The sequence below is a fragment of the Melozone crissalis genome, unplaced genomic scaffold (assembly GCF_028551555.1).
Source record: "Melozone crissalis strain CALT ecotype California unplaced genomic scaffold, PUWL_Pcris_2 ptg000081l_1, whole genome shotgun sequence".
NCBI classification, from domain to species: Eukaryota; Metazoa; Chordata; class Aves; order Passeriformes; family Passerellidae; genus Melozone; species Melozone crissalis.
Genome location: NW_026535858.1, coordinates 4,652,142 through 4,795,544, shown reverse-complemented (window position 1 = coordinate 4,795,544; position 143,403 = coordinate 4,652,142). Strand labels below are relative to the sequence as shown.

General features: G+C 44.5%; 1 protein-coding gene across 3 annotated transcripts; it reads left to right on the top strand.

Annotated features, from left to right (window-relative positions):
* The first annotated feature begins 48,813 nt into the window (after positions 1–48,813).
* On the top strand, positions 48,814–116,897 carry CCDC85A (coiled-coil domain containing 85A). 3 transcript variants are annotated; one of them, XM_054290249.1, is made up of 5 exons: positions 48,814–49,047; positions 51,510–52,425; positions 99,951–100,027; positions 109,422–109,541; positions 114,925–116,897. In XM_054290249.1, the coding sequence occupies exons 1-5, from the start codon at positions 48,829–48,831 to the stop codon at positions 115,012–115,014; spliced, it is 1,422 nt and encodes a 473-aa protein (XP_054146224.1). In that variant the 5' UTR covers positions 48,814–48,828; the 3' UTR covers positions 115,015–116,897. The 3 variants fall into 3 exon arrangements, with proteins under 3 accessions (XP_054146224.1, XP_054146225.1, XP_054146226.1); XM_054290250.1 differs by lacking the exon at positions 109,422–109,541; XM_054290251.1 differs by lacking the exons at positions 99,951–100,027; positions 109,422–109,541.
* The last annotated feature ends 26,506 nt before the right edge of the window (positions 116,898–143,403 follow it).

The following is a 143,403-nucleotide window of genomic DNA, read 5'->3' as shown; positions in this document are numbered from 1 at the left end:
TCTGCTTAAACAGAGAATTTGGTCTTTTTAAAAACCTCTCTTTACAGGTGTTGTGCAGCAGCCAGTGAAGGCTTTTTGCTGTTGTGTCCCAAAATGAGAGGGCACAGTCTAACTACCACTGCAGGAGTTGATGCAACCTGCATGAGATTGAAAGGAGCTTTTATAATGCAATAAATGGCACAAAGAGGTTAAAACTTAGTTAGTTGATCTTAAAATTGGAAGTTGAAAACCAAGCTCAGCCTTTCTGCTGCACTGGATGAAGATGGAGGTAAATAATATTTATGATTTGCTGCTCAAATTCCTGTTGCTAAAGAACATCACCCTGTCCAAGCTGTTGGTGCTCTCTTTCCCAGAAGGGTCAGTGGGAACAACAGACAGAACTTTTGGGTTTTTTCCAGAGCAGACACTGTTCAAAGCCTCTGTCAGAGTCCAGCATTGCAGACTGACCAGCTCCAGTCACTTTTACATCAGAGCTTCTGCTGGACAACCCTGGGCTATTGAACAGCTCAGGAGCTCATGGGTGCACAGTGCTCAGAAACCAGCCCTCAGCATCCTGCAGCTCACAGCCCAACCTCCCTCTGGAGGGAACTCTGAATTTGGGGACAGCCCTCGTTCATCTCTTACCTCTGGGCTGCTCTCTGACACTCCTCAGCCGCCGCAGCGTGGGACGGAGCCGAGCTCTGCACATGGGGCTGTCCCAGAACCTGCCTGGCTGTGCCTCTCTCTGTGCAGACCTTCAGCCCTATCTCCAGGGAACAGAGCTTCCCCATTTGGGCTCCTAATCTGAGGGGTTGTTTTGGAAAAGGGAATTGGAGTTAATGTTCAACCTGCTTTTTTTTTTTTTTCCCTTCCACCTTTCTTCATTTGAATGTTGAAGTTAAAACCTGCTGTCCTCAGAGCTAAATTACTGTGAGGTAAATAATGCTGAGGAGAAAATGTAATGTTTGTTGGTGATTCTCATTTAACACACCAAGTGGAATATCACAATTCATTTAGGTAACAGACTGCTGCAGAGACTAATTAGAAACTGTGAAAGTCAGGAATCATAAGGAGTAGTGAATCTTCTAATTAGCTGGGCTCTAAAAGCTGACAGGAAATCAAGATGCAGAGGGTCACAGCATGGAAGGGAGGACTTGTCACAGATAAATGCTGTGCCAGGGATTGCTTTTCCTACGTGTGACATCCAAAGAAACACTGATCCCACAGCCCACCTGCCCTTATGGCACAAGGGGTAAAGTGGAAAAGGTGATTTAGAGTAACACTGGTGTCTTTCTTTTAGGAGAGAGTTAGCCAGGCCGGACATCCCAGCTCCCACCTGGCTTATGGGACAGGCCTGAAGGGATGAGGTGGGATTGATGTTTATCCTCTTGCCTGTCTTACCATGACATGGGAAATGAGGCAAGATTGTACACTTTTGAGATAAAGTGGACTTGCCAGCTTGTAGTACTTGCACATTTCCCAGTTTTATCATTTGGGAAACCTCTTTACCTTTCCTTTGTGATACTTGGGGTGCTGCAGGTTTTCTGCCAGCTCCAGGATAGGTTTCCTAGTGTTATTTTCCCCGCCTGTGCTGTTTGTGATCACCTGCAAAGGTGTGTGCAGGTGGAAATGTGTTTTTCTGGTTCAGAACTCTGATATCTAAAATGTCTCTTTTGCTTCAAGCATCATTAATTGCACTTTTTAAAAGCCCAGATTAAAAACATCAGTTCTACACTACAGGTGGAAAATATTTATCTTTGTGTGGCTAATCCTGAGAGCAGGAATGCTAAGAAAACTGAAGGAAATGGATAAACCATCAGGAAACAGCTTCAATATTTTTAGGTTTCCAATTGTTCTCTTCACATAAACCCCATATAATTTTGGAGCTCCATGAGTACAGAGAGACCAAGGCAGGCTGAACTTTGGAGATGAGAGCATGATTTTGAATGGTGGTTTTCAGAGTGTTTTACAGTGTCTGTTCATTGCAAAGCAAAAGGAATCCAAGAGGAAGATTCCAAAGCAGCCAAATTCCTGTGCAGTTGGACTTCTGCCAGTCTGTGCCATTTTCAGTCAGGGTTTGTAGATGCAAAGTGCACCCAAAGGACCATGATTTACAAATCATAAGTAATTGGGGTACCCTACCATAGATTTACTCAAGTAAAAATAAGCTAAAATTTATACTTTAGTCCTAGGGTTTGGTATTTCTGGCTTTTAAATCTATAAAAATGCTTGTTAGGTGTATCATGTCACTGTGGCTTTTAATGATTCAACAGCAATCAGAAAGCCTGCATTGGGCTCTAAGAATGGTATGGGGATGAAATTGTATGAACTATATTCTAAATATGATGGAAAACAGTGGATAAATGTTCCTAAGTGTTCCTCTGAGCTGGCAACATCAGCACTTTGTGGCTCTTGTCCTTGTTTACAAGTCCAAAGGAAGCAGGTGAATCCAGGACAGCTGTCTGAATTTCCTTGGGGCTTCCTTGGATCTTTTAGTCTTGCCTTGGATGATAATAAGTTCTCCTGAAAGCCCAATTTTCCCAGAACAAATGAGACAGAAGGAATTTTGCTATTACACTGGTTCCACTCTTGGCAGTGGGTGAAACTGGATCCAAGATCCCTTCCAGCCCAAATCATGCCCTGGTGCTGTGGTTCAGGTTGGAGCAATGTGGTGTCAGTGCTATTGGTTGTCTGTGCTTTTTGCTGCCTGGGGCTGACACACTTCCAAGTGAAAGTTCCCTCTCCAAATGGAGCATCTTAATTAATTAAGTGATGTGTAAGATTGAAAGTTCAGAACAAGTTTTAACTGTGTCATTGCTGTATAGGGTCATTTAATAATGAAATTAGGCTTGAGAGCCTTTAAAACAGCTTTTCCTAGCACAGAGTGTTTGATTCCCTTACATGTTGCAGATGGAAGTTACATCTGACACTGTAACTCTTAAACTGCTGTGTTTGGAGCTCTTTCTTAGGGGGTGGTCCCATGATGCCCTTACCCTAAATTTAGTCTTGTCTGCAATGCTGGGTAACAGGATTTCTGTTTGGGAATTGATATTTGAACTCTGAGACAGCAGTTGCTGTCCCTGGGAAAAGGGAGACTTGTAAGCAGACAGATCTGCCCTGTTCATTAGGATAATTTTCTGTGTTGTAGATTCACTCATTCTTGTAATCTTTTCCCAATTATAACACTCTGGTTCAATTTCTGAAGTTCTAGTATTTTATATGCCAACTTTTAAAAATTCAGCTGTGCATTTCACCACGTTCTCTTCAACTTCAGTCTATTTTCAAATGGTGACTTGCAAAGAGAGCATCATGTGCTCATATTTATTGGTACATGTGAAACATGAGGATAATTTTCTGTATTGCAGATTCAGTAATTTCTGTAATATTTTCCTAATTATAACACTCTGGTTCAATTCCTGAGGTTCAGGCTGGAGAGAAGAAAGTTTCTGTGGCCCTTTGGCTGTGTCCCACAGGTGCTTAAACAGACCTGATAATTTCATTTTATGAGCATGTTTGTCCAGCAGCCCTTTGATGTGACAGTGCTACAGCAAGTGCTCAATAATTTACATACTGTACAACACAGCCAAGTATAAATGATGCATTATTCTTCCATTTAGCCCCATTTGAATTGATTGATTACCAAATCTTCCATTTGTCATCTATCAGCATTGGGATTATTTATAACTCGTGCTGAGCTTACACCCTAATGCATCAATCAAGAAGTTGAGTTGCACTTCCCTGACTCATAATGGATATTTTAATGATCAGGACCTGGTCCTTGTATTATTTATTTATTTTTTATTCTATTATTTATTTATTTTATATTATTTATTTTATTTTTTCAACATTGAGCTTGAGAAGCCAGACAACACAAAACTGAAACTGAGGTTGAGAAAGACAACCCCCTCCCCTTCTTACTCCCCTTGCTTTGCATTATTGACTTTCACTGCTGCAATATTTACTTTCAGGAGTACCACAAAAAGTAACCCAGGGCTGTTAATTTTGGAAATGAGAGCAGTGGTGCCTGGGGAGCCACAGGGAAGTTCAGTTTGTGGCAGGGAGGGGAGCAGAGCAGTGCCTGGCTGTGAGTGCTGTGAGTGCTGTGAGCAGGGACCCCCAGAGCTCCAGGTGCCACCTGGACCTGTCACCAGCCTCCAGCCTGAGATCCAGCTGGATTTGCACTGACACATTTGGGGATTTTCTATGAACTGGGTCTCTGTTGTTGGCAGGTTCCCAGTGTGAGTGCATTTCCACTTTGTGTACCATGCTGGTGTGCTACCAGCCCATTTTTCTTCCCCCAAATCCACATTAACCCCTCATTTACTCAAACCCTCTCCCTGGCTCTCCCTGCAGGTCAGGTCAGTCTCTCCTCCATCCCCACCAGGCTCCTGCCTTGCTGGATGTTCCATGGGAAACTGAAAAGAGCCAGGCCTGAGCCACTGAGCACTAAAATCTGCCTAGTTAAACCTGCAATTCCAGCTCATTTTTTGAGTGGAAGGAAGTGACATTATTGATGAATTGGAGGCCATTGAAACAGAATATGGGGGTGCTGGCTCTCCTAAAAATTTCTTACTTGAGTTGGAATATTGTTAATTGACTAGGGAAGGTCCTTTTTGGCTAGTGATAGCTTCCACACTTAATCACTGTGCAGCCTTTTGTGGTCTGGGCTCACCTAAGGGCATTTTTATTCCAAACTGCTCAGCCAGTCAGGAGCAGAACTGCAGAGTGTGGAACTGCACAGTGTCCAGCTAACCAGGCTCTTACCCTCTCTGCTTCCTTATTAACATTTGCTCTGCTGAAAGAAAGGAAGATTGAACATAAAATCCTGAAGGTCGTGCATACAGTTGTCTCAATAGCAATCTGTGTGACTTTAACCCTGTTGAGGAAAAGTAATTACCCTTTGGCTTCTGGTGACCTCAACTAACCTTTGCTGAAGGACCAGAGAAAATAAAAGCTGACCAACAGCCTGCCCTTGCTGCCCTGTGGTTAACCTGCTCTGGGAATGAAGAACACCCTCAACAATAGAACCTGAAAATGTTGCCATGGAAATATCATTGGAAGAAGAAACAAAAATCTATTACAATTAATAGTGTTTTATTAGGTGACTGCTATAGAACTGTTTAATCCATGGAAGTTGCTCTAGCTGAGGATGTGGGGTCAGAAAATTTCAGGCAGAAATGAAGAGGGGAGGGAAAGGTACCTGTTTAAAAATTCAGGAGCTGTTGACAGAGCTGGGGTGCTTTGCATGAGATAAATAAATCAGATGTGGTGCACTGGAAGCACAGGAAATGATAGCAAGAAATGAATGCAATTACAGTAATTGCAAATGATCACTGCCAGCTCTCCAACTGCTCAGGGGGCATTGATACACCAATATTTGGGTTTGTTATGTGCCAAATATCAGGGCTCAGTTTCCCCCTCAGATTTTTTCCCCAGAGGCCATGCCTGGTGAACACTGGGTTGTTTTCAGAGTGGGTGCTGCTTTTGTGATCCAAGCACTTCCAAAATCAGGGCCTAAAATGCTTTTGAGTTGATTTTTCCTCCCTTTTACTGTGGATTAAATGTGACACCTTGCAGACATTGCATTTCTGTTAAATCCCCTCTGCTTTGTGTTAGGCAGGATCCTGGGCTGTTCGTTTCCTCAGGAACTGCCTTTAGTTTAGTGCTGCTCTTTGCAGAAGTACTTTAGCAGTTTCCAACAAATATTGATATCCTTTGACCACACCAGGACAAAAATTATGAAGACATCAAAAATCCAGATGTTGCTGCTCACAGTACCCCAGTTTTTACAACATGATATGACACTTCAATCTGTGACATTTCCTTATTCATGAGACAAACTACAATACTTAAATGTAATAAAAAATTGTAAATGTGTTTCTATAGATGTGTCCCTAAATAATTTTAAATTATCCGGCTGCTTTTAGAGAAATGAGAAATTTCTGCATGTTCATTTGAAAACAAATTAACACACAGTTGTATACATACATTTCCTGGTATAGAAAGTGAATTAAAAACTACACATTTATTAAAGTCACACACCTGCTTCCTTTTTTTAGTTGTTTCCAAAGCACAAATATTTAAAATGCTAAGAAGACGTTGACGAGAATAATTTTGTTTTACTGATAATCTCACCAGTAGTGTAAATGGGAGCAAGCCTAACTGTATTTCTCTAATAAAAGCTGGAAATCATGCTAAGGAAATGAATTGCAGTAAACATCAGAATAAAATATTTTCATTTAAAAATGATGAATAAGATTTTTTTTCCTCTAGTATTTTATATGTCAGCTTTTTGAAATTCAGCTGTGAATTTCACCACGTTCTTTTCAACTTCAGTGTATTTTCAAATGGTGATTTGCAAAGAGAGCATCATGTGCTGGGATAGAAACAGACATTTATTGGTACATGTGAGGATAATTTTCTGTATTGCAGATATAATAATTTCTGTAATATTTTCCTAATTATAACACATTGAATTGGCTAACTTCAATTTCTGAAGTTTTTTGCCAGTGAGAACCTGTGAGGTGAGGGAGCATTGCAGGGCTGCAGGAGTGACAGTGCTCCTCTCCTTTTGTTTATGAGATGGGAACCTGGGTGTTGTTGTTGCTTTAAAATGAACTCTGCTGCTGTATCCAAACCCAAACCAGGCTTTGCTCAGGTGCTTTATCTGCAGAACCTTGTGCTCAAGTTATCAAAGCAGAGCAGGGCCAGCAGAAAGGAAAATGCTGGCATTCATTTCCAACCCCAGTTCCCCCATCCCTGCCTCCAAGGCTTTGTTTGTGTGACTCACCTGGCCCTGGTGCTGTGCAGGAGCTGTGCCTGTTCCTCTGGCTCTTCCCTTCTTCCCTCTGCTCCTCCAAGGGCTCCATGGCCTTATGGCTGCTGCTAAACTAAACTCAGGCAAGTCCAGCATCATCTGTGGAGTTTCTGTTCTGTTTATTGAGAGAGAGAAAGCAGGAGGAGAATTACAATTATTGCTCCAAGGTAAGACTCTCCATGCCCTGTTCTGTTCCAGGACTTTGGGCAGCTGGGGAAATCCCCTTGAATTGTGCACCTTTCATTTCTACAGCAGGAGTTGCTGCTGAGGTGTCTTCTCTTGTGGATGTGTTCTGTTGTGCTTTGTTTGGCTCATGGGCAGCATCTTTGTCCATTGTATCCTAACATAACTCTAAAAGGTTTAAATTTATCAAGATTTTAATCTGTGGGATGAATAGAAAGAGAGGGATGAGGAGCAGATAGTTGTTACTGCTGTTGAGTGTTTGCCACCAGAAGGATTTTCTAACTGAATTAAGAATGAGCTGTTTATATTTACTCTGCTTTAGAACATGTTTCATACTTTCATTCTCTGAAATTTATTGTTGTCTGCCATTGTTAGCTGACTGGGAAATGAAACACCAACTCTGTTTTCAGGGGTTTATTTTCCTGCTTTTTTGCTATGCCCATACAGGTGTATGCTCTGTTATGCTGAGCACACTATAGGTAGGTAATAGCAAAGCAAAATACTCTGAATTTTTATCATTCAGGTGCAAAGTCTGGTGACATGCAACCACATTATTTAGAAAACAAAAATCTATTTATACTTAAACTAAATTTTGTCCCCATGTTCATTGATATTTTCACCATAAAACACAATTGTTTGGGAGCTGGTGATTAATCTCACCAGCAGATTGTCATAATAAGGTGTGGGAAGGCAGAATGGAAATGATTTCTGTTCTATTCTGACCTGATAAATTCCCAGACCTCTATAAAATTCAAGGCTTTCAAACATCCCCCAATTCTTAAAGCTTTAATTGATCTAACATTGCCTCACTGGTGTATGTAACTGCTGGCCTCCTATTGTTCTATAGCATTATCTGAAATATTTTACCTTTCAAGAGAGAGACTGAAAATACCTAGGTCTAAATGTTGTCTAAACATTATAGAAAGAAAAGAGAATTGATTCAATGGTAATTGTGGCAGAAATATGAATTATAGCAAATTACTTGATGGCAAAGTAAGACATTGAAAGTCCTGAAGCAACATCTGATTCTGCAAAATGTAAATGCAGCTTGGATCCGAGCAGTCGCAGGAATGCTTACGGGTTATTTTACACTTGGCACAAACTACACAGGAGGGATTTTTAATAAAATACTATGACATTTCTGCAGCAAATTACTCTCACTTTAAAGTCAGCCACCAGCTATTTATTAACAGTACAGCAATAAAGCATTGAATATAGTTTGGATAAGTGTTTATTGCTAGCCTACATCACACAAACAGACAAGTAAATCTTTAGCATGATGCTTTTGTTTCTAAAGCAGCAGCAGCATTAGATATCCTAAAAGTTACCACAGTCATTAAATACCTTATGGTGCTGTGTCCCTGGTAATCCAATTTACAAAACTCTATTCTCAGCAGAAACTCCTGGGGTATAAGTAGTTCTCTTCAGTGAGCCCTTCCTGCTTTTCCTTGGCATGAAGCAGTGATGGTACATTTTTATCCTGTTGATAATTTGACTCTCTTTAAACTATTTCTTGTTGCCCCAGTGGGCTGCTCTTTATTAGGGTGGAGGTAGCTGGAAGCCTGAAGGACTGCAGCCCGTGTATCGCTCTTCCTTTTTTACTGTACCTCAATATTCAACACAGCATCATGATTCTGAGGCAAAAAGAGAAAAGCTGGTCCAGCATATATTCCACACATTGCTAGTCCTTCCTCCACATCCTGCAGCGCCAGCCAGGGGGATTATTGCTGCAGAAAAAAAAATCTGCCCATAGTGGAGGAATAATCACTGCAGTCCAGCTCACCCCCACACCTCTTTCTCTCTGGCTCCTTCTCTGTGTGCCTGTGTTTGAGGCCCCAGCTGATTCAGTCTGCATCCATCCATACATAAATCATTGCCCTTATTCTATTGGTTACATGGTACATGGCAAGTATTGATTTTTTCCGTTGCCTCGTTGCTGGAGAACCCATGGTTTTTGTGAGACTGAAAATGCAAAAATTTTTTTTTTTTTTTACTGGAGATCTTGTCAAGGGACAAAAATGACGAGCAAGGAGGGTGTTGTTTTAAGGTTTGTGTGAGTTAAGAAATCTTTGCCTTCTCTGTTCTACTCTCTGTTTGCCTGGATCCCAAAAAGTCATGGCTTGTTTAATCCCTGCTGCTCTAGGTAGGGATGCTGTCTAAGCATCAAGGGAATAAGGAAACAGAAACAGGCCCTGGCCATTCTCAGGAAGGCATTGCTTAATTATTAAAAGTTTAATTATCACCTGAAACATGAAAAAAAAAAAGATAAAGAATTTAATTAAAATAATGCAATTTTAAGGGAAGAAATGACTCCTAGGCACAGGATGATATATATGCTGTGGAAAAATGGACATTTGTTTCCTTTCTGCATAACACAGATATAATATTGCGCTTAATTCTTGAGAAGGTCTTTGTGGATTTTAAAACATGTTTAATAACCATTTATCAGTGAGATTTTTGTATCAAAGTAATTTTGCTCAGCATTCAAAGCTGCCTGAAAACATCTCACAAAAGATGGCACCTTGTTTCCTCAAAAAAGTATTTTTGAGGGACAGAAAGAAAATTCTGAGGCAAAATCTGAGATGTTCTCCTTCTGCCATAGAAAATTCCCTGGTATAAGACTCTCTGTTACAAGGAGCCTGATCCAAACCACACTGGAGTCAAGAGGAATGTTTGCATTGACTCTGTAGGTGCTGGATCAGCCTCACATCACACAGAAACAGATATTTCTGTGCCTCTGTATTTGGATGCAGTTGCTTTCCCCTGGTTGGAAGAAGCAGTGAAATGGGTTAGAGTGGGTGGATTATAGATGGGTATAGAATATTAATAAATTTAATCTGATCTGATTTTCAGACCTTTAAATAAGATACATTGAAATATTTATTTCCTTTACAATCTGTAGTGTAAAATGTGACCCATCCCTTCCCTGTGTCATTCCCAACTACTGGATTTTGTTTCTATGCTTTTCTGTGTGTTTGAAAGCCACTGCCCATTCTTCCTTGGTTAGACCCCAGTCTTTCACTGGATATTGACTCTGAGTGTCATTTTACCTGACTTCCAGAGCAGGTGGTATTTTCTCTGTGCTTGCACGCAAACCTAATACCTTGAACAACAATGCAGCTTTAGAGCTTTTGTGTTCCTGGGGCTGTAGAAATTGAGCATCAAGCTAAAATCATCAATAAGAAATCCCAGCCAGACTCCTCTACTTGCCATATGGCACTCAAAGGAGTGGAAAGCACAACTTGCACTGGCCCTTCAGTGGAGAACCAGGGCTTGAACACTCCATCAGCCTTTCCCTGAGCAGCCTGCAAGGATCAAACCTTGGCTCATCCATCTTCCCCAGGTGTGAGGGCAAATGTCAGCAAATGGGCTTCCTCCTTTACCAGAAAAATGTGGTTTTTGTCTCACTGGAAACCATATTTTTTTCTCCTGGTTTTGTATATGCACAGCCCAGATCTTCTTTCTCCTCAACAGTAATTTTTGTAGTGATTGAAAAGGGAGCAGTTCTGTGATCTTTGTGACAAAAGGGTTTGTTACATGTCAGTGTGTCTGTCATTCAAACCAGTTCTGTGGTTCCAGTTCACTCTTTTAGCATTTATTAGTAACCAGAAGGGTTCCTTGGCCAGCTGGATGTCCTTAGGTTTTTAGTGTGGCTCAAGGAGTTCACTTCTTCCTGTCAAGGGGATAAGGTGAAGTTCCTGTCAGTGAGGCAGAATTGGTCTTGCTCACTGGGATTTTGTAGAGCTGGCTGCAGAAATCTTCCCTGAAGGTTCCTGATGTCAGCTCAGCAGCTCTTTAGAGCTTGATTGTTCCCAATCACAGATTATGGTGCCAGAGTCTGGGCACAGAGACACCTTTGATTTCTTCCTCTTGGAAGGAACTTGAGAGAATTCTGCAAAGTCCTTCTGGTGTGTGTGGGAAGTGAAGTGGCAGAGGGAGCATGGTCCTGGGGCAGGGACCAACATCCTCCTTCAGATGCACTGGGAGAGCAAGGTGGGATGTTAGAGGAATTGGGATGGAATTTTCTTTGTGCTGGTCAGAGGCCCCTAAAAAGGGAATTGGGCTGGTGCCTGCCCTTGGTGGGTTCTGCTGCTGCCTGAGACACACAGGGGTGGCTGCACAGATCCTTTGGGAGGCTCCACCTGGCTCCCAGCCTGGAGCCAGTGCTGAACCCTCCATCCATCCCTCCATCCCTCCATCCCTCCATCCCTCCACCCTGACCTGTTCTGCTCTGTAACAGTAGGATGGGGTCAGTGCAGCCAACTCAGCCAAATTCTGTTTGCACATCTCTTCTGGAGGGAGGCAGGTGTTGATTCATTGTCATTTCCTTGAAAATGGACATGAGAATTACTCAATGATGATAAGGTAGCAACCAATAAAAATACCTTTGTTGGAAATGAAGATTGAGGATTTCACCCTCTAAGGCTTTCATGAATAAGGTTGCCATGCAGGAAAATAAGTCTTGCCAGTGTCTGTTTCATAGGTGGAGAAATTACAGAGCACTGAGAGCTGAGATTCTGTTTGAACTCCTGCTTGTGACACACACATGGGGAGCTGCTGAAGGACTTTGTGTCCATGTGGGAGTTTGACCCCTGCAATGCTGCCAAGGGCAGGGGGGGCTGCAGAGCTTTGCTCAGCGAGCCTCAGGCACAAAAGCATCTGGCTCAGCTCAAACCTGCATGTTACAGTTTCTTAAAAATAAGTAAATTAAAAAAAATTCCTACCCCCATCAGGGAAATAAGAACAGCAAATCCTTTTTGGAGCAGCACCTGCCCCTTTCTCTGTTTTGCTCAGCTTGTTGTTGTGTGAATCACTCTTCTGCACTCAGCAAATAAACAGCACGTGCTGCAATGGGCTGGAGAAGCCTTGTGGATTTATCCTTTTAAATAGCAGTATAATATTGTGCCACCTCATTTAACCTGTGCTGAATGCTGCATGAGATCCCAGAAAAGTTATTCAGCAATAATTTTAAATCCTATTCATGGGAAGAAAGGGGGGGGGGGGGGGGGGGAAGCACAGGACTGTACAGTTGGAGCCTGTAGTTGCAATAAAATCCAGGAAAAGGTTATTTTACCTGAATTTATCGCTTAGCAACCAAGAATCCACCTCTTGAGATTGCCTTTCCTGGGTTACCAAGTAACTGCCTGTGACAATTACCAAACAGCTGTCCCAGGAATCTACATAGCCTTTAACCCCCGTCAGCTGAAGGATGGGCTGATGACAGCCAACAAACAATAGAAACACACCCTAATATTTTATTTAAGAGCTGAGGGAAGCCACAGCTGTATGGATCGTGCAGCCAGCTGGATTTAACTGCTTCAAACTGCGTGGCCTCACTTCAGGAAACTGCTCTGTGTGTTTAAAGATGCATTTGGGTCTTCATCCTCCAAACTTTGGGTCAAATCATTGAGTCCAAACTCTCAACACAGGGTTTGCTGTTGTGCAGGAGTGGGAAGTGGTTAATTAGAGAGTATGACAGTGATTTACAAATTTTTCTTATTAATTAATTGAGTTCATCTTGAGTTTTTCTGGATGCAACTGCTCCATTGATTATCAGTGAGAGGGAGAGCATTAATATATCCAAGTGATAAAGGAGTGATTTAGAATGGGGGAAAAGCATGATCAAGGCTGGTAAGATAAAAGTAGTGAGAAAAGAATGCTGAGCTTCTTGATAATGAGCTGGATTATGTCTGGGGCTGGTATCCCAACGGGAAACCCCCAGGCACAGTGTATGGAAGTGAGCTGGAAACAGTCTTGCACTGGAAATGTTTGATACATTGACTTGGGTGTCTGTCTTAAGCTGTGCCAATTTTGCTTTTTTCCTCCTTCTTCCACTTCCACTTTCTGTATTTGAAAACAAAATTACAAATTTTGTTAACAGAGTTGCAAAGAGCAGCAGCAACAATTTAGAAGCACAACATTTTCTGTCGCTGCTTCAGATACCCCTGGCCTGGAGAGCTTTAGGGCTGTGCCTTCTCCTGCAAGTTCTGAGTGGCTCCTTTTAGTTTAAAATAGAAACAGGAAGAAGGGCTTTGGAAGTTAAGGGCCCTGTTCACATTTCCAAATCCCAGGCATGGAGCTGGCTGATGGCAGCAGCTTCTTTCTCCCTGGGAGGGAGCACTGGGAAATCAGCTGTCCTGCTCCTGCAGCTTTTCTGAAGCATCTTCTTCTGAGATAGCAGAAACTGCTCTGCTACACTCTTTTTTTCTTTCTTTTTTTATTCTTTCTTTTCTTTTTCTCTGGTTTGTTCTGTGTGCCACAATAGTAAGAAGTGGCTCAGAAAAGTCTCCACCACTTTTCCACTGGCAGCAAGTTCACAAAATAATTTTTTCCCTGGCCCCTTGTGGCCAGAAACCACCTCCTTGGCACTGGAGGATTCTTTAACCACCTGGGCAAATCCAACTGCATTCATTTGTCTTCCTCTGCTTTTTCTACACAATTTTAAAAGCAAAATTGGTACCATTTACTTTTTCTGCACACAAGTGTAATAACTTCTCAGGCACTCAGGCTGTAGAGGAATTTCTGGCTCCTGAAAAAGGTTAAAACCCCCACAGCCACATCAGCATCATTTCCACTGATAAAGTGACATCTCTCATGGATGGCAGTGTCCCCCTGCACATCCAAACAGCTTTCAGTGAGTCCCTGCAGGCAGGAAGGGCTGAGGACAGGGACACACCTGCAGGGACAGCACCCACCTGTGCAATGGGCTGTCTGCAGCAACACCTTTTCCTTAGAACTGAAATGAAACCTTTTTGAGTAACCAGGAATGTGTGATTGCTTAGAAAATGAGCAAAGACCTTGGAAATACTTATTAAAAAAAACTTGAAGCAGAATTTCTTGTGAACATTAATGTTGTCATTGCTATCACTGCAATGCCTGTCCATGTCTGCTGGGGAGGTTTGGCCAGGCTGGGAACTCTGTCATGAGATGTCTGAGGGAAGCAGCTCCATGGCCATAAGCAGCCGAATTTTTGGGGAGAACAGAACTGTCTCCAAGCTGTCACTGCCTGGAGATGGTTCCTTTGCTAAGTACCAAAGGGGCTTCCACTCCTAAGCTGGATATTTGCTTATTTGTGAAGGAAGAGAAGGGTAAGAGATCACAGGAACCCTTCCTTGCGCCCCATCCCGCTCATCTTTTGTCTCCATGTGGAATTTGGTACAGGGAGGCTGTGCTGGGGCATTGGTTCTGTCTCTGATGACAGATGATGGTTGTCCTGTTTTCTGGCTGGAAGTTGGTTGGTTACGTTGACAGATGTTGCAATGATTCCTTTGGCAACGTTCTGTTGTGCTGACTGTTCAAACAGGAAATTCATCTTTTAGTATTTGCACATGTTAAATGTTTGTTTTAGTAGGAATTGGTCTGACAGCAGACTGGTCAAACTGTTTTTGGAGCAGCAAACTCAAATTCTCAAAATCCCTGTTGGGGTTTGGAGCCCTGCTCCCTGAATTCCTACAGGACTGACTTTTGAGGAAAGGAGACGAGTTCCAGGTTGCTGCTGTCACTCTTGGGGTGCCTGTGAGTTCTTGGTGCCACTGGGTGCAAACCATCCCCTGGGGTGGCATTTGCAAGGTTTGTATGGCAGAGCCTGGGCTGGCTTTGGGTTCCTTTGATTTTCTGCAGAGTTGGTTGCTGAGCTGGCCTTGTGTCTGTGACAAGGGAAGAGCAAAGTGCCTGTGGCTGCTCAGCAGCACAGCAATATATGCTTCCCTCCAACCAAAACCAGCTGGAGAACCTGATCTGAAAAGCTGAATTTCCATCTGAATCTCTGCCTGGTTGATCTCTTTTCAGGTGACTGCTTTTTGACCTTGGCAGGCAAGTTCTTCAAAGGACAACTTGCTACTGCTGGTGTGATTTTTTGCTTCTTAAATTTTCATTAAGCAAAATTCTATGAATTATTTATTTGAGGGATAACAGTGTTTCCTGTGTGCTTGGCCCCTGGCCAAGATTTGCTGTGTTGTCCTTCAAGAAAAGCTCATCAGACATCAGAAATTACAATGTTCACTTCTGTAAGTGTGGTACCAAGCACATTGTAGAATGCAGCTCTCCAGAAACTTCTAGTACATGTGTGGGGCAAAGGCTTAATCTGGTCCAAACCTCCCCAGACCCCTCCTCTGTCATGAAGTAGGTGAGAAACAAGAGGCTCCAAGCCACATGTGAAAGTTGCTTTGTGTCTTCATGGCCTTTTGGAAATCCTTCAGAGCTATTTTGGGTAATGGAGGTGGAAAAAGGCTTTGTGGCAAGGCTGGCAGATGCATCTCTGAGAAACACATTTGGTTCCTCAGGTTATTTTAGTGTCCTTTGTCAGGACAGAGCTCATGTGGAGGAGAGGAGAGCTTGCTCAGGTGAGGCAGAGACAACTCACAGATGTATTTGCACACAATTCCTTGAACAATGTGTGAATATAGGGCAAAAATATTTTCTGATGTCTTCTTACACAAAATACACACCACTCCTGAGTTTCTAAGGAAATCAGAGCAGTGAGGTAGCAAATGGATCCTTGAAAATGTTACACCTGCAAGAAGGGAGAAGAACCCTTGAGAGCCCAGTGCTGATCAGCACTGAGGAAATAAAGGAAATCCAGTGAAATATACCCTTCAAAACCTGACATTTGGGTATCCTGGTGTTCAGAGTGATGATATCAGTTTGGAACTTGCACTGATTGTTCACCAATTAGTTGCATTTTGAACATGTGTGATTTTTGAAGATTTAGTGCCATGCATGTTTTGATGGGTTACTGATCCCCAGGATTTTAGATGCTATCTTTTCATCTTGATTTATGGTTTTTCTTCTCAAATTCACCCATCCTAATCCCTGAGTAACAGCATTGGTTCTGGAAGGGGCACACTTTTTCCAAAAGAAATTTAGAAGTGCTTTTATGTATGTTGGGTGAAAGTGCAGTGCAGGAAGAGGCACTGTCTTTTAACAAAGTTTGGTTTTAAGCATGAAATAATCAGGATTTGGATGTTATTGAAGTAACATTTTTTGTGGAAAGGAACTGGATTTATAAAAATGAACCAACTCTTCAGCCAGACCTGTTATGAATTGCAAAAGCAGCTGGGAGATTTGGCTGAAAAATCAAGGTTGGGGTTTTTTTCTTCATCAGAGTTTGTAAGATATTTGGAGGGACACAGCATTTATTTCTTATTTCTCTGAGTTTCAGGCCAGGTCTTGGAAAAACCCATCTGACAGTGAGTTTGTTTGTATATTTTACATTTTTTCCCTAAGTATGCTAGGCTCGTTAGCAAACCTTGGAGAAGGAATGCTTTGTTAAAGTGAGTATGGAAAACAAGATACTAAGGGCTCAAATGTGTCTCCAGAATATAAATAAGCACAGCTTCCCTTGGAGCAGCTTCTGACCACAGCTATACTGGGAGCCTTGTTCCAGGGAGAGCCATGAATGTGAGTTTGCTCGGAAATGCTGCACCTTCAACAAATTTCCTCACTGTGCTGCCTGAGTTCCTGGCTCTGGGAGGTGCCATCCCTGCAGAGGGGCTTGCACAGCATCAGCCTCTGCCTCTGAGAGGTGCCACAGGGGCTGCAGGGCATGCACAGCATCCTGGCTGTGCCTCTGGGAGGTGCCTGAGGGGCTGCAGGGCATGCACAGCATCCTGGAGAGCAGGGATGGGGCATGGGGAGTTGCACAGGGGGTGTCAGGGCTGTCCCAAATCCCACGGTTCCCTGGCTGCCCCAGTGGTGAGCAGGCACTGAATAGTTTGTCACTGCCTGTAGGCTCCCTGGAAAAGCTTCCTCTTCCTGTGGATCAAGGGAAAACAAAGAATTTGTTTGCTTGTGGTTTTGCCTCCAGCCACCCTACGTGGCAGTCACAGCTCAACACCTTAACTCTGGTTTGCTCCATCCAACACTCACTGTGTAAATATTACAGGATCAGCTTCAGTGTGCTCACCAAAGAGGGCACAGCTCCAAACCATGCTTCAAAAGCTTAAATGAAATAAGAAAAAAAATGTCTGTTGCACTGGGTGAAGCGTTTTCAGCTGAGCATCTGAATTTTTATGGTCATTTTTTAATGAAAAGATGGGATTTGAGAAGTTTGTATGGATGAAACATCTGTGGGAACACTGCTTAACCAGTTGGCACAAGGTGGATGTATCCTCTTTAGACATAATTTATACTTCCCTGTTAAGCCAAAGTCATTCTATTCACTGTCATTATCCTGAGCTGGGTCCTTTGATGATCTCATAATTCCAAAATTACAATAGCCAAATAAGCCTTGATTAAAGCAGTCCCTGTTTTCAAGCCAAGCATATGTTAACACTGGAGAATAAACAGTGGAGCTGCAGTGGTACTGGAGAACTTGGAATATCCTGAATTGCTGCTTGAGTTTCCTGAGGCAGGCTGTAAAATTTTACATTTGAAACATGCTCTGGAGCTCAAGGCTCCTCAAAGGATGATATTTATCTGGTTCTTGAGTTTTATTCCAGCAGAGTATTTATATGAGCCCGGGCATGACACCAGGTGACACTTTTAGATCCCTGAAATGTCTGAGGCTGCTGTGGTACCATGTGGCAAACGCTGTGAAATAATTTTGAGGAATCCCTGTTCTGGCTGTAAGTGGTTATTGCTGTAACCCATCTGTGCTAGCAGAAACATCTTTATCTTCAGAGAATGTTTATTTTTGTCAGGTTCTTCAGCTTTCCCTGCTACTCTTTATCTGAGATCACCTTTTGGAGCATTGCTCTGGAGATAACAATATTCCATTTATGCTGTTAAAAGGCCACTTAGATGAATGCTAAAAACTCTGCTTTAGGGCAGCAATTTGACATGGTGGGAAATTATGCCTTTTTTAATATTCTCCATACCCTGCTTTGTGTGGCAAAACTCCATTTATCTCAGTAGAGCTCCACAGCAGCCCATTAACCTTGCCCGGCACGTGCAGTTTTCCCTCACAAGGTGCAGTGTCACCTCCCTTGTGCTGCATGGTTCTGTCACTTGGTGGGATTTACTGGAGGAGCAATCCTATTCGAGCTGGAGGAGGTGGCAAGGAGGAAAATATTTTCCCATCTGGGCAGACTTGAGAGCAGCTCTGGAGCAGGGGGCTGTTAAAGCTGGGCTGTTAACAGTGTCATTTAACAAACTGCAGCAGGAGGACTCTCTGGAGCTCTGGGACCAGCAGAATTTACCTTCCACTTCCCTCTCACATCCTCTCTGGCTGGAGCCAGAGCAAAGGGAAGTGTTTTCAGAGCACAGGGAGCAAATGCTGCTCAGTGAGCAGGTAGGAGGAGGAGCAGTGTGCTGGAATATCTGCTCAAGCATTTGGGGAACCCTTGGAGTACTTGATTAAAGCTTCCTGTAGTCAGCAAAGCTCCTGGTGAAGGCTCCTGGTGCAGCAGATCATTCAGTACTTCTGGGCTTTGCTGCATCTTTCCCTGGATAGCTCCAAACCAGCATTTTTGGGATAAAGATGAGCAAATTTCCCAGTTAGCTGTCAGCTCAGTGACTTACACCACTCCTACCCTTCACCGAGGCACTGGTGGTTTTATTTTCCTATCCAGATAATAAATTAATAATTCTTACTCTCTTTTCATGTGGGTACTGAATTCAGGGGATTTGCCCAAGTGTCCAAGAGGAAGGAGCCTGGATCCCATAGCACTGACTCAGTGCTGAGCAGGAGCAGCTCAAGTGACCACAGTGGTGTGTGACCCATCCTGTGGCCTCAGGGCCACTCTGGAGGGTGGCACAGGGACCCCTGGTCATTCCTCATGTCACTGTGCCCTGCTGCAGAGGCCTCTCATGGAAAGCTGCAGGTGAATTCCCTGGCTCTGTTCATTAATGATAGCCCAGGTTTATTTTCTCCTTTGTCTTGTGTCACTAATCAAGCAGTAATTGAATTAGCTGGAAAAGGGATAAGATAAATTACGAGGAGGAATTAACTGTGTGCACCTGAGGTCAGAAGGCTTCTAGAAAATTCAAGGTGAGAATTGGCTAGACTGTAAATGAGATTTAGCAGGAGAATACCAAGTTCTCTGGAGAATCAAGATGCAGAAGTGCATATTACAAATCAGCTGTGAAAATCCAGAGGTGTCTCAAACTCTTTGGGCAATCCCTTTCTGTTTTATGGTAGGGAAGCAAAGGATCGCACTTACATTCTTTCCAATTGCTGTATTTGATGGAGGGAATTTCCCTAAAATTTATCTTCTCATTCTTGTGTGAACAGGCTCTGCCAGAAAGATATTTTCCCTTCTCTATTAATATTAAGGTAGTAAATTGTCTGTCCCTGTGTTAACTCAGTGGCCTTCCTTTTTTTTTTCTCTTCTGCTTAGTCTCTAATTTAAGTTAATCTTTCATGAAAACCATGTGTTGGATTAAAGACGGGTTATTATTTTCATGCATTGTAATACACTCTATTACCTTCTCCATGTAAAAATAATTATTATTCCATGTGTCACTGTGAATAAATTTAGGATTCTTTAGGTCTTCTCTAGCAAGAGCTGATTTCTGACTCACTGGGCTCATTCTGTTTTTATGTCAGAATCAGCCAAATATAAACATCTTAATTTTATAACAGGCTCTTAAAAATATGAAAAAATGCATGTTAAAAATAAATAGAAAATTAGGCAATTCAGGAAAATATTAAGGCAATGGCAGCACGTTATTTAATACATTGAAACCCCTTAAATAAATGTAATGAAGTTGCAATATAAAGAGAAATTCCAGTCTTAAACACTAAAGCAGACAAAGGCAGCTGTTTATACACTTGTATTTGCTCTTTTGAAACAAAGGTTGCAATTAGGTGACTTTTGTGGGTTTATGAACTTAGATTTTTGCAGCAAGTTTAATCTGATTATCCTGACTCCCTAGCCAGAGCTGCATTCGATCAGTTCCCTTGATTGTTAATGTTCTCTTCCCATCAAACCTCAGCTGTGGCTGTATTAAATAAAAATACAGAAACTGGTATGGTAACCTCACCATCTGCTCTGCAGCTTTGGTTTTTGTTCTGGACTTGGGGTAGAAATACATCTCTGGAAATCGTGGGTTAAGTCGCTGAAATTAGATGGGACCCCTGCAGGCTAATCCATAGGAACCAGCCAATTCTTTAGAGTTTTCTGTGTTTGATTAGTTGTACTGTAATTAAAGAAATTACCAATAGTCTTCTGTCTGGAAGTGATTAACCCACCAAGTGCTCATACCTATATTCTCTAAGCATCCTCAAATAATATAAGGCTTCATTCATGTTCCTTAATAAGGAAACAAATGAAAATTGTCTCCAGCCTTAATTCTGTGGCTTGTGTGTGACAAGCTGTTCTGCCTTGTGCTCATTGATGGCTGTTCAATTGTTTGTGATTATGCTGCATTTTAATTACAGAGCTGAAATGCTGTTTGTAGAAATGGAACGTGATTCTCAGCACAGCCATGACCCACGGAGGGAGAGAAATCAGATAAGGATGGGAACCACCTGAGCAAACAAATCCTGGCACACTGACCCTGCACACTCGTGGGGATGGGGTGGGATTGCTTGAATTGTGCCTAAATTCCTCCTGGCCTCTGCAGCATCAGAGTTTTCATTCATTGAGGGACAACAAGGAACAAAACCTGGGGGGTTTGTTTATTCCTGCAGGGATAAAGCCCAGCAACCTTTACACATTCTGGGTGAACTCCTCTCCTTTTCTCCAGAAAGGGGCAAAAGAAGAAGGGCCAATAAAGCAGTTTTGCCTTGTCTGTTCTGGGAATATTCCTGGGTGTGTTTCCACACTAAATGAATTTTTACATCAGCTGGAGCATGGGCTGTGCCATGCACATAGAGAGGGAGGCACAGATACCTCCTGTGACATTCCTACATAGATACCTCCTGTGACATCCCTACAGGCTGTCATTTAACTCTTCCTACACATAAAATGTAGATAAACCAAGATAGCCTCTCAAAGACATGCAAATTAATACAACTTCCTTAAAATTGGTAGCATAGTATGTCCCAGATTGATAAATAACCCATACAAAATTTCAAGAGTTTCTATGAGACCACAAAATAAAAATCACTGTACAAAATTCCTGAATTCTAAATTCTGTAAATGAAATTTCTTCTTTTGGTTCACTATCAATTGTGTGGTTCTCACAGCAGCTTTTCAGTGGTTCCTTAAAAGGGATTATTCTCATGGAATTTTTTTTTACCTTAAAAATCACTCCAGTTTTCAGTCTGAACTTGTATCCATGTTGTCATTGATGTCTCAGCTGGATATTGCAGGAGAGAGACACTGCATTGGGAAAGCTTTGAAGAGAAGCATTTCCTAAGCCAAGGTTTTTATCTGCAGCATTGCACAGCACAAAAACTTGTGCACAGACCAGTTTAATTTGACAAATAGGGATACAAATGCTATGGGAGGTTTGGATGGACTTTTAATATTAAGGAAGAAAACAGACATGAATCAGGTCCTGGTTTTCACCTGTGCTGAATCCCAAATCTATTGATGCATCTCCTTAATTTTCATGGATTTCTAACAGAGCTCAGCTCCTCCATAACCATTTGCTGAGATGCATTTTGGTTGAGTTCATCAGAGTTTGTGTTATTCTCTAATATGATGTATGTAATAGGATTTTACAGGAAATAGAATTTATGGCTTCATTTCCTGTGCCATGCAAATGGAAGTTCTGTGTAATTCATACAGAAAAATCTGCTTAGGCAGCATTTGGCATTGGCTGCTGCTTGCCCTCAGGCTGCAGAAAGAAGTGAGAGATTGGCAAATCAGACAGGTACATTTGTGTGGGAAATGTCACATTCTGTCCCTCCCCTCAGGGCTGCACTCACTGAGGGGTCAGTGGGAACCAGGATCTTGTGGGATCCTGCCAGGTGGACAGGAGCATTTTGCATTTGCTGGGCTTTTGGGCAACATGTATTCACTGAGAAATGAGGGGAGCAGGGATGCTGTGGAAATAACCTGAACTTTCTGTGGGCTGTGAAGCCATGGGGATGCCAAAATGGGATGGTCTGGTTTGCACCACTGAGCCTTTTTTGTGACAGTCCAGTGGCACCTAGTGCCCCCAGACCCTGGAGAGTGGAAAGCAGAAATCAGGGATGGAGGGAAGTTTCCTGTTGGGTCTGAGGTGGAAAAGGGCAGTTTAGAGCTTGTGCCAAAACCTCTCAATTCATGGCAAGGTAGTGGAAGCATTTCTGCCTAGAAATATAAAGTGTAGAGGGGTTGTGAGCTTGTCCCATCTCACACAAAATGGGAGCTAGGGAAGATCCCCAGCCTCCAAAACAAACTCCTCATCTTTGCTTTGCTCTGTTTTGCCTGCTTTGGTTGAAAATCCTCGGCAGGGAGAAGCTCTCACCATGAATTACACCGTGCTTAGAACAGCCTGTCTTCATCATGGCTGGTACTTCTAGGAATTGCTGCTTTTCCAAGGGAATCCACATCATGGAGAAATAATAATACTCATCCTTACTGAATGTCCTTTCCAACATTGCAGGACTAAATGGAAATAGAGAATAAAGCTGCTTTTCTGGTTCTAAAAATAATTCTTCTGGGTCATGTGGAAAATCATCGTGGAGGTTATTTGTGGGAGTTCAAATGTTCAGTTGTTCTGCTTTCCTTTTTCTAGGAATTGCTGCATGGCTGAGTGTCAGCCTCTAAAATTCTCAAAAAGCTCATGAAAAGAGCTGCTCTGTTTCCTTTGGAAAAACTGGATGGCAGTGGAAGGAGAGAAAAAAAAAGTGTTAGAATGTTTCAGCTTTACTGGGACTTGGAAATAGAGTTTAGGATTTACCTGTTTGTGTCACAACTCAAACAGGACAAGAAATGATTTTGGGGATAGAATTAATTATTTTTAATGTATTCCACCTGTAGGACTGCTCAGGGGGGGAATGTTAGTGGAAAATCATGAGGTTTTCCTTGAGAAAAAATGCCATTCCTGAAAGATTGGTAGTGTGCAAGAAAGGAAGGTAATGGAGCACCTTCAGAGTTAACAAATACTTGTTTCTCATTCTAGAGCTGAGAGTTTCCTGCTTTTAAGTTGTCCTGATGTCACTCTTGAAATGACTGTTAAAACTAAGCTATGAGTTCGTTGCATTTATTTTATATTCTTGGTTGTAATGAAATAGAATTGACTTTGCTTCAGTGTGAAATTTTTAAATAATATAATATTAAGTTGAGAAAGGGCTGTTGGATGTGCTGAACCATGGAGGGGCACAGCCACCAGGGAGAGTCTGGGTGGGCCCTGGGGACAGGGTAAAGTTTGCCTGAAAAAGTGATGGGTTTCCTGAAAGCTGCTGGCAAGGGCAGGATGCTGAGGCAGCAGGACTGCTGACCAGCAGTTCCTGCACTCTTCACTGGTTGCCAAAATGTAATAAATTTTTTTTATAGTCAAAGGTTGAAATAGGAAAAAAAAAAAAAAAAGTAAAGTGAATCAGTGCCTGTCCAGTGTAGAGCAAGTGGTTGCTAAAGCAGTTGTCAAACCACAGGTCATCAGCTGCACAGTTTGCAGCTCTTTCTCTGGAATAAAAGGAAGTCAGAGGTAAAGAAGCAGCAGAGAGGTTCCTCTGGGTACACCTACACTGTAAAAGGCTACCTTGCTCTTTTTAGCTCATATACCAGCATGTGTATTTAAAAGATAAATGAATCAATCAGGACAGGAGCTCCTAGCCCTTTGCCCTCTGTAATATTTTTTTTTCCCAGCACAAAATATCTTTTTAAGCCAGGGAGTTATCTCATATATGGGAATTCCTGTGTCCTGGTAACAAGAAAGGGAGATGGGACAAAGTTAGCAGAACTATGAATGATAGGAAGCTATTTAGCCAATTTTCATTTTCTCCAGCTCTGTCCCATTTCTTGTGAGTGTCACATGTTAACAGAAGTAGAAAACAATTGGTTCTGTAGCCTGTATGTTGCATTTTTTGTAATCTGTTTGCATGGAAGAGAAAACTCTGATGTTCCTGTAAAACTTTTTACATCAAATAAGGGAAGAAATCAGCTCACCTGTCAATGCTCGTCACGTTCCCAGCACAAACATTTCATCCCATGCTCTTTGCTTTGTGCTGTGCAGGGATGAGGGAGGGGGACACCACAGCACTACTCGTTTGGAGAAGAATTTGTTGTGTAAAAATTGGAGGGATCTTGGCCTCAAAGTTTCTATTTCTTGATACCTGTCAGCTTCAGGAGCACAGCATTTGCTTTTCTGCCTCTTCTCTGTCATGTCAGCAGGCTGAGAAAGGCTGAAGTGAGCTGATTGTCTCACTCCTGAGAAAAATCAAGGCATAGCCAACAAATAACAAGCACAGAAATATGAACACCTGACAAGCTTTGTCTTCTGCCTTCATAAACTTCCTTGGCTCTGAGATCCAGTCTGCCTCCGTACACATTTAGCAACGAGGTTCACAGAGCTGAAAAATGTTTGCACTATGAGATATAACTGCTTATCGTGTTATCCAAGCCTGATAATAGATGTGCCACCCTGGGAGCCAGAGGCAAGATCACTTAGTTTTAAGGAAGACCAAAATGCTGAAGGGATTTTGGCTTAGTGAAACAGCCATAGGCAGGAAAAAAATTAGGATTTTACCAAAGAAATATGTGGGGGGGAGTTTTACTACTGTCTTTTTTCTTGGCTTCTCAAATATATAGAGAGACTGGAGAATAATTACTGAGTAATTTGTAGAGAGAATTAGCTGTGTTCTGCTGTGTTAGATGTGTGTGCAGCATTTCTTCCATGTCTTCAGCCACAGCTTTCTGTGGTGCTGCTGCTGGTGAGGATGCTGAGTCCCAGGTGATGAATATTCACCATTCCAGGCATGGCCTTTGTGAAGCTGCTCTCTGAATGAGGCCCAGTCCTGCTAGAGGGGCCCTGGAAACTCGGGAGACCTCACTTAGGATCTCACTGGGGCCTTGGGCTGACTGCTGGAAATTCTCCTTTCCATGAGCAGTTTAAACCCTGTGGAAAACTCCCACTGACTGTGCAGGGATTATCCATTTGTGGAAAGTTATTTGGAGGGAGGTGCATTCCTTTGTAGCACAGTGGGTCTGGGCAGTGCTGAGGTCTCAGTCCTGGCTGTGGGTTTTTGTTGGTCCGAGTCTGTCCTGTGCCATGTGCAATGGGAATGCCCTCTGTGACTACAGCTTGCACTTTCTGTTTTAGTCCCATATAAAATGATAATAAAAAAGAAAGCAAGGCTTCAGTGCATAGGTGTTTTCAGATATTAGACCCCTTGGGCTATATAATGTTTGTGTCTTTGTGCAATTCTGCTTGAGAAGCACAAACGCAGCATGATCTGTCTTTTGTCAGGACCTTTGGGCTCCCAGGTGAGGAAGTTGCATTATAAATGGAGCAGTGTTTTCCTTAATTTTGTGAGCATTGTTATTAATTGTGCTCTTTTTCTATTTTAATGCCTTGTAATTTTATTTCTATTTGTTTTATATTTGATCTTATTCATTGATGTATTTGCAATAATATTTCAATATTTAATTTGAAGGCAAAGTGGAAAAGTCCTCATGCTAGTTTATTTAAAGAACATATTATCTTCTGTCTGCTCAACACATTTCCTGTGATGCTTCAGACAGAGAACCCTGTGCTGCTTTTACATTTAAGGGTTTGGTAGTGAAAATACACCTCTCCTGAGGTTATTTAAAATCGGGACCTACATTTCTCACCTCCCCCTGTTGTCTCACACACAGAATCCCATCTGATACTGCTGTGCCAGAAAATGTTAGCAGATAAAGTGCAGAGCAGGTCAGGGTATTCCTAATTCAGATTAATGACCCCATTCCACTGCCTCCTTAGCAGGAAATTAGAAAGTGCTGGGAAGGAGAAAATAGCGATTCATAACGCGGGGCTCTCTGTATTGGCACTTGCACTCATTAAAGCCAAGATATTGTTTTGATATAAAATAATTGAGCCTGACTTTTTTATGGGATGTGGCTCATGGAGATTCCTCCAGAAGGCTGCTGGCTCAATGTCTGGATCCCCCTTCCTTAGGGCAAGCTGGCCTTCCCCTGAATTCCTGCTCATAGGATATGAGTTTCTGTGCAGAAGTAAAATTTTTGCCTGGCTGAATGGTCCCAGTTCAGGAGCATTTAACTCCAGTCCAGTATGGAAGCATGGAATGCTCCTTCAGAGAGTAACGTCCACACATCACACAGGCATGGAGTAGGAAGGAGCTCTGTGATGTGTCAGGTGAGGCTGGGCAGAGGCCAAGGTGTGTATGAGCTTGGATTTTCAACTGCCAGCACTGGCACTGGTAATCTGCAGCCTGCTGAAATCCTCTGTCAGGTGTATTAGGTGTCTCTTCTGACTCTGGTTTGGCTTGTTATCTTTAGGGACTCTACTCACCAGATACTCCAAGGTGGCCCCGTGCACAGTCAGTGTTGCCTTGATTGAGCCCTGGGGTCAGAGGCCAGCAGGAGCCAGAGGTCCCTGCAAAGCCACCCCATGCACGGGCCCGCCGAGCTCTCTGCCTCTGTGTCATGAAGACAAATGGCATTTTTTAAAATTCTCCCAATGAACTAACATTCATTTTCTGGTGTCTCTTCCTTCTTTATTGCTTCCTAATGAGCTTTGTTCCCATCACCTCTAGCCTCCTGCTTCCCACCCTGCCTTTACACCCTGGCATGGAAGAGAAGCAACTTGAACAAATTAATTAAGTTGGCCTGTCTAATGAAACGGTTTTGGTGACTTCTGGGTTTTTGACTCTTGCTTTTTACAGAAATCTCCTATAAATCTTTAATGGCCGCAATGGCTGGGCTTTTTATCTTCATAGTTGGCAAGAACATCACGTTTTCTTTGTATGGTGTCTCAGACTTAACTGAGAACATTTCATTCTCTGACTATATTTTTTTATATATATGTATATGTTACACGTGTATTTTTACTCTTTATTTTTATATTTATAGTAGCTATTCTGCCTCCTTGTTTATTTTTTTAGCAATGGAATTTTCATAAAAGTGCTTTTCAGGAGCTATTTGGAATAGCAGCTGTTTCTTAGGAAAGGGGATCTGTGCTGTTACAGTCCACAAAACCTTCTCTTGACCCTGGACTGGTCAGGGTGTATTTTTACTCCTGTTCTTCTCATGCTGCTTTGTTTGCTCTTGGACAAGTCAAGAATGGTTCAGAGTCAAGTGTTAGCTAGATCATTATTTCCTTGCTCTTGCAGATGACACAACTTCTAACACAGCACCACTCTTACCAGATGAAAGTGCCATGGATTCTTTCCAAGGAATATGTGAACAATTTTAAATTCCTCGGCTGACACTGCTTTTACTGAACCTTTCCCCTTCCAGTCTGCACTGTGTTTTCACTTTGAAGTAATAAATACATACAGGCCTTTGGTATCTGCTTACCTTTCCTCATTTTCATTCCACAGCTCATCACTTCATCGTACCTGAACAAAGTGATGCTCCTGTGAAGTGCAGCTTGTACAAAACACTGTTCTGGTGTGAAACAGAGCCTGAAACTTCCGTGGTGGTTCATGTAAGGGCTTACATGTCATTTGTTCCAATCCCAGTGGGAACCTGATTCAGCTGCCAGTGTTGTTACCCTGTAAACTTCAGTGGTGTTATGGCACAATGAGAAATATCAATTTTAAACTCATCCTTCTGTTTAATTCACTGCATATAAGCGTGTCCAGGAGGAACAGCATGAGATTTTGTTCAGAGATTATTGTGCAGTGTTTTGCCATTCTGCAACCAGAATGTGTACAGATGGATGATAAACAGGAGGAAATGATTATTTTACACACTTGATACATTGTAGTGAGTACAATGGGTTCATTTCAGTCCCTGGGTGTGCAGTTGCTAATACAGTCTGAGAGGGAACAAAGGACATCCAGAATGAGACAAAAGCCATCAATTGGGAGTTGTTATGGAAAGAAAGAAATTCTCAAAAATTCTTTCAGCTGCATTCTCTTTCTATCCTTGTGTGTTCTTTATGTGCTCTTGGTGTCTTTATGTGTTCTGCTACCCCAGTGTCAGAAAGGCCATAACAGCTCCCTGTGGGCAACTTAAAATGGCAGAAAGTGCTGCAGAGACACGAGCCAGGTCAGGGCTGGCACAGTGTTCACCTCTGGAGTCAGACTTGCTACTTGGAAAGCTGCAGATCACTGGTGGGTTTATTTGTAGTTGTTTTCTTTTAGTTTGAGATACCAGGAAAAGATTATCTATGCTGAGAAGAGTGGCAAGGGTGCCCTCACCTCCAGTGAGATTCTGGACAATTTCATGAGTCCTTCTGCACTCAGGTTCACTCCAGCTTTTTCTTAGTTGAAGGACCCTCTTCCTGTATGCAATTTCCTGCACTTGAGGCAGTAACAATTCAGCTCTTTTGGGAATTTTGTGAGCAGTTTGCACTCAAAAACTGGCACTAGGACTTAAGAGAGGAAGCACCCAGCAGTGCTTGCTGAGATGGAGGGTACCTCACAGCAGGATGAAGGTGAAATAATTTGTTGAAAGGTGCTGTGCAGGAGCAGTGGCCTGGGAATGATTCAGCCTCCTGGTGCCAGTTCTTCCCAGTCCCTCCCAGTCTACAAACAAGGGTGTTTGGCCTCACAAAGGCATAAATTCAGCAAAACCTAGATTTTGTCACCATATAGCTGTCATGGCTCAGGTGGAGCAGTTCCCTCACTTGTGCTTTGGAAAGGGACTCTCTAGGTAATGTTGTAGTTTTGTAAGGAATAATCCAATCTCTTTAGATATTTAGGAAGAAGCCAAATAAGGAGGGAGAGAAACCAAGATGTGCAAAGGACCAAAAATAGCATGGGGGGTTTTGTCAGTTTTCTTCAGGAAAAGAAGCCCTGACAGCTCTGTGCTCAACATGTCTGATGTTTACTCACCCCATGGGATCTGGCCCTGCAGAGAATATGTATTTATAGGGATGTGTTCACACGACTTTGCTTTGCACACACTACTGATTTAGATGTCTAATTTAGGAGCACAGGCACCCTCTGTCGTCAGCAGAGCCTGAATGAAGGTCTCTGAGCTACCCCCTGACAGGAGGCACCTTTCTCCAGTGAGTTCAAAGCCACCTGAGGTTCCTAATTTAGGTGCATAAGCCACGTGTGCAGTGTGTGAGCCTTGAGTAAACAGCACTCAGGGACTGAGGGCTGGCCCTGGCACTGCTTCCCCCACAGGCAGTGAACTCTTTGGAGATCAGTATATGGCTAAAGAGAAAGATCATCTTCCTTCCCTGCTGGATGTAGCCAGGTTCATGGGCCTCAGTGACTCGAGGGCAGACACACGCTTGCACAGGAGCATGCCCAAAATACCATTTATTCAGTGAGGGAAAGGGAACTCCCTGCCCTGGACCCAGCTGTGCATGCTCAGCCTCGGGTGGCAGGGCAGGTAGAGGCTCAGCCCCTGCAAGCTGCTACGTGCACAACTGGCTAAATGGCTGTTATCCTGGCATGGACAGAGCTGCAAAAATAAAAAAGGGAAGAAAACTCCACCCCAAAGCAGCCCCCACCTCTGCAGAAGTGGAGGTTAACAAAGTGAGGACCTGTGAGCCCCTGGCTCCTCCATCTGCCTCAGCCAAGGGCTTTTCCTGTGACCCCGCACAGATTGTGGAGCTCTTGCAGCTTCTCCACCTCTCTGCAATGAGAATGATTTTATTCACAGAAGGTGATGTCACGAGACTGTTGGGAGGGGATGTGACTCAATGTTTGTATAATGCTTTGAAGATGAAGAGTGCTAAGTATTGTTATTTGAGATGGCAACAAAATAAAACAAAATATGTTCGGTGCAGCTGTTCCAGCCAAATCCATTTTCAGTTAATCTTCCAAGCAGGAATTCAAAATCAAAGTAAAAATCCTTGCCAACTGGAACTTTACAGCTTGATGGGAAGGTTAGAAAGAAATTAATTGGGTTTTAAATAGTTGTAACTGTATTGTGATGGAGCGTGGAGTGCTCATCTACTCCTAATTGCCAGTCAGTTTGGAACTGGGAATTAAGGCTCGCTCAGGGGAATCTTTTTTCAGAAAAGGAAAATAGTTGGGCTGTCTTGCATGGCACACTGTATAAACTGTCAGAACTCTGCAAACATGTGCTTTTTCCACTTTATGCTGCCTTTTTGCTGTAATGCAAACCAGCAGAACATGTGGAAAGCAATGAAACTGCCAAATGCCACCACAGAGCTCCTTGGGGGAATCGCTGTCCCCTCCCAGCCTCTGATCCTGCCCCAAAGGGCTGCTCCAGTAGGGCAGGGGTTCTCCTGGCCCTGGGCAGCCTCTGCCTGGAATAATCTGGGATCAGGTGCTGTGCTGGCCCCTCCACATCAGCTCCTGGTTGCTCATACAGGGGTCCATGACCAGAGGATTTTCCCTTTGGATTGGGGGTGTCAGTAACCTCACAGCACTCACAGTGTGATAGAGCACAGTGTGTGCTCCCCTTTAGCCCCTCTCCCCTCAATTTTGGGAACACGGAATTTCCTGTGCTGAATCAGACTAATGCTTCAGTGTTCCAGCAGCAGCAGCTGACCTAAGACTCCATTAAGGACAGATGTGCTTCAAAATTATTTCTATCTCGTGGCTGATGTTTCAAAATCTGAGAGCAAAAATCTGCTTCCTGCAGTGTGCCTATAAAAAGGACACAATAACACCTTCACTTCCCAGGAGCAGTGCTGAGCCTGGACTGTTTGCAAAACACTTTCAAATCCTGGACTTAAATTAGCAAAGCTCATCTATTTTTACCTCCCAAAGACCTGCCCCTTTTAAGGAAATGTACATTTGATTTAGAGTTTTTCCTGATGTTCAAAGGGGACTTGGACGTGTCTCTCAGCCTCTTGTGTTTGATGGAATTTGGGCATGTGAAGCACCTTCATAAGAGGGTTATTCATCACCTCTCACTTTGAGTGAACTCTCTGTTTTCCAGCTAAACCATCCTGTATGAGTTTTGCTGTCCTGTGCAGAGGTATGCCTTCACATCTCAGTTTTTGTTTTCTTAATACTTTTGAAGTTACTTGTTCCTAAAATACGACTCTCAGTAAATATTTCAGCGCTTTAATTTGGCTTAAATTTACGCTTGAGCATTAAAGTTCCAAAATAGTTTTATGAGCAAATAAAAATACGATGGCTCTGAAAGCCTTTCTTTTCAATATCTTTTAGTTATGTTAAACTTTGTACTCAAGTAACTGCCTTATAAACAGCTTTATATTGCACTCCATTGCAAGTCATTGGAACAACATTCTGTAATGGGTTGCAAATGGCATAATATTATGTGCCCCAGTTTCTGCAGCCAGAAGGAACAAGATCATTGGAAAGGTTGGTGATAAAAGGGGACATAAAAAAGATAACCTTAAATCTAAACCCTCTATATCACAAGTAATAGAACAAAGTTAAAAAAAAAAACATATATTTTTCTTCTCAGAAGCAACATGAGCCAGCTCAATCCTGCTTGCTGAAATGCTTTTTTCTTATCATATTCCAAGTAAAAGTTTTATTTCCTTTGAAGCTGTGCTTGCTGTGAGAAAAAATGATTGCATAAATAATTTTTCCTCACCTTTGGAAAGCTGATTCTCTCTGAGAATCAATTAGTTAGCTGATAGAAAAAAGCCTGGATCATATATTCTGGAACACTTAGTGGGCAGAGCAGTGTTGAAACACCCGTGGCAAATGTTCCTTACTTGAGGTCTGGCAAAATTAAAAAGTGCAGCACAGGACTGACATTTTTTCCCCATTCTGCAAATAAACCTGTATAATTAGATGCTTATATTTCTTTCTGAGGTGTAAATCTTTTCGATTTGTATGAATGTTGCCATCAGCTACAAAATGGGAAACAGCAGAAAAGAAGGTCAGTGCTTTTATGGTATTTTGCAAAATCTTGATTGCAGAAATGTCATCAAGTCACTAAAACATATACATATTTTCCAATTATTATCTTGAAAATCTTGGTATTTCAAGGGCTTTCTGAAACACATCCAGAAACTTATGTGACCCAGTTCCACATGGTGCATCCTCTTATACCTCTCTCAAAAATAAACCTCAAACCCACCAATGAAATACCTTGACTGAGAAGTTTTGACAGAAAATACAGCATTGTTAAGTGAGAGACGTGTGTGCCTGCTTTGTGTGGGCAGTGTTTTGGGTGTCAGCTGTTTGGTGATCGTGCATTTTAATTAAGGAAGGGCTCAGTGATGTGTGCACTTTACTTGAGCTTGTTCTCCCTTGTAAGCCTAATGAACTTAGCCAGCCCCACAGGCAGAACAAGGCTGTCAGGTCCCTTTGCCAGCAAACTCTGGCACAGATCATTGAGCAGAGTGTGAGATGGCATCACTCAAGAGAGGGAATTGTCCTATCCCATAGAAATCCAGCTACTGGTTTTAGTGAAAACAGTACTCTAAGGTGGGGCATAGTTTCCTCCTACCTTTCTGAGATGAAGGCGATGTGCTGGGGGAGAAAGATATTTCCCAGACACATTTCTAGGAACAAATGCTTTTGGAGGTGGCTACATCACTCAAATTCTGGCTCTCTTAGTGTTTATTTTATCAGCTGCTCTCAAGCTTATGGGCTGCAGCTGGATGGACTGTGGTCCTTTTGGGAAATGTGCCTTGGTTTTATTTCCTCACAGTTTGAGAGCTGTAACCATGAGTTACTGCACAGTCACCTTTACGTGCACTGCACCGCAGTAAAAGCAAATTACTCAGGTTTTGGTTTTTATTTTGATTTGATTTGATTTGATTTGATTTGATTTGATTTGACTTGCACAGACTTTCCTGACTTGTGTGCAAGAGAAGAGAGTGAGGCAGGAAGATCAGGTGGCAATTTTCACAGGGATGGTCCCAATGGTTAGAGCAGCAGTCGAGGATCAGGATTTCTATCCTTTCCTTGCCTGAGCCATGGCTCACTGTCACTGAGACCGTTCACCTCCTCTTGCTGAGCTCATGTTCACAGGGATTTCTGTCTGACACAGTGTGACAGCATTGACTCATGGTGTGGTGCTGAGGGAGTGATGCTAAAGCACAAACTCGGACAGGAATCCTGTTCTGCTTTGATTTACATCTCTAAGCTATGCCTGAACTTCCATCCTCTATCAAACAATTCTCTAATCCTGGATTTTTTTTAAGGAATCCCTTCAGTGGGTAACCTCAAAGTGACCAGTGGTACAAAATGTTGTGTGCCATGTCCATACACAAGAACTGTGAGGGGAAACCCTGTAAAATGGCGGGAGATTCTTGGGAATCACCCCTGGAAGTGGCTCTTTGTGAGAGTTACAAAAAGTGTGGACTTTTCTCTGGGGAGGCAAAAGGAAGTTTCTCTGCAATCGCTTTCTGCAGTGCCATTGCCTGTTGCCCAGTGCCGGGAGAGGAGGCCGCAGGCGTGGGATGCTCCAAAGGCCGTTAGGAGCACGGCCTGAAGTGAAGCCCCTTTTTTCTGTGGGGATAAAGCAGGAGGGAGTCTCAGTGCTGATGTACATATTTATGTAAGTGTATAATTTGTGTGTATTTTATACACAAACGCCGATGTCGTTAGGGCCGGCGCGCTCAGGCAGCGCTGTGTGCGGGCGCCACCTGCCGGCCGCAGGGCCCTTCCCGCCTTTTTCCCGCCCTTTTCCCCGCCGCTCTCTGAGGGACACGGGTGAGCCGTGAGGGGATTTGGTTCAGGAGGGAGCCGCCCGCGCAGGCTGCAGGTATTTTGAGCTGTGGGCGATGTCCACATGCCGTGTTACATGTCACTCACATTTATCCATCTTTATTTTTAAGTTTTTCCAGGGGAGAGCAAAGCTCTGAGCCCCAGAGGAATCATCCTCTGTGCTGTGGGGAGAATCCCCCTCAGTGGAGATGCCCGCTCATCTCTCAGTGCCTCCACTGAGTTCATGCCAGCAGGGATTTCTCTCAGGGCACCCTTTTCTCCTTTAGCAGCTATTCCCACCCAGGGTTGCCCTCCCAGTACTCCCAGCCTTGGTCTCTGGTCTGTGGTGCTGAAGTCACACATTTTTCCAGTTCTCTCTGATGGAACACACGGCCACAAAGGCCTGGACCTGCCCTGTGTACCCTGTGGGCACAGCGGGCCTGAGGCAGGCAGCCCTCAGTGCGGGGTCCGTGTGCTGGGGATGCATCCAGAGGCTCCTGGGGAGCTGAGCCATCCTCTGAGATCCCACTCACCCCATGGAGTGACTGGCTCCGTGTGGGCACATCTGGATAGGTGGCAAAGGCTGAGGAAGAAAAGTCTGGGTCAGCATTTCTTATCACGGACAGGTACAGAGCAAGTTTATTTAAGCTGTATTTGACTTACCTATATAAAAGCCAGAGAGGAATGTAGCTCTTGGCTCCTCAGTACTATTATGTTTTATTTGATGCTTTATGTCTAATTTCTGCCACTTTAGTGCTCATATTAATTATTTTTGAAAATTTCAGTGAGTAGGTCAGGGGTTAGTTTGTTTGTCTGTTTGTCCCCAGGTGATGTTCACTAAATAACAAACCCATGGAGTTCACTGATCTGACTGAAGTCACTCCACTGCTGTTTCCCTCCTCCCCATGCAGTACTTCTCATGGACAGATGAGGCTGCTATGGAATTGGTTATTTCTGCTGGGGGAGTGATGTTTAGGGAACTGTCCCCTCCCTGCCCGATCCTTGCTGAGGGCTCTGACAAACCTTGACACAAGAAGTTACTCTTGCCTGGTTTCTTCTAGTCTAGGTCACCATAAAGTGGAATAACAGAGGGCTTGGAGGCTTTGGGTGCTGCTGAAGGTGAGCAGGAGTTTCACAGTGTGACACCTGCACCAGTGCTCCCTGCTCTGTGCCAGTGTCACCTCACTGCCACGGGCACATCCAGACTTTGGTTTGCATTTAGAGGGCACTGGGCTGCCTTGAGAGCTGCTTCTCCCTTCTGCCAAAACATTCCTGCCTGGGCTGCTCCTGCTGTTTTTTACCATAACATTAAGCTTGTAGATATTAAAGCACTGTCAGCTGAAATCCCTGGCTCCACCACTGACTTTCAAATTTGTAGCCTGGCCTTAACCTTAGCACAAGCAAATGCTTATTTAGGTTGTTTTGCAAGTGTATGATTTAATGACATCACCAAATTCTTGGCTAATCAAGAACTTTCAAGAAGCAAACAATAAATTGCAACAAAGCGTATCCTTGAAGTAGATTTTACGTACAAAAACTGAGAATTAACAATCTGATTTTCAGTAATGAGATAAAAAACCCACAGAATCAGTTTTTAGGATCAAGGATACATCTTGCTCTACACATGACAACATATAGTAGGGGATGGTGATGTATAACAAGCAGCACACTTGACACCCCCTCAGTGAAAAGCAGTGTCTCCAGGCAGATTTGGATTGATAAGTTCAATACCAAACTCTTATAAATCCAAAAGAAAATCAGGTTGTATTGTCCCAAGAAAGAGCATCAGTTAGGGCAGACCCAAACGTTATTTTTCCCCAAGGGAGCACATTGAATGCACCACATTATTCTCTAGAAAATGGACAAAAACCTTCTTTATTATGAAAACTTTATGCCCTTTCATAGGCATTAATAATGCTGGGGGTGTGTGGGTGGGAGAGCAGGTGGGTAGGAGTGCTGAATGGGAAAGCAAAAAGCAGAGTTATGAGGCTGTAATTTCTCATGAAATATTGCTCCATATGATACCTCTTTGCTTCAGAATATTTTTATAGAAGAGAAATACTTTGCATTTCCTGCAGTCTCCAAGTTTTTGCTGGATTTTGGGACTGCAGTACTTCTGAAAGGCAATGGGGAGGGGACAGCTTAGGAAAGCCTTTATTTATCCCAGTGATGTACAGTACCAACAGCAGTGGAAATTTCCTTGTGCTCTGGGCCAGTGCCTGAATCTTGTCTAAAATAATCTCCTAGCTCAGAGCAATATCCCTGCCCAGCTCTCCCAAGATGGGACTCATTGCTGTTCTTCCCAAACCTTTTCCTGAGCTGTAGAAATTGGGTGGTTTTCCCTCATGATCCTCCTCAGGGGTCACAGGGTGATGGTGGCACACAGGGATGGACTCAGGGGCACTCCTGGGGTGGGCTCCATGTCAGAGTACCTGGAACCCTTCCATCTTCTGTTTGCTTGGAAAATTCTGTCACTGAATCTGATTCCTACCTTGTGGCTACCAAATGTTTCAGCTCCACAGCTCTGGCTCGTGTGGCAAAATGGCACTGGAGGTTTTTTCCAGTTCCAACCTGTTTGCCTCACTATTGCTGCTGTAAAATTGTGAAATATTCCCCACAGTTACTGGTAAGGGTTTAGGACTGTCCTGTTCATGAGAATTCCAATGAGAATTTCCATTCAGGGTTCAGAAAACTTTATTAGCACACTTCTGTCATCCTCAGTGTCCAGAAACTCTTTTATGGAGTGATCAGATTGAAACTTGTCTTCATAGTTGCACAGTTTTTTCATGGCTGAAAGTAAAATCCAATGAGCTGGAAAATTCAGTATATAGACCTCACCAGCCAGCTTCTGTGTAAATGAAAGAAAGACTCCATTTTAAAGAATAATAACATTATAAAAAAATAATTAACACGAGAATGAATATTTGCAGCCCTATTAGTCAGAAGCAGGAGAGGTAATGAGCAAGATTAAAATCAGTGCTGGCCTTTCCTGTTAGAAGTTTATGGGCATTTAATGAATTTAAATGGGAAAAGGAAGCTGATAATTGAATTATTCCAAAGAACTTTATTCAGCAGGGTTTGAGTGATTGCTGTTGGCTTTCACTGCTGTGCTCCCCTTTGTCACCTCAACCTGTGCTCTGCAAGCACTGGATCTATATTCCTTTATGTAATCAGGCAAACGTGAGAGGTGAGCTATTGATTGCATTGACTGGGAGCATGGAACCAGCACCCAGGGAAAGGGATTGGAGCAGGAACAGCTGCTCAGAGAGGCTGCAGCCACCTGAAGAGCTGGACAGGAGCAGAGAAGGCATTTGAAACAGGTAACTTTTGAAGGAGGTGTCAGGCTGGAGAAATGCTTTTGGCCCACATGTGACACTCAACAGTTGTGTGGGGATGGGTGGGAAAAGAGATTCCTGCAGGAAAGTCTGGCTGGGCAGCTTGCAGAGAACAGCAGGGCAAGGCAGGCTCAGCCTACACAACTAGCAGGGAAAATGCTGCAACATGAATTAATTTTCATTAAAAAAGTGCCTGGAACAGCAGGAGGACAAACTGCAAGTCTGTGCAGATGGAAGGAAGGCACCAGCAGGGAAAATGCTGCAAATTGGTGTTTTGGAGAAAAGGCAAATGCACTCACCCTGTCAGCTGTGGGAGGTTTCTGGTTATTGCAGGCTGTGTGTGGTAGCTAATGTGTGTGGGTCCTCGTGGCTTTGGGGATTGATACTTCGGGTTGGGTTTAGTACCTGAAAACCCTCAAAAACTGTTGGGAAAGTCTAACAGGTGTGAGTTATCCAGACACTGACATCCCTGCAGGCCAGTGGTCTGCAGAGAAACCCAGAAGGAACTTTTCCCTCTCACAAAGGTCAATCTGTTTGCCACAAAAACAACAGATGTTGAAAGGAAGTAACTCTAAACTGCAAGGTTTAAATTGGCAGCAGGGGAAGACAAGTTGCCAAAATGTGTCTTTGTTTTGTGTTTCTGAAAGCCTCAATTCCTCCTGGTGGGAGACTTCCACGTTTGGCCCCTGCACAGATACACTTGCATTTAATTTAATCTGCTGAAGGCTCTGGCTGAAGGAAATGTCCTGTGAAGCAGATCCAGAGCAGCTGGCCCATGGAGAGCTCTGCACTGCTCTGCTTTTAGCACTTGAGGTGATTTTGGAGGTGCCTCAGTGAGGGCTGCACCCACCAGGTATCTGCTGGGGGTTTTGCCATGTGGGAAGAAGCAATGGGATTTGGGATTTGGTCTGGAAGTTCCCAAATGCAGCTTTTGTGTCTGGGTGTGAGCACTCCAGGAGCTGCAGGAACTTCACAGTACCCCCTGTGCAGGAGCAAAGCTTAAGGAAAAAGGGATTACAGTAACAGGGATCTGTGGAAATAGCTAAAAAGGCAGAATTTCAGGGACAATAGGAGAGCAGATGTGAGTTCTCAGTGTACAGGACAGCTCTGAAACTCTAAAAGTGCTTTGTAATAAGTTGTACAGGATCCTTTCTGATCATTACACACATGCAAAGAAGTGATAAGTGTTTTGTAAATATAGTGGTCAAATAAGGAGAGTAATTGAAATGTTAATTCTAATCACATGCTATGGTCATGCATTGATTTTTTAATTCATGTTATCCATTAATTAGTTAATGCCTGTAAAGTGCATTGAAGATAGAAAGTGCTAGAAATTACTATGGACTATTGTTATCGTCATTATCCACTAAGCTTAATTAGTTCTTGTACATTTTAAGTGGATTATTGAGATGTAAACTTGGTGAAGATGATTTCATACCAGGAATCATCTTTCCTTCAGAATCCTGGCAAAGTGAGCAGCTGCAGTGCCCATCCATCCACATCAGGCTGCTCCTGTTTGTGCAGAAGGATCCAGGAATCCTCTCAGGTTTGTCCTGCATTGCATTGGTCTGATGCCTTCCATGGCTTCCCTCTCCCCAAATGCTCCTGGTTTGGGGCCAGCCTGGCACAGCTCAGCCCATCCTGCTGCACAGGGATGTGTCACGGGGCTGAGCAGTGATTTATGTCCCTGCAAGAGGAGAAACAAGAGGATTATAGCACAAAGATGAGAAGATTTTTAATTTCCCTGTGGGACCAGCACATTTCTGTCACTGTTTGAAGAAGGGGAGTTGTCTTTAAAGCAATAGTATCTTGAACAGGATCTGGTTGTAGTTTGTTCTCTTTTCTTTTTCTGTCTGTAATCATGATGAAACCCTCTGACTTTGTCCTTCATTTTGTCTGAGCTTTGGAAGGTTGTATGGAAAATAACAGTTTCTATTCTATTATTTATTTATTTATTTATAAATAGCTGCTTTTGAGGGAAGCATCAACATCTGATCCTCTTGGAAGAAAACCTCTGGGAAGTTTTCCTTTCAATTTGATCCAAACTGCTTCCTCCCATGCCTGTGATAGATCAGGGATATTCTGGGTTTGTGTTAAGTTGGAGATGGTTTAGTTCCAAAACCTGTTTTATTTCCAAAAGTAATTTCTCAGCTGCACATCTTCTTGTGTCTGTTTGCAACAGGGCTCTGTGCTCTGCATTTTTCCCAAATATTTTGATTTTAATGGTTATAAGAACCACTGTTAAAAAAATTCCCAGCAAAATAAAAAAGGCATCATAGTGGAAAAAAGAATGCAACCACATTTGCTCTTTTTTAAAAGGCATTTATCAAAGTTCTATCAGCTGGGATTTTCTGACACATGGCTGACTTGCAAAATTCTCTTTAACATCTTTGCATTTTTGGCAGCATAAGGAAGTACCACTTGGATTACTGCAACTCTGTGAGGATTTTAGTTGACAAGAGAAAAAAGCAGGCAATGTGATTTTTTCCCCTAATTATTTTTTTATTAGCTATTTCCCTCTTCAGATTTTGTTTCTGTCATTTTCTTTGTCTAAATGTTATTCTGCTTTTAAAAAGAGATGAGGACCAAGGCTGGTAAGGAGTAATTGAGAAGGTTATGAGTCCAATAGTCCTTGCAAATAATGGAAAGTCATGTTTTGGAGCCAGTGACTTTTGGGACAAATTCTGAAATATCTAACTGTTCTCTGCCTCCATAGCACTGAATTCCTATTAGAAATGAGTGAAGTTTGTTTCTTTTCATAACCAAAACTTTCTGTTTGTCACTTTTGGGGGCTTAGATGGTGTCATTACATCCCCAGTGCTTCAGGCCTGAGCCCAGCTGTCCCTGTCCACAGAGATTGCAAAGTTACAATTTGTTCTGCAGCCTTGAAGAACAGGGGCTGAGTCAGCCAGGGAATCTCAGTTCTGGGTTAGATCCTCCTTGGGTTCCCATGTGCTGGAGCTGCAGGAGCTTGCTGTGCAAAGGTCTTTGGGCACTTTGTTTAGCTAATGTTACAAACTGAGATATGCTCATCCTCTGAAGGTTGGGGGTTGAGGTTTTTGGTGTCTAATATTTCCTTGTTGGAAACAATTGTTTCAACTTCAACCTCTCCATTTCTTTTCAGAACTACTTGCCCTTGGCATTTTTCATACCTCAGCTGGGACAGAATGTACAGCAATGAGATTCTCTTTCCTCTCCCTGTGTATTCCAAACATTGTGGTGTGTGTCATCCCAAATTGCTGGGAAGTGACTGAGGTCAGCAGGATTCTGCTGGCCTTTCTCAAGGAATGGTTTGTGCTTTACTTAGATTAAATCTTATTTCTTGGAATTGCTAAGTTGCCCTCTCTCTGTTTTAGCTCTGTTTCATTCAGTTTGGAATGTCCACTCTGGTCTTCCATGCCTGTGGCTATGCAAGCCACACATAAGGATTTCCCTACTGATAAATTCAGTAGAGAAAATCCTTAAAAACTCAAACAAGCCCAAACCCCCTCACTCCAATGCCCAGTTCATGCATCTCCTCTGGAATTGATTAAGAAGGATGCTTAGAATAGAAATCCTGATTTGGGTGTTCCTTTTGGTTTTGCTGTTCCTGTTCAGAAGCAAATCCTGATTTGGGTGTTCCTTTTGGTTTGCTGTTCCTGTTCAATAGCAAATTCATCTCTACTGATGAATTCAGTTGAGAAAATCCTTAAAAACTCAAACAAGCCCCAAACCCCCTCACTCCAATGCCCAGTTCATGCATCTCCTCTGGAATTGATTAAGCAATAATAGCTCAAAGGAGGATGCTTAGAATAGAAATCCTGATTTGGGTGTTCCTTTTGGTTTTGCTGTTCCTGTTCAGACCAAAATCCCCAATAATGTGCATATCATTGCAGCACAGTGTTGTGATGATACAGCATCTAATGTTTAGTTAGCACTAGATAGAGTGGCTCACTTACCTAATATATTGAACACAGCCTAATTAAATATTTAATGGATGTTTCCTGCTGAGAGGAATCAGCAGAAAAATTAAGGAGTGTGTTCCTGGAGATGAAAGTTGCAGAGGAAGGTGATCTGTGGGGCTTGTTGTTCACTCAATAACCTCATGAGCTGCCTTTGCAGTTACTGTGCACCTTCCTTCTGAGAGGGGCACTCACACATTGATATGGAAGTGCATCTCTCAGTGGCCTCAAACCAGAGGAAGAGCTTCAAAGTCTCACTGCATGACATGATGGGAAATGTTCAGTTGATTCCTGTTTGCTGAACTGACAGCAAAGCTGTGCTTTGTTCCTTTAGTTTAATGTGAGTGCAGCTTTGCAGTGGGAAATGCCCACATATTAAATGGCACACTCAGATTGAACTAATTCTGCCTCTTTCCTTTGCAGGAACCAGAGGTTTAAAGGTGCATCTTGGAAATTCTAGGGGAGCTGTCTTTTTATGGACTAGACTGGGGACAGTCCTCTCCTTTAGGGGCTCTACAGCCCCAGCTCCAAGGGATCCCAGTGCATGCTGGGGGTCTCATTTATTGCAGTGCAAATAAATGAGTGAGGCTCAGCATGGGTAATACACTGCAGTCTTTAGCCCATTGTCAGAGCTGATAATTAATTAATTTCTGCAGCCATTGGTGTCTGCACAGGGCTGGAGCAAGTGAGCAGTTTATCTGTTAGCTTCCTTCTACAGACCTGTAGTTTCCAGCTGATGTGAAGGCAATGACTTCAGATCCAGCTGGGCTTTAATTCCAGCTAAAACTGAGAACTCCTCTAGGCATTGTGATAGTTTTACTGCCATACCCTTAACTCTCCTTTTCTGGGCAACTTTTCTTGTTTTTCTCATGAAAACCTAATCTGTTTAGGTAGCAATTGCAAAATGGCAAAAGGTGTGTGCTGTGCTGTACTGGTCAGGCTGTGCTCACTGCCATGGTGCATCAGCCCACAGGGCTCTGAGCCTGCTCCTGTTACTGCCCAGCTCCTGCAGAGCCTCTGAGGAACTGCTCAGATGTGGGATGTAAACCCCAGGAAATCTTGCAGTGGGTTTGAACTGCTGGAGCAGCACAGGGAATGCACTCAATAGGAAGTGCCATGTTCTGAATGCTTCACTTCATAGCAGCCCAAACGTTGGAAGGTTTTGTTGTTATTCTCTTGGGTTTTTGTTCTGTTCTTTTCCTTTTGTTTGTTTGTTTTTTAATTAAAAAGGAATGGGAAAAAGCAGCCCAGTTTTAAAGAATAGGGATAAGGAAATGGGAATTATCAGAGCTGCAACTGGTATAAAGGAAATGAATGTTATCACAGCCACATCTGCTGGAGAGGTTGTGTTACTCCTGCTGCCTTTTATCATCTAAAAGTTAAAGCCCTTTTGTCTTGGAATTGTTTCTTGCAGCAGGAGCTGTGCAGAGCTGTGCACCCCTCAGATGCAGCCTGGGTTAGGCTGGCAGGGCAGCACTGCAGTTAAATGAGCTGTTCCTGAGCTGCTGGCCTGGCTCTGGAGCCCAGACAAGGAGGGACATTGTGGGCAGCAGAACTCCAGTGGCCTGGCCTTTGGGAAGTGCTGGGATGGACTTGGGCTTGCAGTGAGGACAGGAGACTGATATGGACTGATGTCTCCTGTGGGTGTTCCTTGGTTTCCAGTTTTGTGCTCAAGGACCCGTGCTTGGCTGGGTGAATGGTTTTGTTTGTGTTTTTAAACCAGTCTAGTATTTAAAGTGACTCCAGGGAAATCTTCAAAAGAATCTAATTTTGCTTCTGTAAATAGGTAATCCTAGTAAAGATGTGAAAACCTTGGGATGGGAAGTTTGGATGATTTGGAAGTCCCACTGAGCTGCACTGTGGAAGTTGTCAGTGAAGCAGCAAGAGACAGGGAGAAATTGGCTTCTGCAGCACAGCACTGGTGTCTCTGGGACAGAGTAAGTGGTGAATAAATAACCAATGATTTCACAGCAGAGCCACCAGGCTGCAGGCAGAACCTGGCATTTGGGACATCTGTTGCAAATGAAAAAATCCTGCCCATAACCATGAGTCAGCCAGAGTGAGTGGACAGGTGACTGATTTAAATGTTTTTGCTAAATTAAGATGATTCTAAATGAAGAACAGTGTTACAAACCCTTGGAGCTCTGTCCTGTTGTAGATTGGTTTTACTTAAGCACACACAGCTTTATAAACAATGCAGTGAGTAATCGCTTTTTGTAGAAAGGTTTTATTAACAAGTATCAGTAAAGCCTTCATCTCATTCCAGTGCTTACTAAGCATGGTATAAATGCTTAAATCTCTATTGATGTCTTAGAGGAGGACAGAAGGTCTCCATCTTCATGTCTGTGGATGCTGTGCCAGCATCTGCCATTCTTCCAGGGCTGGGGGAGCAAAGGATGGTGCTGTAGGACCACCATCCCAGGTGTAGGGGAGTGCACCTTGTCTCACTCCCCACCATGTGGGCATGTACTTTATTCCCATCAACAATAGTGCAAAGAAGCATCTGGCCCCTTATTAACTCACTAATCAAGTATGAACAGGAAGCAAAGCCCAGTGTTACCCAAATGAAGAATGGGAGCACAATTAAACAATCCCCCAGATGCTCTGGTTCTGTGTCTCGGTTGGATCCCAGCCAGAACAAACTGTCAGCTCTGCAGAAAAGTTGCCAAGCCATAAAAATGTTACAATTAATGATTTCCCTGTAACATCTATGGATGCCTGTAAGTTATTGTCTCAGAGATGTTTTGTGCTGGGTTGGAAAGGTGCCTGTTCCCATATTTGGTGCTGTCTCTGAGGATCAGCCGTCAGCCCACTTGTTTAACCTTGGGCACTTCTGAGGCATGTTCATTTCCATGAGCCTCACTGGGATGAACAGGCAGCTTCAGGAGCATGGGCCAGCACCTGCAGAAGCAATTCCCTGTCAGTTTGAGTGGCAGTGCCTTTTCCTGCCTCAGGAAAAGGCCTTTTCCTTGCTCACCTCCTGTGAGTAATCCCTGACTTGGGGATCTGGGTTTGTCCTGGAGGAGGCACACACAAGTCTGCAGCTGAAATAAAAGGCAAAGTGCCTACGTGAGACCTTCCAGGAGCTTTCATTCTATTACAGATTCCAGGAGAAAGCTGCCAGTCTGGCTGGGCCACAGGCACTGCCTAAGCTTGAGCAGGACATTGTCATTCTCATTCTCCTCTGGGACATCTTTGGTGGCTGCCTGAGTCAGGGTGTGTTTAGTCTGCTCCAAATGCAGGCTCCTGGCAGCAGGGATGGACCTGCTCCATCTCCATCCTTGGCCTTGTGTGTTCCTCCCACCTCCCTTGCCTCCCACACAGCCTCTGTGAGCCAGACCAGTGCAGTCATCCATGGGAAAACCAGTTATTATTCATAAATTGTAGATTTTAACATTATTCTTTCATTGACTGACCCAGCTTACCTCGCACTTGCATGGTTGCTGGACTATAAGGAAGGTGTAGGTGGCAGCAGGAAGAAGTTCACAGAAAACTTTGCTTTGTGAGAATTTCTGAATTTTGAAATATGGAGGTAAACTTCTCCACAATTTCAAGAAGAAAAAACTCTTTATGTAGGTAGTTTTCTTACAGAATAAATATAAACTATTTGCTACGAGTAATTAAGTAAAAAGGTTTAAGTTACAACTTCTGAAGTTTTAAAAAGCTCAATGATTAATTCAAGCTGAGCTTCCCCCCTCTCTTCAGACTATTATTTTGAAAACATTTTTTTAGATTTCTTTTGCTTTTTCTCCTAGTTGGAAATACATGAACTTCTTTCTCTCTCAAAGCATTTCTGGGATGAGAAAAGTGCACGTTACCTGCTTTGGTTTGCTCAGAGTTGGCCTTTACTTTCACCTGGGGTCAGCTCAGGAGCCAAGGACGAGGATTCCATCTGCAAAGGCTTTAATACAAAGGTGTCTGTACTGAAGGGTTTTGTTTAGAAGGCATTACCCATAATATCATTTGTGCAGTGCAGTGGGCATGCAGTGAAGCAGGAAATGCTGTGTGGATGGCCTGGTGTCAGACTATTAACTTTGATATGCACCAACTCTCTGAACCCTGCTGGAGACTCCATTAGGAACAGTTGATCTGTATGGCCCTGTAAAATGCATTATCTCATTTATGCTGTGCAGGAGTGGCAGGGCTGGGATGTGAATCCTGTGATGGAGGAGCAGTGAATGGATCCTGTGGCCAGTGATTCCTGGGACACTGACAGCAGGGATCTGGTTTTTGTGACCATGGGACCCTCTTTGGGTGTCAAGGACTGTTAGGAAGTGTTGAGGTGGGGTCCACCCAGCCAAATGAGGCAAAAGCATTTTGGCAAAGCTGCTGGAGAGATCTTTAACCTAGGGATGGACAGAGAGGGCTGGTGACAGTGACACCAATGAGGGAACAATGGCCAGGCTGGCAGGCAGGAGATGCATGCCTGGGGTGTGCCATGGGGCAGAGACACTCAGCAGGGCCAGGATGGGAAGGTGAGGAAGGGAAATTCTCTCCTTGCTTAGGGATGGGAAGGTGTGGAGCTCTCCCAGGGACAGGCTGTGCTGGAGAGCAGCTGATGTTGGGGATGCTGTGTTGGGTGTCAGCTCCAGACACATGACTGATGGGAACAACATCTAGAAGCAACTGTAACTAAAATTACTTGAACTTTTCATTTTTAAAGCTCTCTCCACTTCCTACCAATTTGGGAATGACATTTTTCAAGTCTGAACTCCTCTCAAAACTATTTTTGGAAGGTCTGAACAAAAACAGTTTAGCCATCTTTGTGTAAAATGACTGCTAGGCAAGTACTTGGCTACGACATATTTTTGGCAGAGAGCTATTGAACAGCTTTAGGGCCTCATTGGAAATGTCCAAGAGTTTAAAATCATCAGATAATTATTATTGGTTATAATAATCCCTAGAGATTGCCCAGCAGTCAGGGACTCAAAGCACTGGAGGTCTGCAGACAGCCATGAAAGCAAGTCCTTGAGGATATGCCAGAGAAATTTTCCAGCAACAGTTCCTTGATATCTGCATGTCCAGGCGTGAGCAGGACACAGCAGTGAAATGTTCCTGAGCTGACAAAGCATGGCCAGCTATGGACGTTTAATTGGCTGTGGATCCACACTGCTGCTGGCATTTGGCACCTGGAGTGAAGGAACTGGAGGATGGACAGGAACTGCCAGGGATGGACAGGACAGGGGCTGCAGCAATCCCAGCACTGCAGTCTCCAAACCCCTTTGCCCAGACTCTCCATTGCAGGCTGGGAATGAGAATTATTCAGGGGAGTATTGCAAAAATGCAGCTTTGATGTGAAAAGCAGAGTGTTTGTTTTGTGGTCCTCACCCCTGAGGTAAAGCCCAGGAGTAGGGAAGTTCTTGGCGTTTGGGCAGTGAGGTGGGCTGTCTAAAAGGAAAATTTTAAACTTAAAGGAGATGAGAGTAATTATGTTGCACTTCCACTCTGGTTTTGATCTCGTTACACCAGTGTGAGTGAATGTGAAATTAGATCCTCTCCTTATAAAACGTTCCAGATTAGTTTCACTTGATACACTTTTGCTTTCATTATTAGAGCTACATTTGTCCCAGGCCTTTGAAGTTTGAACTGCTTCCAGTGTCCATGCTCCATGAATTCCCCTATCTCCCTGGTGCCTGTGAAATAACACTGTGCCTCCTGAAGAGACAAATGTGGAGGTGCTTTGTATTTGTGGGGAACTCGGTGTCCCCTGGAGCTGTTCCTCTCAGATCCGTGCTTTCCATGGCTCCTCCTGATCAAAGCTGTGAAATGCTGCTCCAGAGAAACACTGCAAACACTGAGGCAAGTGGGCACTCTTCCCTGGAGCTTTTGGATTAAAAAGTTCTTGGACATTTTTCAGTTAACTGTTTATTTCAAGGATGGAAATTAATTTGAACTTTTAAAAATCCGACATCATGTGACCTTTCAAATCATACACTGCTGAATTAGAAGAAGAAAAGCCTTTATTTACTGCTGCCAAGCTGTTCTTTTTCAGTTGCATTAAAATGAAATATATTTGGGCATAAACTATGACAGCTCCTTTTCATGGCCTCTTACTGTATTTTTGCTGTGGCTGGTCAGATGCTTTTATCTCAAGCTTTGTTCTTTGCAGTGGAAAAAAAAATCAGGGGATTTAAGCGAGTGATAGAGTTTGCAGAGAAAATAAAATTTTCACACAATACTTGGTGCTGCTCAAGAAATGGGATTTCATGCTGGCAAAGCTCTGTGCTTGGGTGGAGCTCTTGTGATGGACAGTGATGGGCTTTGGGGTTCCTCCTGCAGCTGAGCCACCCTCCTGTGGAACCAGAGTGTCTGGCATGTGCCTGGGAGGCTGGAGGCACATGGAAAATGGATCAGCTGAAGGAATATCTCTTCATGACAATTGGGAGGGGAAACATGGAGGACTTGAGTGGGGAAAAGCCCAAGTGTAGCCCAGGATGGATAGGAGCAGGAGAACTTTTATTGTGGTCAAGTACAGCTGGCAGTTTGAGGAGAGCATTAGCAGTAAGAACAAAGGGACAATGTTTGATTTAACCATTCTAGCAGCAACTTTTGAACAGGACTAAGAGCAGAAAATAATCCTTGGGCTGGGCCTCTGGCATTGGCAGGGAATGCCAAGGGAGCCGGCTGGGACAGTGACGTGGGACAGGTTTTGCATCTGCCTGTGCAGAGCCAGCTACAACCCTGTGATCTGCCAGAGCTGGCATGAACTACTTCAATTTTCCCCTCAAGAGCTAGAAATCTTCTTTAATACTACATAATTCTAAAATTGCAGAACTGGTGGCAGGAAGGGCCCATTAAGCGAAGCAGCCTCCTCTGCCCGCAGGGGGGTTGTTCAGGGGGAACTTTGTGATTGAAAAATAGGGATTCAACCAATTACTCATCTAATCGTTTCAGTTCATCCACCTCTGCCTCTGAGATCTGCCGTCTCATCTTTCTTTGTAAGCAGCATGAATGGATGATCAAGTTTCATTCTCAAATCATCTGCAAGGCAGATTTATGCAGAGTCTTTGTATCTCTGAGCGAATTGGGGAATGTGAGTCTCTTGCTACACTGCGGCTGAATATTCTTAGGGAAGGTGTATGAGCAGCCCAAGCCTAATTCCTGTGAGGGGTTTAGTTTATGACGTGCGACCCCCAGCTGGAGTAAGGAGCTGCCCCAGGCTCGGTGCGAGCCGCGCTGAGCCGGGGCGGCGCTGCCCGCCGGTGATGTAATGCGTGCGACCTGCCGCGCTGCTGGAGGTGCGGCCGGCTGCGTTTGTGCCTCCGTTCGCCGGGGCGCGGCGGTCACCGCCTGGGAGAGCCGGGACGCTGCCTCAGGTGTGTCCCGGCCGCAGGTGTGTGTGTGTCCGTCCCTCGGGTGTGTCCGTCCGTCCCGGCGGCCGCCCCGGGCCGGTCCCGGCCGCGCTGGCGGGGCTCGGCCGGCAGGGGGCGCCCGCGAGCCGCGCGGGGCCCGCGCCGCCCCCGCCCGCACGTGGCGCGCGCCCCGCTGAAAAGCCGCGAGCGGCCCCGCGCCCGCCACTGGCGCCGGCAGCGCCCGCTCCGCTCCGGCCCTCCGCTCATTCCCGCTGCTCATTCCCGCTGCTCATTCCCGCTGCTCATTCCCGCTCCGCCGCCCGGCCCGCTCTGCCCACCGCCATGGTGCGCGGCGTCGGCACTTGGCATCCTCCCCTGCATCCCGCAGCCCGGGGGCGGCGGGTACCGTGAGAGCCACCGCGCATCCCTGGCGCTGCGGCGGGGACGGGGCGCACGCAGCTGGCGCTGACCTGTTGCAAGAGCCGGGCTTGTCTCGGGGATCTTTTTGTCTCGGTCTTTTTTCTATTTTTTTTTTCTCCTTCTCGACGGGGGAAGTTTGCTCCCCAGCCTGTGGCCCGGCTTCCTCCACGCCCTTTCCTCCTCCTTTTCCTCCTTTTTTCCAGGATCCGCTGCCTGGGGCCAGAAGAGGTCTCCCTCGTTCCCCCCGGCCCAGCGCTGGAGCCGGGGGCACCCCGCGGGCTCCGGGCTCGCCCTTTCCCCCGGCGGCGGCGGCGGGGCGGCCCCTGGAGCGCGGGGAGGCTCCGCGAGTGCCCCGGGCTGCCGCGCCGCCACCATGTCCAAAGTGGCGGCGGAAAGTTGCGGAGCAGCCCCGGCCGAGGACTTGTCCAAGGTGTCGGACGAGGAGCTGCTCAAGTGGAGCAAGGAGGAGCTGATCCGCAGCCTCCGGCGCGCCGAGGCCGAGAAGATGAGCGCGATGCTGGACCACAGCAACCTCATCCGCGAGGTGAACCGCCGCCTCCAGCTCCACCTCGGCGAGATCCGCGGCTTGAAGGTAGCGGGGTGGGCAGGGTGGGAGCCGTGAAGTTTGAGCGGTGCCTCCCGCCGGGAGCGATCTCGTCAGGTGGATGGTCTGGGAGGAGCCGCTCCCGAGAAAAGTGGATGAGGAGCGGGGTGAATAGCGTCTGATCCCGCTTAATAATCAAAGTATCCGGCTAAGGGATCACCAGCTATTAGGCAGGCGGTGGGGCACGGCTGGTTTATGCTCTGCCCGGTATTTTTTGGGTAGATGAAAACGCTGAAGTCTTGTCAGCTTTGTGTTAGAGTTCCTTGGTTGTGAGTGAGGTTAAATGATCCTGCCTGAAGTGCACAGAAATAAGGGTTTCTGTAGCTCACGCTGTTTTCTGTCACTGTTTCAGACAGACTTAGTCTGTCAGGCAGGCTGTAGGCTGCTGGAGAGAGCTGGTCGTTTCCAGGATGCAGTGCAGCCTGTGGCAGGGGATGGCAAACCCTTGGGCTCGGGTTTGGGATGATCAGAACCAATCCCTAATTTACTGTCTGAAAAGACATCTGGTAACACAACATATCTCTGATCAAACCATTCTTAGCTGTGTGCTCCTGCAGGCTGCAGACAGAGGCAGAGCAAGTCTGTAGTGGCTTATCCACTCTTAATTTCACTCTCTTGTGGATGAGGAGCTTAGTCCCTAATGCTCCCTTCCCACTTCTGAGGACTGGGAAGAAAGTGTTGCTATTTACAGAGCAATACCTTGCTCTGGAAAGTTACCTTCAAGTAGGGAGAACTACGGAGCATTTTCTGGCTCATTGCTTTGAGAATTTTCAGGAAATTCCTTCAGTGAGGTGAGCTTGGAGGCAAGGAGAGAAGAGACAGAGATGCAGTGTGGGATTTTGAATTATTACAGGAAAGTGCATTAGAAGAGAGTTCTTCACTTGTACAATGGCTTTAAATGACAGAATTATTGAGAAAGTGTCTTTGATAATGGCATGGCATGAAATAAATAGCCCATGGGGGAAGACAGTTCCTGCCTCCCAAGTTTTTGTGTTCTGCAAAGGATGTGTGTCCCTTTGGTGGTGTCTGAGGGTAAAAAAGACCCACCCATGGTGGTATTGAGTAAAACTGAAGCTCATATTTTAAATCTGGATTTCTGCAGCTTCCAGAAAACTGACCAAACACACTTCAGGTGGGTAGGACAGAGTCACAAATTCCTCTCTCAATTCCAAACTCCTTGAGTCTTGTTTGACTTCCTCCTTTGGTTCAGATGCCTCAGCTGGAACTTTCAGAAAGAATCTGGGAGAAGGAGATTTCTTGAGCCCTGTGTTGGTGTCTGGGCATCTCCCTCCTTTGTCCTGTGTGAAATAACTGCTCCATGAGTAAGAATGCCTGGCTGGATGGGAGTCTCCTGCTTCCTCACTGAGGAATTGTGCACTTCCACAACTTTTTTATTCCATTGTGGGATCATTTCAAACATGTTTCACTAGGAGAGGTTTTTAAGGACACCTTAAAGCCTCATTGAGATTTTTTTTGCCATTATCAAGTACAGGTTGAAATTGTTAAAATTCCAGGTTATTTGAGGCAAAAATTGGACAAACACAGGCATTCATGCACCTAAATCTGATGGAGTTACAAAAGCTTCCTTTCCTTAGGAAACTTTACTGAAATGGTGTTTCTGTAAGATTGACTTTATAACAACTTTGGCTAATCTCTGGCTGTAATATCATACGTAAGGAATGGATATGTAGATGATGGGAGAAAGATAAATATGGTCACAAGTCCAAACTAGAAAGATAAAATACTGGAAATGCTTTTATTCTGCTGTAGTAATGCCCTGAACATTTTTACTTCACAGCATTTGCTTCAGACTGTTCCTCACTTAGGGAAGGGCATAGAATCATGGACTTTATTTTGTTAGGGGTGAAAAAAAAATCTATTTAAGCAGATTATTTCATTTCAGAGTGGTTGAAGCAGTCCTGGTCAAGTGATAACTAACAAGGCTTTTTATGCCAATTAGAAACAAAATCCAGCAAACCTCTCTCTTTAAAAACTCTCTAAAATGCTCATCTTTATATGTGACTATGCTTTAGGGAGTCTAAATGTTAATAATTAATTATTTAAGAGAGATTACAATTTCTGGTATGCCTTGCACTTTTATTTAGCAATAACTCGCAGGTGAATATTTCTCAGGGGAACGAGATCATCATGAGAGCACTTACAATCTTTGCCCAATTTGGGAGCTAAATTACTCTGGTATTTAGCATGAAAATTAATTAAGCACCTGAAACTTTTCTGCTGTATCAGAGATTAGAAATTAGCTCCAAGCTGAGGGAAATTTTTGCTGGACAGCAGCTTTGTTTGCTCAAAGCACGGGGCCGTTCCAACGTGCCTGCTCTGCACATGGGATTATTTATGCCTCACTGGAGTGCCTAAACACGAGTCTGCAGTAACAGTTTAACATCAATTCCTTTAGACACCCCTCTGCCATGATGATCTTTCTTTTCAAGGACATCAACCAGAAGCTGCAGGAAGATAACCAGGAGCTGAGGGACCTGTGCTGCTTCCTGGACGACGACCGGCAGAAGGGCAAGAGGGTGTCCCGCGAGTGGCAGCGCCTGGGCAGGTACAGCGCCAGCGTCATGCACAAGGAGGTGGCCCTGTACCTGCAGAAGCTGAAAGAGCTGGAAGTGAGGCAGGAAGAAGTGGTTAAGGAGAACCTGGAGCTGAAGGAGTTGTGTGTGTTGCTGGATGAGGAGAAGAGCGGAGGAGCGGGCAGCCGGAGCTCCATCGACAGCCAGATCAGCCTGTGCCAGCTGACGGCCGCCAGCGCCTACATCAGAGATGTGGGGGATGGCAGCAGCACCTCCAGCACGGGCAGCACTGACAGCCCAGACCATCACAAACACCACCCAAGCACCAGTCCAGAGCACCTGCAGAAACCTCGGGGGGAAGGGAGCCCTGAGCATCAGAAGCACAGGAGTATCAGCCCCGAGCACCTGCAGAAGCCCAGGGGTTCTGGCAGTCCTGATCACCACCTGAAAGGGCCGAGCCCTGAGCACCACAAAACCATTGTCAAAGTACCTGAACCACAAAAGCACAGCAGCAGCAGCCCAGAAACTATCCCAAAGCACGTTTTGAGTAGTAGCCCTGAACACTTTCAAAAGCAGAGGCCTGGGGGTAGCCCTGAGCACCAAAAGCACAGTGGGGGCAGCCCAGATCACCTGCAGAAGCACACGCCCAGTGGAAGTACAGAGCACCTGCACAAGGTGAGGGGTACGAGCCCAGAGCACCTCAAACAGCACTATGGAGGGAGCCCAGAGCACCTCAAACACCTCAGCGGAGGCAGCAGAGAAGGGACCCTCAGGAGACAAGTGACAGATGAGCTGTCCCCTCACCACAGGAGTTTGTACAACGGAATGAATGGTGGGTCAATGCTTGGAGCAAAAGCTCCCTTTGAAAATTGCTAAGGTAGTTTTGGTGTTATTGCAGCTATTTCTGCAGCAGGGATGATGTTTGGTGTGAAATGAAAGGCAGTGAGTCTGGTGTTACCATTATTCCTTTAGCAGGTGATTTCACGTTTGTCCATCCAGCAGGTGTGGGGCAGATTAAAGAAGTAGGGGGAAAGTTAAATTTCGAGTGTTGGTGTGGGGCATCAAGGAGAAGATCTCAGCCCTGACCCTGCTCTGTGGTTGGTAGATGCAAACTGTTTGTCCCCAGGTGCATTTGTGTTTGCATAAGACAGGAATTGCATTGTGTTTCTTGTCCTGCTTGTATCTGAGTCAGCAGAGTGGAGGTGAGTGTCTCCAATTTCTTTCCACCTTCCTAATCTGCTTTGTCTGTAATTTTAAAGATTTTAAAGTTTCCTGTTTATTGATTGAAGGCTTCTTTTCTCCTTATCCATAAACTTTGGAAAAGACCCCAGATAAGAGTAGGCTCAATAGAAATTAATCTGATAGCTCCTTTCAAAGCCTTGAGTTTGCATATTTTTAATCATAACAAATTAAAAATTTAAGATCAAGAAGGGGTTTCTTTGCTGTTATTGCTGCCTTTTAGAGAGGTTTCCAATGAACGTGCCTAGTTTTTAAGTGCAATGTATCCTGACTGATGGAAATAAATTATTTGTCTTAGGAGAGTCACAATGTAAGTATCTTGTTATTTTGAAAGCTGCAAAGTTCAGCCATCCTACTCTGCTGTGGAAATCACTCATTTTAGACTTAGCACAATTCCTATAGCCTGCTACTTTTTATTTCTTCCATGTGCTTTGGGATGTTTTCATGAAGGCAGTTAGTGTCCTGGTTGAAAACCCTTTTCTCAGACCTTTACACTTAGATTTGAAATCAAGCTCTGCAGAAAGTGATGATTTTGCCTCAGCAAATTGTCTTGGGTGGAGCTCATGTGTTTCCATTTCATGGGCAGCTGTGAAAGCTGTGTTGGCATCAGTGGAAGTGGCCACTTGTTGGATGTGCTGTGAGATGGGTGCTGTCCCCAACCTTTGTCACACTGGTCAGTGACCTATTGGGATTAACTTGCACAATGCCTTCAGTTAACCCCTCTCTGCAGGAGCAAATCCACATTGATCTCAGTGAAATGTGTGTTTTTGACAGGGCTTACCAACCCCAACATGGTAAGTGTAGAGACTCCTGTTTCTAAAGACTTGGAAAGGATTAAAAAGGTGAGTGTGTGACAAATATGTGAAGATGTGCAATAGAGAAGTTATTCAAGGTGGTCTTACACAACTTCCATTAAATGCTGTATTTTTCTCATTCAGATTTTTCTGTTTACAATTGACCTTCTGTAAGTAGCACAAAGTGTGGAACCAGATTTCTAAAAATGACTTGTTTCTTGCACCCATGAGTTCATCAGTCCACCACAGTTTATGCAGAAAGGTGATCCAAGGTTTTAAGTATTTATTTTTAAAACTCACTCGCAGGGGGAGGAAGATATGGGGTTTCTGCTACCAGCACTGTAGGCTTTCTGTTCGTTTTGGGGATTTTTCCCCCAGGTAGCCTTGTTAAGAACCATATTCCTAGCAGTGCAGTGAAAGCAGTTGTTACTTTACTCCTGAGCTGACTGGCATCCATTGTGCAGCATATTTCAGCTGTCAAAAGGTTGGACTCAGGCCACAAGGTGCTGGAGAGGGCAGCTGCTGCTCTGGGAGGCTCTTTATTGACTTTAATCAGAGCTTTGCCTGCCCTGTGCTTTATAGAAGCACTTCTACAGAGAAGTCCTCTTTGGTTTGACAACTTCTCTCACCAGAAAGTTGTCAAACCTCTCTTCTTTCATATTTATATAATTTGATGGAAGCTTGAGGTTTAATTCTGACATCTGTCTGACCTTGATCAAACTTGGTAAGACTCTTGACAGCTCTGCTGTGAAGAAAAGGCTTTAAACTTCAGGGAAATACTTGGTCTTCACAGCAAGGCTGAGTCCTTCTGGGTGTTTTGTGTTCTGATTTTGTCAGCTACTGTAAAGTTGTGGGGAAGGGGTAGAAGTGCTGCTCATTATAAATTGTTATTGTTGTGAAAATAATGTGTAAATGTGAATTTGGAGGTTCTGTGTGAACCTGACCCTGCCAGCTGAGAGTAGGCAATAAAAATCCTGGGCTTGTTGTAAGGAATGCTGAAATTATGACAATGGGAGTTGGGAAATGGCCTGGAAACCTGGCCCCAAACTCTGCTGAGCAGCACAAAAGGACAATATTTGATTATGATCCCAAAGCCATGCAGTACATACAGTATTATATCACATTGGTGCCATCCAGTTTGTTTGCAAATCTGGAGTATCTGTTGCTGGCAGATGTTTGCACATCTGTGTCATGAGTTTGCACAAGTTCTAAACTTATTGTACTTCTTATGGGCTGTCATGTGAGCAGCAAGAGTGAAGTGCTGGTGATAAACAGCAGAGACAAACGTGTTTTGATATTTAAAGGAGTAAAATAAAATATTTTAACTGCATAGTCAGAGTTTACCAGAGTCAGAACAAGCCTGTCCCATCTCCCTTGCTCTGAGCTGGGCCCTGAATCATGTCTGAGAGGAGAAGTTATTCCTCTGCATGTCAAACCCCATTCCCAAAGTGCTGTACTCTCTACCTGGAGCTGCTGCTCCTAATTGGGAGCATGTTTGGGAGCAGCCTGACTATTCCTGGAGAAATGGGAGTTTCCAGCAGCTCCCATTTAGCTGGATTTGCAGTGCTGTGAGCGCAGGGAAGCAGTGGATCCCACAGAGGGTGTGACCTCCCCAGAGCTGGGGCTGTAGGTGAAGGTGTGTGGGGTGGATCAGGGGGTTTGCAGGTTGCTCCCAGAGTGGGGCTGCAGTGTGACATTGCAGTGCCATCAGAAATGTGCTGTGTGCAGCTGGAGCTGCTTTGCAGGGTGTGTTTATGCATTAATCATTGGCCTTCATGCATGTTTTAAGCTGTGGGGGAAGTTACCTCAGCCTCTCGCTCACAGGCACAGCTGGAGGAATAAAGGATGAGGTGATAACATTTCCTTTCATAATTCTTCTCATCTTCTATGCTCAAAGGTTTGATCTTGGTATTTTTTCTTGTATGACATGTCAGCTTTCATTTATAAGATTTATAAGGCTTTAAAAATACCCTCTGCTTCATGGTTCTCCTACATATTTTCCTGAAATGAGTGTCCTTAGACTTTGGAGTGACAGAAAATGGGATGGGAGAGCTAAATTTGGCCTGGTGCCTGTTAATTGAAAACACATGTATTTAATTCTAGAGGTTTTAACCAAACAAAACATGATAACAATCTTTTGCTGTAATCACACCTAAATGTTCTGGGTAATGAGAACAGAAGTATTTGGGATGGAAAGATTGCTGAAATGAGATGAGAAAATACCAGCAGTAAAAACATTTTGAGAAGAGAGCATTAATAGACCCTAGAAGAACACTTGACAGTTTAGCTCTGACACAGATATCTGGGTGTAAGTGCCTCTATAAATTGATCTGCTTTCAGCATTTGCAGTCTGAGTGTTGGTTTTTTCATCTAAGTGATTTATTTTCAACTTTCTATTTTAAGAAGTCCTTTGTTTTACTCTGAGCTTTGACTTTTGTGTGAAAGGAAGGTATCCAAAGGCTTTCATGTGTGCTTCTTGCTTCCTGCTGAGGTTATTAATGAAGAGAAGTCAAAGTGCTGACTAACACCTCCTGTACTGCTGGAGGTGTGAGGGCTCTTACAGAACAAATGCAGCATCACCTCTCCTTGAGCAAAGGTGTTTGGAGGCTAAACAGAGACTCAGCATAAATTTTGGACACTTTCTCTTATAAATGCATTTGTGAGAAGGAGTTAAATTAGAAAACACTGCACTGAGTAAAAAGGGGAAACTGCAGTGTGACTCCAGAGAGAAAAAACTCCTAACAATGTTGCTGAGTTAACTGATACCCTCTCTGTGCAAACAGCTCCCCTTGGCTGGCTCAAGAGTGGCATGATGTCACGTTTCCATGTGTGTTTTCTTACACTTCATGTTTCTTCAAGTTGAAATGCAAATAATCTGCCTGTCATCGATGGCGCTGCACACACTCTGGCTGTGGTTTGAGCTGTCCTGGTGGCACCCAGCACTGCACAGCTGGAGCCTGGGGCAGCATTGCTCACCTTGCAGAGTGAAACCAAAGGCCACCAGGATCAGTAGAATTTTTTTCCTTGTGATGTCATGTTTATTTTGGGTATTTAATTTAGAAGTGTGGAGCTCTGAGGCTTTGTCAATCAGAGTCTTTCAATTGAGCTCTGTAGGTTTGATGTCAGACTTGTAAATTGGTTCTGGCTGTTACACACTGTAAGAGAACTGGGGCAGGAGTTGTGAATATGGATGTGACTACAGCATGCTGCATTCATTACCCAACTCATTTTTTTGGGGGAGTGATTTATCATGTTTAAAATGTGTTTCGTAGTATGAAAACAATGAACCTGCTAGAAAGCCACGTTGTAGGACTTTTGGGAGAGGTTTACAATTCCATGTCCTTAACTTCCCTGACATAACTCCTTTAGATGTGAATGTTTTAGTGTGCAGTGGATCATCCTTGCAGCAAACTCTGGCTGTGTTAATGGCAGTGGTGCCTCTCCTTATGGAGAGTGGCCTGGTGTGGTGGTGTTTGTAGGGGTCTGAGGATGAGGGAAGAGATGGGGATCTGACTCCATGTTTCAGAAGGCTGATTTATTATTTTATGATATATATTATATTAAAACTATACTAAAAGAATAGGAGAAAGGATTTCATCAGAAGGCCGGCTAAGAATAGAAAAAGAATGACAACAAAAGGCTTGTGTCTCGAAGAGAGTCTGAGCCAGCTGACTGTGATTGGCCATTAATTAGAAACAACCACACGAGACCAATCCCAGATGCACCTGTTGCATTCCACAGCAGCAGATAATCATTGTTTACATTTTGTCCCTGAGGTCTGTCAGCTTCTCAGGAGGAAAAATCCTAAGGAAAGGATTTTTCAGAAAATCTCATGGCTACAGCCTGGTTTCACAGGTTGTCTGGATGTTCAGCACTGATTCCTGCCCAGCTCAGAGGCTGATCCGAGGCGCTGGGGGCAGGGCTTGCTGCAGTGGGATGTGCAGGGGGACTGAGAACACCCCAGCACCTCTGGGAAATCCCTGCTTCCAAGTTTTATTGGCTTCTCCTTTCCCCCAGGAGGCTCTGTTTTGCACTGAGGACTTAATGCTAATTCAGCCGTTCTTGGATGGAACAGAGGCATTCCCTTAAGGCATGTCCGGTGTACCTGGGCTCTCTGGGAGCAGGGTCCCTGTTAGTCGGTGCTGCCTGGGATTTGGGCGCTGCTCCCGCGGCTCCCACAGCCCAGCCCGTGCGGTGCCTCCCTGCGGCCGCCGAGCAGCGCCCGTCTCTGCCGAGCGGGAGAAGGGGAGGAGCCGCGCTGGCTCCGTGACTGGGGACGTGTGGCCGTGTCTCATGTCTGGAGTGTCCCCTGGAATGTCCCTGGCCCTGGGGCCCCGGGAGGGACGGGCGGCTGCTCCATCCCAGCGCCGGGACCGAGCGTGTCCCCACAAACGCCCTGCGAGCCAGCCCTGCTCCTGCCCCCTGGCTGTGGTGGTGGTACACCTGGCATGGAGCTGGCATATTCATCTTCTGCTTTCTTTATTTCGCTGGGCACTTCTGAGAAACAATGTACTTTCTGAGTGGTGAGTGGGAGTTTGTTTTGCTGTGTACAGGAAACAGCAGAGAAGCTTATTTGTTTTTCATGGAGATTGGGTCAAGGTGTGAGCCACTTGCCTGTACCTCAGAGAGCTTGTCAGGAGTTTGCAGGCTATTGGTGCTGTCTGCCTGAAATAAGTAGGCACATCTGTGTGTTATTCTATTCTTTTAGTGCCAGAATGGCAAATCCTCACATTAAAGCCTTGTCTGAGTCCTTGCATAGAGAGAGTGCCCTTAACCTGAGCTCAGGACCTCACGTATCAGTTCTTCACACAGCTTTTGGAGTTAGTGCTATAAGTTTAGAAAAATAAAATATGGATTTAGAAATATTAGTGATTGAATTGTAAAATTCTCTGAACTATGGCACTTACAATACAGTCAGTATATTACAGTAATTTTTGGTGAGTGATGCTTGTTTAATACATTCAACCTTGTAGTGTGTATTATACTTGCCAGTCAGAATGTCCTGTCTCTTCTGTTCACCTATTTAATGTTTTTTATTTGTTTATTTTTAAGTTTTATGATGAAGTTAACAGTGGAGGGCTGTGCAGGGCTTGGAGCTGAGTGGGTTAAGAGTTAGGGAAGATCATGGCAGGCAGAGCAGTGTGGGGTTCACATTTTGTACTGCCACACACACAAAGTGCAGGGATGTTGACAGGAGTAAGGGACAGCAAGGCATTCCAAATTACAGGGTATTTAATGAGCTCTAATAAAGCCTTGTGTTCATAAGAAAATGACTGGCAATGAAAATTCATTGGCTTCTGAGCCGGTAATGTCTATGTAAGTTATGTCTTAATTAGTAAACTGAAGCACAGCTTATCTTGGGTCATATTGTCATGTGCAGAGATATATAGTTACTGAGGGAGCACTGAGAATTATCTTCAAGTCATGATCTTGATGTAAATCTTGTCTGCCTGGGCTTCTTCACTGGTTCAAGGGTGGTCTCTGTGAGGAGAATCAGCAAGGACTGAAACAGAGCTTTCAATTTTGCTTATTGCACAAAGCATATTGCACAAAGTAATTGTTGGAGAGGGAAGGAGTTATACAAGTATAACATGGGGGGTGAAGGGCATCAACTAAAATTGCCTTTGGAAAAATAAGCAGTAATGATATTACTCTGTGCTTATTTAGTGGACTTGTACATTTATTTTAAAGTGTTTTTAATTCTGCAATGCACACAGAGGAGGGCCAGGATTGTAACCTGTGTCCATGAGCATTTGGTATGCAGCATAGAAGTGTGTGCAAATTTATTGATTGTGAATGGGAAAGCTGCTATCTTGAGCTAGGCTGTCTTAAAAGATGAACAGTTCTGTGAAGGCTGTGAATAACAAATAGTCTCAGTGCTACTCCTCATTTCTGCTATCAAATTTGGGCATACTTGCATTGATTCTGTAACATTCATGGGGAGTGAAGAAGGCAGCAGCTCTGGACTGTGTAGCTCAGCAAGGACATGCTTCTTCTACCCTGTATTTTTTATTTGCATGATTCATGTGAACTTCACTGGTTTATAGAAGTCCATATAATAAATGGAGTGGTTATTTGGTCCAATGAAACAGCAGTTCAAGTACTGTCAAGAGTAAAAGATGTGTCAGAGCTGAAAAAGCACAGTGAGCCATGTGGCAGCCACAATATGGAATGTCTCCTAAAGATCTCCTCCATTTTGGTACTTCCTCAAGGTTGCACAAATTATTCCAGAGCCTTTATGCCTGTAATATTAAACACCTCTAATCTGATCAGTGGTGAGGCAGCTCCTTCAAATGTTTGACCTCAAATCTCACCAGATTTCTTTCAGTGCATCTCTAAGCTCCTGTGAGCTGTGAAAATTTGCCTCGATCAACAGTGGAGCCTGTGCCTGTGACTTGGATTCAAAGGAAAACATCAGTGCTTGCTACCAAGGGTGCAAGGCTGATTCATCACTCTGTGATAAGCTCTATTTAGGCCAAGTGCAGCTGGAGAAAAGCATTGATTCCTGACCCACATCCCCTCTTGGCTCCTGAGCCTGTCTTTGGTTTACAGTGAACCAACTTTAATGATGTTCAAAATCCATCTGGTGACTTCTGTGGTCAGCAAACGTTGCTGAGGACATTAAGATGAGCCTCTAAAAATAGTGTTGGGTTATGAGAAACAAAAAGAACATTCCACTGGAGGCAGATGAATATATCAAGCACAACCACATGACTGCTGTGAGGCAGAACCTGCACATTGACTCAGATCCTTCCAAGGATTTGAGCCCTTCACTCCTTGCACTGAAATGGGGTGCTCAGACAGAGCATGATGCTTAAATATCCCTGCTCATGCAGTGCTCTGAATGAAGCCACTTGTCTGTCACTGTCATTCACCTTGTTTGTTTGGGTCCATTTTAGAAATCCGTGTAATCTGAAGTTAAATTTTCAATTTTAGGTTTTTGCAATGTCACTAAGTCCAGAAAGAAAACATGACAAAGCATTGCAGCAATGATTTTTTCCTAACCAGCTCTCCAACCACTGAGACCAAAGGCTCTTCAGTGTTAACTGAGCAGCAGAAGATGCCAAATCTGTCTCCTCCAGGTACAGGTGCTGAGAACTCTGATTCATTCCTGTTGTTGGAATTTGATGCCTGGCCTGTCCTCCAGCCAACACTGACCACTTACAACCACAGCATGTGCACATATTTTGGAGAAAAGATCCTGAGTTTTTATTGAAACAAATCCTAATTTCAGTGTGAAGACTTTGGGATTTTATGTGTTTTAGTTTCTCCATGAACATAAAAAAATGCTAAGGGCTTTTTTTTTTTTTTTTTTCACTTTTGAGTGGACTATTCAGCCTGAATTGCTGGGTTGGCCAAGAGCATGGAAGTGACTGACCAGACTGTCTTGGAAGCACAGATCCCAGAGTTTTGTGCTGTCAGGCCACTCCATCATCCTGGATTTGTCAAGAATGAGTAGAGCAGTGTTGATGTCTTGTATTGATTGCAATATTGCATGTACAGCCAGTTATATCCCTGGAATCCTGAAAAGGTGCCTGGGGAACTCCAAAAGGAGATGTAGCACAAAAGTGCTGGCATGACCCACTTTGTACAGCAATGCAAATTCCAGTGTATTTACTGATCAGCTGCCACCTGAAGTGTGTCCTTCAGGCACTGGAGTCAGTTCCCTGAGCAACTTATTCTATTCCACCTTTCCTGTTTTGTGGGTTTTATTTTATTCATTTTTCTTAACTAAGAAAACCTGACAGTTAATTCCAGTGTCACTTTGGAAAATGGATATATGAAGGATTGCTGAAGAATGTTTGAATGAGAAACAATTTCTGTTGGTGTTGAGAGCAAAATACTGCTGAATTTATCACTGGAAAGATCTATAGTTGGGATGTAGCAAACCTTGGCTGTGTCTGCTTTGTGCTCAGTAGAGCTGCACTTAGCACATGTATTTTTAAGTCAGTTGATGTTAGATATTAATCCTGCATGTCACTTTAGGATTTTTGAATATTCCTTGTCCTTGTTGCAGGGGAAACATGATCTTGACTGCAAAGATGCAGTCAGGTGATGCTTTTTCTCAAATTTAACACTTTAAGTACTTCTAATACCTTCCCAGTTTTGTTAGATTTTGATATATTTGTTTGTGCAGTGCTGCTCAGAAACCCATAATGATGCACAGGAAGCAAAGAGGCTCTGGAAAATCTTGGGCAAGAATATGTAGTGAAAGATAAAAGTTACTGGTAGGTTTTAACTCCCTGGAATAAGAAAAATCCAGATAGTATTTGCATTTTGGTTATTAGGAAATGCTGTTCCCCAGGGAAGCAGGAGCACTGATGCCAGACACTGAGGCTCTCTGGTCTGTCAGGTGTCAGGAGAGTTGGCTGCTGCCTCAGCCAGCTGCTTGATTTGCATCCCAGCTCATGGAGCTGCTGATATGGGGCCCAAGTGCCAAATTTGTGTCCTATCATGTGTGTGCAAGCACAGTGGGGAGGGTTTTTGGGAGAGTTTCAGGGTTCAGCTTCTAACTGAGGGCTTGGCCAGCTCAGGTCTGTGGAGAACCAGGGGTGGATGAGATTGTAGACCCTGGCTTGGCATGGTGCTGGTTTGTCACCTGTGGGTCTGTCCATGCCCAGCTCCATCTGTGTTTATTCTCCATGCCTGGAGAATTGCTCTGAATTGCTCTGATAGCCTCTAGCCCAGCTGATTGGTTTGCTGACCATGGGGAGTTGTGGGATTTTGGGGAGAGCTCATCAGACATGGGGGTAATCAGACCTTGCACCCCTTTTTGCTCTGGTTTTGTGAACTTGTGTTTTCATGTATGTGTTGTGCAGAAAATTTCTCCCTCTGAACACGAAGCCAAATGCTGAAAAGCCCAAACCCAAGGGTATGGCAGATCTGAAAGGTAGCAGAAGAAATATTCAGTGACATCTATTTTCACAGGTTCACAGCTTATTCTGAGTTGAAGGGGACTCACAAAGATCATTGAGTCGAACTCTTTGAGTGTAGAAATTGGACCCACAGCCTTGGTGTTATGTGCCGAATTCACCATCAGAAGGAAAGATGATGTAACATATTGGTCATCAGATTAATGACATTTATGTCTCTTCTGGAAATGGCCTTTGCAGTATGTCTGTCCTCTTCAGGCCCAAAATTCTGCTCTGGTTCATGCTGCAGAAGTTTTCTGAGTTCCATGGAGTTCTGTGAGCATCTGAAAGGTCCAGAACAAGTCTGTGACTCCTGGGGTACCCAGGGCAGAGGAGGACATTGCTGTTTTCCTTTTCTCCCTTGTTTGCTATGCAAAGCCATTGGCAAGTCCTGTCCTTGCTCAACTTTTCAACTGGAGTTTGAGCCTGCAGAAGGTCTGGAAGCAGAGTTGTGTGAGTGAGGAGAGAAGGCAGCTCTGCCCAGAGAGCTTGGCTGGATGAATTCATGGGGTTGTGGCTCTGGAGAGCTCCTGTGTGTGGGCGGGGGCAGCAGTGATGTGTGGAACATTGATTTACGTGTGAGAATGCTCCCCTGGTGGCAGCCCAGTCATGAAAATGTCTTTGTGGAGGTGAGACCTTGATGTGTATGGAGAGCTGTGGGTGTGCTGTTACATGAGGAAATGTTACACCTGTCAGTAGTGCCTGGTTCTGCTTGCAGCTCCTATCAATACTCCTGGAAACAATTTACCAACCACAGAAATATTGTCATCATCACCTGTGTGTTAGGAGCCATGAGCTAAACAAAAGACAAGACAGGATTAATCAGCCAGCAATTAGTGCAGGTTTCCTGAGGTTTTGCTGCTGATTATGCCATTGCATCATGTCAGTTTTCTAACAGCTTTATTCATAGATTAGTCTGTTCTCAGCATGGCGTAGAAACTGGGGCTGAAGTTACTCACATGCCTAGAAAACACCTTGATGAACAATGAGCTCGAGACAAACATTTTCAATGTGTTTCCTTTCAAAATCAACTTTTAAGGCAATGCTTCCTTCCTGAATTTCCTGAACTGGGCTAGTGGGAAACAAAGCTATTTTTAATTCTCTTTTGTGTGTGCAGCATTCCTGTTAGAAGCCATTAATCTGCCTTTTGCATTTACAGGGCTGCTTAAAGATGTCCTGGCACACAAAGTGATTTACAATGGATCCCCACCTGAAGGGCTGTGATAGCTTTTCTGGAGGGAGCTCTGTTTTCTGTCCTGTTCCTCATGGCCTGTTTTTACTCTTCCAGAGTGTTTGTGTAGCTGTAGTTGTTTTGATCTGGGAAATGAAGGTGCTGGTACCAACCAGAGGCATGGGCAGCTCTCTGCTGTGGATTTCAGGCTGCTAACTGGTAAAATCCAGAGGAGCATTTGTCTTCCATCAGAATAAAATTTGAAAATGAACATTCTTGAGCTTAAAAAAAGAGAGAACACAGTATTTTGGCAAGATGGTCATCTGGCCCTCAGCATCCATCAACAGTGTGGCATATTGTGAGTGTGCCAGGGAGGGGGAAGTGGTGCTTAGCAGAAATAAATCTGCACGGCGAGGCTCAGGCTGAACATCTGTGCCTTGGCAGATGTGGAAGGGAGGAGCTCGAGGTTCGGAGCCGTTCTGGCTGCCTGCCGGCAGATCTGCTCTGGCAGGTAGGTGGCTGCTGCTCTCTGTCAAACTCTGCGGGCTGAAATGTTTGCCTAAAGTCCTGCGGAGCCGGGGCTGCCTTCAAGGGAGCGCTGGGGAGAGGTTCTGCCTGCTGCCAAAAGCTGGAGCTGTCCTGGGCGAGGTCACTGCAGCAGGGACACTTCAGCAAGGGATTCACCCCGCTCAGGGCTCGGGGCCGGCTCCGGAGCTCCCCAGCACCGGGTGTGACAGCCCGGACATTCCCGGTGCTAGGAGCCGGGGTTTGGCATCCCGTGGTGACAGCCCAGACCTTCCCAACCCGGGAGCCGGGGTTTGCGTCCCAGGATGACAACCCGGACATTCCCGGTGTTGGGAACAGGGGTTTGCTATCCCGGGGTGTCAGCCCAGACATTTCTGAGCCGGGGTTTGCCATCCCGGGGTGACAGCCTGGACATTCCCGAGCAGGGGTTTGCCATCCCAGGATGACAGCCCGGACATTCCCGGTGTTAGGAGCTGTGCTGACAGGACACAGCACCGATCCTTCTCGGGAGCACAAAGTTCCTGCAGTTCCAGCCGCTCTCTGCCGTGCCAGGCCAGTCCTTGATGGCCCCTCTCGGCCAAAATGTGCTCTGAGTGCAGGCCAAGGTTTCAGAGTTGGGCAGAGATTAAAGGGACAGTAATACTGCTCCTATTCTCATCTGCAACTGAATTTGAATTGCAATTCAATTACAAACCAGAGCAGACACCAGGTTGTGTGTCCTGAGCATGATTTAGCAACCTGTTAGTCTTTTAATTGCTCTGATTATTTGGTACTTGAAATAAGTGTGTATTTTTAAAATCTCGTGGCAGTAACTTCTGGAAAAAGTCATTGCTTTTCATTTTGCAGGTGTTTTGTCTTTCATGCTGAAGTACAGGAACATATGGTGCTACTTCTGAGGTAGCACTTGTTTAAATATCTTTCCTTGTAAAATTTTCTGCAGAGCCATATAATTTTCTCCTGTAAAAATATTCCTACTGTGTTTAACTGGTTTTACAGCTACTTAATGGGATTATCATGTTTTTATAATTGCAAACATTTCATGGATGTGGGTCAAGAAATTAAACTCTGAACCCTGAATAAGACAAGTCAGCAGTAAGCAGTTAGAAATTCAAAGAGAGTAGTAAGAAATAATGATAATAGTATAAAGTAAATAAAATAGTTTATCAAAACACATCCCAGGTATTTTGAAAGGGTCAAAACAGTAATTTTATTTTTAAGCTGAGCTCTTGGCAGTCAGTAGACTTGGAATGCTCTAATACAGTGTCCAGGAACCTCACATGGAAGCCAGTTACATCTCTGTTTGTGCTCAGTCTGGTGAACAGGCTTCCCAAGTCATGGTGTTCCTTCTGCCTGAGTCAGGAGCATGTATTAAAAAATGTAAACCAGCAGCACATTCATCTGTACACAATGAAGGGAGACTGGAAATGTTCCTGAATGTGGTACAGCCAGGAGAGTCAGAGGAGTGGAATAACTGGAATATTCTGTATATTTTTTGTCTACATTGCTAGACTCTTACCCAACATGAGAGATGATTAGTGAGAGGCTAATTGGCCTGTTAAACAAACATATTTAGAAATGTATAAAGATCCATATCTCAGGAATGATACAGATCTGAAACCCTTCTCACACAGCAGTGGGAAATGGATTCCAGCACTCCAGGGGCAATGTGCCAGGCTCCCTCTGCTGCCTTGGATATGCTGAGCCCAGGCTGGAGCTCTTCACAATCCAGGCACCTCAGAGAAAGCTGCAGGGATGAAACATCTCCAGGCTCCAGGAGAGGAGGAGCTGGCCCAGCCTTGCCTGGGGGGCAGAGCTCTCTCCCCCTGAGGGATCCCAGATGGAGCAGCAAACACACAATTGCTGGAAGTGGAAAGGCAGGAGTAGGATGGACTGCACAGGATCTCCCTTCTCCTGGAGCTGGGCTCAGGGCTGATTGCCATCTCTGGGGAAACATCACTCCCATGTGGAGGTGGCTTTTGGAGCTGCAGTGAGAGCAGGCTGTGTTTAGGCTGGAGTTTGGAGTCCCACCCTGCTGAGTGCAGACAATGGAGCTGCTCAGAAAATGGTTTCTGAGGGTTTTTTTGAGAAGAAGAAAGTGGATGAGGTCAGACAGATTCAGGGTTTTATCTAAGAGTGCATAGGTTGTAAAGTGAAGGACTGAAAAAACAAAAATGTTAGAAGGAGTCTGGGCAAGGGGAAATGTCACAATCCAGTTACTTAGAGTTGGATTATGTTGAATTTGCCCTGTTTTTGAACAGTGTTCCCGCTTCCTGAAAATGGAGCTGTGGGAGAGCAGAATTAGATTACAGGGTAACCAAAGCTCCAGCATTTCCAAGTTTGAAATGGTAGGAAAAGCTGTAGATAATGACCACTTATATATCACTTGTTTGTGGGTGCTGAATGCACAACTGAAGGGCTTTGTCAATGGCTGTAGTTTTTCAGTCAGTCACAGGGATCAGTTTGGTCTCCTGCAGGTGGAAAACAGGACATTTGTCACAGTGCCAGCCATGGCCAGTGACCATCGTGGTGCTGCTGCTCCTCACCAGCTCCAAGGGGCTGCTCAGGGTTTTTATTTCCATATTTCCATAGCACCTCTGAGCTCCCCTTGGCTTTTGGTGTTTGAGCACCTGGAGGAATCATGCCAGTCTCTCCTCGTGACTGTGAATGGGATTTTGGCAGTTCTGGCAGGTGATAGTCTACAAAAGTGAATTTCTTTTTGTGTGGCCTCTCCTCTCCCAGAGTTCTCCATGAAGTTCTTCCCCTGTGTGCTGCAAGGCAGAAATCTTTCATTATGGAGTATTTAATTTTTCAAATGACTGCTGCCACACTATCAGTCAATAGTCTGTGTTAGTTGAACTCTGCTGCTGAATCTGAGCTTTCCTATTAAAAAAGGAGAAAGCAAAATATTTTTTAATCCACTTTTACTAAATGAATCTTAATGATTTGTGCAAGTTGTTACTATGAGTCTGATTATTATTGCTGGTGGAAAAGCAATTACATTGGAAAACCAACTAGAAGTCAATTGTGAGATTAAAACCTACAGTTCTAGATCTTTTCCTTGATTTATTTTTGATAGTGGGTGATTTATTATTGAGAGTGAGACAGGGATCTAGGAATTCCTCCTTGTTAGTCCCTGCCTAGCAGCTCTTTGAAGCTTATGGCACTAAAAAGTTCCTACAGATGCTTTGGGGCTTGGAAAAAAATCCCAGGTGAAGTGAATGTGTAAGAATCTGATGGTTCATTTGACACGTGGCCATACAGGGTAGCAGCTCATTTAGGGGACCATTTCTCCCATTTTAATTCAACCAGAAAATGCTCACTCAGCTGCACAAATAGGAATATCCATCTGTACACCTATGATGGGAACAGATTAATTAAGGTAAAAGCAGTGAATTAACTTCAGTTACAAAGGCTGCCATGAATTGCTCAGTAATAATTTAATCCTATGTTCCACAGATAGAAGGCACCTTATAACTAACATGTTAAACTACAAATTTCTGATCCAACATGAGTTTTGATGGTTCTTTATTTTGTTTTCAGCATTGTCAAGGAGCTTAGCTAAATAGCCTTACAAAGGTAGAAGGTTTGAAAGCTTTATTGAATATTTTTTAATGCTTAGTTTTAGCCTTAGGACTATAACTATAACCTGAAGTACTTTAATCTCTCAGTTTGTCCAGATGGTAATTCTGATAATTTAACATGAATCAAAGGTACTGTGGGATGGAAAGATTTCTGGAAAGGTTACTCAGAAAATAAATAAGTTTGGTTTTAATTGCACAGGTTAATATGAACCTGCCTTTTTGGTTTGCAAACCTAAAGTGATCACGTGCATTTGCCTGGGAATGAAGATCCATCCCTCCCTCTGCCAGGGTGTTTGTGAACAGTCAAAATGTTTATCAGGGAGGGTTTTTGGATTTCCAATTTCACTGTAAGGTAATAAGTGCTTTTCAGGGAAATCCAGAGCTGTGGGCTGCATTCATTCACAGCCAGCACACCCCATTCCCTCCATGCTCCTGGACAGGTTGCAGCTTGGATGTGAAGCTCTTGGTGGGAAATTTCAAGTCTGTAGCAGGAAGGTGCACTGGGGGTGACACAGAGCTTGTTCTGGAGCTGTACAAATAAGCTCAATATTCAAATGCACAGTCTCTCTGAGATGCCACAATAAGGGAGAAAATAGAATTAATACAAGTGTTGCCAATCCATTACTGTCCTGAGGGCAGGAAATCAGCCACAAAGTGATTTTATGGAAGTCTGGGAGCCTTCCTTGCTGGGCACCAGGCTCTGTCTGGTGCTTCAAAGAATTGTGTGTGACTTGCACTCAGGCTGTGACAATCTGGGGTTGCATTTCTGGAGATTGGAATTGGGGTTTGCCTGCTTCCTTTTGACATCACTCTGTGACAGCTGAGGGCCAGCAGTGTTTGCTAAAGAGATAAGGGTAGGCTGAGGGCTCTTCTCCTTGAGGAAATGCAGATTTTAGTCACTGATAATTAAAAATTACAATTACTGTGTGATCCTGGGTGTGGTTTGGAGCTTTTTTCCTCTTAAACCGAGGAATTTCTTAAAGTATTTCACTGGAAAATGGAACTAGATGGAGAAGCATGGTGCTGGTTAAATTGTGGAGTGTGTGAAGCACAGGATTGTGGAACCTTTGGATGGAGTTCTGCTGTGTTGCATTTACTCCTGTGGGCATCACAGGAACAAACATGGTGCAGTGGTAAGCCCAGAATCTTGAGGGCAAATAATTTATTGAATGGATCCTAACATGAGATGTTCTGGTGTTTAAACATCTTGAATGAGAAGAGAATCATGTGCTTTTTCAGTCACTCCCTTCACTAAAGTTGTAAAACAGAAAAATCCACACGCACTTACAGCCAAGGTCATTTCTTACACACTCAGGAGAGAGATTTGAAGTGGAATCAAGGAAATACTGAACTGGGATTGTTGAGCCTGTTCTCCTGCCAGGAGTGCAGTCCTTGAAGCAGGAATAAGAATTGGGATTGCCAGGAGCAAACACTGACCTTTCAACACTTGGGGAGCTGGAAGTTGGCAGATCACAGGGCAGTTCCAAAGCAGAGTTCCCAGCCTGTTCAAGCCCATTTTGATGAAAAATGGGATGTCAGAGGCAGAGGGGACATTTATCTTGCTGCAGAGAACTATTCACACAATCATTATCTTGATTTTATTTTCACAGGAACATATGTTTCATGTTTAATTGTCAACACCTTCCTTAAGCCTCTGCTTCCCACCATAACTAAAGTATGAAAAATCTGTGGGAATGCAGTGAAGGAAACAAGTGGGGTTGGAATAAAACCTTGGCACAGTTGGCCACATGTAGAACATCTTTTAGAGCATTAACAGGGCGAAAAATGTGGCCAGTAAACCATAGGGGGAAGGGACGGAGAGATTTGGCTTTAATTTCATTTTTAGTGGGAAGAAGAAATGAATTTGAATGAGAAATTGATCATGCACAGTTGGATCCTCTTGCAGAAATATTGCCATTGATTTCTGGAGGAATGGGATGTGCCGCCTTGTGTGCCTGTGACTGGGTTTTACTCTTGGTACAGAGTAATTCACTGACACTCCAAAAAACCCCAACCCAAACAAAAACCACCACAAATAAACAAAATCTACTTCACTGCATGGAGAATAAATTAGCTTTTAAGTCTCTAATATGATTGTTATGGAGCCATGGAGGCTGAGGAAAGATTCTGAAATTTTGCTGTTCAGACAACTCCCCACTGTTCAGTAGTGGCAATGGTTAATTCATTTTCTAAAGATCACTTAGATACATGAGGCTGAAACTTTGTGATTTATTTTGAGCTCTGAGGAATATAATGTGAAAACCTATTCAGGTTTTACTGGCTGGCCAGAACCTGCAGTCAGTTTAATGAGACACAGCTAAATTTACCATGATAAAGTGCTGCTTCGTGCACAAAATAGATGCTGTGGTCCTGTGCTGGTGATTGATGATTTATTACCTTCAAAACTGTTGAACCAATGTGCAGAATTAATTTTGAGTGGATTATTCATTGTTTTTATCCCTTGGAATCTTGTATGATTGATAAACAATTTAAAAGGAAAAAAAAACCAAACTCAAAAATGAACTATGAGAGATTTTTAGGTTGTGCATTTCAGAACACCCCTGTTTTCCCCTGAGGTGTTTCACAAACCTAATGCACACCAGTTTTGTGCTGTAGAAGATGTTTATAGCTCACTTTATTTGGTTCCTTATCAAATTCCAGGTTTTCCTCTGTAAAGCTCTCCAGGGACTGAGTGAAGCTGCAGTGTGTGGATGATCCTGTGCATGGTCCTTCATCCCTGGGCTGATCCCAGCTGACAGCCCTCCCTTTGGAGCCCCAGGCACTGGGAGATGCCCACAGCAGGGGGATTGTCAGCTCCCAGTCTTGTAGCTGCTTTAACCCTTTAACTTCTGGGGAGAGAAACCTGCTCTGGCAGAGGATTCAGAAAACTGAGAGGAGAATCCAGCCAGCAGGAGAGGGAGAGGGGAGAGGTGTGTTAGAGACAAGGAAAAGGATTAAATGTGCTGTGGTTGTCTCCCTGTGACAAGCACACCACAACACAGAGTTTTGGGGTTTATTCTGATTTATCTTTCTAAAGATAAATCTTTCTGATTTATCAAGCAAGCCTTGGCTCTTGCACTATGGGGATTTGAAAAATCTTGTGCTGCTCCCCCAGTGGGTTCCTTACACTCAGGGCTCTGTAAAATCCCCATTTCTGTACTGGTCTGTCCTGGGGGTCTCATTTTGGCCATGCTGGGTCTATAAACTGAGCTATTGGTGAGTCCTGCTGGAGCAGGGAGCAGCTCAGCTCAGCAGTGTCAGCCTCCAGGGCTGTTCTGTCTGCTGCTGCAACCATCAGCTGTGCTTCCCACATCCAGGGACTTGGGCAACACAGGATTTGTGCTCTGACAGGCTGCACAGCAGCTAAATGTTGGACTCAGGTGGAATTTTGTGGTCTTTAAACAGTTTTGGTCCTTGCCCTGATGACTTTGCTTTGGGAGAGGTTGTTTCACAATCCTCCTTTAGGCTCCTGTGCAGGTTTGGGGTGACACAAGGGCTCAGCAGTGCCTCAGCTGACAAAAGCAAAGGCTCTGTGTTTCATTTAATCCTTTATTTATTTAAAAGGAAAGAAGCTGTACTTTTGCAAGCAAGGCTCCTCTCAGCATCTGAAAGCTGAGCAGGGTCAGTCTGGATTGTTACCTGGATTTTTAACCTCTGGAAAGAACGCAGGTGAGCTTGTGGTGGAAAAACCATTATCTTTGAGCCAGTCATAAATACTGAGAGGGTAAAGGTTGAAATATTAAATTGAGATTCTTTCTACTTGCTCTTTGAAATACCAAGAGCTTGAAAGTTTTCCCAAGGCTCTCTGCAAACATTGGTGGTGGAATTATCATTCAGTTTTTGTCAGGAGCTGCTGTATGGTGCTGCCCTGTGCTCCAAGCAAACACAGCCTGTATCCCCCTCTCCTCTGAGTCCTGAAGCTGATTTGTGTTCCCTTCTCTCATCACAGCACCTATTTATGCTCTTTATCACAACCATCCTTACATCTTCTCTTTGGCCCCTGTCCCTGCCACTCTGCTGGTGGTTTGGTGGATAAAATAGATTTAATTGTAATCCACAATGCCTGCTGAGGGTGGCATGGTGCAGTTCTATGTCAAGAGGAATAATTCCATGCTGGGGAAAAATCGTCCCTTCTCTGACCTGTTTTATCTCTTGGAAATTCTGTTTCCCCTATGCTTCCCTACACATCTTCAGAAATTTCATTGCTAAAGAACTTTATGATTTATAAGTCAGTTTTTTGGCCTTAATCTTTGAGTAAATGAGTATCAGGTGACTGAGCTGCTCAGACTTGGAGCTGCTCACAACTCCTCTCTCCATTGCAAATCCCAAGCCCTGAAGTGCAGCAATCCAGGGAATATTCTGTTGGGTAAAAATCAATCATCATATTCTTCCTACATCTCCCTGTTTTGTTATCTGTCACCTTGAATTCACCAGAATGATGCATGTTTGGGTTTTCATCCCTAAATCTGGCCAGACTGTCTGACAACTGTGGCCATGAGACACTTTCCTTAAAGGGCTGTTGGCACTCAGTCCTCACCCCTGGACAAATTGTGAGAAAATGAAAGATGTTGTGGGAGACATGGGTTTGTTTTCAAGGACTGAGCTTTATGCTTAAGGTAGTCATAGAAACATGCTTTCAAATTATTGATATCTGGAATGTGAAATCATCAAACTTCTACAATGGAAAAATCTTTTTGTATTGGAGAAATGTAGCTGAGGTAAAACATAGTTTTGTCTTCCTCAGCAGCCAAACCTCTGTGGGTTCTTTGTAACTCTCTGAAATGCTCCTCATGTGGCTGGGCTGGTGCTGGGTGCTCCTCCCTGGGCAGGAGAGGGCAAACCTGCCCAAGCTTAGCCTCTTTGCTGTTCCTCTGGAAGAGGCTTCCCTCATCTCCTCGAGGTGTTCTGCCTTATTCCAGGTGCTCAAGGCATGAACTTTCAGCACTTCTCAGCCTTGCCTTTGCTTGCAGTGGTGGAACACATGTTACTGATTTCTTTTGCAAATGCTGCTTCAGTTTCTCTTCTGTATCCGTGATGTACTCCTCACTTTCAACAGAAATAAGAAACCTTTCTATTATTATTATGAATAATGGGGAAATCAGCATAGTTCTGGATCCCATTGTAAGTTTAAAACCCCTTTAGGGTGCTGTCAGAAGAGATACCACAGTTTGTTCCTATCCTTGAGACAGGAGCCCATGTCTATCAAAGTCCTGATGGGTGATGATCAAGCTTATCTCACTCAGGAATGTGAAATGTGGCTGATCAAACAATTGGCAGGCTGGGTTTATTTTTATGTCAGAGATGCTGTGTTTCAGTGCTGGTAGTGTCCCTTCCCTGGATATTTAGCAAACAAAAATGGTTCCTCGAGGTAAGAAAAAGGGTAAAACAGCCTTTGGCCAAGAACAGCATATGCAACAAAAATGCTGCTTTTTGGAACATAATTAATTAATAGAATTAAAACTCCTAAAAATCTGAGTGTTGTCAGCAAGGAATGAGAGATGATCTTGAACAGGATATAACTTTGGGAGAGAAAACATTGAAGGGTTCATAGCCTAGTTTAGCAAGGAAAGGAGATTGACTGTACTTCCTAAAGCCACAGGTATCATTCCAGCTTCTGGTTCTGGAAGTTCAGATGATTTCAGCTTTGTGGTCTTGATTGAATGTTTACAAAGTTCTCTCTCTCTTTCTGATACACTTGCAGAAGCTTTGTCCTTATGTCCCAGGGCAGAATTTGGATTTAATGCCTCCCTGAGGATAAATTACACTTGGTATTACATGCTCACTTTGCACTGCATGCTTCAGTTTAGCTTTTCCTGGTTTAAAGGCAAAAAAATCGCAAAAAACCGGTAGAGAAGGAATGAATGTCTTATGTTGGGAATCCAGAACAAATCTGAACCAACTCCATGAGTGTGTGAAGTTGCAGTTCCTCTGTACCTGCTGTGGAAGGTTTGTGTTTAATTCAGAGGGAACAGAAATGAAACTCTTGTACATGAATGAAACAAAAACCCCCAAATGTTTGCCTGACTAATGAGCAAGGCAATTTGTTTAATGGTGTGATTTGTTTCTTATTTATTTTAATATTCTTTTCCTTAGAGAAAGCAAACTGAACTCCTTCCCCCAGCTGAGGTTTTGCAGGTGGGCAGTGTCAGCAGGAATGAGGAGTCTCTGAAGGACAGGAGGATGGGGAAAAGGGCACTGGATGGTTTCTGGGCAGTATTCCTTACACTTAATGCCATCAGTGGCTAAAACAATAAGCAGCTTTGGTGTCAAGTTTTGGAGGCCAAGAAAAGGGAGAAAGGCAGGAAGCCCTGGAATGTGCTGAGGGTGCTTGTGTCTGGTAGGACACATAAATAGGAACTGTTTCAAAGGGAAAGTAGAGGTGGCAGAGCAGCAGAGCCCTGAATTGCTGTCAGAGCTGCTTTGGGTTGTGCTGAGTGTGCAGGCCCTGGGAACACGTTCTGTGTCAGAGCAGGAGAGGACAGCTCTGCTCACGAGATGCCTCAGCTTTTTGCTTTTATATTCTTCAGATTCTGTTCTGCTTTAGTGTGTAAGTCTGGGCTTCATATTAGGGGATGGTGAGGTGTCTCCATAGAATAGGGAGGCAGAACAATTCCTTCTCTAGCTGGGGACCAAGGACAGCTGATCCAGATCTCAGGCCCAAGAGCACAAACAACAGTGGACTGGAATGATGGGACTTCATTACCCAAAGTTGTAATTGCACAGCTAACTCCAATATGCAAATGGACCAAAACTTATAAAAGTGTAAGGCCCAGTGACCTGTCATCCATTTTGTGGCCATTTGGGCTTGTGCTGCCCAAGGTGGATCTATTTGAGGCCTCCTAATAAATCCCTGCTTTATTTTTTAGCTCCATCCAGTCTCTGTTCTAGGCCAGCCTTCACAAGGCATTGCGGAGTCCTGGCCTCCTTGGAGGGGTGGGCTGGGGCTCCCTCAGCTTGCCTCAGCAGATCTTGCTGAAATCAAGGAAGACTGAATCTGTTTAAAGTTTTGAAGTGGAAAGGAAATAATAATGATGCTTTTCTTGAGGCCAGTCCTTTTCTCAGACATTTCTTCACTTCTGTCCTCAGTAAGAGTGGGCTCTGACTGCAGGAGCTGCTTTAATCTGATTTAGTAACAGCTGGAATACAGAGATTTTTTTTGTTTAGCTGTTTATGCATCTTAATGCATCTTGTTCCTTTCACTTTCTCTTTTCTCCCCAAAAGAGTTTTAACAAAGGCAAAGACACTGTAATGAGGAGGAAAGAAAATAACTCCTGACCACAGAGCTGTAGAAATTAAATCCCTCCCTTCTTTTTCCTTCTCTCTTGCTGGAGAAGGACCTTGTGGATGTGACTCCATGCAACCAGCCCCCTGCAGCCACAGGGGATGGGAAATGGTTTGTGTGGGTGTTCCAAATCACCAGATAAAAGAATAAAAATAGAACAGATGAGATGCCAAACCCTTAACTAATTTAAGGTGGCATAATGCAAAGAGTTTCTGACTGATGGAGAATTTGGCTTCATTTTTAGATCTTCAAGGCATTTCATACATGACATCAAATAATGACAGCTCTTCTGAAAGCTGCAAAGATTTGGATAGTGGCCACTCCAGTGATGCAGAAGTTTTTCTTTTCCATCTTCCTTCCATCCCCTGACTTTATTGCTTAATAAAATAGTTCATTTTACCTGGCAAGCTCAGCCAGTGTATTTTATGAAATTCATGATATGGATTTGTCTAAAGCTGTGCTCTGCACAGTGGATCTGGTTACCAGGTGCAGCAGAACTGCAAAAATGAGATTAATTAAGCTCTGGAGGGAGTTTTCTGGGTCTGACCATTCAGCTTTGGGGTTCCAAGTGAAGGAATTCAAGCTCCATACCATACTTCATGGGTTCTTTTATTTAGAAGTAAACAGCTCAGCTGGGATCTCTTAGCCTGGTATGAAATTCCAGCTTGATGGTTTTCTGATAAATAGTCTGTCTCCTGGCCTTTGCTGGAGCTCTAGGAAGAAATGCAAGCTGCATGTAAAGCTGCAAGCAGAATAAGCTGTATTTCACTTTTATAGGGATTTTTAGCAGCAGTTATTTTTATTGTGCTCAGACATTAACCTGCTAATTTTCCCTTTTGTTCCTTAAAGGCTTAAAACTAAAGCTTATCAAAGACAACAGATTTTCCAATATTTCCTGGGAAGGTAAGGGAAAAGTCTCATGAAGAGGAATCAGTTAAAACAGGATATCCATCATTTTACATCTGCTGGGCTGGGTATGTTGCTTTTGTTTGAGCCTTTCTCAGCTGCAACTTGGGCTCTGTAGGGGTCTGGGTGGGCAGAGCAGTTTTGTGGCAACTTCCACCAGGTGAGGGTGTGGTGCACATGGGGTTAAACACCTCTGACTCACAAGAGCATCTCTATTGCTCTGTGTTTGATTTGTACCTGAAAATGTGTCTAACAGGTATGTGGGCTTGTATCAACCCTGGCTGTGAGGTGGTCCTTACTCTGAGTTTGAAATAATTTCATTAAAGAAAAGGAAGCAAATGCCTTCATATGCATGTAGAGTAAATCTCTTTTCCTCTAATTACATCACAGTGCATTTTGCTCTTCACTAAGTGCAGGAGCAGGTCCCCAGCCCTGTTCCCTGGGCTCTTACTGAACCAGTGTGAGAGCAACCAGGGAAAGAAATACCTGCAAGTTCCCCCAGAAAGTGGTTTTTGCTGTCAGCAAAGTATTGAAGGATTGACCTTGCAGAGAAGTGGGAGCTGCTGGTCCGTCACTGCTGAGTGCTGCTGCTGTTGTCTCCTGTGGGCTGCACTGGGGGAGCCCTGGCATTTCAGCTGGGCAGGAACCCTGCTCCTCACCTGGAGTGTGCCATCAGAAACCCAGGTATTTATAGCAGGGCACCCCTGTGGGAAGGGCTGCTGTTGGATTTGGGACACTTCAGTTCCATATTTAGCTCTGGTACCTCCAGTGAAACCTCACATTCTGCCTGCTCATTTTCCCTAGCTTGCTCACAGCTCATGCCACATGTCACTTCTTTTTGCCTCTAGACAACTGCTGCCATATGTCTGGGGCTTCCAAACCAAGGAGAATGAAAGAACTTTCAGGCAAGTGATGAGATTAAATTGACACAGTGCAGGACTGGAGCTGAAAGTGTTAGACTGCTGCTGTGCCTTCTCAAATGCCCTTTTAGCAGCTGAGAAAATCTGCCTTAAAATGATTGGGACATGAGAAGAGAGTGACATTTAAAGGTGAACAAAGGGAGCATCCACAGAATTCATAACCAGGTGTGAGTGAGATCAGAAGAAAGCCCCAGGTAAAGCAGTGATTGACCAGAGGTTTCTCCCAGAGGAGCTCTCAAATATTTATTCTTCTGTCACTATTTTAGCAAAAGATTCAAATGTCTCTGGGAGTAAAACCACACTCTGGATGGTGTTTGCTTTAGAAGTGAGTCATGCTTGGGAAAACAAACTTACTCAAGATGCATCCCGAAGCAAAACAAACTTATTTGAGATCAGCTTACTTGGATATCATAAATTAGTCCAATTCCACTAGAATTTGATATCAGTTAACCTAAATACAAATGTATGTGTTTTGTATAAGCTTCATTGCTAATAATAAGTAAGCTCTGGTCATCTCCTCCCTGGGGACAAAAAAGAATTAATTGGTCAGGGATAACTGGAAAAGACTTTAATCTCTGAGGAGAGGCAGGGGGGAAAGTGAAAATATATAAACAATGAGTAACTGCAAAAGACAAATTGAAGCTTCATTTTACTTCAAAAAGATATTGGAGAAGCTCTATGAAGTGCAGTACCAGGAAATTCAAAAGCAATGAAAGAAATGAAGATGTTGTTTGAACATATAAATAAAATTTGATACTTAGAAGCAATTTATAATAGCAGAAAGACTGAAATGTGGCTGTCAACTCATGAGTGACAGAGCACTGGTTGCAGCTCAGCATCCCAACTCCTGTGTTCTCCAAACTCAACTTGAGTGGACCATTTAAATGAAGCTTCATTTAATTTTTAAGTCCTACCCCATCAATTGTTGGTAATTTTTTGATAGATCAGGCACAGAGCTGTGCTTGTTTGGAGGGGATCCCTCTGTGCAGAGCCTGCCTGCATTGGCAGTGCAGCTACAGGTTGTGTGCCTGGTTTGGCTTTTACTCCTGAGGATGCTGTGATTTTAAACACTCTGCCTTATTATGGGTATAATTAAGGGAATTTGCAAGAGGAAATTTGTTTGGGCTGGATGTGCAGATGTAACATCACACAGATTACATTCTAAAGAAACATACATACCTCTGTGTCAGAGTGGGGCTGAGCAGTCAGGGAAGAGGCTGGGCAGAAATAAAATATGAACCAGCAGTGTCTGTGAATGAGAGCAAGGACATCCTTCCTAGAAATGCACCAGCATCAAGAGGAGAGAGCCACAGGACTGTGGAGTCTTGTCCTTTTTTTTTTTTTTGTTAGGGTTGGGATTAAATGTGTGAGGCTGTATTTCTTGTTGGGACTTAGATGTTTTAGTTCTATTCAAACTACACACTCATAATCTTAGTTCTGCCATTTAATTTTGGAAGTCTTCTTTATGGCCTCTGATCAAATGCAGTGTTTTCTTGGGGGTCTGTGCTTGTCAGCAGAGAAAATCTGAAATTCTCAGTGACCAGGGTTCTAACAGGTTTTTACACTCACTTATCTTCCACTCCCCTACCTCCTCACCAGCCTTAATTTGTTTTATCTAAGTGAATAGATTGAAATGAAAAATTAAATTAAAAGGGACCAAGTCAACAATTTTGCCTTGCAGCTTCCTGCAGGGTATGGATTTGGGCCATTTGAAGGAATTTAAATTCTTGACTAGAAGCAGGTGAAAAGTTGGTGTTTTGTCTGTCATTTTGCTGGAAGTGTAATAAACCCCAGGTAACAGACATGGATGTTATTGAAGTGCTGCTCAATTATTTTAAATTACACAACTGCCAAATTACAAACAAACTCTGTGGAACACGAGGAGTTCTTATGAATTTTATCTTTCATTTTGCCATGCTCAATATCCTGCCCTTTATTAAAGCACCTGAGGGATGGACAGTGAGAATGGAGAAATCTCTTGCTGTTCCCAGGTGTGGTATTTGCAGGGTCCCCCATTGTGGGGAGGAAAGATGAATCTGACTCCATGTTCTTAGAAGGCTAATTTATTATTTTTGTGTACTTATATTATATTAAAGAATGCTATACTAAAACTATCCTAAAGAATAGAGGAAGGATACCGACAGAAGGCTTAAAAAGATAATAATGAAAAACCTGTGACTTGCCAGAGTCCTGACACAGCTGGACCATGACTGGTCATTAAGTTGAAACAATTCACATTAAAGCAATGAAACAATGACCAGCTGGTAAACAATGTCCAAACCACATTCCAAAGCAGCAAAACACAGGAGAAGCAAATGAGATAATTATTGTTTTCATTCCTCTCTGAGGCTTCTCAGCTTCTCAGAAGAAGAAATCCTGGCAAGGGATTTTCCAGAAAATATGACTGTGACACCCAGGAGCCTCCTGCACCTCTCATTTATTGGACTCCTTGTTTTCACTAAAACTGCTGTGTCTCACGTAGGAATGGTGTCCTGCTGCCAGACACACACACACCTGCAGGGAGGGGAGGTGCCCTGTGGCATTCACATTCTCTGAACAAATTCCTTTGCTCAGGATTTTTCTCCTGGGAAGCTGAGAAACCTCGGAGAAAAGGAAAACAATTCTTATCTCATCTGTTTCTCCTGTGCTGTGCTGATGTGGAATGTGTTTGGGATTGTTTACCCACAGGTGATTGTTCTATTGGATTCTGCTGGGAGTTGTTTTGGCTCTTTGGCCAATTGGGGCCAAGCTGTGTTGAGACTCTGGAAAGAGTCACAAGTTTTCATTATTAGCTTTTTAGCATTCAGTAAGTAGCTTTTCTGTATTTAGTATAGTATTCTTTAATATATAAAATAATAAATAGTCCTTCTGAGAACATGGAGTCAGATGCATCATTCCTGCCTTCATTGGGGCTTCCCTGCAAATACAATAGTGGCACTTTCTCAGTGATGGGGACATGCAGACCATGCCCCCTTTGGTGTCTTGTGGGGGATATGAAAACCATCTCTGAAGCACTGGAAACTTCCCTGCTTTGTGCCTCTTCCTCCAGGATGTGGGATAAATCCCATCTTGAAACCTCACTGTGGAGTGAAGCCGTGAGCAGCGCTTCGGAACGGATTCTAGGTCACAGGGGTTTTTTAAATTTTATTTTATTTTACTGCTTAAGATACAAATTTAGAAACTCATTAATGCTTTGTCCTTATGGATTAGACATACTTAAAACAATGGCAGGATTTTCTCCAAAGGATATGATGGAATTTGTTGACAAGATTAAGGACAGGCGAATGGTGTCACCCGAAGCCCACAGGAGTTACTGAGAAGTTCACTGACAAAGGATTTGGATCTGGCCTCTAGAATTTTGCAGGTGGAAAGGAAAAAAAAAAGAAAAAAGGCAGCTTATTTCCCTTCTTGGATAAGGAATAATTCATTGCTACTTCCTAATAGAAACCATGGGCATTGATTTTCCATGGATTTATGTGTGGTGGTTTACAAGACTAATTTTTACAAATGGTTTCTGTTGGCAGATGTAAGCAGCCTCCTGCTGCACTGGCTGAACAACTGCCATTAAGCAAATGGCTGTCATTAGCAGGTACTTTTTTAAGCTTCATTTTGTTTAAGCATTTTTTTTAAAAATCCAAATATCTGCAAAATCACAAAATGGGGGAAAAAAATCCATATTTAGCTCAAATTGCTGAGAAATCTTTGGGAAATTTAGGGAATTTATAAAGCATCTTAAAAAGATGGACACAGCTGTACAGTGTTGGCTGTGTAATTCTAAATATAATTCTAAATCCTATTAATTCTAAATACACTTTCATGAAAAGGAAGCTCAGGGAGAAATATAAATGCATGGGATAAATGGATTTCTTAAATACATAGACATTCCATATGGAACTTACCTGCCCTGAATTTTTAATTCAGTGATAGATCTCTCTTTTCAGCAGTTTCTTTTTAGAGCAACACCTTAGCCAAGGGAATGTGAAAATTATAATCTCAAAGTTCTATTTCTGGAGATTTCTAACTCAACATTGAACCATTAATTCCAAGGGGGGAGCTGCTGTGTGAGGTCTCTGGTGTCCTGGATGGAAAGTTGGGCTGTTCCCTTACCTGCAATTTGGCTTCTGGGATTTGCACCCAAATACTTGAATTGGCAAAAGCCTCTCTGCATTTTAAGAGCCCCTGATTTACCTGATACCTCTGTAGGGGTTATTTTAGTAACAATTATTTACTAGAGATCTGTAAGTGTTACCTTTGCCTTGAGGACACTGAAGTTCTGGTGGTTCCATGGGAATTGCAGCTGCTGATTTCAGCTCTTGGAAGTGCTGGAAGGGATTTTTGGGTTTTGGGCTCTGTCTCCCTGGGTGTACCTAAACCTCTGGGTGCTGAGAATGATGTGCTAGGGATGGATGGGAGATACTTCTGAAACAAGCTGGGATTTATTGAAGCTGTTGGGTTTGTCCTGAGAGCTGTGATCCACAGCCAAACCTTTGCTCCTTTGATGCCAGCTTTGAATGTGTGCTCAGCCACTGTTCTAGACTCTTGTCAAAGTAAAAATTACTTCCTGCAAGTGCTGTACTACCCTTTCAATTAAGGGATTTAAAACTTATATGTGATGCCATTTTCATGACACATTGTTTATTTAAGGTACCTATTAATACCTTCTTAAATATTCATATAATTTAAATTGGACATGCTACTGCCATAAGACAGATATTTCTTTGAGAAACATTGTAGTGTTGTATATTAAACTTCAGGGCAAGGTTAAGACTCAGTCATTCTGCATTGTACCTGGATTTAAGGAACAGAAGAGTCATGCATTTAAGAAACAAAGTAGTCATGGATCTCAATTAACTCTTGCTCCTTTTGGTTGTCACATCTGTTATAGCTTTGATGTGAAGTACCTGCAAACTACAAAATTTTGACTTGAAGAATATTTTTGAGTGTTTTCAGTTTCTCTAGGCTTATTTTGTTCCAGCAAGGTTTTGCATTTCTATACAATTAAGAGCTTTGAAAAGTCTTGAATCTTCATCTGACTCTTGCGAAATCAGGGGAGATTTTTCTTCATGGCTTCAATGGGAACAAAGCTGGCACTTGGCTGCCTTTGAAAATCAGACCCATAACTTAATAAACAACAAATGACTGCCAGCATTTGCAGTGGGTGTCAGCATTTGCAGTGGCTGTGAGCAGCATTTACACCATAAATATCCCATAAGGTCAATCCTGACAGGAGTGGAAGGGCTCTGTTAGCCAAGCCTGGGCTGTCCAGGTTTGGCTGGGTGCAGAGGGCTCCTTCCTAGGGAATTTGTGCTGGTGGTGTGGTCAGTGTGTATTCTGCTTTTGGGAACATCTCCTATCCCTTCTGCCAGGCTGTGCTTCTTGACTCAAGCCAGGGTTCCTCTAATGGTGCCTGCAGCAATTATTAATGCAGCAGTTGTGTGAAAATGCAAAGAAGTGTACCTGTTTTGTATGGTATCTTGATAAATATTGGAGCAGAAATCAGATTGTTGTGCTTTCCCTGGGCTGAAGTGGGAGGAACACAGAGAACAGCAGTGGCTGTGCTGCAGCAGAGCTGCCCTGTGACATTCTCCTGTGCTGGGGAATTCCCTCCTCAGCCTTCTCTCTACCCAGGGAGCCCAAATCAGTGCAGCTAAAGAGCCCAGTTGGGATCTGGCACCCTGAGTCCCCCCCAAATCCTGCTCAAGGTGTCTAAATCTGTTTCAAACCTACCTTGCACCCAGAGCCTCTGTGATGGTCACTTGTTTGTCCCTCTTCAGAGCCATCACCAGCTGCTCCAAGGGTGCATGTGCCAGCTCCAGAGCTTTGGGAAGAGCTGTGCCTCTACTCTGTTCCCATTTGCCAGGGGTCCAGGGACTCTTTGCAGATTGTTCCCAACTGGGGACAGCTGTGACCAAATTCTGAGAGTCCATCATTTCAGGTACTGACTTCACAGCAGCTTTTATGTGTTGGCTTTGCATTTTTCTGAAAAGGAAGCTGGAAAGGTTTTATGATCTTCTGACACAAGCCAGAGAGAGAATAAAGAATACAGAGCTTTCCCTGCGTTTTTAGGGAAAATTGCTTCCCTTCACACCTGCTTGCATTGACTAATTCAAGTAAATAAATCAAGAGCAAATTTTCACTCATCCCCTGCATGATTAATCATCTTATCCATGCAGCTTCCTGTTGTGGCTCTTTAGGATGGGGACCTTGCTTGAGCTGGTTTATTAGAGAAAATACATGTCATGGTCACTCACATCATAATGCTCATTACATTGGTGACACTATCAGAATTAGAAGCCTTTAAAAGAAAATGCCACGAGTGCTCACTTCCCCTGGAGCTAAATGAGTGAGTGAATAATCTCTGAGATGAACAGAGTAATTAGACATTTTCTCTCTGGAGATGGGACAGGCTCCAGGAATAAATATGGGCAATTCCCATTTTGAAAGGAGCATTTGGAAGGGTTACAGTTTGTTCCTATAACAAAACAGGCCAGTTAGGAGCAAAAATGTGAGGGCCAATTGCTGAAAATCCCCCTGGAAAGAAACAAGCCCTGAGTCCCTGGCTGGCTGCAAGGGGGACGCAGAGCAGCAGTGACAATGCCAGAAGTACCAGTGACATGTCAGACAAATGACAGAGGTGACAAGCCACCTGCTGGCCAGGGACAGCCCCTTCCCCTGCTGGATTAATTAACATGCACGATGACTCTATGTAAATTCCAACCCCTTGCAAAAGGCCCTAAATCGCACCCTTGAAAATGGACTTTTTCACTCCTTGCACACTTGTCCCCTCACCTTTCTTTGCAACAGGATCTAACTTCATTGGAATGTTATTTTTTGGTGGAGGGATCATTATTTTAAAAAATTATTTTGCTTAAATAAATCTTAATATTAAATCTTCATTCCTATGGCCTTGACCTGGCTGCCTTTTTCAAAGCATATTTCTCTTGTGTGGGTCCTCCAGCTGCAAAAATATACAATGGGAATATCTGCCCCAGGGTCCAAGTGATGCTTCTGAGTGTGAGGTTTAACAATGTGCATATTTATGCACTGATAAACATGTCAAATGTAAGGGATGTGTTTGACAGGGAGAGAGGAGCAACATTTTGAGGCCATGGAGGCAGATGTCCACTCTTAGTGCTGTCTGTGGCTTTCAGGTGTTTTTGTTGGCACCTCTCTGTGTTCAAGGCAATGGTTTATGTTAATGGGTGATATGAAGATGTAAGGAAGTTAATTACTTAGTTAATAATTCCCAGTCCCAGAAATTATCAGGCAACGAGAGTAATGAGAATGGGGGAAAATCTGAAGAGAATTTCAATAAACCCAGAGTAAAAACTGCAGAAGGGCTTGGGAGTTTGCTAATTGATTGTCTTCATGGAGAGAGAAATCATGTTTAAAATTGTCCATGCATCATTTGTTCTAATTTAATAACCAAAAACTATATAAAAGTAATTTTATTGGGGGGCAAAAAGTAATTAACCTGTCCTGTTACAATGAAACAGATTTTTTTCTAGAGAGATTTCTGCTGGGGACAGCAATCCTACCTTTGATTATGTGCTATTGCATTATGGAAACTGCAATTCAGTCATATTCATCTTTCATTTAACAGATTTTCAATTTAGTGGGGTATGAGCTAACTGAGCTTAAATTTGCTATGAGGCTCCTTAAAGGTGACAAAAATAAACATATTTTTTCTGCAGTGCTTTTACAGAGGAGCTCTAACAAATGAATGACAGATGTGAAATAATCTCAGAGTCCAGAAATACGACTTGGATGTTTGAGTAACAACATCCTTAATTTCTCTTTCACTTAATTAACTTCTGTATTGTGGTTCCCAGGAGCAGGAGGAATTAATCCCAGTGTGAAGTGACTCACTGCCTGTGCTCTGGGAGACTGGAGGGTTTAAGGTCTCTCCAAGTCTGGAGCAGCAGGTGAGAGGCAAATCCTGGTGAAAACTGGGGGCTCTCCAGTGAGCTTGGACCTGACTCCCAGCAGGATGGACACACAGAGCAGTCCATAACATCCATTGCAGGCTGCTGGGGAGGGAAGGGGAATGTCACAGCAGCAGTGGCACAGAGAGGAGGGGATGCAGCTGAACCTGTGCCAGCTGCCCCATAAGTGAATGTGAGTGTTTTTATGGATTGGAATTAAGAGAGATTTTTTTGGGGAATTTTTTATTTATTAAATTTTTATGTTTTTAGAGGTGTATTTATGTTTTTAGTGGTTATATTAAGTGTTAATATTTAATATCTGAGTATTGATTGGTTTGATTATAACTTTTTGGAAAAAAATTTATTAAACTAGGATATTTTAGTTTTTGTTTTCGAGAATATATATTTTATTATTTATGTAATTGTGGAAGTTTGCAGGCAGTCCCAACATGGGAAGAGATGAGAATCTTGACTCCATGTTTCAGAAGGCTGATTTATTATTTTATGATGTATATTATATTAAAAGAGAATGATATATTAAAACTATACTAAAAGAATAAAGGAAAGGATTTCATCAGAAGGCTGGCAAGGAAAGGAATGGAATGATAACAAAGGCTTGTGACTCTCAGAGAGTCTGAGCCAGCTGACTGTGATTGGCCATTAATGAGAAACAACCACATGGACCAATCCCAGATGCACCTGTTGCATTCCACAGCAGCAGATAATCATTGTTTGCATTTTGTCCCTGAGGTCTCTCAGCTTCTCAGGAGGAAAAATCCTAAGGAAAGGATTTTCCATAAAATGTGTGTGTGACAATCCTCTGTCCTTAATAGACTGGGAGGGGCTGCTCACCATGGAGGGCAAAGTGATGCTAGGTCTGATTGGATTAGTGGCAAATTCAATCTAGGGGATGACTCTGCTGAGTCATCAGTGTCCTTTTTCCTAGGATCAAAGTGACTTTGGCTGGACATGTGATCTGCTCAGTACCCTGAATGAACTGTAGGCTGGATGGGTTGGATTCAGTATTTCAGCCGGAAAAGGAATTTAATTTGAGAAGTTGCAATGTACAGAATGGGAAATTATCTTTTTACAGCATGGGAAAGCTTTCCTGTGATGCAGAATTTCCTCAGGTGTGCTCCCCAAGCAGCAAGTAATAACTCACAAAGATGTTTCCCCACTATATCAGCACTCAGTACAGAATTTGTGAAAACTTGTGGTTTCCATTATCTTTTTCAAGCCTGAATCCAAAGGACAAATATCCTTTTTCCTATAAAGAGGTTTATCTGACTCAGCAGATTTGATTGAATGTTCTTACAACAGGAAGATGAAAGACTATGTAAATAGGTTAAGCATGGGCTGAATTTTAGTGGGAAAAGCCTCTTGAGACTTCAGAAGCACTTTAAAAATTGATACTCAAATCACAAGTGTCCTGCTTTAGTCCTAGGTCAGTGTGTTAAATATTGAAGAGTGAAGTGTCTCTGATTAAAGACTAGAAAAACTGATTTGGATCTTGAATTAATTCATGTCTATGGTGGGATGTCCTGTTCCTAGGAAATCCCTGTGACACAGGGGGGGTCTGAACCTGGGAATTATGAACTAAGGCAGCTATTGCTGCAAGGGAAGGGCTTTTGACAAAAAACATTTTCAATTTATTTTAATATATTTATTTTGTGGTTCTGAAATGTGCTCTGTTGCTCCAACTCAGACTGTTCTGTGGCTCTGTGAGAGAAGCTGGTTTGGTGGCCCCAGCAGTGGATGTTCTTTGGGCTCTGGCAAGAACAAGAACAGGGTAGGAATTGTCATGACACAATGAACAATTACCCTGAGACAAAATTGGCCACTGCCAACATTTACTGAGTCCAGTGGCAAATGTTTGATGCTCAAGGGATTGGAGACTTCGAATGTAATGGATGGCAAGAAAAAAACACAAATTCTTTACAGGGAGTTCTTTACTACCACATGAGAAACATTGTGGTGATGTTGAAAATGAGGCAGTAAAGATAAGGTTCTTTTCTGGAAATAAGATTGCTGATAGTTACTCACTTCCTCTGATTTTACTTTCCCAAACAGGTCTGCATTCCTCTGACTTCCACCAGGAGAGATTTGTGTCACTTGTTAGTTTAAACTGAGGTCATGTTTCCTTTCTTTGACTCTGCCACCCTGTCTCTCCCTTCCAAAAGCTCCAAATCCAGGTGTGAGTCTATCCCTCAATCTTTCTCTTACTAAAAGTTCCAGTCCTTTAGAGATCTGACCCTTTAATCTCATATTCTCAGACAGAGCAGTAACTTGTGTGTTCATGCTTAATTCAAGGAAAAAGGATTTTTGTCAAAACATAAAATGTCCTCAGTAAGGACAGTAATCAGCAAGCAAAAATCTGGAAGTTGACCCAAGTTTAGGTGGAAATGATGTCTCATTAAAATGTTGGCCAGGCAGCTCTCAGTCCTTTTACTGAGGGACTTCACCAAAAAGGGCTGCCACAGTCATACACCTGGGTGAGCCTGGTTTGATCCTGGTGTTGCTTTTCCTCTTTCTCTGAGCATCCCTTGGAGTCAGAGTTGCTGGGAGTGTGGGAATAACCCTTCAGGGCATCCTTGGATCACTGACTAAAGGAAGGAGTGGACTAAACCCAGGAAAAGCCCTTCTAACAACCCCCTCCTGTCACCTCGTGTGTTCTGCAGCGGGAGCACTTTTCTTGCTCTCATGCTCAGTGTAAATTGTCCCTGTGTGCTGACTGTGGAGCCAGGCCAGGTCAGCACAGAACAAATCCTCTCAGCAGAACTCAGCCAGCTGTGTCAGCTGCCTCTGCCAGCATTCCCTGCCCAAAAAGTGAAAATGAAACCTGGGAATATCATCTTTGAACAAACAGGTGTGGGAGCAGGAGGAGACTGAGGTGGGAAATCTCACTGCAGCTTCCTGGGATGTGGGCTAGAGATGTGTTCAATGTCTTTTTTGCCTTCTGACCAAAAAAGGTACAACCAAACCAACCAAAGCTCTACAAACAAAGCAAATGGAGCAGTTCCCATTGCTTCTCACTCCATTTGCTGCCCAAGTGCTTTTTAGCTGATGAGGAATTGTGGGACTTGCCACTGCCAGAAGAGTTCAGTTCCCATCAGAACTGGGACCTGAGTGCCCAAAGAGGGTATTTCAGCTGTGCCAGAAAGTTCCCTTTCCCTTGGGAAGAGCAGGCTGGGTAGGGAAGTGTGGATCTCTCAGTGGCTGCTCTGCCAGAGGAAAGGTTCCTTGTTTTTCAGGGAACCTCCTTGAAATGTGTTTATGCTATGGGAAAAGTGAGCTTACAATTTCCCTGAGCTGCTGGCACCTTCCCAGGCAGGCACTGTTGTGTGTGCCAGCCCTTTCTGGGGTCAGTGTGCTGTAATTGCTGCTCTGGGAAGGATGGGAGGAGAGGAGATTCCTTTTAGTCTCTGTTTTTCTCCTTTTGTGCTCTGTTTTTCTATCAGTCTTCCTTAGGACTGGAAGCTCTGTGGGCTTTGAAGCTGAGGGCAGATCCCTGTACCCTTAGTGAGGCCAGGATTGCTTGTTGCCTTCCAGAAAATAGCAGGGAGGTGCTGGGGGTCATATTTGTGTAAGATTTAGGGATGTTGACAGCTGTAATGTGCCAAATCTTGGTGCCACAGAGGCAATTCCATACCCTTGTAGAGCAGGTGGATGCAGGAAACACTGTGGGATGTTCTGTGGTTTTTATCTAGGGTGGATGGGTTTGCTTCTTGTGCTCAGCATGCTGTAAAAGCAGTGACAGAGGGGATTGATACAGGTTTTCTCCTGCAGGTTATTGGTACAGGTTTCCATAGGTGAACATGAAAGCAATGTTGTTTTAAGGAATGGCAAAAATAGTGCACATGGATTGGAACTGGTTGTCAGGCTCACAAAACCCATGAAATACATAATCCTCCTGCAGTAATTTATTGCTACAGATCTTATGTTCATGTCGTAAGTCACACAAAAAACCTCATTCATAAATTTAATTTTGGTCCAATTTTTTGTGCCAAGATTTTCTTTACAGGAAAAAGCCCACAGATTTCTTTCAACCATATCCACTTCCAGCAGTGAAAAGGAAACCAGGCATTCCTGGAATTATTATCAAAATTCCTTTGTCTCCACAGGGCAGGAAGCCAGACTGCTTTGTTTTAATAGCATTTTTCTAGCCTTAAACCTCCAAGGCTGTCTATATGTCTCAATTTTCTCCAGAAATTTTGGGATGCTGTCTGCATTTGGTTACAGCAGCTGCCCTGGCAGCTCATTTATACCCTGATTTTACCTCCCCTGCCCACAGCACTACAGTATCTGAGCTGATCCCCCTGCAATAAAGCAGCAGGAATGCTGCTTTGCCTGTGTCTCTGACACGACTTGCTGTGGTCATACATATGTCATATAATGGCATTTGGAATCTCCTTTCCCCCCCCAGCTGTTTTGCTTGGAGTTTTCCTGCAGTTTGTAGTTACAGTCACATCTGTATTTTGTGCCCAAAACCCTGGGAATAATTCTTTTTGTCTTCATCCTAAAAAATCTCAGGAGATTCGGTGCTACTTTGCAGCTGCGGGTGAAGAAAAATGTCAGGTTTTTTTTTTTAGTTTTGTAGAATTTATTCTATTTCACAACACTACTATATTTTAGTTTAATTAGTAGTATTAATCAGAGATGGTAAATGGGAAATGCCTACATGTCTCTTGTTGCTTTTTGCTTGCTGATGGGGCAAATTCTTCCTCCTTATAACCCTATAAAAGAAGCTTTCAGAGTGGCCAGAATGAAATCCTGGTAATTTGAGGGCAGGTGGTTCATGGAAAAAACCCTCCCCTCACATGCCCATGCCCACACAAACACATGCACTTGATTTTTGAGTCTGACTCATCTTCCAGTGTGTGTTGAGTGGCCCAGGAGGGGCAGGAAAGGGCCCTGAGGAGCTCCCTGAGCCAGGGGCAGGGATTAGTCACGGGCTCCATGTAAACCTCAGCCAGAAGGACACAAACCATTCCAGCAGCCTTTGGAACCAAAGCCCTGCTCAATTATTTGTATGTTTGGGGAGAGGAAATGCGTAAATTGCTTTCCCATTAGTGAATAACCAGGAAATAAACAGAGGAGACCTTGTTTAAAATGTTTGTTTTGTTCTGATGGTGAAGATAAGCAGCTGGGAGAGCTCTCAGGTTGGGCTGCTCTCCCTGAGTCATCCCAGCTTGGGCTGGATGTTGAACACAGCACTGTGATGGATGAACACATCCTGCAAATGGATGCAGGTGATTTAGAAACTTGAGGAATTATTGCAATGCTGATTTGCCATGTTCAGGTTCTAGAGCACTTCCTGCATTGGCTGATTTCATCCCTGTTGGATGAAATGGTGCTCGGAACATCAGAGGAAAAGGTGCCAACAGCACTGACATCAATTGCTGTGCTTGAGAAGGACATGGATTTGGGAATGGCTGTGCTGGGTGGCTGATTTGGATGGACACACATCCACAGGGGTGGACAGACCATTCCATGGAAGGCAATTGAAGTCCTTTAGTTACTGCATGGAGGGATAGTTGAGTCTTGGAATTGTACTAAAGTGAAAAGTGCTTCCTTCACCTCTTTGGGCAGGTATTGTATTTGTGGGGTTCCCAGACAAGGGAAGGAATGGTGAATCTGGCTCCATGTTCTTAGAAGGCTAATTTATTATTTTATGATACTATATTATATTAAAGTCATAATATAATGACTTTATATTATAGAAGGGATACTGATCAGACATGCAGATCTTCAGAAATTAGGGAAATCATGAGCTGAAACTGGGGCAGTATCCTCTGTTGGGTGATGTCTGCTCTGGCACAGGAATCTTTCTGCCCCTAAGGGGGATGTTTGGGCTGTCAGGAACATGCAGGAGACATTCTGCAGAGTTTTCCTGAGTGCTGAAGTAGCTGAGTGCTGATTTCAGCCAGAGCTGGACACAGATTCCTGATCCCTGAGGTCCCTCTTGGGGCTCCCCCTCCCAAGGGTTTTGTCTGGAGACATGGATGCTCCAGCTGTGGAGATGTGAGTCCCTAGAGAGCATCATGCTTGCACTGACAGATTTTAAATACCTTGTCATTTGATTATTTCTGTTATCCCTTCCCCAATCATTCCAAAAGAGCCTTACAGAGGAGATGGAGACTGCACCAAGAGCCTTTCCTTCTGCTATTGTGTAGCTGCCAGCTGAAATGGATAGAGCTAATTTTTCCTTGGAATTAGGTGCTGTGCTGAGATTGCTGGTGCAGTAATTTTACAAAATGCTCATCTTTCCTGCTTTAAATGTGCCCAGCTCAGGAGGGACAGACAGGTGTTACTGTACCATGGCTCTTTAATGGGCTCTGGAAGCAAGAGGGTGGTTTCAGTCCCCAGGACATATTTAATCTTGTAACATCTTTTACTGCATTTAATAGCCTGTCCTACATCTTAATCACTCAGTGTAGAGGAATGAATCCAAACCCTCCTTTTGTCCTGATAATTTTAAATCTCCTCTGGGTTTGCCCAGGTTGGCCTGTCTTCCTCTGGCAGTTCCCCAGCTCCTGCCTTGCCTGCTCATGGAATGCTCCCCACTGTTTCTCACAGAGCTGGATCATTGTGCACACCTTGCTGCTTTTTCCCTTGGATGTTTACTGGGTTTGTAGTTTTTCCTGCTGTGTTTGGATGCTGTGTGCACAGCACAGCTCATGCAGGATGCTCCTGTTGCAGGGAATGAAGCATCAGCAGGATCAGAAGAGAGGCAAGGAGCTGGGAACAGAGCCTGAGAGTGGCCCTGCTGCCCCTCTTGCTTTCCTGGCACTGCCTGCTGCCCAACATCTCTTGGAGCCCTTCTCTCTCCTTCAAATTTACCCCACATACACCCAGAACAGGGACTGTTGTGGGCTGGCTGTTCCCCCACATATTCATGTGGCTATTGATCTTTGCTGTGAGTTTTGGCATCTCTTTTGTAGTTGTAGCAACAAAATGTTCAATGGTTCAATGGTTTCAGTAATGAGGGAGCTTCTATTTCTGTACTCTCAGGGACATTGTTTGGATTTGGGATTGAGTCACACAAACAGTTGCCCATAAAAGAGGAGTTTACAGGTTGGATAACTGCCTCCTAACAAGGCACTAGATGAGCATAAAAGTGATTGAGAGCTTTGCTCTGATTCACCATTCCTGGAGATGTGGTTTTCAACTTTGGCCTAAGCTGCAGTTTGCCAGGTGGAAGCCAATGTATTATTAACCTGAGATTGCTGTACCAATAGTGAAATTCTCACCTAAATTAACTTTTCTAAACCATGTTTCTTCAACATCTGATGATTGGAGCTTGTGAAATACAATTTTATGAGCTAAGAAGAGTGGCTGCGAGCATCTGGGGAGAATTGTGGGGATTGTGAGCGACTTTTAGTGCATGTATTTGTTGTCTCAGTCAGTTTGACCCCCTGGTTTTTGCACAAATCTTGCTGCTGCTGGGAAGCTTTGTATTTTCATTTATAGTATTTTTTCATTTTATCCTGTAACTGTTCATTTTACAGAGGCACAGCAGAACTGGGAAAAGCTGGAGGTGGCTCTGTGGGTACTGTGGTTCCTCAGTGGCCACAGGTTTGGAAGGGACCTGGGGTCTTTTCAGCAAAGGACACTTAAAAGATGCAATGACACTGGTGTGAGGTTGAGATTCCTGTGTGAAATCAGCTGGAAAAGACAAGCCTGAGAACAGCCTGGCTTGGGGAAGGAAGGAGATGAGGGCAGTGGGTTGGAGAGATGAATGAGTGCCTCATCTCCCTTCCCTAAGCAAAGCTGTTCCCAGCTGCTGCCTTTTCCACCTTTCCACTGGATTCCATGCAGGAGCCTGCTGAACATCCACCCCCCTTTCCTTCTGCTGTGTTTCCTGGCCTGGGGCTGTGCCTGCTCTTGGGGACACTCCTGATGAGCCCAGGAGAGTGTGGTGGCACAGGGACAAACCTGAGTAAATGGAAGCAATAAAGATTTTACCCATCATAAACCACAGCAGTCAATAGCAAAACAAGCTGCCAGCCAGTGGGAAAGGCTTCAGCAACAGCATAATGGGTTTGATTTTCTCTGTTCCCATCAATACTGTGCCAAATGCATTTAGCACAGGCTGGAGGGGAGCTAACAGAGCATCAAACAGGCCAGCAAGGAAAGCCTTGCTGTTGTCACCTCTAGCACCAAAAAACCTCAAACAAAGCAAGGTTAGTGTTTCAGCAGCCCATTAGTGTGACTGTGTTATCCAGTGTTATCAACTGTTAGCAAGAGCATTGCCTCAGCTGACATCTAAAATAATTTTTAGGTGCTGCTGTAGTTGAATCCTTCATTCTCCATGCAAGGTTTTTAAACCTTTTTTAAGCTTTTTTTTTTTTAAATTATTTTTTTCCAGGTGAATTCAACTGGAAATTTTGTTGTACCTAAAGCTAAATGTGCAACAAAAGCTCCTAAGCCTAAATCAGTAATGTTCTTAAGTGGAAGCCAACATTACATTTCTAGTAAGTTGTGTCACAGGCAGCATTTGGGTGACCTGGGGCATTCCTTGGTGACTTGGGGAAGAAGGAAAGCCTTGGGAGAGCTTCACCACAGGGGAGTGTGCGCACAGTCAGCCCAGACCTGCTCACTGAACTGCCTGATCCACAGTGGCCCTTAAATCCAGGCAAATGCAAACACCTTGGAGTCTGAGTCAGACCCACTGAATGGGTAAAGGCATGGCGAGGCCTGCCTTGAGGTAAGGGGAGTATGCTTTCTTCTAATAAACAGTTAATCTGTGATTAAAAGGTTTTCTCAGGCTGCACCTGAGAAAACACACTCTTTTTGTGTGAAATCTGAATAAAAATCTCTGATTACAGAGATAAGGTAATTAGCACCTGTCTGTGTACAGTGTGTGCTGAAATGGGAAACATGGCACACAATGCCTGAGAAGTAGCAGGGCTGCCACTGCACCCTGGATATTTGAACCAGCATGTGCCAGCTTTTCCCTTTGCTAGGATTCAGTTTTAACACACTTGGTGAACTAGCTCAGCTTAGCTAATGATATTTTTAATTACTGACAGAAGTCAAGAGTTGCTGGATCCATAATCAGGAGGAATCTGAGCTTGGGGCTGGAGAATTCCAGACAACAGCAAGACTGAGAAATGCAAACCCTGTCTTAGTGCCATGGTGCTCACTGTCCCAAAACTTCCTGAGAATATGTGCCTTTGTCAGAAATAGCTCCTAAACATTCTGGTGAGCTTAATAAAACCCTGCCTTGAGCAGATGTCTGTCTTTCTTTCTACATGGCAGCACTAATCCCAGCATTGCTGCATTTGGGGGAATTCAGCTGCACAAGGAGCTCTCCAGCACTTCCTCAGTCAGGGATGTTATGTAAGATGTGCAGCCCTGATGGAAAATCATAGGAGGCAGGGCTAAAAATGACCTTGGGAGGTCTCCTGATCCTGCCCTGGGGAGGTGGACACTGCCAGCACTGAGTGCAAGGGGTGTGAATTGCTGAGAGTGTAAATCCAGCAGTGCCATTTTATTTTTTAATATCCAAGCAAGGTAGCTGAAAGGGGATGGATTGCAGTGATAGCTTGTCTCAGTCATGAATATTAATATTGAGGCAATTAAATCAGATGACTAGGAATTCTAGGACAGGGAGATGGTTTGCATGTCATTGAATCTGCTCCCCAGTTAGCAGAGAAACCCTTTCCTAAATGTGAGGAGCTGCCAGGCAGTTCCAGGAGGGTTTAGACACCCCTTGCACAACCTTGGTTTTCATCTCACATTTATTGGAAGATTATTTAGTTGTCACTGCAGTGTGCTGGGTGTGGATTTGAACGACCAAAATCTGATTTGATGTGCAATTATTAAATTCCTGCCAGCACAGTGCAGGAGTCTCAAAGGTATTTTCCAACCTAGTTAATTCTGTGGTTCTGGAAGAGCAGCATAACAAATGGAGTTTGTTGAAGTTGGATGTACCTCAGCCAAACCTTGTTGCCACACATCAAAGTATCCCTAAACTCAACGTGCTGAATCCTTTGCCCAGGTGAATTGTTGGCAGTTTCCCTCATTTATACCCTGAGTGTTTAAAAATGTGCCTTGGGATTCCAAGGATTCTGGAGGCCTCCTTTAGGAACATGAGTCCCAAAGCTGGAAGTGCTGCTGGTAACAGAACCCAGGTGAATTTTGCATTATCACCAAATCATGATTTTCCATTTTCTGGCCATGAGGATGTGAGGACTGCCTTGGGTCTCCCTTTCTGTCTTTCCCTCAAGTACTCCTCTGTTGGCTAAAATCCCTTCCCCCTGCCATACTGAGCTTGTTACTCCAGCTCCTATGAACAAGCAGAAAAGTTGGTTGAACCTCTGGGTTTTTGCCTTCTGTGGGGTTCTCACCCATTTTCCAGGGATATAATAAGTGTGTAGAGGATCTTGGACTTTAAAATGTTCTCCAGTGCAGTCCCACAGCTGCCTGTGAGTTGTAAGCCTCAAAAAAACAAACCAAACAAAACCAAACTAACAAACCAAAACAAACCCAGAAAGAAAAAGGAAAATATCAGAATTTAACATGACATCCTCCCCCATTCTAAACCAGCAGAGGATAATCTGGCTTAAAGAATATTATGAATTTCTTGCTGGACTGAGACCAGGCACAGTCATATAAAAATGGATAAATCCAATGCACAAATATGCCTTTGGCAGCAATGTAAGAAGTGTCTGATAAAGTTTGACATAACCCCAAAATATCTCCTTGCTTCAAGAGTGTGGTTGTCAAAAGAAAAAGAGATCAGCTACGTAAATATTGATGTTCTCTTACAACATGTTAGAGTGACAGATGTGGAGAGAGGGTGAATTGTCACTGCATTTCCCTAAGAGCAAGATATTTCTGTGTCTCTAATAGCTCAGAAAATGGTTTTATTTCAGCCCTGGAATGAAGCACCACATTGATCATGTTCTCAGTGATGTTAGAGCACAGGAAGCTCAAGGAGAGGAGCTCATTTGGTGGTAGCCTATTCCTGAGAATGGGAATTTTTCCTGACTATTACACCCTTAGCAATGCCTCACAAATAGAGGTGGGAAGGAATGGAAATCTTGTAACCAAGGGGCCCACAGAGGTCAAATCTGGCAGTAATGGTGTGAGCCAGTGACTGACCTGTTTGCACAGGAGGTTCCAGAGCAGAAGAGATGGATCATGCAGGTCTTCTCATAAACACTTTGAGTGCAACTTTTGTTGGGTTGGGTCTTTTTAAAGTTTGGTGACTGTGTTTCACTTTCACTGTGTTTTCAATTTCTCTGTCTGCTGTGTCCTTGGCTGGCTTTTCTGCTCATTTTTCCTCTAAGCTCATAACATCCCAGCATAAATATATTAACAGATCTTGAAATATATATGTGTCTAGTCTGTGTGTCAAGAAGACTCACATACATTAGGATTTGCTTGCTCAAGCCTTTGGTAGATGACCTAGTTTTCCCTTTTAATCAGATTACAAGAGAGATTTAAGTAACTGTTTCACACTTCAGGACTGTTAAGAGGCACAGAGATTCCAGACCAAATCCTCAGCTGGCATTGGGAAGTTGAGAACTGAGGCAGAGTTGTGTGATTTGCAGCAGCAGGGATCTCTGCTCTGGACTCCCAACAGACAAGTGAAGGCATAAAACTGATAAGAGGCAGATGTTGCCTAGAGGTGTGTGTTATCTGAGGAGATAAGGAATGCTCAGGCAGGAAATCACAGAAGGCCTGGTGTGGTGGTGTTTGCAGGGGTCTGAGGATGAGGGAAGAGACGAGGATCTGACTCCATGTTTCAGAAGGCTTGATTTATTATTTTATGATATACATTATATTAAAACTATACTAAAAGAGTAGAAGAAAGGATTTCATCAGAAGGCTGGCTAAGAACAGAAAAAGAAGAATGATAACAAAGGCTTGTGTGTCGGACAGAGAGTCTGAGCCAGCTGACTGTGATTGGCCATTAATTAGAAACAACCACATGGACCAATCCCAGATGCACCTGTTGCATTCCACAGCAGCAGATAATCATTGTTTGCATTTTGTTCCTAAGGCTTCTCAGCTTCTCAGGAGGAAAAATCCTAAGGAAAGGATTTTTCATAAAATGTGTCTGTGACAGCCTGGAGCTGAAGAGAATCCAGAGGGGAGCTCACAGGGAGGGAACTGGTGGGAAGCTGGACTGGAGCGTGAAGTCCAAACCCACACTGACACAGCAGTGAACCTGTAACCAAGGAATTTAGGGCTGGCCAGTGCCAGAGGGTGCTCCTGGTTCTTCCCTCTGACATAATGAGTGCTCAGGAGCCATCTCAGATAGAAAACAGCAGAGGGGAGGGTTGGGATGTGCTGGGGGCTGTTGCCTGTGCTAATGTGATGTGAGGGAGCTCCTGCAGCCCTTCCCAGGAGTGCCTGTGCTGGGAAGGAGCTGATTTGGTGGGAGGGTCCCTGTCGTTGGCAGTTAATTGAATGAGCTGTTCATCTCCTAAGTGCTCATCTGAGCCGGGCTCAGCGCTCTCCAGAGATGCACCCATCACTAACTATGAAACTCCTCAGGCAGCAGAGCCTGCAGAACCTCAGATTACCTCTTCCTCTTTTATTGCACAAGGCTATTTTTAATCCAGTGCCTGGCTGGGTATTAATCATCTTTGACAAATTACTGTTTGTTGTCTTTATGTTGTGTAAATTCCCATGCATATTTTAACCCATTGCAGTCTTGTAAGAGCAGTAAGTGACACCTTATTTGCCTTATTTTACGGGCAGGCTGCAGCAGTGTTGAGCTATCAGAGGAAATTCATGCCCAAATTCATCTGTCAGTTTAAACCAGTGAACAGCTGTGCTGTCAATGCAGTCTGAAGGGCTGTATCAGCATCAGCAGTGCCCTGATACCCATGGATTCCGTACCATCAATCATCAATTTTGCTAATTACATGGCAATGTGAGTACAAATGTGTGATGGGAATTGACATCTCAGAGGAAGTTGAGTGGCTCACTGAGTCAGGAACGAGTACATGCAGAATTCCACCTACACACAAAGAGGTGCAGGAGTCACAGCAGTTTTTCTGCACCTTTTTTCTTACACTTGAGTGCTGCATTCCTAGACATGTCTCCCTCTTAGAGCCAGGACTTTGAGAGCAGCACTTCTAAGTGACCCAAGAAATTTCTGATGGTAAAGCTCGTGGGGGCTTTTAGTGCTGGATCAGGGATCTCCACTTCTTATGTCAAGTTCTTGGGAGCAGACTGGGAGTGCCTCATGTTCTTCACAAGGCACCAAATGTTGCCCTTGTGGAGGTCAGTGAGTGCCTGGTGAGCAGAGCAAGCAGGGTTTGCTCCCTGTGCAGTCCTGAGGGCAGAGCGGGGCAGTGGGAGCGTGTCCCTGAGGCAGAGGAGGACACGCTGTGAGCTACTCTGTGCCCTGGCTGGCCCTGCTGTCAACCAGCTGGGGACCTCCCAGGCCCTGGGGACACACAGCTGCTTCCAGCCCGGCCCCAGCTGTGGCAGCACGGCCTGGTGGAGCTGGGTGGAGCCCAGGAGCTGCTGTGCTGCTGGGCAGGCTGTGTGTGCCCCAGAGCCCTGGGAGGGTGTGAGGGGTACCCCTGACCCCTCTGCCTGCACAGCACCCTCTGCACTCCCTGGGCTCTGCAGTACTGACCCGGTAGGATAGTGCCTTATCCATGTGGGACAGTGCATTATCCATGTGGGACAGTGCATTATCCGTGTGGGATACTGCATTATCCATGTGGGACAGTGCATCATCCATATGGGACGGTGCATTATCCATGTAGGATAGTGCATTATCCATGTGAGATAGTGCATTATCCATGTGGGATGGTGCATCATCCATGTAGGATAGTGCATTATCCATGTGGGATGGTGCATTATCCATGTGGGATGGTGCATTATCCATGTGGGACAGTGCATTATCCATATGGGATAGTGCATTATCCATGTGGGACAGTGCATCATCCATGTAGGATAGTGCATTATCAATGTGGGATAGTGCATTATCCATGTGATAGTGCATTATCCATATGGGATAGTGCATTATCCATGTGGGATGGTGCATTATCCAAGTGGGATAGTGCATTATCCATATGGGATGGTGCATTATCCATGTGGGACAGCGCATTTTCTGTGTGGGACAGTGCATTATCCGTGTGGGATACTGCATTATCCATGTGAGATAGTGCATTATCCATGTGGGCCATGTGGGATAGTGCATTATCCATGTAGGATGGTGCATTATCCGTGTGGGACAGTGGATTATCCGTGTGGGATAGTGCATTATCCATGTGGGACAGTGCATTATCCATATGGGATAGTGCATTATCCATGTGGGATGGTGCATTATCCATGTGGGATGGTGCATTATCCATGTGGGATAGTGCATTATCCATGTGGGATGGTGCATTATCCATGTGGGACAGTGCATTATCCATGTGGAGTGTTTTCAGGTGGGGATGAGCTGGAGGAACTCAAGCCTGTGTTGTCTTTCTGTGAGATTCCTTGGTAGAGGAAAAGCAGGGTGACCCCAACAAAAGCAAGAAAATGACGAGGAGGACTCCATCTGATCAGAAGGCTAATTAATTACTTTATTATTCTATGTTATATTACACTTTGTTACACTGAATCTGCCAAGCACTCAAATGCCCAGAATCTTGCGACTGTCAGCCAACAGTCCCAACACACACATGGATTCAAGTTGTCAATGAATCAAAACACTCACACCAGAATCCAGTTACCAATTCCCTTCAGGTAAACAATCTTCCACAATGCATTCCACAACCCAGGAGCAGTAAATGAGATAAGAATTGTTTTTTCTTTCTCTGAGGTTCAGAGAATGTGAATCCCAGAAATAGCCTTGGGAAGTTGTGCCTTGCTTTTCTCTGTGAAGAGAATTGTGGCTACGCCTTGGGTCTGAGAAAGGATCACCTTAAGGTGCAGAATCACAAGCAGCAAGGAATTGATCAGTTCCAGGGTCAGTGGTGGTTGCTCTGCCCTGGGAGGAGCAGAGTGGGATGTTCCATGGATATTTGAGAGAGGCAGTCTGCTGTGAGTACAAGTGAGAGTGTGGCGCAGGCTCTGGCACTGGTGAACGCGAGCAGATCTCTGTGGATAATACGAGTTTTTTTCTGTTTGATTTTTTAGAATCAACCTTGTCCTATGTTAGGCAGCTGGAGGCCAGAGTAAGACAGCTGGAGGAGGAAAATCGGATGCTGCCCCAGGTGGGTGCCAGCCCCGCGGGAGCGCCGGGCTGCAGAGGGACCAGCAGCCCTGTCCTTCCTGCCTCTCCACACTCACACACCCAGAGGCTCCCACATCTGTTTGCTCATCCTGCTCTCTTCCACTAGGGGGTTCATTTAAGGCTCTGACAGTGCTTTCATTAATTATTTTTCCTTTGCAGGCTTTGATACTTTGTTAAGAAAAAATTTCCTGGAAACCGCTACTTCTAATTAATTAATTAATTTATGGGTTGGGAATCACAGTGAACTGACCCTTTGCATTCTGGTTTTATTCCAAGAAGTTCTTGTTAAAATATCAACTATTTTTTATAGTTAACCAAAATATTTTGCTCTAAAAGTGCAAACATTATAAGTGATAATTGGGTTATATTATTTTTAATGCTTGAAGGACTATATTAGCTACATTAATGCAATTAGCTACATAATGCAATTGCTGAAATGCAATTGAATAAATAAGCAAATATGATCTTAAAGGTTTTCTTAACATGTTTCTAAGAATAAAAATTTAAAAGTCTGGTAAAAATGAATCAAAGACACTTGTGATCTTCATGTATGCACATACTTACTAGAATGTATTTCTATTATATTTCATTAAATAATCCTTAGAAAAATCCATCAGGTCTTCAAATGATGGAAAAGAAAAGAAGTTGGGTTTTGTTTAAATTGAACACTGGTCTTTGGTCTGATGAAGAAAAGTGCATTTTGTTGGATTTAGTGCCATTGTTTGAATGTAAAATCCAAGGTAACAGGGATGTAGTAAGAAGTAAAATCCACTGGCTCAGATTATTGCCATCTTCCTAAGGCAGATTTCAGGTAAAGAGTGGTGGATTTTCCCTTCACCTTTCATGTGACAGTTGGAAGGGCCTCTACAGCTCTTTGCTTGGTGACCTTGGGCGCTTTGCTTCTCTCTACCCTGATTTTTGGATCTGGAAAAGAAGGACAGAAAGAAATGCCTGCTCATTAACGTGTAAACAATTTTCAGTAGGAAGGACAAAGGTTGATCTTCAGTGATAATGAATATTATTTTCTTTTCAAGAATGGCTTTCAGGGCAAATGTTAACAAACTCACCCAAAAATACTGTGTGGTTTGTCTTGGGCCTGGAACAACACTGGGAGATAAATTGTGCAGAACATTCTTCATGGGCCAAATCTCTAGAATTGTCTGTGTGTTTAATGTTTGATTTGTCTGGGTTTGAGGTGCTGAGGCAGAACCCACAAAAAGCATTCCCAAATCTGACCAAAGCCTGGAACACCCACCCTGTGTGCATTGGGTTCAGTGAAAATACCTTGGCTGGGGTGCCAAACCAGAAAATAGTCCCTGTAAAAACAGCCTGGCACCTAAGCCTGAAGATGTTGCAAAAATATTGAAACTAAATATGCTGAGGTGGGGGTTTAAAAGGGAAGAGCGAGGCAAGCAAGCCTGGAAACTGCTTTTTGTTTTCAAATAGCCAGGTCAGTTTTTCTTATGTGTGGTTTTGTTGGCACAAGGATCTGTGGTAGAGTTCTGAACAATCTCCTCATATCTCTGGTTACTTCATTCTGAGACTCAATGAGTGGCAAGAGTTCACATTTCCTGGAGTATTTTACTCTTCCTCCTGCCTGAAGTCATGGCTTTGGGGAGAGGAAGGAAGTGCAGACACTGAGCTGATTCTAACTCTGCTCTCATCACCTCGGTGTTACCTTTGCCTGAGTTTGTTTTGGGGTTTGTTATTCCTGTGGGTCCCACCTAGATCGTGCTCACCTCAGTGTGATCAGGCCCTGTCCCAAAGACAAGGATGCAGGATGGAAATGCATAAACTCCTGGCACTGGTTTGATCCCCTTTAATGGGAGGAAGGGGAGTTTGTTGGGCATGAAGCCAAGCCAATGCTTTTGACAAATAAACTGAAAATCTACAGCAAGCTCCACAACTGATGAAGGTTTTTGGCACAGCCCTAACTCAGTTACAGTGTCCTGCCTTAACATTTCAGGACTGCCTCCATGAGCGATGCATTTTGCTTTTTGGATAGTCCCTCTCTGATGGGGTGCTGGGCACTGGGAGGGTTTGGGAATTGCAGGATTGCACTTAGGAGAGAGGTGAGAACTCACAGCTATAAGTGTGACACCTCTGCTGTCTCTGCTGAGGAGCCCTGGCCTTGTCTCAGGCTTTATTCTCTCCTCCTGCCACACTCTTCATCTTTTTCCTCTCTGCTTTCAATATCCTTTCTTCTCCCCCTTTTCTGCTTATGTGCCACTCACAGAAAGGCACTGACACATTTGTCAACACCTCTCCAGACAAATCATTCTGTTCCCCTGTCACTTACATGTGGTTCTTTTCCAATTTCTTTTGCTTTGCTTGTTTCCCTCCATATGTATTAGTTTTCCTTTCAAACCCCCACAGACCTCTAATGTAAAGGTTTTATTAATATTTAGTGGCAAGGGCATTTCCAAAGCAAATGGTTTTAAGTGCTGCCACCACTGTTCAAATGGAACCTGAGTTTCAGCTCACTCTGCTGTACCAAAGGGTTCCTCTGTCAGGGGAATTGCAGTACCACCACTGAGTCAACATTTTAGTTTGGTCAGGTAATAGAAAAGGTATAAAAATGGAATATTCACTTAAGCCTGGTAATGTCTCTTGCTGTGCTGCACAGTTGTGACAGCGTTCACAGGGGTCTTAGGATGAGGGAGGAGATGAGGATCTGACTCCATGTTTCAGAAGGCTGATTTATTATTTTATGATATATATTATACTAAAACTGTACTAAAAGAATAGAAGAAAGGATTTCATCAGAAGGCTAGCTAAGAATAGAAAAAGAAAGAATGATAACAAAGGCTTGTGTCTCAGACAGAGAGTCCGAGCCAGCTGGGCTGTGATTGGCCATTAATTAGAAGCAACCACATGAGACCAATCCCAGATGCACCTGTTGCATTCCACAGCAGCAGATAATCATTGTTTACATTTTGTTCTTGAGGCCCCTCAGCTTCTCAGGAGAAAAAGTCCTAAGGAAAGGATTTTTCAGAAATATCATGGCTACACACAGTGGTTGAGAAGGTGGCTCAGAGCATAGGAGGGGGTTTCAGAGTTACAAAGAGTTGTAGGTTGCAGGTTTGGTGAGAGCTGTTATTTTGCTGTTGTTGTTCTGTTTTCCTTCTCTCCAATAAGATATGATCCAGAGCCTTTCAGTTTCTGGCCACAAACAGGACTTTTGAGCAAGAAAACAGATCCTTCCCAAGATTTATGGCACACAGCTGGGTGTTCTGTTGGGAATGCCAGACTGTGCTGAGGGGTGAGCAGCTCACCCTGGTGCTCCTCAAACACTGCTGTGGGCAAGGCTGTGTGCCAGCAGGGCCTGGGGGCTGCAGGGCGTGGGCAAGAACGTTTCTGCTTTGCTGGATGGAGTTCAGGGCAGAGCAGCTCCCCCTGGGCTGAGGCAGGAGCAGCACAAGGCTCTGGCAGTGCCTTCTGCTGACTCAAAGCACACCTGGAGCTTCAGCACCGCTGGGACCAGGCTGTGCAGCTGCCATGGAGAAGGGAAAGTGCAGCATCAGCAGTGCTCTAACCACCTCCAGCATGCTGGCCCTGGCTGGGGGCCAGGTGCCCACCAAAGCTGCTCCATCCTCCCCTAGCTGGGCAGGGGGAGAAAACACAGCAGGAGGCTCATGGGTTGAGATAAGGACAGGGACAGGTCACTCCCCTGTTACTGTCATGGGCAGAACAGACTTGGCCTGGAGAGTTTAATTCATTGCCACTCTAACCAGAGCAGGATAATGAGGAATAGAAACTAAATCTTAAAACACCTTACCCTCACCCCTCCCTTCTTCCCTGGCTCAGCTTTACTCCTGATTTTCTCTATCTTCTCCCCATCAGCAGTGCAGGGTGGACAGGGCATTTTTTCCTCCTTAAATATGGATCTCATGTGCACTGAGCTGCAGGGCTGGGAACTGAGAAACCATCCCTAAAGCCTCCCCATTACTAAAACCTAAATCTTCCCCTACCACTCAAATCCTGTCACACCAGGACATAACACCTATGGTGCTGCAATGAAGATGCTCAGAGATAATCAATAAAACATGTAGGGATCAAAGATTGGATTTGGATCCCAGCTGCAGCTCCCTGGGCAGTGACAGCCCTGTTGTGTCACTGAGTAACTTCAGAGGCCTGGAAAGAGGAATGTCCTCCCAGGCTTGCTGTAGTGCATGACTGCTCCCTGTGCCTTATGCTGGGGGAAGCCAGAGCAGGATCTGGCATCCACAAGTCAATTAGCTGCAGATATCCCTGAGTCTTTGTAGGGATGGTATTTCAGGGCTGATCAGCTCAGCTGAAATGCTCTGGCAACGTGGACATCTGTCATACAATGACAGTGGATGCATTTGCAATAGACAAACTTGGCAAGTCACCCAATTTAAATTGCTTCACTTCTTATTTGTTTCACAGGAGGAGGAGGAGGAGACTTTTCCCCTTCCAGCTCTTTGTCCTTGTAATTCAGCTTTGCCTTTCCATTGCCAGGATGCTCAAAGTGCCAGTGGGGCTGGAGCTGGGCTGCAGGGAGTGATCTCCTCAGCACAGGAGCAGGAGGCACTGCTGGGCTGGGCTGAACTGGAGCCCTTCTGCTCCCCCTCACCTGGGCTCTGCTGCCTCTGTTTCCTCACTCTTGCCTTTCCAAGGCTTCTGGTCCTTTCCCATCTCTTTTTGCTGTATTTCTCTCACTGGCACTGTTGCTTCAGGCCCTTTTTTGGGGGGTTTGCATCCTTGTTAGTCCATTCCAGTCCTGGCATGTTAAACTGGGAAACGACTCTTAGGCACACATTAGTTTATTTTTAACCTCTTCCAACATTTCCATTTCCTTCTTTCTTCCCCCTCCCATTAGATTATCTCATTTTATTTCAACCCATTTCCAAATCTTTCCAAAACCTTCCACTGAGGTCTGTGTTTTTTATTTCCCCCTTTAATATTTTGTAATTATAAATCTAATTAGAAGATGGGAGCTGTTTGGTTAGTGATTTTTTTCCTAAAATCTGTGTCACTCACAGTCCCATAGTGTTTATCTCCTGCCTTCCTTAGCATGTAGAATAGGGAATCCTTCAACCAAAATATAATTAAAATAATAATATCAGGTTGAGCAAACTGATATTTCCTAATCATATCATCAAATATTTGCTGAAAGAAAATGAATTAAGAGCACCCACCCACCCAGTTCCTTCTTGTGCCCCCATCCCCAGTGTAAATTAACAGGCCTAAATTAATTAATAAAGGGCTCCAGTTCCTAGCACTGATGTTCTGGGCGGAGCCTTTATCTCAGGGTGTCCATTGTGCTTCACAGGGGAGGGCTGGAAGACAAGAGCTCAGGAGCTTCAACTACTGAGACACAAATTCAAGGAAAACTTGGTGTACAGAGAGTTGCAGCTCTCAGAGGACAGACAGTGCTTTTTCCCAGTTATAACTCAAAAAGTCTGGAATTATTTTGTCCTTAGGATTTTCTAGTAGGCTCTGCAGAATCTTCTGGATTTTACATGTGTGGCCTCAAAAGTTTGGAGAACATTTGTCTCTTGCCTGCTCATTATCAAAGGAGGTTTCTGAAGGGCCTGCTGGAAATGGCTGTTTCTGAGGGGGTGAAGCCAGCAATGGTTTTGGCCACTCAAAGATCTGAGTGTGCCTCCAAGCCACTGTGAGAGTGTGTGGATTTTGGCAGCAGGTTCCTGCTGAGGTCTTGAGTTCAGGTGAAAAACTGCAGCATTTGAAGATTATGTATTTTAATTGACAGGAATGTTCCCTAAAAAAATGTCACTTTTCTTTAGTGTGTTATTAATCCAGCAGAGCAACATGCTGCAGTTATTGCTTTCTGCTTTTCCTTCTCCTGCCTGTTTGAAACAAGCTGACAAACACAGTCTGTGTTTGCTTTGAGCTGTACAGGGAAATTGAGGGCTGGAGAAATCAGGAAAAAAAGCTTTGAAAATCAGGTAGTGATTGAACTGGTGTGGCAGCTCCCAGCAGGAAGGATCTGTTCCCAGTAAAGCACTTGCCTCTGGGGTAAGAGGCTGCTGCACAATGAGGTGGGGCTGGATGGTGAGTGCACAGAGCAGTGCCCAGCAGGCAGGGAGCTCCTGCTCTCTTGGAAGCTTTGATGGGGTGGCTGTGAGTGTCCTTGGGGCAGTCAGGGACTCCTTTTCCCTTCCTGCCTCTCCCTGCGTGCCAGGCACCTCTGGAGGGGCTGGCACAGGGACTGAGCTGGACTCTGGGCTGGGCACTACAGTGGATTTCATTCATGACTGTCCTTCTCAACAACACAGATTGAAAAAATGAAGCTTTCTACTGACTTAAGTAGAAAAGCTCATGATTAATTCTCTCCATCACAAAATCCACTGTTTTACACAGGGGTCTTTATTCTGACCCTGACCAGGGCACAGTGCAGGGTTTGTGGGAAAATGGCCTGAGTAGTAACATTTTGCAGTTAGTGTGAGTGAAATGCTGAATTTCCATTCATCTGGGCTTTTTGTTAGGTGATATTACAGGGCTGAGTCAGATTTCCTGTTCTTTATTCACCAGAGTCACGTTTTGGCATTAGATATTTTGTAGATTTACTTCTAACAGCAAATGGATCTGTGCATTCAGGGATGCTGATCCTTGTGGGAAGCCATAGGATGTGGTGTGTGTTTTACCTGCTCTCTGCAGTGGGGTGTCCTGCACACAGATCCCTGTAGGCTCAGGAGAGGCACAAGGGCTGGCCAGGGCCTGTAGGGAAGGCTGGTTGTGTGGGATGAGCAAAAATGTCAATTATTTCTCAGGTGCTGATGTTGTGCAGCGCTGTTTGCTCACAATTACTCCAGATTTTTAAAGTTTCTACAGCTTTCAGCACTACAGAGCTATGACTTCATCCCTCCTGTCTGATTTGGATCCACTTTCACAGTTTGTTACTGGATAAGAAAAGGAAAGATCTGTCACAGAGATGATGGAGCAGATTTCTCTTCCCATCCTCGAGGTCCTGCTCAGGATCCTGTACTCAGGGCTCTGCAGACCTCAGGTCCTTGTCTCCCAAAGTGCCTTTTCCTCCTGCTTTGCTTCCCTGCCTCAGGAACGCCCAGTGCTCCAGCTCACAGGGGCCATGCTCAGGCTGGGCATCCCCATCACCCCTGGAAAAAGCTTCCTCCAGGGGAGGCAGAAGCTTTGCTGGCCTCACCTGAAATGAGAAATCCCTGAGCTGGGGAAGGGCCTTCAGGGCTGCAAAATCTGCCTCACTTTTAAAAGAAAACTTTATCAAAGAGAGAGGGAGGAAGGAGAAAGATGTCCACAGGGGAATTATAAATTTTCAGTCTCCTACCAACATGTGCTGGCTGCTGGAAGCATTGTGTTCACAAGTTTCTCTTTCTCATGAAAGGAGACAAAATGTGCTACATATGGCAGGGAAGAGGCTGTGGAACACAATTGCCTGGAGGAAGGCTTGAACTCTGAGAGCAGCAGCACTTGCAGGAACTTTGGGTTTTATTGTGTTCAGGAGGCTTTACATGTGTAGTCTGTTCTCATTTTCTCTGCATTTTAATGGCAACATTTCTATTTTCATTCAAAACTGACCAAAATCTTAGCTGCCTCTGGAGTTAGTCAAGAAACAGAATACCTTTATTGGTAAAAGCTCCAAAGCTGACAGACTGAATTTATCCTAACCCAATCTACTTTATTACCCCTTTTCCTTCAACTTTCATTTCCTTTCTCAAAGTACAACATTAAGTCTGGCCAGTCACTTACAGATCTATAAATCCTTCCCAGAGCAAAGTGAGTCCTAAAACCCCTCCATGCCTCACAGCAAACTGCTCCTGTCCCTGCTGGGGATGGTTTCAGGATGCTGCTGCTGTCAGCCTGGTTATCCCATCCATTGGTGCCCACTCTGATGGGTTACATGGATCCTGGGCTTGGCAGGAGGACAGGTTTGTCTAGGAAATGAGGTTTCAGATTCAGGCTTAATGCACCTTTTCTATGGCTTTAGCATATGCAGCATTCTGGGGTTTGGTGGTTTTTAAAGGTATTTAAATTTTTGGGGTTTTTTTAAAGAATATGTGAGGTCCAGTCCAGATGACTGTGGGGGTGGAGTTGATGTGTTGGGTGGCTGGGAGGGTTCTCTCTGCCCCTTGGCACTGCTCTGAGCCTGCACCATTGCTTACAGTGGCCTTGGCATATCCCAAGAGCATCGGGACTGGGTTACTTTCCATTGAATTTTCAGGCAGACTGGATCTGTGAAGTTCAGCCTCGTGTCTTTGCTCTGTGCCCTTTTTCTCCCACACCCCCCTTTATCTTTTCCTATTGTTTAGATTAGAGACCCCCCCCAAATCTCTGCCCTGTGCCGTGTGCTTGCTCAGCAGGGCAAGTGACTGCACAGGGGGCACCGATCCTCAGCAGAGGCTCCTTCCACTGTCATTATTTCTCCTTCAGAAACGCATTTCCCACACATTCCAGCAGGAATTTCTGCTATATTATTTCTTAATATGTCCTATGGTGTTTGTTACTCTTTAAGGGAGGAAATTTCCATCCCCCGGTCTGAACCGTTTTGCTTCTTTGTAGTTCTCAATTTTTTTTTTGCTCAAAGTTGTGCGTGAGGGATGAAAGGGAAGGGCAGGGCAGGGCGGGCTGGGAGCAGCTCGGAGCGGGGCTGGGGCGGGCCCTGCGGCAGCAGCGCTCCCACCGCTGCCCACGGATGCTGCAGGGGTATTTTTAGCACTCCTCCAGAGCTGCCTGCTTGCTCAGGTTACCTCACTCCAGGAGATGCTTTACATCCTGCAAAGCTGGAGCTGACTGGGCTGGAAGAGCTTAGGTAGCTTGCAGTTTTTAGCAGTGTCCTGAGGAGCCCTTCCAGATGTCCACTGGGAGGACAAAGCCTCCGAGGTTGTCACTGCTGGGGACACGTTGACATCTCTCAGGGCAAGGGGGCCTTGCCTGGAGGAGCTGGAGGCCGGGAAGGAGGGAGCTGGCAGCCTGGAGCTCCTGACTCCTTCCCTGGTCAGCTCGTGTTGCAAACCTCGCAGCAACATTCCAAAATACGAGTTCTGTTGAAGGAACAACCTCCAGAATCATGGAGGTAAAATTAGACCTTCTAAAAACCTGACAGTGAGGTTGAAATTATCTCTCTAAACTTTGTAGCACTTCTGTGAGGCGATGTACACACATAAGTAATTTTGTTACTATGTCCTGATTTCCCAGGGAGATGCCCTTGAGGGCCACAGCATGGCAAGCAGTGCCACCCACGCTGCCTCAGTGGCCCTTGGTTACTGTGGCACAGAAAGAGGGGGGCTTTGGAGTAACACACACCTTCAGCACTTCTCAGCCTTTTGCAAAAGAGCAACAAATGCCTGACATCTGTTTAAATCAGTGACCAAGCCTTTTGTGTATTAAAGAGTGTTTAATTTCTTGCCAAGGATGCCCTTAGGATGCCAGGAGGGGCGGAGGGGAGTCACTGCTCTGCAAACGAGCCAGCCAACGTCACTGCACATGGCTCAGCCTCTCAGCAGTCTGACTCAGTGGTAAATGCTCTGAAGGTAACGCTGCTCCTCTGGTCCAGTCCATGCAAAACGTCCTGTGTGTCCCTCAACACGTGTGTATTGTCCTGGCAACATCCCCGTGGGCACCACCGGGATGTTGCTGTCATCAGTGGGGTTGTTCTTGTGTGTCACTCATTGCATCTGTGGGCTGTGTGTTTCCTGGGCAGGGTCCAGCCCTCTCAGCCATGTTGGTTCCAGCTGTAGCTGCTCTCCATGTTACATTTGTAGTTTTTCTTTGAGGCTGGAAGTGGTGTTTTGCTGAATAAGGAAGTCTTTCATTGTTTCATGTTTGTGCTCCCGTGGAATACAAGGGATTCCTGTAACCTGTGCAGAGAGAAAGACTTTAATGCAGAGATAAAGCCAAGGCACACAGTATATTTGTGTTAAAAATAGCAAAGACCACAATCCCAAGGTCAGTGTTGGAACTCCCTTGGGAACAGATGTGTTTTACCCTGAAGCCAGGGCTGGATTGCAGAGGCCTGTGTGACATTGATACACAGTAATTGACACAAATACTCCGAGGGGTAAAGTTTCAAGTTCTCCCTTCTGTCAGCAGTAAAACTGTTGCAATTAAAGAAACTTAGAAAGTGTTACAAGATTCCAAGGTTTATGGGGTGACCTGAGACAACAAGCGGCCGAGTTCACTGTCCCACTGCAGCACAGGCACCAGTGGGGTCTGTGTTCCTCTGGAGGGAATAAAACTGAGGGAGAGCTGAGCAGAGTGAGGGCTGTGTATTCCTCTCTGCCAGTGCTGGCTCAGTCGTGGTTGTTTGGGACTTTGGGCACCCCTTCTCTCCTGTGCTTCACTCGTTTCTAACCTGCTTTAGGTTCATTGGGTGTTATTCCCCACCTACACAGGGTTGCAGGGACATCCTTGGAGGGGAGGTTTGTCCTCTTTCTGGAAGGGACTTCTGCAGACATTTGCTCTGGTTTTGAGCTCGGCAGTGCTGTTGACTTAACTGGACATCCGAGTTCCTGCACAGGGTGATTGTGACATTTGGCTTCACCTCGGTGGAGCCTGAAGAAATGGGTTTGTGCAAGTGAAAGGAGCACAAATGACAGCAATCAGATCCCTTCCTGTACCACAGCCCCGGGCAGGGCAGCGCTACCCTGCAGCCACCTCGCTGTTTTACCGGCATCCCGAGATGGGAGGCAGTGGGAGTGCCCCAGGAGGGCTCCGTTCTCACCCTTGTAAAACGTTCCCAGATCCAGGGAGTGCCTGGTTCAGAGTGCTCCAGGTCCTCTCTGCATCTTCCATGTATTTCACTTGCTGCTGCTGAGAACATAAAGCTATGCTGGGTAATTTTGTTGAGAGATCATGTGTCATTATGGAAAAAAGCCTTTTGTAGTTCTCTTAAAATCCCCCTTGGCAAAGGCTCTTCCCTGAAGAGAGCATTTAACAAGGTGCTTTTGACAACCTGTAATAACAGCTGGTCTGTGTAAGTGAAATATTGGAACAACACTGATGCTTTGCTTGCTGAAATGGATTGATAAGAAGTACACAGAGTTTAGTTCAATGTGATGTGAAAGCTGAGCTGGAAGTTCACTAGGAGGTAGTGCAGCAATGGATATAAATGAGGTGTTGTGTCCAAATGGAGAGTGAGCTGTCAGCTCACAGAGTGCCCGAGTTCCCCATCCCCAGCCAGGGAGCAGACCCTGCTGTTTCCAGGGGGGACACCTGGGTTTGGTCCCTCCTTTCTGGGGAATGCACACTCTGCAGGATCAGGTGCAGGAGAGGAACCAGCCAGCACCAGGAGCTTGCTTTTCTTTACAGATGTGGCAACTTGGAATTCCTGCAACAAAGAAATAGTCTGTGTTATAAAACCTCATTGTTAGTGCAGCCGCTTGTGCACAGCAAGAAACCTAAAGAGCAGGAATGTGTTTTAAAAGGATATTTCCATTAGGAAACAGAGGAGGGAGTTGTTAAAATACTGTTGTCTTCCTGGCTTTGAAAACAATGAAAAAATATTTAAACAATTGCCTGAACTCTCCTTCTGGTGGAGGAAGTGGGGAACAGGAGCAGAGCTTTGGCATGCAGCTGCTTGGCCAAGGCTCTTCCATGACCTGCTGGGAGAAGTTGTTGCCACGTGTGTGTCCCCATGCCTGGGCCACTTGTGTCTGACCAAACTGCCTGTGGTGCTGCACACAGATTTGCTTTGCACTGAGACAGCTGGGAAAATGTGCAGGGTAAGTTTAAGGTGTTGAATTTTGCATTCCATATTGAGCCTGGAAACACCTGAAGATGCAGAGTAATCTTTGTTTAAATGCTGACAGTACGCCCTTGAAGATTTGATATGGAAATTAAGTCAATTACTGTTTCTGTAATGCAATTACTGTTTCATTAGGAACACTGCAGTGTTAACATGCAGGTTAGTATTGATCAGAAAAATCTATGTGTATAATATATCTGGGATAAAGTAATGTATGACTCAGCTGACCTGAATTTATCCTTCATAAGAATAAAACTTGGCAAGTGTGATGAAGCCTGACAGCCTCAGTTTCCCCACCTGAACAATGGCCCTTTTGTATTTTTCTGCCTATGATATTTATTCACAATTGATGGCTAAAACCCCAGTTTGTAAGTTATACATATTTAACAGTAATTCATAAAAATTCTTGTGATGTAAGTAATGCCACTTCCAAAATGCTCAATTTGACATTATCACTTCCTTTGTGTAAATCTCAAATATATACTTGTATCCCACCTTGTCCCTTTGTTCCCCAGCCATTCAGAGCTCTGCTGCTGGCATTGAAATGCTCCCTTTTCCTCTGACTTTTATAATCTGTGCCTGATTTGACTATTGATATATTATTATACTTTTTAAATAGTTGGTTATTTCCTTTCTGGTTTTGTCTTCTCTTACACCCACCCAGCCCACATTAAAAGCACAAGGGATTTGTGATGAACTAATTATAATGTTTCTTTTCTTTTGCATTCTCCTTGCAGTCCCTGCCAGGCTGTAACTCAGTGTTTAGCTGCAGCCTGATGCACTGTGGGTGTTTCACAGGAAACATTTGCCATGGCATCCTTTTGCCTGTGAAAACAGTGGAACGATGACAAGTTTCACTTTGAGCTCCAGAATTTTGATGTGTGGTGTTGACTGGTACCAAAATGCAATCTGGTACCAAAATATTGCAAAATGCAAATATGGATGTGTAATTCATGCTGTAGGAATTCTGTGGTGTAAATGATAGTGCTGTTATTTTATTAAGATAACAGAGGTGGGAATTCTCTCCTCAGGATGTGCAAATGGAATTGGTGCCTCCTCATCAACAACGGATTTGGGAATGGTTTTGCTTTGCATTTATAACCTTGTAGTGCCTTTTGAGAATGTAGCCACATGTGGCAGCAGGTTTGGAGGTAGTTCAAGGGGTATTAGACAGCATGGGGGTAATTCCAAAGCACAGGAATGTCTGGAGGGGTGTTATTCCTGATTTTTCTCAGGTTGCTGGGAAGTTTAGTTTGTAATTCACTTGGGAAGGGAGGCCAAGGGAAGGTGGGATACACCAGCTGGGATTAGGGGTGTAGCTGGGCAGGAGGACTCAGGGAGCTGAGAATTCCAGGGGTATTTCCTGAAGTCCCACAGGGCTGGAATGCTGCTGCAGATGTAATGGCTCTCCTCTGCAGTTGGGTGCAGGCTCCTCCATGGCTGCATCATGAGCCTCTCAGCTGTCCTTTAGCTGAGGTTTCTGCTGATATTTGGAATTATTTTGAGGGACATTTTGACCCCAACTTGTGCTTAGGGCATGGGCTCTCTTGTATAGGTTTGTCCCTTCCTAGCAAGCAGGGGTCACTCATTCAGCTGGGACAAGGGACTTTGGGAAGAGTCACCCCCTGGTTTGTTACTGTGTCAGCATTAACTGCATGGTAAATATTGTCTTAATGTTTATTGAGAGGAAAAATTGTTGAAAGTCATGGGTAGGTGCAATGTGCCTTCTCACAAAAGCTGTCCAGGAGATCTTCCTCTCTGCTTGTATTAAGTTAGGAAAATCAGGAACCAGAGGTTGGAAAGAATGGTCAGATCCAGCCTGACTGTGCCCCACACACCAAGTTTGGGAGGTGTCACTGAACCCCCATTTTTCATGCTCTCATCACTGTGGTGTTTCACTGCACAGCAAACGTGCCTAAAGCACACAGGTTTTTTATGATGGTGACTTGGGATTTCTGGCTGCAAGATTTTGTCATATGGCAAGTTTGCAGGGTTTGGGCCATGCCCACCCATTGGAATTAAAGGCACTTCCCTTTAAAGGCTTGACTTTGTTTGGCTTTAGCACGGTAGCCAGGTTGTTTCCAGTCTAAAATATTTCTGGTTTTCATGCTTACACTCAGGTTTTCTTCAGCAAAGGCTCAGAGAAACTGGGTTATTTTCCCATCTCTTGCACAGAATCACAGTAGGACCTTGGGTTTGTTCTGCCTTTGCTCATCAGCTCCAGGAACTACCTTTTCAGGATGTCAGCTTCCCAGGATCTACCTCCTTTGTTTTTATTCAGTGCCAGCTAATGCAGAGTCTGTACCCTGCTGGACTTTAGGCACTGGTAAAATACAAATAATGAATTATGACAATGGAAAACAGCTTTTACCTTTCTTGACAGTTTTATTGCTGTTGTCCTGGAGATTAGTGGGTGATTTGGTAGCAGTTACAAAAAAAATCTGAAATTGTGATACAATTGATAGAAATCACCATTCTTGTCTCTAGTGCTCCCTGAGAGGCCTGGGGACATGATACAAGCTGCTGTTCTTGTGCTCCTATTCCATCAACCTTTCTGTAAATCATTATAAAATACTTTCCTGAGTGCTGGGGGATATCCCTTCTCTGCCTTTTTAATTCCAGCATTGTAACATGGGTGTTAAGCAGAGTGTAGCACAGTGAGGGCAGGCAGAATTCCTCTGACCTCAAGGAAGAGCTAGTGGAGTGAACACTTGTAATGCCTTGCTTGATTTTAAGAGAACAAGTAAACCCTTGGAAATAGAGAACTGCTCTGTGGTTTTTAAACTGGAGACATTTAGACACCTCTGGATGGATCTTTGTTCTTCTGAATCACATCCTGCAGGAGATGTGGTTGGGGAAATTGTTGGACAGTTTCTGTTGAGGTCTGCAAACACCCTCAGTCTTGTGTGTGGAGCGTGAAGTATCCCAGTGATGCACGTGCAGTTCATGTGTCCCTGTTTTTAGTCATTTTTACCTGGCAGCATGTGCTTTCTGTGTTCAGAAGCAATGTTGTGTCCCTTGAGAGGCAGTCTCTGCTCCTGTGTGTGTCCTGCCCTGTGTCCCAGCTGTGCTGCATGGTGTGTGTGGCATTCCAGATGCATGTCCATAGGAACACCGGTGCTCCTTCCCTGGGAACAATAACCGAGCTCTCTTTCCATCCCTCCCTCTAGGTTGTGTGGAGGAAACTTGGAGATGCTGCAGGGTCGTGCCCTGGAATTAGACAGCACTTGTCAGGAAATCAGTACAAAGGACCCATGTAAGAGGCCCTGAGCACATCCTCTCTCTGAAGAGCACGGCCTGAATGCCCAGGAGAGGGGAAGCACCGCCTGCGTCCGCCCAATCCCCATCTGAGCACGGGGGTCTGCCCTGCAAGAGACTGCTGGAAAGGGGGGACATTCTGCACAGGGGCCTGCCAGGGAGCTGTGTGGCAGTGTCCCCCATCCTGCTGTTCCAATAGCCCAGCTAACGAAGCTCTGCGCCCTCAATGCAACACTCCACCCTTAGAAGCACTGAGGTATTGCCATCCTAACCAAAAGATATTTGGGATTCTGCAGGCATTAGGTGAAATAAGTTTTCTTTTTGTTAGTTACAGTGAATCTCTGATAGGTCTGAAGGAGTTTTCCACTGGATTTAAGAGAGGTTTTCAGCAGACTGGAGAGACACTGATAAACTGTGCCTTTGGTCTCTGCAGGTTTGAGGAAGTCGCTTCTTAGTAACTCACACTTCAGTCTGTAAAGGATCCGTTAATGGTGCTTAGGCAATTTCCAGGTGATTTTTTTGCTTTGGTAGAATACCTGCCTTTGGAGGTGCTAAAAGACCATAAAGTCCTAACCAGCCGGTAGTGTAGCATAACTACAGTACTTGTAGTGATCCACAATTTCTTTCTAAATGAAAGTCAAGATAGCTTTCTTTTTGATGCACATCTTCTGAAGAGGTGTAAGGTGTTTAATGAAAGGTCCTTTAATGAACAGAATACTTAGGCATCATTATTACAGGTCTCAAGTCAGGATTTCCATTAGAATTTATTTTGGAAATTATATCCCAATTGTCAGGATGCTAATTTCTACTGTTTAATTTAGAGACATGCTGGTTTGTTTAACAAAAGCCTACAAGGATCTAAAAGATTGCACTGCATTATTAAAAAAAAGCTTTTCTTGCCACTGTAGCGTTCTTTCAAAGAAAAAGGTTTTATTATCCTCAGAGCATGCCTTTCATTATTATGAGGCAGAAAGCTCTTGTTCAGATTGCCTGAGATTTGACCAGACGGCGCCCTAGATGTGCTTAGTTTATTTTTATCTCTGTGTATGATCCTAGTTGTGTGTATTGAATTACAACGATAGATATTTTGTGTATATCTTAAAGCAATGATAGTTTCATGTATGAATGTGCAACAGGCTTGTGACTGAATGCTGTTGCTTAACTTTTTACCATAGCTGAATATCAAAAAGACTAATAAAAATTAATTAAAAAAAAATAGGAATGCAACAATTCCTGGGTTTCTGGTTTGTTCTTGTTTACTGAGATTTGAGCCAAAGTCAGAACCTCTGTTTTTCTGAGCTTGGACTGTATCCGTGGGCTATTTGCAGTGAAATGTAGCTCTGTTGCTGTACAATCTTTTGTTATATAGGAGTATGATGTAAATCTGCTATCTGTCTTCAGAAAAAGTGTGTTCATTTGCAGCAGTAATTCTGTTGGTTTCTGTTGTTATTTTCACTTGGTACCATTCAATGTAAGGCCTCTGATCCAGCGTTGCTTTCTTGGGAAAACTCCCTTTCACTGCTTCTCCTTGAGTTGGAAGTGCAGAATCCAGCCTTCTGTTTTGACCCATTGCCCTCCTGCGTGGTTTCTGATATAACCCCAGCCCAGCCAGAGATCTGTTCTCTTCCCAGGTTGTTTTCTGCCCTATATTGTTTGCAGAGTTCAATTTCAATTGTTGTATTCCTATCTCTGTATGTATGAACAGCTGTATCACCTGTACTTGTGCCTGCACTCTGGGTGTGCAGGGGCCAAGAGAGGGACCCTGGTCTTTTGACACTACACTTGTGTAAATTTTGATACTGTATTAAAACTATTTTTTTACAGTTCTGCATACGATGGGGTATCAAGTATTGTGTTCATCTTAGCAATGGTAATAAATTATAGAATCCCACCCTTGTTTTCTCTCCTTTACTGACTGAAGCTCTGAGCTGCTTGGGCTTACAGGCAGGAGCCATTGAAAATGCTTGGTTGAGAAATTAGCAGCACACTGTGCAGTTTTCTTCATTTTCTTGCCAGGTATCTTAAAAAAATCCCAGCAATGTGAAGTTGCTTCTCTGTTTTCTGCTTAACAAGAAATAGCTGTGGGTAATTGTGCACAGGTGCAACTCGTTCAGTCCTCAGCTGTGCTGTGTTTGCAGCCCCAGGACAGTTGGGCTGCTTCTTTCTTCCTGCCCTCCTCACAGAGCAGTCTTGGGGTGCAGACAGGGGAATGTAGAGCTCCTGGAGTCTTCTTGTTCAGGTAAGGGGTGCTGGTGGGGTTGGCAGCGTCCTGTAGTGTGTTGGTGGCCTTGTGTGTCACCACGTCCCTGTCCCAGGATGGGCTCGTGTGGGCCAGGGGAAAGGGCTGGCTCTTGGTGCAGGCCAGAGAACTTTCACTGAGTTTTCTGGAGAAAGGAGATACTTAGTACAATCAATATCTCTGAGCTAATAAATCCCATGGGAACTCCTTAAAATGCACCTTCCTAAGAGGAGAAAGTGGGCAGTGTGTGGAGAAGGGGGTCAGGGCTCTTGGGAGAGTGTGTAGCCTGCTGAAATGCCTCTGTGCTAATGAATAAAAATTGCTGTAGTTCTTGGGGACCTTCAGCTCCTCTGTCTTGCTCTCTGCCCCTGTGGTTCAGCCTTTTTCAGTGAAATGCAACTGTGCCAAGACTCGTGGACTCTTTGTGTGGCTGTTTTTAGCAGAATTCTGCTCTGGTTGAAGATGTTGTTACAGGGCCTTTCCCAGGATCTGAGCTGAGCCTGAATGAACTCTAAATTCATTGTGCAAGTGAATTTTAAATAGCACTTGTGTAGTGGATGTATGGAGAGGATTTTACCTTCTGTACTGCAGGAAAGCTGCTTTGCTGAAGGGTTAGAAGGTAAAGAATGGCACTTTGTTTTCAGCAAGTGACTGGCTTCAGTAGAGCCTGTTCCCCAAAGGCTGCACTTGATGGACATGTTTATGAATGTGGCATGAAGCCAGAGTGCCCTTTGTAATGTTTTGAGCAGAGCCAGCCCAAACAGCCTCTGTGGCCTGGGGACAGTGCCTGGCCCAGTGCTCCTTTGTGCTACCCAAACCTCTCAAACACCAAATGCCCCCCAGGCTCTCTGTGTTGCCTTCCCAACAAATACCAGCCATGCCAGGGCACTGGTTTTTTTAATTCCCCAAATGTTTTTGAAGTAACTGCCAGGGTGGTGTGAATTCTTTGTACTGATCTCACCACTTTAATAGAGAAGAAAATGGCTCAGCCACTTTTTTCTCCCCACTTTTAAGTGGAAAAAAATGTCTTGGTGAGATTGTCTTTTATCTGGAGCAGAATGGGCCAGCAAATGCAGCTGCTGGGTATGGAATGCCAAAAATCTCTGTCTGTCTCCACACTTGTGTTTTCCAGGCTCAGGTGAAGCAGCCATGACTGTCCCCAAACCAGCACCAAACTGCAGCTCTGGCCATCCAAGGTCCCCAAGGTAAGAACAGCTGGCTTGATAGCAGCTCTGCCTGGAATGAGTAAATAGAGGCTCTGCATTAATTAATCAAGAAGCAAACAGGGATTTTCTGTGCTGATTTGTGCTTATGGGACTTTCTAGCACGTGCAGGAGAGGATTGTGAGGTGGTGTTTGCCAGAGCTGGCAACTCGGGTCTGGTGTGTGCAATACTGGGAGTGAGGGGGAACTGCCAAAGGAAGAATGAGCAAATCCCCTTGCTTGGACTCACTCTTTTCTTAAAGAAAAAGCTCCTTCCCCTCCTGCTGGGTGGCTCCAGACTCCTCCTGTTTGGTTGGGTTTTTTTAAATCCCAGAAATAGCATGGCATGGTTGAGGTTTCCAACGTGTGGAAGGTCAGAGGAGGGGAAGGCTTAGCAAGACTATGTGGGATTGGTGGGAGTCAAGCAACACAGAGATGGTAGTGTGAAGGAAAATGAACTTTTGAGTACTCTTACATAAATAAAAATATGACTGTGTTTTAAATGCTTAAGATAACATAGACCAGAGACAGAAACCTTAGTTGAATCTTTAACTGTGGAAGCTCAGACAGTTCTGTGTGAGTAATTCTGAAATTGAGAAATATTGATGGGGATGATGGAAATAAGTAAAACCACAGAGTCCTGTGATGCTGATATGAGGGCTTTGCTGGAGTCAGGCTCTAAGGAACTCCAGCCTGGTCCAGGCATCAGTGGCTCTCCTCATGCTACTGGCTTGTGGGGAAGGACCCCAGAGACTGCATCACCTGCTCCTGTCTGAAACTGCTTCCTAAACACCTGGTTCACAAAGACCTGCCAAAATAATAATATTGAATTATTTCATGTGTTTGTTAGAACATTATTATTACTCTCCTCTTGAATAAGAACTTGTTGTAAGGATCTCTTCAAAGCACTGGCTGTGGCCCTGAAGTTTGAAGTTTCTTTGGATTTTTTTGCTCCCCACTGCTGTGTATAGGTTGAAGTACATTAAAATAAATATTTGTGAGGCTGCAGATAAAAAAAAAAGGAAAAATTAACACTGGGAGCCCATTGCTAGGGGATGGGTTCCTGCCCTGCCAGGATCCAGGCTGCTGCAGGTGAATCTCATGCTGTGTTTAGGTGGGACAATCAATTTGCAATGAGCTCACCTGTGTGTGGCAAACACTGAAGGAGAGAGAAGGCGGTTTAATCCTTTCACAGGTGACTTCATTTTATTTTTCTCATCACTCTTGGTAAGTGCCAGGGGCTGGGATTGGCTTGTGAGCAGTGATGTTCCCAGGCCTGAACACCTCCACTGGAGAGCAGGAGGGGTTTGATGGTGTGTTTGGGGTTTTTTCCAAGGAGCTTGGGAAGTGCCTGGTGTGACACAGGGAGGGCCATGCTGGCTCAGGCCGGTGTGCTGAGCCCTGCTAAACCACAGCTCCACTCACAGCTTAAGTGCAAATGTCAGAGTGAAAGGAAAATGTTCTCTTGGGTTTGGAGGTGCCCTTTCCATATAGGATCCGGTTTGTTGTCAGAGCGGTGGGATTGGCCTGAACATCAATCAGTGGTGTGGGGCTGTGGAGCTGCTCTGTTTTCACAGGCATTAGGCTTCCTAAGAGAGGAAATACACAATCTAAAAATACAGATTTTCCTCCCCCTGCTGAAGGGGAAGTTTTCACAGACTGCTGCATGCTCCCATTTAGGAAGGCCCAGAGCCCACCCTACCCAACCTTGAGAATCCCAGGAAAAGCACACCATGAAAGATGGGAATGTTTCCATGGGAACTGTTCCTCTACTCCTGCCAATAAAACAGACCTATAACACCAGTGACAACAGGTCCCAGTTTCTGCACCAAACTACAAACAGCGAATGCTACAAAGGGAGCTGGTAAAGAGCAGGAGTGTAAATCAACAGAAGTGCTAAATTAGCTACGTGAATGCCTCTCTGTGAGAAAGCACAAGCAGATAAACAAAGCCCTTGGGGAAAAAAAAGATCATTTTAATTACAGCACATCCAGCCAACATAAACCCCATGGATTGTGTGAAATCAGGTTTGTTCCTCTGATCCACAGCAGGAAACCCTGTAGCAGATCAAATGTGTTCAGGGAGGCTGTCCTGCTAATTGCTGCTCCTAGCTGAGCCAAAGCAAACTATTTAGACAAAGGAGAGAATTCACTTTTTATTTAGAATTAATTATGAAATAGCATGTCTTGATGGGCTTCACAATCACACTACATTTCCTGGGGGAAAAAAAAAAAGTAGTTTTAATCCTGTGAAATAATTGGAGAATTAACCCATTGCTTCAGGCTGGAGCCCTAACATGTGCATACAATTAGGTGCAAGATGAGTGATGTCATGAGTAAGGCCTTTTCTTCAATCAAAACAAATTATGAAACTCAATTTAAAGCCTTTCTTACAAGTATTCTTGTATATTCCGATGTTAAAACTGTGTGGGGTTTTTTTTTCCTTTTTCCTTTCTGGTACGATTTTCACACTTCCTTTTGTTTTTTATTTTTAAGCCTGTTGTGGCCATTTTGCAGCATCTCTTTGGCTTCTCACTAGAGATTTCAGAGTTTTGCATGGAGCATTTTGAGGGTTGAAGAAGTTGTGTTGGTACCCTGACAGAATGGAAAGTGCAGGAATATCTGTGCAGAGCATCCATAATCCATATGTGCTTATGTTAAGTAAATAACTTTACTGTGTCCAGGAAAATGTTTCTGTGAGTGCTGATGGAAAGCTGAGCTGAGTGGGAAGGCAGGTATGTGCCAGCAGAGAGCAATGAATGTGCTGCTCTAAAGGTACTTTGGATGCATTTTCAGGTGTAAAAATGAGCAGTTGGTTAAAAAAAAAGGCAAATAAATGAAAAATAGACAACTTGAAGCTTTCCCAGCTGCTTCCCTCAGCTCTTTTGAAGCTGTTTTTTCTTAGAGGATAGTTCTATGTGACAGCCGGCTTGACTTTTCCCCTGCTAATATCCCTACCTTAGCAGGAAAAAGGGAACAATGGAGAGAAGAGGCAGCCGGTGATCAGTGCCTAGACTGGCGCTGATAAGGTTTTATCTTGGATCTCGATTAATTAATTGGTGCTGAGGTCTCAGTCGGAAATGTGCTCGCCTGGTTGAGGGAAATACCGAGGGCTTGGTCCTGTCGCATCCCAGGATTTTCTTGCTGGGATCGGGGCAGGGGTTGTTGGGGTGTTTCTGTCCCCTCAGCTGCCCGGAGCTGGTGTTTGCAATGAGCTTTTCCACATGATGCAGCCGGGACGGCGGGAACCGGCGGGAGCAGCACCTCCTTCACACAGCCCCTCAGAGCCCCTTCAGAGCCTCATCTCCCCTCACAACTCCCATCTCACCTCACGGCTTTCGTCTCTCCCCTCTCACGGCACCATCTTCCCTCACAACCCTTCTCTTCCCCCCTCATGGATTCATCTTCCCCCACAATTCCCTTTACAGCCCCATATTCCGCAGTGTCCCCTCACAACTCTCCTCTCTCTCCCCTCAGGGCCCCTTTCTTCCCTCATAACTACCCCGTCTCCTCACAGCCCCATTTTCCCCTCAACGGCCTCATTTCCCCATAACTCCCCTCTCGCTCCCCACTCTCTCCCCTCACAACTCCTCTCTCTTCCCTCACAACTCCCCTCTCTCTCTCCCCTCATGAACTCCATTCTTCCCTCACAACTCCCTTCACAGCCCCATCTCTGCCATTTTCCCTCACGGCCTCATTCTCCCCTCACACCTTCCCTCACAGTACCATTCTCCCCTCCTAGCTCCTCTCTCTCTCCTCACAGCTCAATTTCTCCCTCATGGCCCCATTCTCCCCTCACAGCTCCATCTCTGCTGTCTCCCCTCACAACTCTCTCCCCTCATAGATCCTCTCTCTCTCCTCACAACTCAATTTTTCCCTCATGGCCCCATTCTCCCCTCGCTACTCCCCTCTCAGCCCCATCTCCGCCATCTTCCCTCACAGCCCATTCTCCCCTCAGAGCCCCATCTCTGCCGTCTCCCCTCGCAACTCTCTCCCCTCATAACTCTTCTTTCTGTCTCCTCACAGCTCAGTTTTTCCCTCATGAACCCCATTCTCCCCTCACAGCCCCATCTCTGCCATCTCCCCTCACAGCTCTCCCCTTTCACAGCACCATTCTCCCCTCATAGCGCCTCTCTCTCTCCTCTCAGCTCAATTTTTCCCTCATGGCCCCATTTCCCCTCACAGCCCCATCTCTGCCATCTTCCCTCACGGCTCTGTTCTCCCGTCACAGGACCGGGCCTTCACCTCCAGCACAGGTACTTGCTATAAATACAGAAAATAATGATCTGGGAGAGTCTGGATGGGGAAAAAGAAAAAAAACAAAAGTGGAATTTGGAGATTTCCAGTCCTTTGTGTCATAGAGGGAGAGAATTTTTCTTGGGCTGGGTGGAATCTACATAAGTAAATTGTGCTTTCACTTGTGCCTGTGGGTAACTCAGGAGCTGTTGATGTCACAGACTGAGGAAAACTTTCTGAATGCACATTATAAAAAATGGGTTCTAAGTCATATTTGCTGCATTTTAGTTTTCTGTCATCATAGAAGAAATGTAAACAATCCATAAATCAGAGTGATTGCAAGAGGGAAAAAGATGTTTAGTCTACTTACCCCATGCTATTCATTTGGTTGAGGAGGAGCTACTAGGCAGGCTTTTTTCATATTCATCCCTAGGAGTAATTAAAGATGCTCCCAAAAAGATTTTGGGCTAAACTGCCTATTAACAACATTTCCAGTTCCTATTTTGTATATTACTAGCCTCAGAATTTCAGTGGCTTGAACAAGAGGAGCTGTTGAAGTTCCTGACAGTTAAGGGATGGTATTAGAAGAGAGCTGTGTAACCAAAGTTACTCTCTGCTCAGATGTGTCCTGTGAGTTTTAATTCTTTTCAGACACCTAAAGATGTCCAAAGGGCAGCAAAAATGACTGCAGTGCTGAACTGTAACTGCACACAAACCCAAGTTTTTATTCTGTTTTCAATTACTTGAGTGATCCTTACAATATTCCAACCCACCAGAAAATTAATGCTGATTTACCAGATATTCACTTAAAAAAAAGGCCCAAATCCCTTCATGTTAGTATTGCTGCTTTACACAGGCAGTCCTGTTTGCTGGGATTTCATGGGTATAAATGACTGGAAAATTACCTCAAAACGATGCAATTTCTATTCTTGTTTTGGTGTGTCTGTTGTGATTTCCTGAGGAGTGGGTAAATTACATGGGAATTGTCACAGGCAGTGATTAAAAAGGATTAAAAATCAATTTCACCTTACAAGTTGGTGGAGAGGGGTAACTCTGTATGGGGTTTACTCTGGCTGTGTGGAGCCTGGGCCTGAAAAGCAGGCATATTTCATTTGGTCTTAGCTTAGTGTTTATGTGGTGTTATTTGCTGTGCTACTACTGGAAGGCATCTGGGAATGCTTGGTGGCCTTTGCTTGGGAACATTGCTCAGAAAAATCCTCCTGTCTGAACTCTGCTCCTGAGGGAAGATCCCTCCAATCTGCTGCTGACTTCAGCCCTTCAATCTTTCAAATGATTTCAGAAAAGAAAGGTAGATCCCAAACAGCCTCATTAACGCCATTTTTGTTCACACATTTTCCCTCAATTTTAAACCTTGCAACAGGTGTCTGTTTTGGGTTTTTTGTTTACATCACTGTAAAATATTTATTGATGTGAAGAAATGCCTTCATCTCTTTGAGAGACAGGTTTGCTCTGCACATGTTCCTGCTGTGCACAGGAACATTTGCTGCTGATTAGAGGGGCACAGCTCTGTTTGCAAAGCAAAGTGCTTGCACAAGCAGATTTCTCCCCTTTGCCTTCTGGTTTCTCTTCCCAACTGGAGTTTTCCAGGTGCAAAATGGTCTTCACTCAGAGAAAAGACCATCTGGGTTTTGTCAATGCTCAAAGAAGAATAAAACTTAGCAGCTGAGAGCTGATTTCAGTTCTTCTGCTTGGGTCTGAAGTTGGTTTTGTGGCTGTGCCAGGCAAGCTGGCAGAGGCTGCTGGGCCTTGTGAAGTCCTGCTGGGCTGTGGCTGGAGCAGCTCCCCGCTCCTTTTACCCTGTAGGAGTGTGTTTGTTTTGTGAGGAATGTCAGTAAAACAGCTTTTCTCCTGCAGACAGGGACAATAAACATTGAATTTTGTGGTGCTTTATCTCCAAGTCCAGCATTCCACTCCCCAGCCTCTGCTGTCAGCATGGCCCAAAGCAAAGCTGTGGATGAGGGAGAGAAATGATGCACAAAGGAGAATTCTCTGAATTCCTTTGCTGCAGTGGGTGCTGTGAACCTCCCTGCAATGTGTTGCAGGGGTGGTTTGGATCACTTTGTATGTGTGTCTCCCTCCTGGCCATGGAGCTCCTGGCAACCAAAAGAGGTTTCCCATTTGTTGGCAGGAGAATGAGTAATTGCTGAAGTGCAACACCTCAGCAGTGGCATCTGTGTGGTATTTTTGGGGTCCCCCATTGCTGGGAGGAAAGGTGAATCTGACTCCATGTTCTTAGAAGGCTAATTTATTATTTTATAATATTATATTAAAGAATGTTACACTAAAACTATACTAAAGAAGAGAAAAAGGATACTTAGAGAAGGCTAAAAGATGATAATGAAAAACTCTTGACTCTGTCCAGAGCCTTACGCAGCTGGATTGTGATTGGTCATTAAGTCAAAACAATTCACATGAAACCAATAGAACAATGGCCAGTTGGTAAACAATGTCCAAACCACATTCCAAAGCAGCAAAACACAGGAAAAGCAAATCAGATAATTATTGTTTTCATTTCTCTCTGAGGCTTCTCAGCTTTCCAGGAGAAGAAATCCTGGCAAAGGGATTTTTCAGAAAATATGACAGTGACACATCTGAGAGATTTTGGTCAGTCATGTGGAGTACCAATGCAGAAATGTTTTCTGTGCTTTTGCCATGTCCAATTGCTTGTCTGGTGAATGGGGGAGCTGCATTTTTGGGCTGTAAATGTGGGCTGGTTCTCTGAGCCCCCTCTGAGGGGAGCAGGGCCCCGGCGTGGGGCAGGACTGGCACAGCCGCCCTTGGCACAAGCGTGAGTAACCATTGCCAAGGGAGCCGGGCAGCGTTCCCAGCAGCAGCTCCGGATGGCAGGAGAAACAAGGAGACCCCAGCTATCTGCACATGGTAGGTGACAAATTTCCTCAGTTACTGATATGTATGTATATATATTTTTTTCTTTTTTTTTTTAATTTTCAGGAATGCTGATTCTTTGCTGGTAGTTTGTACAATAAATCACTTGTTTGTGTAAATAGATGTTTACCTACCTCAAGAATTACCCTGGCAAAGGGCTTAATAAATTGCAGGAGACAGGAATGAAGAGGAAAGCGTAACCTTTAACCAGAGCATAAAGAAATAATGGATGAGGATTTTTTTTTTGTTTTCATCTGTAATGAATGTACAGTATTTTTCTCCATTACTAGCTGTTGGCTGTGGAGGTGAAAATATAGAGGCTGTTGAGGCAAGGCCATAGAAATGAGGAAATACTAGTACATAAACCCATTTGCACTAAAATATTGCACTTGTCTAGAAGATAAGTGACACTGTGTGTTAGTAGTGGTACCAGAGTGATGGTTTGCTATCAGACCTCATAATTTATCCCATGCAGAGCGTTGCCTGTGGAGTAAGGGCTTGGTAGATCCTCTCAGCCATCCTGGTGTAGCAGGAATCAAGGTTTTGTGTTTCACTCTTAACTCAGTGCATCAAGAAAGAGAAGCCAGAAAACAATTTGATTATTAATTTGCTGGGTGTGCACGTTATTATTGCTGCAAATCTGTATGGCTTAGCTCACCTGAGGATTGTGTGGTCTCCAAATGAATAACAACTTGTGCCTGCTTGCTCCAGGGGAGCTGGTATGTTCAAAAAATTAAAATTGAAGAGTTTGAAGAATTTTCAGGAGTTTTTCCTTGAGGCCTGTAGGTGGGCAGCTCAGCCACATCTGAGATGCGTGTTTAGAGAAGGTGGGCCCAGGGTTTCAGTTTTCTTGTCTGTGCTCTCTCTCTCTCTCTCTAAGTGGTTTGTGTCAGTGTGCTTTGAGCTCAAAGGAATGTTGCTGAACATGTTACAGGTTGTTAAAAGTGAGTTTGATGCTGTTGCAGGGCAAGGGATCACTGACTAGTGGGGTTAGCCTTCAGCCAGTGCTGCGTGGCCATTTAGAGCTGATGGTGCAGCCACAGGTTGTTAAACAATTTTAAGCAGGCCTATCTTCAAAGCTTGTAAAACTAACATTTAATGAAGTGAAACACAGATCAATTGTAAATTTTGTGCAGCAGCTCAGCTGTATTGATTGCAGGGTTCAAAGACTTTCAGTATGGCCCTATTAAACACCGATAATGTTAGGCCTGAAATGACGCTTGGCAAATGCTAACAAGGTTGAAAATAATTCCTGTTTCCCAATAATCTGCTGCTTCCCGGTCAGCAGGGAGGGGTGGGAGCTGCTTGGTCACATAGCACTTGCTCCTGGGTCAGTCTGGGCTGGAAGGGAAGGGAGCTCTGTGCTGGAGCAGCAGCAAAGGCAGCACGGCAGCACCTGTGGCTGCTGAGGTGCAGGTGTGGGAGCTCTCCCTCAGCACTGCCACTGTGCAACTCCTGTCTGCCTTCCCCGATGGGATTTTGGATGTTCCACTGGACAGGGCTAAACCTGGGCCAGTGTGACAGCCAGGGAGCAGTTTGGCCCCTCCGTGCCTGGGCTGCCGTGGGTGGATGCGCACGGGGCTGGGTCTGCCACAGCGGCTGCTTGGCACAGCCACTGCGAGTGTAATTTAGCTGTGCTTGGCTTTGGCTCGCTGAGAGCTGGATCCTGGCTCCAGCCCGGTCCCCCGGCGAGAGGTCTGTAATTTGTAACCACTCAAGGATGCCGCCGGCGGCTTTTCCTCTGCTCCGTGGATTTGTGCCAGACTCTGCAGGCTCGGTTGAGCCGTGCCCCCTCCTGCCCGGCAGCGGGATGGGAATGGGAAGATGTATGATCAGGCAGCAGTACGGCAAAAAGAAAATCAATACAGATCAACTGAAGGGTTTTAATCCTGCCTTGTAATAACTCCTTATCTCTCCATGCCCCATATTCATTGCAGTGTGGTGTCACCGAGCGCTGCTCACTTGCAAATCAGAATGTCCCCGTGCAATGTAGTGACTGTAACTGTGTGCACACCCACCCACCAGGAGCGCACCCCTCGCTGTGAGAATGGGGGGAGTGCATGGACACAAACCCAGGCAGCTCCCAGGGCGAGAGCAGCAAGGCTGGGCCTTAGGGAGAGAGCGAGGTGGGTGCTGTGTTCGACCCTGGCAGCTCCTGCCCCGGGTCAGCTGCCATCCCACACCTCACACCTGGGCAGGAAGGGCTGTTCCTCTGTAAAACAGCAGCTCCCTCTCCTGTATATATTCTGACTACAGCAATTAGAAACATAGCAGCACACTGGGGAACTGCTAAATATAGAATGGCCTGAAGAGATGAGCTAATGTTTCCTGGATTTTTTTTTTTGTGTGATTCCCCACCGCTACCTGAGAATTTAAAGATCAGGTGACCAAACTACCTAAGAAAGAGGAAAAGGGGTCCCTGCTTCTGCCACTGTGGTATAAAGAATAGAAGTAAGGAAATTCCATTGGGAAATAAAGGACCATTAACTCAAAATGAGGTTTGTGGATAAAGCTCCTGCCAGGTCTGGGCTAAGGAGGAGGGAGCAATGCTGAACTAAGGGAGTGTGGGGCCTGAGCAGAGCAGGATGTTGGGCCTGCACTGGGCCTCTGAGAAGGGGGGGCTTTACTGAGGCCCTGCCCTGACCTGGCTGGGCCCACAGTGCTGTGGGACTCCACAAGAAATCCTGCCTTTAGGAAATTCTTTCCCTTTAGGAAATGCACAAAGAGCAAGCACTTTAATTCCTGGATGTCTTCATTCAGAATGAGTTGTTGTCACTGCTGCAATAACACAAATTTTCCTTGTGCATACTATATTATTTATTTAATGAAGGCTGAATGAAAGAGCTCCCTCGCTCCCTGTGTGTGGTGTGCAAGTGTCTGGGGAGGGTTTGGTGCTTGCTTCAGCAGCTCACACTCCTAAAGACTTGACATCTTGTTTATGTTGCCTAAATAGATACATGCTATTTCCAGGGCTGGAGTAGGGCTTTTATGACAGTTTCACACACAGTTTCATTTTTAGCGTAGGAGAGGTCACAGCGTTTTGCCGACTCAAAGTACCTGACACTGACAAGAGGAAGCAAATTTCATTAAATAAAAAAGGGTCGGCACTGCACAGGCTGATTATTTATAAATAGTGCCACCAGTCAATACCTGATGGTTTATTGGACTTAATGAAACTCCTGTAGCCAAATGTGTATTTTAAGAAGGCGTTTGACCTTGGGCATCTCTCCTGCTGAGGGGATGCTGTCTGCTGTGTCAGTGGTTCAGAATCAATAACCCCCAGCACTGTCCTGTTGAGAGCTCGTGTACTTAAGGGTGATATTGTAAAATGTGACAGCATTCTGCTGATGAATGACTTGATACCCTCATCCCTGTGGGGAGGGGTGGGCAGGGTTATGTGGTGACTCTAAAAATGCTTTGATAATGAATGAAGAAAAATTCTGCTGGGGATGCCACTTTATCCATTTAGCACTTGGAGCTGCTGCCCTTGTGTCAGCCTTTACCAACGCTGTCCACAGGGGTCTGAGTGAGACCTGTTTGCTGTGTGATTCACAAATCTCATGAGACTTTTTAGGGCTCTGAAATTCAAACTTTGCTATGCTCCTGCTTTTATTTATGGTAGCGGGGTGATAGCCCTATGTGCAGAAATTATGCTTGTCCTGATCACAAAAATCGGTGCCCAAGCATCACTTTAAGGGCTGGCTGGATGCTTCAGGCTGTTGTCTACAGATAGTTGAGGGGTGAAGATCAGAAAGGGAGAAGAGCTGCCAGATCCCAGAGTAAATGGAGATAAACTGGCAGGGGCTGCATTTATTAGTTGGAAGAGAATCTCAAGCTAGAAAAATTGTCTGCCTGTAAGGACCAAAGCAAAAAGTTGATGTTCCTTTTAGGTAAGACATTTAATTCACATAAAGGGATGCGCATTGGTGGACTGATGGGTTTGTTGCCTTGCAAAGGGCTTTTTAAAATATTTAAGGCTCCAGACCAACTGAGATGCTGCACATAGAGTTCCACGCACAGCAGGTTGTTGGCTCTACTTCATGGACTGGGCTGAGCTTGGATTTTCTGAGTTCCTGCATTTGGAACAGGGGTGTAGAAGCTGAGGTACTCTGTACACTTAGTATGAAATACATGTTGGAAGATGTGTAGCCTTTGACCAGGGTAATGCTGTAATACTTCCTGGAAACATCCCTAGCATGGCTCCAAACCTCTGGCTGTGGAAACGCTCCTGTGTCTCCTGTTTGATGCAGGCTGACAGGAAGAGAAGCAATAAATGCAAGTGTACACATAGAGGTGTAATTGCAATTTTCCAAAATAACTTTTTTAATAACATCTTTTAAATACTTTATGTATCAAAGAGCTCAGCGGGTCTCTTCTTAATATACAGTGTGATTAATTCAAATGAGAAAAAACAGTCATGCAGACAGGCTTTTCAGCTAATGAACAGGATGCATAAAATATGCTCTGCCTCACTAAGGTATTATTGTCATCTGACATTTTTGGAAACTCCCATGGAATTTATTTTACATTAGCTTCTGGTAGTGCTGATGGAGTGGGTGAATTATTGCCTCTTTGTCTTGAGAGTTGAGCTAGTCCTCTGTGCAGATTTTTGGAAGTTTCTTTTGCACAGTTTTGAGTTAGACACATTACTAAGAGAATTGCACTCAGGAAAGGTTATCCCAGCAGCACAGGCAGAAGAGGCACACCACTGTGGGTGAGGGCAATAGACTTGTGCATCCCATTTTCTGTGCTGGTAAGAGTTAGAAGCTGTTGCCTGTTTTAGCCCCTTGTACATTATCTGTAACATTTTTTAAATATGTTTAGGGCCTTGCCCAATGGGTCTGGCTGCCAATCCTGAATGGATCTCAATGGCACCTTCTAGAAGGGAAGTGAAAGGGGCTTTGGGATGATCAGAAGCTGCTTTCTGGCAGGGGCTGGGGTGTCTCCAAACAGCCTCCCAGAACATTGCCTGTGGGTGAAACACTCTGTGCTTCAGTCTTTCAAAGCAAATGTTCCTGAATGAAGGGGGATCAAGCCTCCCTAACATCCACTTTAAGTCATCTCTTGGCAAATGTGGTTCTAGTCCAGAGTGAGTACTTCCCAGGACTTGGGTATGGGATCAGAACCAGTGTCCCTCATCTCTTTCTGACATTTGATATGAGTAAGTGCATTGCTGTGCTGAAATTACAGTTTGCAGGCTAAACTTAGCATGTGTAAAACTCAACTTCCTCCCCAGCCTGAACAATGAATGTTTTTGGGAAAATATCTTGAAGGAAGTTCCCTTAATAAATCCTGGTTGATGGTTTTCTTCACTGAGCTTTGATGTTGTTTGAATGTGTGTCTGTCCTGGATGATGTGCAGGGCCTCTCCCAGTATTCTCCACCTGAAAGATCAGCAAACTCAGCCAGCAGGGAGTCTTTCATTTCCCTTGCTCAGTCACAAAGCAGATTTTGCTCTCTAGCTTCTGAAGTCATCTTATTACAGAAGAGATTTTCTGCTCTGAAAGAAAACAGGCAGAAGAAAACAGAAGAGGAGTTGCTAAAGAGATAAATGACAGACTCAGCCTTAAACCCTGAACTTGCAATTTATTTGCAGCAAATGTTCAGCGAGCACGAAGACAGGACATCTGTTTCAAGTTATTCCCAAAGCAACCTGCTTATTCAGCTGCAGACATCCCCACCTGCTCCTCTAACGAGCTCGGTTCTCACAATATTCCATGTTCCCTCCTTTGAACCTGGGCAGAGCTGTCTGAAGCAGGGGAGCACTTCCTAAAATTCAGCATAGAGAGAGCCCTCTGCATATGTGCTCTTGGAGTCTCCCTGACTCCCACACTCCTGGAGCTGTGGTGGCTAAATTAGGCATTAGTGTACATGCTCCTAATGTAGGATGTTGTGTGTGAAATGGAGCAGATTTGGGGCTGCTGAGGGGTTTGGGATCTGGCCTTGAAGATGGAATTTTTCAGTGTGATCCTTTTCTAATGCACTGCTGCCATTTGACATTTACCATTGACTGCTTATGCAAAATAAGGGGTAGCAGAAAGATACTGATTTCTATTTTTTTCCCCTCCCTGTACTTTAATTTTACAAAGTAAATTCCAGGAAGAGCAGCTTTGCAGGTGCTTTTTAGCACAGTGAGCATAACACCGGGGAGTGCAGCTGGAGCCCTTGGCCAAGGCTGCAGAGTCACTGTGTTTCAAATGCATGACTTTGGTGGCAGCTCTGGACTGAGGGCTCACAGCCTCAGCAGTGGGAAAGGTGCTCCAAAGTGGTGCAGTCATTGCTCAGGGAACCTTCTTTGGGAGGAAGGGAATGCCCTTGGAACTTTAGAGAAGGGACAGAGCCTGGTCCGAGTCCCCTGCTCTGGAGGTGTCCCTGGCAGTGTGAGCCTGCCTTGCTTTGGAGGCTGGGCATTGACAGTGGTGTTCATTGTACCTGAACATCCTGAGCTGGCTGCTTGTGACCTGTACAGAGCACAGCAAATGGGGCAGCAGGTGAGACCACAAATGGCTTTTGTAGACTCCTAGGGAAAGATTCCTGCTTGGGCAGAAATGTCCCTGGGAGCCTGGCTGTGCATCCTTCCTTACACTCTGCTATTTTTGGCTCTCCCTGCAGTCAGATCCCCTCATTCAAGAGGGATCTTGGTGTCTGTTTTGTGCTGAACGTTCTCATTAATGAGCCATTTACTTGGTGTGATGCCTCTTGCCTTGTATCAGCCACATTTCCTGGGCTAGTCTGGGCAGGAGAGGACAGGTCTCGTGGGTTCCCAGGAGGGCTCTGGGAAGGGTCTGTTAGGATGGGAGCAACAGTGAAGGAAAAGGAGTGAAAAACTGTGTTGTGTTGGCACCTGCCAGGAAATATTCTCAATAATTTAAACAACTTGATAGACTCAGTGCACCAAGCCCTCCAGCAGCAAATGATGTGTTCTGCACTAAAGCCACAGCAATGGATATGTGTGGGGAGCAGTGGGCAGCCCCAAGCCAGGGGGCTCTGGAGCACCTGGCTGGATTCAGGCACAGGGTGATGTCACTATAAGACACAAAAGAACTGCTGCTCTCAAGGTGATGAAAAAAGGGAAGTTAATTTTCTGACTCTAACATTTATAGTTTTCTAAAAGTGACAGCGGATTGGAGGATGCTAGTGCCACCTCTCCAATGACACTGGACAAACCAACAGTCCATTAAATTTCTCCTCCTCCCTAAGAGAATGCAAGAAAATGAGTTATTTACAGAAAGTGTGTGAGAAAGTTCATTTCAAGAATGTAAACATCAGAAGGCTTAGAAAATCTTAAAAAATCAGGGCAACAGGGTGAGGGAGCCACCTTGCTGTTGTACAGTAGTGTTAAGGTGAGTTAGGTGTGAACTGGGAGATGGGATGGGAGTATGGTGATACCAACAGTGATGGTGTTGTCTGTAGTTACAGCCCAGAAAGAGAATTTCTGGAACTGTGAAAATGGCTGCTCATTGCCATCCCAAGTATCAATGCCTATGGAGGAGACAGATTTACTCTCCTGATCAAATAATCTTCCTGCTTTTGCCATCCTGAGCAAAGACCCTTGTTGTGTGTTGGTTTTTCATTTCCCACTAATTTTTCAGAGGATCAGGGTAAATACCAACAGTGCTTTTTGGTGCCAACAGAATCCTGGATGTGAGACTGGGATGTGCTGTGGTACTGGTGGCAACCAGTTCTGGGTGTGGTGGCTGGGGGCACCAGGACTGCTTTAGCAGCTTTATTTGTGTCTCTGCTCCCCTGTCAGGAGCTCTGGGTCACGCTTGTGAGCCCTGCCACATGCCAAAAGCAAGTGGCAGTGAGGCCATGAGCTGTGTGATCTTTTCTGGGTGAAATCCGAAAGCTCTGGCGGGGAGTGGAGGATTTTTAGAAAGCTCCTACATTGATGCTGGGTTGAAGGAGTCTGTGAGATTCTCTGTAACAGGAAATTGTGTCTGCATGTTGGACCTGACTGGATGAAACTTTGTGGCAGTGGCAGATTGAGGGATGTGTGAAAAAAAAATGATATGCAAAAATCAACTAAAAATTGCGTAGAATGAAAGAGGATCTGCAAGTGTTTCAGGGAATGATCTTATCAGTGATAGTCAGGTCCTCTCTGCTGCTGTCTCCCAGGAGCAGCCGATCCAGAGAACAGAGCTGTGACTCTGTTGGAGTGAGCAGGAGCAAATGGCCCCTTTCTCCACAAGAACAAAACAACTGGCAGAGGTGTTTGCCTGCTGCACAGAGCTCAGCACCTGGATTGTCTCTAACTGCAGGGTTTCCATTTGTAAAACATCTCATGGTAATTGGTTTTATTGGGTTGGGCCAGCTGCCAGGTAAAAAGCTGGATAACGCAGCATTGGCATGGTGCTCCACAGGTCCAGACATGCTCCATTTCCAGTAGCTTTTGGAGTCTTTAGTGACTTGTGTTGCACAGTTATTGCACATCCTGAATCAGTGGAGGCAGCACGGTACATATCCAAGTGCCCTTTGCAATGCCCAGTATTAAAATTTATGGAATTTAAGTTGCTGTTTAGATAGGATCAGGTTTAATGATTTTCTCTTTGTAAATCAGGTGGATTTTTCCTGGTTTTGGCAGTTAGGCTTGCTGGGGCAGAAAAATAGATGAGAGCATGGAATTACAACAGGCTGTAAACTCAGTTTAGCACCTACTATATATAATTATACTTAAGAAATGACAATAATAGCTGAAAACTATGGCATGATAGAAAAAATGTGACTCTTCCCTGGAAAAATGCCTTTGCTATTTGTAACCAATTTCACATGCTCAGTAACTTAGTTCTACGTTGATTTCTGTGAAAGGTACTGTAGCTCAGGAGGTGGCATTTGCCACATTAAATGGAGTAAAGAGGGGAGTGGCCCCTCAGAGGGCACTCAGGGCCCTGACAACTCTTCATTGGGACTGTGAGGAGTGGGAGGCTGTTAGAAATATTCTGCACACCATCAAAACTCACCCCTTTCTGCCCAGAAAAGGCCAAAGCACAGACACCTGCCTGGAACCTGGGGCTGGGCCTTTGACCAGGGACTGGCACATCTGCAAGGGGACATCCTTAGGGAACCACTGCTCCCTGCTGTGTGTACTGCAGCTCTTCCAGACCTGACCTTTTCCAGACCCACTGCTGCAGTTTTTCCTCCAATAACTAAAAATTTAAATATGCATAGCAAATGTGAGACTCACTAGAGCTGATCCTAGTGGGAGGGCACCAAAGAAAGACGAATAGCAAACCAGCAGAGTGGGATGTGACTGGGTTGTTGTCCTGCCTTCTGAATGGCCAAACAGTTCATTCACTCCTCGTTTAGAAATTAAAATTGAAAGGGAGCATCTTCAAAGAAGTGCAGTCCCTTGTGAGCTAGGAATTTGTTCCCTTGTGTGGCTCTCTAGCCTTGGCTGTAAATGTGACATTAACCCTGACGGGTGGCTGCAGAGCTCAGGGGATGATGGCTGCAGGTTCACAGCATGTGGGACAGGACAGTGCCCCCTGCCCCTTCCAGTGCCCCCTGCCCCTCCCAGCCAACACCCAGCACCCACCAGCCAGGCGTGGCAGATGCCAATATCAGCTTGTGCCCGTTAACCACAGACACGCTGTGAAATTCTGTCCTGTTTAAACAATTGATGAACTCTGGTGATGCCTTTACCATTATCTCTACCAGGCCATAGATTTGTCTCCATCTAAGTCCTCCTTTATGGACAACAGAGTTCTTGCTACCTCAGCAGGTATCAGCTTTGCTTAAGCACTGTGATAACTGACTGTAAGGGGCTGATTTAATTCATGTAATATTCATGTTAATAACAATAACTTTTGAGAAACCTGTTAAAAGTCTGCAGTGGTAATTTAAAACAAAGGTCATATGCACTGTTCCCCATTCCATAATGATCAAGTTAGTAACTTTTGATGGGTGCATTAAATGATGCTATCATCCCTGGCAGATCCCAGAATCAAAACAGGTTCCTATTTCATTCAGAGTGTAACACCTGCAATGAAATGCTCTTCTGGCTGAAACAGGTGCTTCCAGCAGAGGGAAGGTTTGCTGTTTAAACTGCATCCAGCCAAGGCTGTCGGTGTCTGCCAATGAACAGAACCCATAATCTATATATAAATTAAACAAAACCCCTTCATGACAAGAATATTATTAAAGCTGCAAAGTCAGATGCTCTGAGGTGAAGAAATGCCAGCATCAAAGTTTCCTGGGTGACCTCAGTTTGTCCTCTCCCTTGGTCGTGCACATGCATAATGATGCAGTTTGTAATTATACAGCCATAAGTTACTCCTTTTATAATGCCATATCCCCATATGAAATGCCCTTGCTGCTGGGGCTGTGCAGTGCTGGGCCTTGGCTCTGGATTGTTGTTACCTAAACCAAAAAGTGACTTATGGAACAACACCACATTTATGCCCTGGAGGAGAACACGTGTGGCTGTTGTCCTGTGGATGCTGCTGGATTTTCAGCATCCTGTTAAAGGCGGCATTGCCACACTGTGGATGAGGGGTGAGAATGGGGCTCCACACCTGCACAGGTGCTGTCAGAAATGGCCTGTGGGCTTTGCATACAACACTGTAAGGAAATAGTATGCTGGAATCTTTGAGGAGTTTCTCCCGGTGTTCTGGAGCTCTGTGTCTGGGAGCACATGTGTGTCTGGTGGGGTTTTAAGCTCATTTGGAAATAGAGTTTGTGCTTTATGAGGCAATGTATTCCTGGGGAATTTGGAGCATCATTCTGGCAAGAACAAAGAGGACAACTTTCTCCTTTGGCTCCAGCATTTTAAACTTCTTTCTGCATACTTCAGTTCCTAGGTACATAAAAGATTATTTTAAAAAACATTTATAGCATCACATTTATATTGTGATGATTCTTGCACAAACAGTGATATTTGCAACTCTCAGAATGAACTAACTGGGTGTGATTTCATATCTCCTCTGACAGACTTAGCAGCACTGCAGCCACAGTGTCTGATGGTGCCTGCAGATCTCATGGCCACTCCAGCAGATCCGTCCCTCCCTGATCTGCTGCTTTTGTGCCCAAATCCCTGGCAAGGCATGGAGAGCTCTCACATGGCTGGCAGGAGCTCAGCCTCCCCATCTGAGTGTGTGTGAGGGGCCATGGCTGCTGCCTGAGGTACCTCAGCTGGCTCAGCCTGCTCCTGAGCCTTGGCTGTGCTGAGCCTCTGCCAGCAGCAACTTTCATTTCCAAGTAAATGAAACTGGGACTGGTCTAAGTCAGTCTGCTGCGCTTCAGCCAGAGCTTCCAGCTGTGCTGAGGGCATGAGATCAGCGAGAGATGAAGGCTGTGCTGTGTCCTCAGCTTATCTTGTCTGTCTGCATTGTCTCCCTTTTTGTGCTGTGTCCCCTCTTCTCCCTGCCAGCCGTGAGGGCTGACTTTGTGCCTCTGTCTGTGCTGCTGGGGGCAGGGGTGTCACCCTGCCGGTGACACAGGGACCCGTGTCTGCCAGGCTTTGTGATCGCTGGGAAATCTGAGTACAACGTGCAGATTGAAACTTGAGAGGACAACCCAGGCACTGAAAATGAACAGCAAATCAGCTTTTCTATATTAACTCTTCATCTGCTCTGACTCTCACACTGTCCGTGCACAGTTGTCTCTTGTTTTGAATGTATTTGTTGTACTGTCAACAAAAGGGGAAAGCCCTCAGTTTCATTCAGCATGGGATTTTTATAGAGGTGTTAGAGATGATAGATCAGTTTTAAATTCCTAGAACAAATGTGTAGATTTACACATGAAAAGTTCAATTGTTTTCTTTTTAAATAGAAGGTTTTGTTTAATACTTGAGTTTATTCTTGCTTCAGAAGGCAGAGGAAATCCTGGTACAAGGCCAGAGACAGGGAGTCATAACAGAAGTTAAACTGAAATTAGACATAAAAGAATTTTTTTTAAAAAATCTTTTGTCCTTGGAGCCTGAGAGAATGATGTGAAGGCACCACAAAAGGGGAAATTCAGCCTCATTGGAAAACATTTTATTCCTCTGAGACAGAAGGGAAAGTCTGAGCAGAAATATTTTTAAGAGTGTCACTCTGTCTCTCTCTGATCAGACTGTGCAAACCCAGCACTTCTAGCCTGGTGTGGGAGTTACTGTGCAGTTGTAAGCCCCCGGCAACTGTTGGCCCAAATATCAGCAGACACTCCATCAAACCCCTTGAAGACATAGGGGCAAAAGAGAAATTTATTTACAAGTTTATTCCTTGAATAGTCCACATACAACAAATTTAGCACGGTTGCATCCTGAAGTTGCATAAGAAGTTTACAAAAACTTTGAATTTTTGAAGTTTGCATAAATGGAGCAAAAATGTGAGGGTTTGCAGATCAAAGTGAGTGGCACTCACCTTCTGGGTCTGCTCCCTCTGGAGCTTTTACTCAGCTCTTAGTGGGGCTGTGTGAATTATCCTTCAAATGTGCTTCTGTAAAGGAAATCCCATTCCCAGAGGCAGGATCAAGCTGTTAAAGGTTGTTCAAAGAAAAAATAGCACTGGCTTTATTTACAGAGACAAAGCTTAGCCCACGAGGTGTGCAGCATCAGCCTCCTTTATCCCTGTGGTCACAGCTGGAGCAGGGATGTGCAGCAGGATGGGCCAGGACTTGGGCTGCTGTTAGGGAGAGCTGTGTTCACACGGTGTTTGCTGTTGTTCCCTTTGGGATTGCTCACAGGGGGCTGTAATCTTGTAAGCCTCTGTTTCACATAGGAATCCAAAATATGGAAGGACATGCCTAAATTGCAGAGATCTGAAAACTCGTGGAGCTTTGCTTTTCCAAACTCCAGTGTTGTCAAGCTCTGCAGGAAAGTGTTATAAATGTGGTGTAAGTGAAAGCCACATCAGACTTGTGGTGTAAAGCCTGCTTGAGCTAGGTGTCTCAAAGACAATGAATATACACAAGCCACACTGCAGCTAAGGAACATCCTTATATCCTTGGACAGAACTTTATCACCTTCCTAAGCTCTTAATGTTGATTTTTTTTTTCCCCCTGGCTGGAGCTGGTGACTGAATCTCATATGCTTGCAGAGGACCAGCTTGCTGTCATCTCGTTGGCATTCTGGTTTGCCACTCGCAATTAAATCTAAATGTTTCTACGTGCCTCTCCCAAAAGACAGGCACCTGCTTGCAATGAGCTTCCCGGTGACAGGGATCCACCTTCCCACTGTGCTCGCTCGTCTGACCTTTGGAGCGTGGAAGGTTGCGATGCACCAGCCTGCAGGGACCGGCTCGGTGTCTCTTAATTGTGCTCTGTAATCAGCGGCTCGTTCGCAGCCCTCTGCAATGACACAGCTTCGTCCTCCGGCTGAGGGCACCACGGGAGGCTCTCTGCAGGCAAAGGCACGAAGGAAGATCGAGAGCTCCCGGCAGCTCTGCTGGGAGGCTCCTTGGAGCTGCGAGAGGGACCTCAGCGCGTGTTTTATGGTGCACTGATTAGGAAAGGAAGCATAAAATACCCACATTCTCCTGGGGAGCTTCCGTTGCCCAAGGCAAAACGGGACCCAAAGGGCGGGGATCCTAAACAGTATTAATTCCCTTGTAACGATGTGTGCGTGACCTTGGATTAATCCAAAGTCGGGAGAAATAGGTCCCACCCAATGTTTTGTGGGAGTTTGCAGGCTCATAGGGGGGAACCTGTGACACACACCACAATAAACTGCTGGGTGAGGCAGGGGAAGCCTTCATTGCATCCTTGGGGGTGAAGGAGCTGCAAAGGTTTTCCACTTCTAAAAAAAGGAAGAGTGAAGGACCTGTACTGTGGCTTTGCTTTGGATTAGTAAAAGTTTGTGTATAAATTCTGTATAGAAGGGGAGGCACCTCAGAGTCTTGCACAAACACCTTTCACCCAAGCAGCAGTAAAAATGGACTTTTGAAGAAATGGCAACTACTGGGCATGGTCCAGGAGAGATGTGACTTGGCTTCTTCAAGGTGTCCATGGTTCAGGTGCTGCTCCACCTTGAGAGCTGAAAATGTAAGGGCAGAAATGGCAAAATCAGCCCAACATTGAACCGAAGTGCCATGTGCTCAGAAATGGGTTGAACGAGATGCTCTGTGACCATGAAATCACATTTTGGAAAGGCTGAAGTAAATAAAGTCAGTGCTGAAGCTGCTTCAGCCTTGTGCAGGAGGTGAGCCTGCAGTGTAGGATGTCTCTCTGAATCCTTCCTGGAATATTTACCTTCCAGAATCCTTTCTGGAGCATTTGCCTTTCTCACATACAACAATCATTCCCTGCTTTGGTGGATTCTCCGGAAATATAATCTGCATAAATGGAACTGCTGCAACCCTGTCTGGATTGAAACACACAATGTTGTAGGATGGAAAGAAGTAGCTGTGTTGTTCTTCAAGGCAAAATTTCTTATGTTCTTGACAGCTTTGGAAAAAAAAGGTGGTGTATGTGGAGTGAAAATCTTTGATGGGGAAGTGAAATAAAAATGAATTATAGCTCAGTTGTTTCACTTTTTAAAGGTGAGGTCTTAAATTTCTAAAGTGACCATCCAGATGCTAAAAGGCATAACTTCTACAATTTATTGCAGCCCATTTTCCCCTTTATGTCCTACAAAACACTGTAGATGTTCCTGACCATACACCTCTGTCACAGCATGTGAGACATACCTGAAATGCATTCATTCCCTCCAGGCAGGGAGCCACAGGGCTGTGCTTGCTTTAGCCTCTTTCACTGGTCCCTGTGAGGAGCTTTAAGGAGGAGTTGGAAAGAGCTTTAAAAACCTGAAGGGCAGTGCTACCAAACCAGCAAAACCCAGCAAAATGGTAAAAAGGTCATGTAATCCATGTTCTCCTGCATGCAGTGGGCTCTAGAGCAGGCCTGGCCCCCTGTGGGCTGTGCTTGACCAGGAAAGCAGATCTGTGCTGCAAATGCAGTTTTTGTACTTCTATCCTTTACTGTGGGGGAAAATGCATCTGGATGTTGTAGAGACCGAGCCTTACGAACGCAAGGAGGGCAAATGCAGATAAAGAGGAACCATGAGTGGTTCTGTGCCTGGGAGGGAAGAGGAGGGGAGCAGACAAACCCCACTGAGGAGTGGCTGCTGCTCTGACACCCCTGACTCCAGGCTGTGGGGTTTCAGGGCAGGGCTAATATTTCTCCTGGGATTAATTCCTGCCTACAGCTGATCTGATGGGCACTGGGAGGGCTTGGCTGGACATGCCAGGGCTGTTTGCTGTGGGCTCTGCAGGAGGGGCAGCTCTCAGAGCTGGGATGGTTCCAGCCCAGGCAGGGTTTGGCAGCTGCCAGTGTTTGTTGTACACGTGGTGCAAAGTGATGAGAAGGGGATTCTGTGCATGTCCTGGGCAGAGCAGGGGCATCTGGCCGTGCTTTTGGTACTTTGGCTGTACATGCATGGCCCTGCATTCCAGGGGAATCAAATCAATCTGACTGGATTGCCCCCAAAGTGCTGCAAGGAATCAGGGGCTGGGCAGAGCTCAGCCCAGGCTGCACTGGGACCTCAGTGCTACCACAGAGACCTCAGAAAAAAAGCTTTTATGACCTCAGGGCTTTTACATATGATAAATCAGTCATTTCTTACCTGCCACAAGGAAAAGCAGTCTACTACAGAAAATACTGATGTTCAATTTACGTTTAAGCATCTCCATATTATATGGATATTTAACATTTGTATTTATTAACCAGACATTCTGATTTATGTTAAATGCTTTAAACATACAGTGAACATATCATATAGCCAATATAATAGATATACAGCATTTTTTCTTACAATAAAATATTAGCTATATTTAGTTTACTACACTTGCTCTGATTAACATGAGTATTAATTAAGCCTAGTAAAAATGTTGTCTCCTGTAACAGTTTGGTAGAGAAGTAGGTTCTAGTAGTAAATGCATTTAATCTCTTTCGGGAAAAGGGGAAAAAAGGTGTTTCATGCATTCTAGTGGTGAGCATTAAGGACAACATCTTCTAGGAAAACCTGATGTTAGGTTAGAAATTGAACAATCACATTGTTCCTAAGTAAATTGATCCTGCATATCAGGATCATGGCCTTAACTGGACACGAGGCTGATTTATAGTGGGTTGCTTCCATGCTTCAGATTCAATGTACAGACATTTTATTGGGGTATTTCTAGGGTGTATCTGGGCTAAGGTAACTAACAGGCAAAAAAGGAGGTTTCCCAAACTATCAGTATTTTTACTGGTGTACATAGGAATAGCTCTGCCAGGACATTGTGGTAGATGGCCCATGTCTAAAGACCTTTCAATGCAATAGGAATTTTTCTATTGCTTTCTCTGGCATTTGATCCAGAGTCCCTGAAATTTGGCTGAGCAGCCTCCCTAAAGCTGTACAAAAACTGTTTATTGCCATTGCTGCTTAAGCAAACCAAGCTGACACGGAGTATAACGTGATTCTGGAGGTTTAGTTGGGTTAAACTGGGGTTTTTTGTGTGTGTGTTCACAGGCTGCTCCCTCCTGGCCTGTGGATTTATGCTACAGGGTTTATTTATTGCTCTTGTCTGGCAATCAGGAGTTGGGTGGGTACATCTGGGTACATCTGTCCTTTCCCTGCCAGGCTGCTCTGGTGGCTCAGGGCAGCAGTGGACTCAGACACCTTCTCAACTGCCTCCAGCTCTACTGAACTGAAACACCTGGTCTTAAATGGGGAATGTTTGCAGTGTGGATTAGTGTAGGAGCACATTGGGAAGGCTCTGAAGAAAGCCTTGGGTGTGTTCATTTTTGTTATTGCTGCAGTCTTGGCAGAGATGTGACACCCAGTCAAATGATGTGGGATCACTTCTGAAAAACTCTGTTCTCACATCATCTATACACATCTTTTTTCTGTATCAGGTCAGAGCACAAATGCTATGAAAAAATGTGATTTATTGGTAAAATAGTGATTTTTTTCTGAGAAAAGTTCAACAAAAAAAAAAGAAAAAATATCTTTCCCATCTGTTTCCCAAGAAGTACAAATCCTGCCTTGAGATATTGTTCTTTTCTTCCCTGCTTGGGGACAATAGAGAGCCTGATTCCTTCTCCTGAGAAGAGTAATAGATTTTCTTCTTCTAGACTGGAACTGGTATTTGAAATGCTCTTGGGGTGCTTGCCTTCACTTATCTTCTGTTTCTTATCTCCTGGGCCTGCCACTAAGTCACTAGAAGGGTTTTTTGTGTGTTGTGAAGGGATTTTTTCATTCCTTTCCATGTTATATGATGTCTTTATCATTTATATCCAGGGCAGTTCTGAGAGTACAAGGCTCTGTGGCTTGGGAATCTCAGCTCTGCACATATTTGGCACACCTTTCATTTGTAGGTAGAGTTTGAAATCTATTTTAGGGTGTTTCTTTTGCAGTAAGTGCAGAATGGCTGTCACCATGAAACCCAACTCTTGTGCTGGGGTTTGTGGAAACATGAGTCAAGAATAAATATATTTTACTGCTTGTGGGTAGGGCTCTGTTCCAATTCTGTGTGTTGTGCTCTGATCAAACTGCTGAAGGCAGCCTGTTTGAGAGTGCAGATGTACTGACACCCTGCCTAAATTAACATGTCCTCACTTTCTCTGGGTCTGAGGGGTTTTTGGGTAAATCCTGTGCTTGTTTGTGATCCACAATTGGTTCTGGTCAGTAACATTGATGGAGGGATGGATGTTGGCTCCTTGGGGAAGGATCCATGGCCCTCCCTGATTCAGCTGTGGTAATTTACACAAAGTTCTCCCTCCCTGAGCAAAAGGAGAGTTTCAGACATGACTCTTCCAGAACCACAGTAAAGAGTGTCCAGATGGGTGTGAGGAATGGGATAAAACCTGGGAGACCTGCACAGTGAGGATGTAGCCAAAATGTCCCTGTCTGGCTTTC

Excerpts from the sequence above, each read along its gene's own strand:
- CCDC85A (XM_054290249.1), top strand. The coding sequence starts at position 48,829 with ATGTCCAAAGTGGCGGCGGAAAGTTGCGGAGCAGCCCCGGCCGAGGAC. Across the intron at positions 52,426-99,950 it reads TTTGTACAACGGAATGAATG|AATCAACCTTGTCCTATGTT; the intron begins GTGGGTCAATGC and ends TTGATTTTTTAG. Across the intron at positions 100,028-109,421 it reads AAAATCGGATGCTGCCCCAG|GATGCCCTTAGGATGCCAGG; the intron begins GTGGGTGCCAGC and ends TTTCTTGCCAAG.